The sequence below is a fragment of the Puntigrus tetrazona genome, chromosome 10, assembly GCF_018831695.1.
Source record: "Puntigrus tetrazona isolate hp1 chromosome 10, ASM1883169v1, whole genome shotgun sequence".
Classification (NCBI taxonomy): Eukaryota; Metazoa; Chordata; class Actinopteri; order Cypriniformes; family Cyprinidae; genus Puntigrus; species Puntigrus tetrazona.
This window is the reverse complement of record NC_056708.1, coordinates 5634664-5778842: the sequence shown is the minus strand read 5'-3', so window position 1 is coordinate 5778842 and position 144179 is coordinate 5634664. Positions and strand designations below refer to the sequence as shown.

The following is a 144179-nucleotide window of genomic DNA, read 5'->3' as shown; positions in this document are numbered from 1 at the left end:
GCATGAGGATCACGGTCAAGAATGTTCTGCTGGGCCATGGTCTTCCGATCCCTTCCAGCGGTGACCCGTGGAGCTCTGGAGAGGTTTGTCCAGTGGCAGGCCTAGTGTCTCGTTTGGGCCTCTAGATGAGTATAAGATTTTGATCGCTGCATCAGAGGAAGGGCTTTCGTCTTCTTTAGCCAACAAGAAGGCTGAGCAGGCCACCAAGATCTTGGTCTCATCTTGCCTGGACGCCCCACCTTCTCCTGATTGCTCGAGGCTGGACACTCTGGACTTGGCTGTCAGCCACACTTCGTTCCAATGCCTTTCTTCCCGGAGATGCATGTAGAGCTTGCCAAAATGTGGAAGGCTCCCTATACAGCCCATTCATGGTTGAGTTCTTCACTACTTACTACCCTCAATGGTGGGGCATCCAGGGGCTACGTAGACATTCCTCAGGTGGAGCTTGGGTTGCAGTGCCCTTGTGCCCATAAAAAGCCGCCACCTGGAGGAATCGTCCAGGCTTGCATCCAAAGCCTGTAAGCTGTCGTCAGCTCTTACTGCCAAGGCTTATGGTGCTGCGGGTCAGGTCCATCAAGCCAAGGCACTCAAACAACTGCGAGAGGGAAGACCAGAGGTTGATGCATGACCTGCAGATGACTGTTTTTGCTCTTTTGCCAACAAAGGTCACGGCACGATCCCTCGGTCAGGTGATGTTTACCATGGTGCTCCTTGAGGCTGATTGTTCTTCGGTGGACACTGACATCTGTGCCCCCACCCTCGCAATCTGCACTCCCATCTTTGGAGATTGTGATTCTCCAGGTGAAGGACACAATAGAGGCTATAACTCCAGTGGAGATGAGATTGAGATTTTACAGTCCTTATTTCATCTTGCCCACTAAGTATGGTGAGTTATGGCCAATCCTAGATCTGTGAATCCTGAATCTGTCCCTTCATTGGCTATCGTTTAGTATACTGATGCAGAAAAATCCTTTCATGCTTTTGGAGCCAGCATTGGTTTGCAGCCATCAACCTGAAGGACACATACTTTTACGTCTTGCCTTGACACAGACAGTTTCTTTCGTTAGCTTTGGGAAAGGGCATCCAAATCCAGAACTATCTGGCGAATTACTTATATTACTTATATGCTCCTGGACAGGACGATCCAGCTCATCTGGAGTCGATTCAGAGAAGCTCAGGCAGACCTGTTTGCCTCTCAGGATATTCTCTCTTTGCCTGGGCCTTCTCAGGTATGCCTTTCCCCCAGATTCTGCATAGAATCTTTGGTTCTGTTGGTTGCGCCGTTTTGGCCCACCCGAACCTGGTTTACAGATCTCACGCCCTTATCTTTGGAACCTGCACATCATGATGCAGTAGACGTACTGTCCTTAGGAAGGTATCGTCTGACCTTCAGGTTCCTCAGAAGGGCAAGACGTTTTAACCCTTCAAGATTGCTCCTCATCCCTTTGTGGGACCTTTTCTTTGTTCTGTCAGGACTATGGGGGGTTCCCTTTCAGCCACTGGACTCAGTTGAATTGAAATTTTCTCTTTGAAAACTTTGTTGCTGGTCGCTCTCTTGTGAAGAGGATAGAATACTTGCATGCATTCTCAGTCAATAATTTGTGCCTTGAATTTGTTCCGGCTGATTCTCACGTTACCTTGAGACCCAGACCTGGATATGTGCCCAACGTTCCCACCACGGACTTTCAGGATCAGGTAGTGAACTTGCAGGTGCTGCCCCCAGAGCAGGCAGACCCATCGCTTGTGTTGCTGTGTGGGGTCTTTATATGGGCCGCACCCAGAGTTTTAGGAACTCCAGGCAGCTTTTTGTCTGCTTTGGGGGACAGCAGAAGGGGAATACTGTCTCCAAACAGAGGTTGGTCCATTGGGTTGTCCCAGTGCCTGCCGTGGCCCCTAGGAGTGAAGGCTCATTCCACTCCGAGTGTTGCCTTAACTTGGGCGCTGGCTCATGGTGCCTTTCTAGCAGACATCTGTAGAGCTGCGGGCTGGGTGAGACTCAATACCTTTGCAAGGTTTTATAACCTTCGTGTAGAGCCTGTGTCCTCTTGTGTATTGGGTAACATTAGGTAATTGCGGAAGATTAGCTAGTGTCAGCCAGCAGCGCCATTCCCTTGCTTTGTTTGTACTTTAATGAATTTGTTTTTGATATTTAGAGTATGTTTTTTGCTTTTCTGCAGAAATGCTTTTCCCCTCATTTTCATTTCTGCATGTTTGTTCATCCATATTCATTTTGCATTGCATGTACTTCAAGCATACTATACATTTTATTGCATCATTGTCATCTCATATGTGGTGTTAGAATTCAGTAATTCAGTAGAATTCATAATTATGATTTCATATCAGTTTGTTTTGTTTGTGTTGCTTTGTATGCTGAAATAGTGCTTTTTATAAGGGCGCTTTCTCCCAGTTGTTCCCCCTCTGAACACTTGGTCCCATGTTGCCTCGCAGTTCAGACTAGTTGGAGTAGTTTGAGCTGTGCCTATAAGAAAGCTTCTTTCACCCTCTTCGGACCTGGCATCATGTTCTATTTTCCACAGTTTCTGCTTAACTGTGTTACCTAACTATGTAACAAAGTTCAGGTTGTGGGGTGTTTTCCATTGGGACCCCATGATGTCAGTCAATCTCTGCTACTTGTGTAATAATCTCTTGTCACAATCTTGAACTGCTCTGAATTGTCGGGTTGCAACGCAACTCCTCAGCATAACCCTCTTATGCACCCATATGTATGAGGAAGTGGACTTGGCATGCAAATTACACTTGCCAATTCTCATTGGCCTTTTCTATAAAGCTCATAGGTGATTAGGTTCCCAACATGTCTGGTCCCACTTTCATGGAACAAGGTTTACACAAGTAACCGAGACGATCTCAAATATACTGTAATGTTAAATGGCTATAGTCATTGGTTAAATATATTACAATAAAAAATACTTCCAAAAGACATCAGTAGTACTGGTGTCAGTGGTACTTACTTTCAATAATAAAAAAGTACAAAATAAAACTGTATTGTCTTTATGTAGTTTTTACATTAATTTAAAGATGGAATGTGAAATTATTGCTATATAAAAGTATATTTAAAAACTTTAATGTTAGCCAAGATTAAGCACAATTAATTTTAGCGAAAAAAATGCAATTTGTAAATATTTGAATAAACGACAGCATTTTGTTCATTTATCTAACAACAGCACTTGCCTGAAAACACAAAACTTTTGAAAGCAGTTTTGAAAGTGCAATTTTTCATATGTAAAAATGAGTTTTGTTTGTTGCAGCTGAAGGTCAGGCAGTCTATATTAAACTGGCTTAATGAATGTTTGTTTTGTCATCACTAAAACTGTGTTTAATGATTACACCTCACCTTAATTACCACATTGACTTTGCAGTGTCTCTAGGCTGCATCTGAGATGACCAATGCGTGACTCACCGTCAGAATGGGGTCAGTGCAATGCAATAACAAATGCCTGGCGAACAGTAAAAATTCCCACTGTTTCTAAAAACCGCAGGTGTGTTTGCGCCATCAGTAATGGTGGACGTTTCCAAAACAAATCCTCTCTTACTGGAGTGGCTGACCTGCTGCGTCCACACATAAACAAAGACAGCTCCATCACTTTAAAATAACCAATGACCAAACTGTGACAAATGAAGGAAGAGATGCTTCTGTATCATGTACAGAGTGAGCAGTTTGGCCAATTACTTATGTGACAGTGCAGTGTCTCTTTAATATGGTGTTATTTGGCCTTGGTGCAGTGCTTCTTTGTAATTGTTACACTCTTAAATTGAATCTTTAACTTTTACATTATCATTAACTTTTTACAACTTGCCTGCTATTTCAGTACAGGATACATGAGCAGAATAGCATAGCACAAACATGATCAAGTACTAAAAACTAAACATTTGTTTTACATTTACATTTTAGTCATTTAGCAGATGCTTTTATTCAAAGCGACTTACAGTGCAATACGCAAAGTAAATAAAATATCATTTTTTTGTTTGTTTTTATTTTAAAGACAGAAGAAGTTATATAAATTAATTATATAATGTGTAAATAAAAAACTAAACTGCAATTATATGTGAACTTGGACAGACTTGGGTAGACTTGGACATTTTGGAATATTTCAGCAATTTCATGTAACAACATAAAATGTTAAGGTAAAATGACAGTAATGAATGTCTTTTCCATTCCACTAAATTAGACTAGGAATAAACTCTAAACTATTTAATACTACGGGTGCATAATATTGTATTGTATAATATAATTTTGCTGATACTGATTCTAAAACTGATATATTTTATTTTGTTTGAAAACAAGTCTCTCCTGTGCAGGGATGCTCACTTGAGAAACTCTTTCGGTACACTTTAAACTTTTTTTTTCGAGACTGTATGATATTCACATCAAATGATTTGCCTTATTTTTACGTAGAGAGCGCAACAGTGCATTGCATTAAAAGAAATGAACACTCATGTTTTCATAGCCACTGGCCAAAGTCGAAAACAAAACAAAATGACATCATCTTTGAGAGTAAAGGGGCACACTAATGGTTCAGGGGCCCTGTGCAGCTTCATATTTTAGATCATGACCAATTCATACATTTTTTTACGGGGTGGCTAATTCGTTCGACCTCATTTGTATGATTTTGTACAATTTGTCTAAACCCCAGTGACGGGTAGGTTTAGGGGTGGGGTTAGGTGTAGGTCATTCATACAAATATATACGAACTGACAACTCGTAAAATACGTATCATTTTTCAAAAATCATATGAATTTGTCCGAATGAGGTCGTATGAATTAGCCACCTCATAAAATATGTACGAATTGCTGTGAGATCAGGCTGGGATGATCGGCTTTGGTTATTCATCTTACCAGTTCGATAATACATATCGAACCAATGCCAATGTTTACATTTTAATCCATATCAGGCGATTGTGATATTGTTCTGATAATATCATTTATCCCTAGTTAATCTTTTTCTGAAACATAACTGGGGTCTCTATTATGCCTCTTGTAAAATCTGAAAAATAAAAATGTCCCTGCGGGTTTTATTTTTGCTTTTTTCTTTCTATAAAATGAAGCAGGGAATATTTGTTGACAAATCGACATCCACTTTTGGAAAATCAAACAAAGCGGCTCTCAAAACCAAACTTCACTTTAATTTTACTTCAAGCTTTTGGACAAAAACAACCAGTCAAATAGCACAATGCCGGGCATTTAAATCAGAGAACATCAAGAGCTGTTTCCATGGAGACACTAAGCTTGTTTTTAGATCAGAAAGTGTGGAGGGGACAGAAGGTGAGGGTCCTACGAGTGCTATTGAGTCTTCACACAGAGTGAGCAATAATTAAACTCCCTCATTACAAAGCACTAGAGAGTCAGGTCGCCCAAGCCGCCGAGACCCTCCAGGTAATGCAGACAAATAGCGTGCAGTCAAGCGCATATTCCTGCCATTATGACTGCATTTCCTGAAAAATCCACACTCAGAAATCTAATCTACCAAGTAGATTCATTTTTAGCTGCACAGGAACAGCAATTTGTTACTTAATTTTCAAAGCCACTAAACGGCAACTGCATTTATTTTTGGAATGCTGTCAAATTTGAGTCAGCGAAGCAGTTGCTTATGAAGACTGACATATCTGACAAACAAAAAAAAATCGTAACAAAATATCTTCATTTGTAAAATGTAGTTCAAAGATGGACAACCATCAAGTCGTGTAAGCTAATTAAAAAATCAGGTGGGCACATTTTTATTTTTTCCATCTCCAAAGTTACTTACAAAAAACAATGATACAAGCAGAAGTGATTATGGGTTTTCAAAGACGGTAGGTTCACTCTGAAGCTGATACAACGTTGCTGGAAAGCTCCAGTTTGAATCCCTATGTAACAGATTAATTTATCTTTATTTATGATGTTTTATAGTGACACGAAATGGATTTCTGCCACCTGCTGGTCTGGCAGACAAAAAGAAAAGAAACATTATTGAGCACAATGCATTGGGAAACGGTATATCATGATCTGTTGTTACATTTAAGTGCTTACATTAAATGTAATATGTATTTTATAAAAATTGGAGAATGAATCGTTTTTTTCTTCTGGAACCTGACTTTGCTGAACATCTGCATACTGTACACAGCTTATATGCTACAACGTATACAGCAACACTAGTAAGAGTAGCAAGGTATTAGTTAGTCAAACGCTCCCAGGTGACATGTATCTCCAGCCATGTGTGAAGATTTCAATGGATTCTGCTGTTCAGGTGAAGGTGAATAGTTTGTTTCGGCACTGAGGGAGTATGAAGGTTTTGAAAGTGACCTTGTCTCATGCTGTGATGGGACCATCATCATTTGGTGTGTGGGAGGAAATGTAAATCTGAGTGAAAGTGCTTAGGCAAGAGGGTACAGACCCAGAGGATGTCCTGCATGCCAGGTTTAGAGCTTTGAGAACACCAGCGCTGTATGCTGGTGCATTCAACCTCATACAACATTGTGTGTCGATCCTTCTGATTTATTAACAACAATGTTAATGTTAAACAAAAGTTTAAAAAAGCTTTTATTCAACAGAAAAAAAGATTCATACGGATTTGGAACGACTTGAAGATGAGCAAATTATGACAGAATTTCAAAGATTTATGTATCATTATGTGCTAATTTAATTTTAGTTTGACACTGTATACTGTTTCCAGGGCAACAAAATGTTTTGCAGTTTATGACTGATGGTGTGAAATGGGTTAATAAGTATGATGTTTAGAATTAGAGAAATTGCTAATCTATCTGTTTAGAAACACTTTCCTTATCAGGGACACTATTTCAAAGAAGCCAAGCTGAGATCATTAATGCAATTTTACTCTTGAATGGCACGATTGGAAGTTATTTTCTCTCTTCCTAGCTGCACACGCTTTAATGATGTAGGTTTTCTTAACAAGGCTGCTGTGCCGTTGGCTTTTATGGCATTTGGATAATGAAAAGGCCGAGCTGCAGTATGTACGGCTTTATAGCGCACTGAATAAATACAGATTTTGCAAATGGGAGCTGCAAAAAACTTGAAAATTACCCACTGGCAAACACAAAGGGGGAAAATGCCTCAAGCCACAAATCTGCGCTCCCGCTGGCAGCCGTTATTGTACCTGCCCACAGACAACACGTGAGCGGACACAATGATACAGAAAAGCCCTGCTGAGTTTTACAAAACTGACAAGTCTTGTAGGAGCCGTGAGTGAAAGCTTGCTGAACACACGTTAGATTTGCCTGAATTTCGAGCGTAGGCAAACCTGCTCTCTAATCCAACAGGAGCTCTTGGGACTTCATTCTGCACGCGTCCCTGGTGCTGCATCTCCAACAGCTGCTACCTGGGAAAATAGGGCACCTGAACAAGAGACGCTACGAATGTTTGTACTAGGATGATTTCTGACTCTCAACAGCATCATTAAAATTATACATATTTACTTGATTTAAAGCACTTAATCGCAAAATGGATCACTTTGGTTGATTGGCCAGACAGAGTCTTATGATTAATAAAATGTATATAACATTTTTGTGAATAATTTCCTTCAGTAGCATACGTATTTACATATGACATATCATCATGTGTCATATGTTTGAATGTTAAGCAGCGAGCTCCTTGGCTACCAATACAGGAGAAAATCAGCTGTGCCATGTGACAATGATGTCATTAGGTTAGATCTATCAGACTGTGCCATCTAGAGTTTCATGCCAGAACTCTGTGTTAATATCTAACTGGTCTCATGGCATAAACATCCCTGGTTGTACTTTTTAGCGAGACACAAAATACGTAACAATAAGTACATATCACTGCAGTTTCCAAAACAAATGAACACTAGAGGCATTAAAAGTCGGACACGTTTCGATTAATAAAGCGCAATTCAATATTAAAACAATATTAATGTGCTAGGAGAAAATTGATGCTTTGAATGTTAGCACCACACATATCCAGCTTCATATCTATGGGTTTTCATAGATGTTTTGTTTGGTGGCTCACGGAATACAGATAGTACTTGAGAGGCGAGGAGCTCCGGTTTGAATCCTGCGTAACTACAGTTTGATCAAAATCGGCATAAAAGGTAGTTGAAATGGCATAAACATATCAGTTTGCCATTTGTAAAGCTATTGGGTAGGTTTAGGACTGGATTTTGTGTTTAATTTTAACAACAGTCCCTGGATATTTGAATTCTGAACCTTCAAAATACATACCTGAAGCAATGTCATAAAAACTCAGCAATATGTACCTATATCAGCATAATTAAAACGTGCCAGGGTTCACATACCTGGGTTTGGGCTCCACTCAGTCGACATTACTCTTTGAAACTAGCGAAGCATGCAGTAAGGTTAATATACTTAATATTAATATACTTAATACATAATTTAAGTCCATCATACAATGAGTGCATTTGACTTTACTTTTGTTAAAGGAATAGTTCACCCAAAAAATTAATTACTTAATATTTTACTCACACCGAAGCTATCTTAGATGTATGACTTTTTTTCTGCCAGATGAATACAGTCGGAGTAAAAAAATATCCTGGCTTTTCCAAGCTTTGTAATGGATAGCCGCCATTACTTTAAAGTGACATAAAACTAAACTATACATCTTCTGAAGCAGATCAGTAGGTATTTGTAACAAAAATATTTCCAGTTTTAAAATTGACTGACTTCTGACTCGACGTATGACATGATATGATATGTCGAGTCCTAGGTCAGCCAAGAAGCCAGAATGTTCTCGTTGAAAACATGGGTCAGTTATTTACTTTATAATTTTAAAACTATAAATATTTTTGTTACAAAAACCCATCAGGGATGGCTTCGGGGTGAAAAAAATCACGTATTAAAGCTTTTGTACCACACAACCTATAGTGACATGTTATTCTGTTGCATTTATTTACATGCCAAATAGACATATCTTTTTTTAACAAGTAGGAAGTAGGGGAAACAAGGCAGTTTAAGCTCATTCTGATTGCTTTAACAGCATCTATTTGGAAGTCTGGTGACTGATCATTAAATCTAAAGCAGATAAAGGCTGGTACATAGACTCAAACACAAAGGGCATTGCTTCCTTCATTATCTGACTCTCACAGTGTAACAACACAGTCCATTAATCACCAGCAAACCCAACAGCACTATACTCCGCCATTCTCTTCTCAGCAACTGAAGCGCTAGGCATCTCTTTTTGACCGACTGCCCGCCATAGTTAGCTCTTCTACACAATGTTCAAAGGTGAACTCTGAAAGAGAGACTGCTTTTGTTGTGAAACTGCAGCAAATTTGATTAAATTGTCGGGAAATGAGCACAGAAGACTTTTTCCACTGGTAATTGTTTCTAGGCTGACGTCTGTAAAAGGGCATTTGAATGGGTTTTCTATGATAAAACTAATTCATGTAGAGACTAGCGAGCTGTGACGTTAGTATTGATATATAATGACGTGTACACATGCAATTACACACTAGATTAAATCAGAATTAATTCACTGGAATTTATTGTTCGACAAAATTACTTTATAGGTAACAAAATAATTTCTTATTTGAGCCATCAAAGCAGGAAGCTACGGCTTCATTTGAAAGTGTTTTTTTACTGCCAAAGCATGTGTATGTGGCCAATAATTTAATTTTCCAAAGGTCAATTCCTTCACATGATCTCATAAAACTTAATAAACTTACTCTCATTAAACTTAAAAAAGTAGGCAATTTGGCTTAGAATTTTCTCCAAGTAGCAGGATAAGTTAGCACACATTAGCACCTGTAAATGCTCAAGGTCTCCACGTAAAACATTTACTGGCTGAATATGGTTTTATACTCTATTTGTGTTGAAAAAGTGAAGCCATTTCGTGTACTTTGAACAACTCTTCAGTCAGATGAAACCGAATCATTCCTTCCCCCTAACAAACGCAAACACCCCAGATGTAAAGGTTATTTCTGTTTGTGTGATAAATAAAATAACACCTGGTCCAAAGAAAACTGGATGCTGGGTGCAAACTTGAGTGCAAAAAAACAATTCCCCAGTGTACAAGCCTCTACCCCATTCAGGCAAAGCGAAAAAGCGAAGGTCGCTTCCTCGACTGCCTTCTCTGAAAACTGAAAGCTTAGAAGAATTCTCCTTTAAAGGAAAGGTTAAGCGTATATGTGACAGTAAGACTTACATGAAAATGTTGAATCGTTTTCTACCCTTTTTAGCATTTTATTATTATTATGCAATATAATGAAATTAAATGCAAATTGCTGACACTTCATTTTTAAATGTACCGGCAGTTTAATTTAAATAACTGAATTTCATCAGTCACTAAACAGCAGTTAAATTAGACATTAATGAGCAGAATTGTATGGCCCTAAAGAGATACAGTCGAAAAGAAATTCAGGGTGGGAGAAAAAAAAATATGTTTTGCTAATTTCTTTGCGTTCTCTCACGAAGATATTTATGTATATATGTAGATATGTATGAGCCATTGCAAGTTGTAAAGTAAACAGAAAGTGTTTGTTTGAACTTGGCTGGTTATGTGAGAGAATGCAAATATATTTGCAAGAGAACACAAAAGTTTTGCGAGGGAATGCAAAAAAGTAAAAAAAAATATTTCCCCCCCCCGACCCCAAATTCTTTCCACCAATGAATGCAACAAACAGTCTCACAAGTACACTAAAAATGTAGCACCTTGAAAGTCATGAAAGTCACATGATCAGTGGATATATCTTACCGGCTGTGATAAGTGCACTGCTTTTGTTAAAGACTCCACCCTTATTTGGACTCAAAACGCTCAACTGCAGAATCACGTTATTGAGAAAACAAGCCTGTGCTGGTCTTGAAGATGGAATGAGTGTCATCTCGGTGCAGACAGGTCGTTTCCCACCCATGCGGAAGGCCCCCTGTGCACAGTAAGTCTTCTGTCCCCAGGCAGATATGGATGCTAACGCCAGTCTCTGCTGCTGTTGCTCATCTGCTTCTCAGAGAGTTTGGCTGAGTCAGCGCCCCACTCAGCATCACGCCCTCCATGTGGGGCCTTCCATTTGCATTTCCATTATTCATTTTGTATGTGCTAGCCTATTCCCTTCTGTGGTAGGGGACAGAGAGGGTAGCTTGCCTGACCAACTCAATTCTTGCATCAGTATCTGCTTCATTATTACACTTGAAAATAAGCTTCCTAACAAAGTCCTTTTAAAAAACACTGACTTTTGACAGTTGCCATAGAGTCTGGTGCAGTTTGCTGCTTTGTCTAGCCAAGAATCGCCCACTTAGAAAGGAGAGGTCTGTCTGACAACATGGAAAGTGTCCAACCACAATTACACAGAAGTGTCATTCTTTTACTGGCTGTACAGAAAGCACTGAGGAATATTCTAATGATTTCTCAGATAAACCTCAAAAAACAAAATTAATATACTGCTTTTTGTCTCCCTGTGGATACATATGTGCAACTAAATGCAATAATCAAAACATTAAAGTTGAGAGTAGCTACAAAACATTGGCCGTTGCAATTAAAAAAACTTAATGCCTCTTCCAAAGCACGACTTTGCACCAGCAGAGCAGAGACTAACCAATGACATTACATTATTCCTAATAGCACGTAATATTGCAATATTAACACTTTCCGTTCTCACAGTCTCCATTCTACAGGTCTGCAGTAGAGTAATGGACTGTGCTGATGACGTATCATGTCTGAGCGAACAGGTCGTGCAAATACATATTTTGCCAGGCAGGACAAGCCATGGTAGCCCTCGGACCGAGGGATATGATTCAACAGATTACACAAATTCATAGAAATACATTTCTATGTCAATTTACACTCCAAAACTGTCAGTAATTAATCACCTTCATGTTGTTCCAAACCCGTAATACATTCATTCATCTTCATAGCACAAATTAAAATATTTTTTTATGAAATCCAAGAACTTTCTGACCCTGTATAGACAGCAATGCAACTGAGACATTCAAGGCCCAGAACATTGTAAGAACATTGTTGAAGTAGTGATGTCAGTAGTGATGTGACATCAGTGGTTCAACAATAATGGAACTATAAAATACTTTTTGTAAGCAAAGAAAATAATAATTAGGACTTTATTTACCAACTTCTTCTATTCCATGTCAGTCATGATTTGTAATTACATGGTGAGGAAATCACAGAACTGAGCAAAAAGAGAGCAAATGACAGAAGTTTCAATTTGGAGTGAACTATGCCTTTAAGTAAGGTTTACAATAACCGCAGTAACTGTGAAATCGTGGATGAATATGATAGTTACAGTGAATTTTACATTGGAAAAAGTCTTGAGTAAGCAGTTACCTAAAGTCCCCTCTCACATTGTCATAAAATGATATGAACTGCTACTACCAATGCCTTTATGCATTAGCGACAAGCTCACATGACGAAAGCCTCATGTCCTCTTGTCATCCCGGATGCAGACATCGGGCACAGATTTGGCTCAGAGCCAGGACCCACACTTCACATCCACTCTGTCTCATTCTCAACTATTTCTATGGCGACAGAGAGAGAGAAATGCTCGGAATATGAATCCAGGCAGAAGTAATAAACTTCCTCAACTTTTAGAGCTCTATAAACTGTTCCATCTGCCAAAACATGTTAAAACTGTTTGCCGATTTTGGGGAGCGCATATAGGATTGGGGTAAGCTGTGTCAGCAGCATTCGTCTTTTAGTGTATCACATGCTGCCTACTTTTTGTCATTACCATATATTTACTGTAAACGATAGCCTGCATCGGGGTAAGATGTGCCAGTGTCTTTGCATTTCTATATTTCTATAGTCCTAAGGTTTTTTTGTTTTACATCTGATAATGTCTCTTTATCTTGTTAATCCTAATTAAAAAGTGGCAAATGTCCACAGATGTTTAACATTTAGCCAATCACAGCGCATTTCCATTGAACTTCAATAAGAAGAGCATCCTAGGAACCATGTTGATGTTAGAATGAAACATCGCTTAGAGTCTTTACCGTCTGTTTACACTTTTGGGAAATCACAAAGTCTTCATATCTACCGCCTCAGCAAACAGCGGGAAATGTTTATTAATGTTGTCCGCATGATTTAAAGACGCAGAGCATTTAACATGAGTAATAACTTTTGGGGACTTAAATGTCTTGGCCACAGCTGTATTCATTAGAGTGTGCCTAGATTGATTACTTTTAATGAATGAGCAACCACTGTACAATCAGGTAAGGGCTTTTGGGTGTGATACAGACATCAAAAGAAATGTTTGTTTCAGGTTTCCATTTCATACTTGCAACAGAGTTTGCTCATGCATACGCGATAACTAATAATCGATGTTGGGGTGTAATAAACAATAGAGCGAAACGGATACGCTATGATAACCCAGAACCTCTAATGAAAGGAAGGGAATGCAAATAGCTTAAACGCTTCTCATATGCCTTCAACACCCAAGTTGCTCATAGGAGGAAAAGAGAATAAAATTTGTTCCACTGTTTTGTACTTTTAATTGCAATGTAATTTTCATTCTTCTCCTGATATTAATACCTCACGTGCCCAGCACAAGTTGGCATCCTCTATCGCCAAAGGTGTCCATTATCCAAGCTGCTTTACAACACAGACTACACCTACACAAGTGATACAGCCTCCCTCGGCTACATATAATTGATAAGGCTCTTGAGAAAGAAACCTAGGGACAAGATGAAGATCAGGCTGAAGGAAATTGATTGAGCTCATAAATCCTGTCCAGAGCAGCACCATATTTTATTAGCGCTACACTAGAGGAGTGGGATCCTGCTGAGATTTAAAAAACGGGGATTCTGTCTATGTGTGTGTGCCATGCCTCTGGTTTTGTTTGTCTGCATCTCTAGGGATGCATTTTACACAGATACTAGACATTTGCTTAATTCCCCGTGAATAATGGAATTACATTCAGCGATTTTTAATGCAAAAATACATGATACATATGCACCATTATCAAAAACAACAAAAGAATCCCTTAAAACATAACAGCTTCACTTTATAATCATGTTGCCCTCAACCATACTTCAACCCACTTTTGCACCCCCACCCCGCACCCCCCTAACATTTGGTTCACAGAGACCTTTTTTAATCCTGGCATCATCTGTCTGTCTGTAATCTAGCACTTGACTACACACTCCAAGAGATCAGCATTGTGCGCACAACAATAAAAAACGTGGAGCTGAACAGATGTGGGTTTCTTGCTGGAGGGATATGCAGCACATAAACAATAGTAATATCGTGAAACAAACTGTCTGTGTTAAAAGCTGAGAGATTTCTGCGAGGATCACCTGAGCTCAAAAACGTGGCATCCCAATTGAATTAATGAACCATCCCTGAAGCCAAACTCCTGCTCTGAACACTTTTAGTAGCTTTCAGGAAATGGATGAGTCCGGTAGGTTTTAATATTTAGGTTACCTCACGGCTCGCTGCATTCGATCTTATAAGCTTAATGAGATTGGCATAGCTTGCGAGACACTAAGTATTCACATATTTACCCTGAAGAACAAATATGAAAAAGAAGTGTGCGGCCATAGTCTCTTAGCTGTAAGACAAATTCGAATCAGTATGCAAGATGTGTTTTTGTTTGTATTGGACACATAGAAGGATTGATATCAAGTTTCTAGATGTTTATTACGACTTGCTGTTCTACAAGATTGAGAAAAACATGACTTAAGGATTGCAATATATATTGAAATTGTGATATATATAGGAGGGCTCACTGCAGAGACATGAACTATGATTTGCTATTACTGTGGGTTAAAGGTGGTATTAGAGGGAGGGACGTTAATAGTATAGAAATCATTTTGATTGGTGGTGCAGGATGAGTCATCAATGTTTTTAGTCCATTTTTACTGGGGAAAAATATCTTAATTTACAATGTAACAAGTATGCATGTTGGTTTGAATTAAAAAAAATATCTACAATATGGGTTGTCAAATTCTATTTGCAAAAAATGCGTGCTTGTGCATTCAGCATAAGAAAGAAACTTGAGGGCGAGTGAAGGATGACAAAATTTTCTTCTTGTGAGGCTTTTTGCTCCTTGCCTTTGTCAGTGGCTACTGTAGCCATTGACTACTCAGGATTATTTTGATCAGATTAACTTTGGCTATCGACTGGTTGAGTTTGACAATGCACTTTCCCCTTCTAAATCCTTTCACCACATCTCTTCAGATAAATGGATATGTGACTTGGAGGTGATGAGATATGATGCTGTGTGCTTTCAGGCGCATCAGAGTGTGGCAATATTTTGACTCTTATTTGTATATTCAAATCTTATTAGAGTCAAGCACCCCATCAAATGATGATCCATTTTAAGCAGATAAAGATGTGTAGTGCTATAAGAAGTTTGGTTGTTTATCAGATATTATTATGCAAAATGATAAAAAATATGCTTAGTTATATACAGTATATATTACACATGTTCTTTCTGGTCCACGAAACTGATTGGTTGACAGCTTTGGAGCGGTACAATATTCCAGTGATAACAGAATTCTAATCCTTCACTGTTTGTATCACACCACTTATTTCTCATAGCGAGTATTTCTCATAGCTAGTGCCACGGCGGATTCCAAAATCAACTATAATGTTATAAATAATGCAGTTTTTGTCTCACAGAATGAAGTTTTAAGATTTTAGATTTAGAAGATTTTAGGTCAGAGTGTATCTGTTAAGGATTTTAAAAATAAACATCTATTTGAAAAATATTTTTTTTTAGAGATGTGAGCTCCGCCATTCAGCTCTCGATGAACTCGATGAGAGCAGCCTTGAATCTTCTGGAATTTGCTGCTGGCTCTGATGTCTCCATAGTGGTAAAACATGAGATATAATTATTTTTGGGCAAATCTAATGGGTAGTCTTTGATAGTCTTTGGTGGTCTTTTATTTGTTCCAGAGCATATAGTTTTGAGTGAATTAGTAAAAGAGCCTTGGGCCTAGCTGTTAAACTGTCAAACTGAGATTTGAATGAGCGGCGGGAAGAAAGTAGTTCTGTACAAAAGAGAGTTTTTAAAGACACTCAACGTTGTTGAGGCTCTTTTTTTATTTACACACTTGAGCCATTGAACTGTTGTATAAATGAAAGCATGAAAGCAGACTAAATAAAAGCATGTCCTCCAAGCCATGCTTGTTCTTTTTAATTAGACCTGAAATGTCATGCATGCATTTGTACCACAGTTAATAAGAGTTCCGATGAATTGTGCACAAATTACTTCTTGGAAGGCCACGCAAGCAGTCTTGTAAGATTAGCCATCAATATGACTAAGACGTATGATAGCGAAGCACCCAAGATGTTCTACAGATCTCATGATTGAAAGACACCGGGGGAGAGGTTCAGGAATGAGTGATGTCGATCTCCATGGAAAAGAACATCAAGGCGAACTTGGCAAGAAGCCAGAGTTTAAATATGAAAAAGCATGTAATGAGTCTCGGAGGAGCTGCTCTCAAGCTCTGGAGAAAAATGGTGGGAGATTGAAGCCGACACAAGGAAAGGAAAGGGATATTCAGGCGGAAAAGGGATCAAGGTCTCTGCGGCATCTTCCCCGAGGCTGTACCTCTACTGAGAAAGTGTTATGAAGAGCGAGGGCGAGCGGGAGGTTTGGTGCTCTGATGGGCAGATGGATAAAGGCTGAGTGACTTCATCTACACATGGTATAAAGTCACACACTGTGTGTCGAGCCCTGGACGTGAGACATTATATCTCCCAAAATACTGGCAGCGAGCTGCTACTGTACATCTAGATTAGATATGAACAAGGATCTCGTGTTGAAACAGTCACTATATCAAATACATGTGTATGTGGATAAAGGAATCAAGTGCTCTTATAAAGAATTCATTCCTTTAGTGCTTTCGGCTGTCATGGTTTTGATTCGTTAGCTTATATCCTCGTATCTCGACTGCTTGATAAAAAATACATTACCTTTGATATATATTTAAGGTTACACTGTAAAAATTCAATAACTTGTACTTGTTTTATAAATAACCGCACATCTATGATAGGTAAAATGCATAATATGAATTTATTTTATAAAAGTGATTTTATATATTTTATATATTTTTTAGTAAATAATATGTGTGTGTGTGTGTGTATTTTTGTGCACACATTATTATTATTATTATTATTATAAAAACAACACTATATAATATATACATGATTTGTATGAAATATAATTTATAATGATTTATATATAATATAGATTTATATATTATATATATAGTACTTTATGCAACTTTGATTCAACTTAAATCTTTTTTAACAGTTTTGTGTGTGTGTGTGTGTGAACAACTTTAAGTTAATATATGATTATTAATTTAAAAACAATTAAGATTTAGGCAGCTGCAATGAGAAATTGAGTGTGACATTAGCATTGCTGGGATCTTCTTCTTGCACACATCACCAAACCTTCGCCTTGACTCGTCTCTTACCTTACAACCTTTTTCTTCTACCCTTTATTGCTGGCCTTATTCCTCTCTGGCCGACATGCACACAGACACACACATACATCTACGCGTGCAACAATGCTATCAGCCATTCCAGGCACGCAGGCCTCAGCACAATGTAAATTATTCAGCTGGGCTTGCTGGAGGCTGCAAGCGAATCATAAATCGAGACAATCTGGGGCCATTTCGAGGGGTGACTATGGTTAAACGAAGCTAAACATCAATACAGAAAACCCTCACAACACTAATGCCATCAAAAAGGATCAAATCAAGCCATTCACACTGGCTCAAATCTCGCTATAAATGTTTGGCCATCAGTTCTCCGGACCAGTGGTTCACCTATCTTTTTGTGGTTTGCAGGTCCTGGCAGGGCTTCAAAGGTTAAACAACACTTTATAGATGCAAACCAACCCCAAGCCTTGCTAAACAACTTTAATTATGTATGGCTGCCGGGCCATTGGAGCTAACAGACTACCTGAAGCAGTACCTCATTCCACTCATGTTCAATGTTTTGACATAAAATCCCAATAAAGCTCTGTTCTTGCACTGCGTAAATGAATTAGGAATGAGGAAATAAACGCCTCAAAGAAATGCTTGCTCAACACTGAGTTACCAAATGTGTAGTGAGCACTATGACAATTTTGTTTTTTATTTAGATAAATAGATAAAAAATGGGTCATATTTTTACATTTGTTTTTCTACTATGGCTGTTATTTGGATTTAACACAAGAGTTGAATAAATAAGAAGTTCATTAGATTTTATGTTTTTGTCCAGTTTGCCATTGAAAACATTGCCAATCTCAAAATTTGCCATTGATCTGGTGCTCATCTTAACATACAACGATGAATCAATACGTTTTAAATAAAACAGATGAACGATTCAGTGAATGAAGACTGAATCAGGTTAGTGATTCAATTCCCAATAGATTAAATATTCAAGAGCCATTTACTTAAGTTCTCAATGAATTGGCCATTTGAATGAATCGGATGAATGCAAGCAGATATTTACATGCACTTACATGATCTCTCTCTCGCACTCAACACAAGCACTTACTAGGATAGAAAAAGCTGTAACGGTTTCCACTGATTAAGAAATATTTTTGTTTGCTCGAGAGGTAATAATATATATGTCTCGAATGAGGGGTCTGAGGCGTGCGGATCCAATTGCAGGCTTTTATTAAACAAAGGCATGGTCAAAGCAGGCAGGCGTCGAACAGGGCAAACAGGAGTATCAGAGGCAAGGCAATAACAAAATCCAGAAACAGGCGAAGGTCGAGTCAGGCAGCAAACGATCAGAACAACAGAAGACAGGCAGGGTCAAAACCAGGGAAACCAGAAACAACAATCCAATAGCAATCCGAACAATCAAACAGGTGAACAGTGGCCTGCTGCAGTATTTATAGTCCTCAGACAGGAAGTAGCAGCAGAGGGAGTGATCGCAGATCACCCAGAGGTAAGAGCTCCCTCTGCTGGCTTGGTGACAATATTATATATATATATATATATATATATATATATATATATATATATATATATATATATATATATAAACAAAGTAATCAGTTTACTGCAATATATTTAATCAGATGTACTATTGAATTAAAGATTTGTAGAGAGAGATACATTACTTAACAGCAAAATAAAGCTTTAGCCGCATTAGCATTCTAAAGACTCTCTGGGTGGTCAGTATGTCATTATTTCTCCTTCATTTAAATATCAAACATTACATTTGCCCATATCAAACTCTTTGACGATTCTAAATTATTCAGTAACCACATACTGTACCTATGAGTACTTGCCATATATTATTTAACATAAAACATGTAGCGTTATGTGTGCTAGAGCGTATTACACTGATAATTTTACCTGTCCTGACAGAATTTCAAATCAAACAGAATCATCAAGCCAAAGAGGGAGAAAGTTATTCACTTGTCTGTCCAGCTGGTGTTAAACTCACAGTCGTGCATTTTTTTTTTTTTCAGGTGAGTGTGTGTATGTGTGTGTGTTCGTGTGGGAATGTTCTCTGCAGGACAGCTGCCATGTTTAGTGAGGCAGTTTGCTGTCTAATTACGCACTGCAGGAGTGACCTTCCGTAGACCTCCTCCTCTCCAGCCTCAGGTACGAGTGAAACAGCCAATATTTCCTCTAAACAACTACACTACAGTGAACTTTGATAATGACAGCTTTGGTTTTCTATTAATATCTGAAAGTGAAGTCAGTCTCAGGAGATACCTTGTTGTCCCCTACCATGGTTCATTGTTTTTAATAAATTTGAGAGCTTTACTCATGATTTGATTCCTGCTAAAAGACACCAGCATGTATTTCCATGCAGGCCTGGGCTGGGTTATGCTGGTGGACCTGTATTGATATCCTGTATAAAACTTAAGTAGACCGGCATAATCTTTCTGATGACAGGGGTACCAAAATATATGAACTATATGAACTAACGCTGATTGCCTACTGCAATCTGAGTGCAAAATTTACCGTATAGTATGTTCCCATAACAAAATATGAAAGCATATTCTTTTTCTCATATGCCAATCGCAAATATTAATATTCTAATATAGTATATTATATGTGTTATTGAATACCTAAAACATGACCTATTAGTATGTAACATGAAAACCAATTTAGTTCTTCAGGTCTTCAGAACTGTAAACAACCCAGCAGGCACATAATATCATAAAAATCATTGATATTTGATTACATTGTTGATTACATGACCAAAATTCTATGCCAATTCAATTTCTAACGTCAATGTTAATTTGATGTCCAATACCGACATCAGCTGATGTTGATATTTGTTGTTTTAGGTTGTGTAATCAAAATCCAATGTTAAGTCAATGTTAAACTGGCATCAAATACTGATGTCAAGCCGATTTTCATTTTCACCCAAAAAGCAACCTGCTGGACAATATTCAGTGGATCTTTTTACCTTACTGAATTTCTCTATCCGAAATCGACCTCATCCCCTTATTTGCTCTTTCCTAAATTACTCCACTAATATTATAGTCCACTGAATAAGTTAATAAAAGAACAGGTGAGTGAATTGAGACACTGAGTGTGCTGAAAGTGCTGCGGACATCTGGTGAAATGAGAGGATTCATTTGATACAATACTTACGGCTCCCTAGCGGCTAGTCAGGTTGTGCATTCATTATTTAGGTGCATTGTGGGATTTAATAAGTGCACTCAATACTGTCCACTATGGTTTTCGGACACCGGTACAAATGGCTGTCCTTTCAAGTATGGGCTAGTGCACAATATATGGAGGTGATTTAAAACCCAGAACTGGAAATGATCGTGCATAGACGTGCATAGAATTCTTCTTCAAGTCTCTCAAATTTCAATTGTGCTTGCAGTTAGCATGTTGCTAAGCTACCTGTGTACATGAACACACATTATTACAACCCGATTCCACAAACGTTGGGACGTTTAAAATTTGATGAAATTGAAAACTAAAAGAATTTAAAATTACATGAGGCAATATTTTATGCTTACCATGGTTTAGCATCTCCTCTTCTTTTCAAAACAGTTCGAAGATGTCTGGGCATTATGAGTTTTGGTGCTGAAAGTTGGTCCCATTCATATTTTAATGATGCGCTCTGTAGGTGAAAGATCTGGACTGCAGGTAGACCAATTCAGCACCTGGACTACTACTTCTACTACAAAGCCATGTTGTTGTGATAGCTGCAGTATGTGGTTTCCCATTTTCCTGCTGAAATACAAAAGGCCTTCCCATGAAATTCATGTCATCTGGAGGGGAGCATATGTTGCTTTAAACCTTTACATAACTTTCGGCATTCATAGTGGCTTCCAACGACAATGACAATGACAAAAGAGAAGGTATAAACACAAATAGCCTACTTCACAGAGCGAAGATAATGCTACCATGCTTGAATTCCACCCCTCAGTATGATTTAATTAATGTTTGATCTGAGTGGAATATGAAACAATATCATTTAATGACCTTTCATAATTGCTATGACACTGATGGGACAGGTAATTTATTTGAAGGCCTCTTTCCCTTCAGCTGTTTCCTCCGTTGCTCTCTACATGCCCGTTTTGTTTGCATATCTGGCCATTATGATGAGTGGCGCTTGTTTAACACTGATGGTTTTGACAGGCAGGGCTGTATCAGCAGAAACACAGGCCATAAATCGCCCTGGTTTCAGATTCCGCAAGGTTCTGTGGGGCTATAAATGAACCTGGTCACCCAAGATGAAAACATTGCACACACTGCTATAAAGCATTGCGGAAATAAACTGCTATACCGTACTTCATATGCTGAATATTTTAGTTAACTGAAATGATCCACGGTTTGAACAACTATGGTGCTGTTTGCTATCTGCTGTCTATCAGTCCATAGTGGTTAATTTGTAATTCTGATATATGCTTGTCCCTCTGCAGCAAGTTACAAAAGCATCCATATGTCTATTTCCTGTAAATCCAGTCCCAGCATCCTATGATTCTCAGTTTAAATAACAGCTCTCCAGATTGGGACACAGCTTGTGGCAAAGGTTGGGAAGGTTTCCCCTCACCACACACACGCGCGCACACACACACACACACACACACACTAAAACACACTCGAGCACAATGATGCACACGCTCCCGAAGTGCCGCCACACTTCACAAGTCTTGTCAACAAACCAACGAAACATCTGTCATTTTATTTGCCGCAGTTTGGCGAGTTTGATGCTTCAACTTTAATGTTATTTCACGGTTTGGCGAAAGTGCAACAATCACCACCTGGTGATTGCTCAACCTTTTAATTTTTGAACAGGGATTTGTTAAGAAGACAAATAGAAGAAAACCACTGCTGCGTGTCTCTAGCCTTTCATCAGAGCTGAGGCACAGACTCCCCATCAAGCACAGAAGTACCCTTATTTTCTAGGGGGCTGGGGGGTCTGGATTCCAGGAAGAAATGTTTTTTTTTTTAATCTAAAACAGCAGCAAAGCAGTCTGGTTACTTTGAGAGCAACTTCTGTGATCTATCTGTCCGTCTACAGCCTGCAGGGAATATCCACTATATTCTACTTTGTGAAAATATATTGTACAAAATTTAAATTGAATACACTCATAATATATTTAGGCATACAAATTTGTGTACTTCATATGATGCGTATTTAGCAGCCATATATGAAACATACAAAAAAAAAATTGCTAGGATTTCTGTAATAAAGCTAATAAAATCAATGTACTTTAAATACACGGTAACCATGTTTACATATTTATTTTCAATACATTTATTTATTCTTCCAATAAACATTTGAAATAATTAAATATTGATTCTTACCGTTGGCTATGCTGTAACTGTGTTCAAAGGTTTTTAACTGAAGAAATATTTATAAATAATAATAATATTAATAAATAACTGATTTGACAATGAACAGATTTATGCAGATTCTAAGCTTTCTAAAATAATTTTAATAAAATCAAATATAAACTGTGCCATGAAATCTTCATAATAGTGTTTAAAAATGTTTTTGTTTACATCATAAATGTATAATTTTCCAAATATTTACATTTATATATTCATATTATAATATTTTTTAATATATAATAATATATATATATATATATATATATATATATATATATATATATACATATTTTTCTTAAATACATACATGCATGTGTTTGTATTTACATAATAGATATACACAGTATACACACTTTGATTATGTAAACTAAAACCTATTTTGGATGTGATTCATCGCAATTAATTGTTAAACAGAACTATTTCATAACCATGTAATTAATACATGTCTGACAAACATGCATCACACGCATTTAGTAGTTTGTTTTTGTTACAACTCTGCTATCGAAATACATTTCCAATACATAAATAAGCAAATACAAACAGATGAATAATATTCTAAACAAATTTGTATAAATCACATTTTAGATATAGTTTAATAATACAATATATGACAATGCATTCTACAGTATACATGTTTTTTTCATAAGTCATCCAGGACAATGGGATTTCCATGAACAGCTTATTCTACGCAATATGAATTTAACCTCAGTAAAAGTCACCAATTATCCATATGGCAACTGTGAGAAAGTAACTGCCCCCATAAATCAACAAAATTTTCATTGGTAATTAAATTTAGGAGGCTGAACACAGGCAGGCCTTTCTGTTGAGCTTAAATTGCATATATATTGAACCATTCAACCGGAGAGAAGTGCACACCTCAAAGCTTCATGCTCAATTCCTTAAAAGAAAAAAAAAATGTTGAGAAAATAAAGTTTTGAGACACACCAGTTTGGAAAGGGTTACAAAGCCATTTCAAAGGTTCTTGGACTCAATTGAACCACAGTCTGAGTCATTACCTTCAAATGGAGGAGGTTCAAAGTGGTGGTGAACACACAAAAGTGGCCAACCTGCCAAAATTTCTCCAAGGGCATCATGACACCTCCTCTGGGAAGTTTCAAATAAATCCCAGAATATGTTTTTCAAAGAACTGCAGATATCTCTAGCATCAGCTATAAGGTCAGTGTTCATGACTTATAAAGAGAACAATAAGAAGAGTAGCAAGGCGAAAAACCACTGCTTGCCAAGAGGAACATCAAAGCTCATCTCGTGTTTGCACCTGCATGATCCCTGGATGAATTGTGGGAAAATATTCTATGGGTATATGAGTACCGCTAATACAGCATTCTGCTGCAAGAATGTCATATCTATAGTGAAACATATAGTGACAGCTTGAGTCTGTACGGATGTGGTGCTGCCTTGGGAACTGGATGACTTGTTATCACTGCAGGAAGCATAAGTTCTGCTGTATACCAGGAAATTCTTAAGGAAGAATATCCATCCATCTGTGCGTAAGCTGAAGCTTAAGTGCAACTGCGTGATGCAGCCCGACAACAAACCAAAACCCAGAAGCAATTGCAGATCTGAATGGCTGAAAGGAAACAAAAATGCGAGTTTTAGAGTAATTTAGTTAATGTTCTGGCCTGAATCTTTTGAGAGGATGTGGCAGGGCCGATCTACTGGTGTGTCACATTTAAAGCAGTTCTGTAATAGTAATACTACTAACTACTACTACTACTACTACTACTACTACTACTACTACTACTACTGATAATAAATAAATAAATCATGTATATATGCATTTACTTTTTCAAATACTATACACGATACAAAAAATGTCATAAGGGGCCAAAAAAGAACCCCCCTCCAAAAAAACATTCACAGCACTAAATGAGAGTTTTATAGCTGACATAGTGGAAATGACATAATGGTTTGGAACATGTCAGAACAACTTAATCAAAGCACAAAAGCTGAGAGAGACTCTGAACTGTATGTGTCTAACACCGTCTCACCCTCAAGTTTTGATGCTTGAAACTTTTTTTTTTAGTTTAGAGTTCCAGATTTAATGTTCAGTCTTCTTTATTTGTGTAACTTTCTAGGCCATTATTAATGTTTTTGTAAAGTTTTTACCAAACTTGGATGACAACCAAGCTTGGATGGATTATTAATAATAATAATAATAATAATAATAATAATAAACAATAAAGAAATAGTTCACCCAATAATGACAGTTTGTAAACTTTTTTTAGCACTACTACTTTTATAACTTGCTCACCAGTGAATGGGTGCCGTCAGAATGAGAATTCATCAATTAACATCTTGTGAAATGAAAAGCTGTTTTTTTTTGTAAGAAATACATCCATCATTTAAGCATTTTTAATTTTAAACCATTGCTGACTATCCCATTTTCTGCTCCCGAGATCTAAAACCAATAAATAAACAAATAGTTTGGCCGGTAGATTACTGTATTCGTTCCAAGCTGTACTTATTTAATAAGCTGACTGTGTGATATATACACAATAAAAAAAATACTGCAGAACACCACTGCACAATTGTACTTGCTGTTCCTGAGTACAGTATATTGGTTTTCTTGGACATTAAGTCAATACTTTAAAATGGTAATAACAGTTGATTATCGCAGATGCCCTGGATTTAGCTTGATGTTTCCTCCTCCTCGTGATGAAATCCCAAGCAGATATCCGACTATAATGTCAGCATGTGAAGCAGCAAAAAGAAAGATAGCACTGACACCAGAGTGAAAGCACTACATGGGACAAGGGCAGCTGCCAGCATCATAACTTCACAGGGCATTAATTGTTTCACCGCTGTCAGCAGGATTGCCTCTGCTCGTTGAACCCTAGCCAAGGAGCGGCCCATCAGCCAAATTGGAGTCCAGTAGGTATGTAAGTAAGAGTTCCAGGGAATGATGTTTTCGTATTACAGACCGAGGTGTCAAGCTCAATTTCTGAAAAAGTGCTGAGGCCTGGTGGAACTCTCAGCCTCTGGTAATATTCACAGCGGTGAATCGAAATGTGCAACTGACAATTATACCTACTTATGGAATGACAGCTAGCGCAACAACTGATCAGAGTATGTTTTTATAAAAATGTATGCAAATTAGTGGATTCCTTTTTTGCTTATATTGTAAGAGTGGCGCTAAACCATCACATAGACCCGCAACCTTATTATTTGTATTCTTTATTAATTGTTACCTGGTCTTATGGCATAAACGTACCTTGATGCACACTTAATATGCAACGACAAGTACATATCACTGCAGTTTACAAAAGAAATGAACACTGGATGCAGTAAAACAGCTTTCATTCCTTTTCACATTATTTATAGAGTGTCGATTACACAGTTACATGAAGAACATTATGTCATGACTTCAAAACAATATTAATATTCTGGGATATTTGAAAAATTATGCTTTTGAGCATCGCACATATCCAGTTTCATATTTATGTGTTTGTTCGGTAGATTACGGAGTACAGAGATGTCTTAAGAGATGATTAACTTAGTTTACGGATATTTAAATCCAGAATAAATAAAAATGTGCCAGGGTCACGTATTTTAGTGCCACTTAGAAAACATTTCTCTTTGAAACTGCGGCCAAACGTGCAGTAAGGTAGGTTTTTTGTTGCACAAAAAATGCACAGAGGTTCATATTTTTATGAGACCGGGTTGATTAATTGCATGGCCAACTGCTGAAAACAATCTGAATACTTAAAGTAACAGTTCTCCCAAAAATGAAATGTGCTTACCTTCAGGCCATCCAAGATGTGAATTTGTTTCTTCCTTGGAACAGGTTTATTCTCACATCCCTTGCTGACCAATGGATCTTTTGTTGTGAATGGGTGCCGTCAGAACGAGAGCCAAAACGATTGATCACAATAATCCACAATTAATCCACACTACTCCAGTCCACCAATTAATGTCTTGTGATTCCAAAACAGTTCTAAACAAACATTTTGGTGGATTCTTATGTGAGAGGACAACACTGTAGAAAGCGTTATTATGGATTTTTTAAGACTAAACTATAGTTTTAAGGTAAAATGTTTCAATAATCGATTTGCTTCTTTCAAATACAGTTTAGTTTTTTTCCCTTAAGATGTTAATTTATGGACTTGAGTGGTATGGATTACTTGTAGATTAATTTGATGCTTTCACCTGTTTGGATGTACCCATCCACAGCAAAGTATCCGCTTATGAGCAAGTGATGTTTTGGATGGCTTGAGGTTAATTTTTAGCTATTTTTATTTTTTTGGCAAACTATTCCTTTAAGCAACAGCACAGCAGAGATAAGAACATCCACCAAAACTTACAAAAAAATATTTGTGGTCCTGAGATAGATAAACCGGCGTAGCCAGGAACACACTTTCCCCTGCCATGACCCCTTTCTGAACTGTTGTTAAAGACTGCAGCTGTCTGGCCTCGATTTCCAGGCAATTGTACAATTGCTGAGACTCGGTGCACAGGGATAAGCTGTTCTCTTTAAAGACAGGCAGGAAATGTTAGAAACACAAGCCTCTTTCATTCTTGGCAACAACATTTCACTTATTCAGGCATTTACCTATTATATAATATTTAATATATAAGATGGTCAGCTTCTCGGTAATTGGCTTTGCTCAATCAGTTCACAGCCTTGGGAGGTTAAATGCTTTTGTTAACTGGCTTGTTAGTTTGAAGGGGACACTTGATGGACAGAAATTGCAGGGTTGCGCTAATGATGAAGCAGGAAATAGCAGTGCCACTCAAACGTTTCCTTTGCAAGGAAGAAGACCACAGCCAATCAGATTCCAGTCCATGTGAGAGCCCATAATAATTGATTGGACTGTCATTGTGGAATTCATAAGAGCGATGCTAGTCAAACTCTGGGGCTTTAAGTGAGCCTGTATCAAATAAAATACAATCTCAAATAATAATAATAATAAAAAAAAACCGAAACATTATATATTTGGACAAAACATATTTAATATCTGGAAAACTACCCTTTTTTAGCGGCTTGTCGTTTTTAAAACACAGCTACTTCAACTTAGTATGCTTAACTATTAAACTTAACCTAAGCTTAACCTTAGTGTGCTTGTATACTCATTTTATACCAAATGTGAAAATCAATATCTAAATTAACCAAGGAAACCCATTGCTGCTAAATGCTAACGGTCTTATTGGCTGTGTGAGCAAACTACATTTCCCACCATCCTCTGTGGCAGCACGAGAATAATAAAACGCACATACGAATTATCCATTAGCTGTGGATAATCTGCTGTAAATTAAATTGAAAGACAGATATGAAATTGCACTATTTATGGTGATACTGGTTAAAAATGTAGGCACATTTTCAACTAATGTCACCATTCATAGTTAGACCATTAACGTGCACCAGAACGCAGAAAAGCACAAAATAGTTCAGGGTTAATTAATCTTCCCATAAATCATCTAAAGCTTATACAAGGAACACGAGATCAGCACACGAACTAGATTTCATATGAGTTCTCGTTGGGTAGAGAAATCAACATTTCTCGTCAGCAGCCTGGATCGCTGTTTGTTCTTCTTTTGCGTTAGTCGAGCTAATAGACTTGTTTTGTCACCCACTCGTTTTCCAGTGGAAATACCGAGCGAGAGTGAAATGAGAGGGGAAGAGATTGCTGCTGGAGATGTCAGTTCGCCAGAAGAGGGCATTCGGATGCTGTCTGACAAAGTTATGGTGCGACAGGCGGTTGTGGTTAACCACTCACAATCCTGCTGCATCTCTGTACTGTCGGGAACTGTACAGGAGAGGAGAAACATTCCCGATGGAGTAACACTTCCAAACAGTATTCTACGAGCGCGGTAATTTTGGACTGGATTGAAATCTTCCAAACATCCCAGTTCTCACTGATATTATAATATCCACGGATTAATCTACGGTAAGCGTCATCCTTTCGGGAAAGACAGTATTTGCGCAGTATGCTGCGATGGAATATACTGAGGCGGAAGGGGATCGCTGGGATTTCCATAAGTTTGACTCGCGGTAGATAACTTGGATTCGGAATCGCGCGTCTTCGGCTCTGTTTGTGACTTGATGTGTAATTTTAGGACGTAAAATGGATTCTTTCTGTTCGAGCGGATGTTTATGATGAGATTTTTTGTTTTGAGGGGAATTGAAAGATATGGTCAGTGGTCAGTCAGGAGAGACTGAAGATTTCCCGCGCCAGCTCTGCGGTGGAGGACTACAGGCGGGCGCTCGTGGAAGAACCGAACCATCTGAAGAGAGCGCGTGCCATGCCGTTTCAGGTCTCGAGCGGTAAAAAGCTGTAAAACCTGTGGCCAGGAGTTGACTGAGACGCGGTGATGGGTAAGTTTGCGTGTTCTCACTCGGTCCTAAGTGAACGTGGAAACCACGGTGGATGTTTGAGGGTTGATAAACTGGGAGGAAATTCCCTGCAGTTTTGTTCGTTTTGCGGTGTAATGTGAATTGGCTTCAGACGGCGTGCATGCAGCAAAATTAAGAGACCGAATGTACTCCGATAAAAGCACAAGATGTTCATGCATATTTATGCGTGCACTCATTGGATGTTCTACTTAATTTGCATGCATCGATTTATTGTGCATTTGATAATCGCGCATATTCCTTGCTCAAATTTGACCGTGCGTTCACTTCTGCTCGCAGTGCTTTGATTCTGGTGAGGCACGGTCAAGCGTACCCGTGTGTTCGTTTATGTGATGGTCATTTATTCAGCGTTTTCATGACCCGTAGGCATAGTTTTGTTTTGTTTTTATTTCGAGGAGTCTGAGAACTAATATGTAGAATTGATTTCTTTACAAAAATATCTAAATGATCGTTGCACTACATCATGTATGAGTGTTTTATTTGATATGTATGCTAATGTATAAATGTAAAATATTTCAAACAAGATTCTAAAACGTATCTGTAACAAACGTGTTATTACGTTATATTTGGATCACCCTGATGGTATCAAATCGCATTGCATTCATTGGTTTGGTATACTATAAGAAACCTATTTCTCAATCGAGAATGAATGGTTCTTATCTGCGAAGCTTAATGTCTGAACAAGATAATAAATAATTGTATTACTTATAAATGGTGTTGTTAGGTGCTCTTCAGTTGTGATCCACCAAATGGTGCCGTTCACCCACACACCTGACAACCAATTAAGTTGAAAAGTGTGAATATTGGTAAAAATATCGGTCAGACTGATTATTGGCCTATCTTTGTTCTTCATCTCTCACTGATTTAAAGAGCAGACTGATGCCAACTCATTGATTAACACTGGAATGCTAATTGAGACTCATTTTTGGCAGCAAGGCAATTTCTCAGAGAGTGCCTGTGCATTATTGATAGTGAGATCGCACATAGATAGTTGATAATCTTTTGTAGATTTCATACTTGGATGTGCTGTTGGAAAAGATGCGCATTACGTGCATTGCATTGTGTTTTGTGCGTACATTTTTTGCAAAAAAAGTGCTCAGTGAATTGTTCAATTTGCATAATTAGCTCGTTTGAGTTATTTCTTCATCAAAGGAAGGCAGCACAACAGATTTCGTGTTTTGAAAACAATGAGGACGAAATCAATATGCATTGGATCAGTGTTAACAGCGTCTTTAGATCTTAATCTTTTTCATTTTGCATTTGGTAAAGGATGCATACTAGTTATATTCCTTACATATTTCTCATGATTTCTGGACTCATTATTTAGCTAAGCAGTGTGATTAACTGAGCCGCAGACCTTCTCATGGCCACATTAGAGTATTTGATTATAGATGTGTTTTCAATCATTTTTCAGGGGCTATTTGACAGATATGTGACCTGCTCTGATTGTTATTCGTTAGCGATGTGCAGCAAGATGGCCTTCCACAGCTCGTAAAATGATGAGCTATGCTTGCTGCTTTGCGGCACTGTAGTGGGAGATTTTGACAGCAAACATAAAATAACCAACCTGGCAAAAATTTTGGAGCATCACTGTGAAGGGTATGTAGGCCCGTGCAGAGGCAAAATCAGTTTTACCGGGAGCGGAAAAGGTGTAGTTGCATTTAAAATAAGAAAAGTGGCAGTGCAAGTTTGCTACAAATTAATTTTCATTAGACTTCTCTTGGATCATTAACTTTATCAGCATCATTTCATTAGCAAATGTCATTAAGCTGATACAGTCTGATTGTCTGGTTAGTATGAATGGGAGCCAGTGACGTAATTACTTTATTGTACCGCAGCCTGCTTGTGCATCAGTTGTTGGCAACTGTACACTCATGGATATCAGCACCTCTTTGCTTTTTTTTTTTTTTTGTTTAGTTTTTTTTCTAACACAATTAATGACTTCCAAACATAGCTTGAAACCCTGAAGCTTGCAGACATCTGGAAAAATAAGAAGGTCGTTGCAATAACTAAAAAAAAATATCAAATCAAGTGGCTTTTTTTTTTTTTGGAAAGTAAATATAGCACAAACGTTTCTAAAAACAAAACATCTCCCAAATAGATGTTTGTTTGATGTGACATGGCGTGGTAAGAGATCTGCAATTCAAAATTAAGATGTTTCTGATTATCAGCTTGTTCACTCTTATCAGCTGATTAAAACTAATTGCAAAATAAATGCGCAGGTAAATCTGAGATCTAGCATCATTTGAGAAGAGGGTTTGCTATTTAGTTGTCCTATTCAGTAATTTCATCCATTTGTAGGTGTAATGGAACAAATTTTTGAAGCCACTGTATATTATAATCATGAACAGGAGGTGCATTAATAAAGTTCATGACCATTCAAATGTTTGCTTCTGATATGCTGTTAAATGGAGTACCTTATGAATATTTTCTCCGTTTCAACAATTTTCATTTTTCCTTAGCAGAATTACTGTAACATAATACTGATTAATATAAACCATTCTATTCTGTGCATATGGTTTTAAAATGTTGTTTGGGTGGATTTGGAGTCATTTTGCTTTCAAGCAAAATGGATGTTTTGATGTTTCATAACCACTTTTGTGAATTCTTATGACAATATTAATGTGTCATAGCCACATTCTTCATCTCGTACAGACATATAATGCCTTAGGAACTTCATTTCTAAAAGTAATTTCCAGCAAGCTTTGTAAACGTTTATGCATCAGGGATAGAATTGAAAGCCTTTTATAGCAACCCAGTGTAGGCATGAAGGCCGGAAAGATGCAGCACAAATGATAAAATCCCATTATTGGAAAATGTCCAGGCTTTGGCCAAGACCTTCACAAAAAGAACATGTGTATTTTTCCCAGACCTCTAACCTCTTGAGCCAATGTTTAGTCGAGAACTCACTGCTGATATAATGCCTCGCTTCCCCCACCTCCGCCATTTATTTTGACAATAACAACACCTAGGCTTTCCTTTGTGTATTAAGGAAAGATGGACAAAGGCTGGTTGCTGAGCCACTGAGCAGCCGGGCAAATATAACTGATTTGCTTGACTGACAATCATTTAGATTATAATTAGGGACTAATAGGATGGCCGAGGCATATCTCTCAGGACATTTCCTTTCATACTGTAGTGGGCTCATGTCCAAGCTTATTGGAGGACTGGCTTGCTCTGATAGCATGTTTGCCATTGCCAGAGAGAAGAATTAAACAACATGGCATGACTGGATTGATTTGCACAATCACCACTGTTAATTGAGTCCTGTGTGGTATCATATTGCTGTATAAATGTAATATTTCAAGGGTTTATAATCACAGAACAATTACAATATTTCTTCTCTCATTAGTCGTCTTAATCTCTGCTTTGAAACTGCTCAATAATTAGGGCAGGGTATTGTCAACTACCTCACAATATGATGCACATCGTTTTGCACATTTCACGATTCAACACGTTGCAATGCATCACAGCGCCCTAATAGGATCATGATTGAATCTGCGCCAAAAAAGTGAGAGAGATACTCTGTCAGGGAGAGTGCATATGCTCTTGCAGTTTGATTTACTTATACCCACTATTTTGACTAATACTGTATGTACACATTAAATACAAGTTTAATTAAATAAATCCCCTTAAGTAGCATTATTTAGGTAATACCCTATTAATTTGTGTATTTGTATAATCAGGAAGTAAGTAGTATATTGACTTTTTTTTTCTTTTTCCCTTTTAGGCTTTGCCATGAGGCACCGCTGGTTCATGGTGCCACTGCTAATGCAGGCATGGCTGTCTGCCACCCCTTGCTTTGGTGAGCGCCCTTGCCCTCGGAGCTGTCGATGCGATGGCAAAATTGTATACTGTGAGTCTAGCGCATTCCGTGATGTTCCCAAGAACCTCTCAGGCGGCTGTCAAGGACTGTCCCTGCGGTATAACAGCTTAGCAAGCCTGAAGGCTGGCCAATTTGTTGGCCTCAACCAGCTCATTTGGCTGTACCTGGACCACAACTACATTGCCAATGTGGATGCACGTGCTTTTCAAGGGATACGGAGGCTTAAAGAGCTAATATTGAGCTCCAACAAGATAACACTGCTTCATAACACCACATTTCACCTGGTACCAAACTTGAGGAACCTGGACCTTTCCTATAACAAGCTACAAGCTCTACAACCAGGGCAGTTCCAGGGACTGCGCAAGCTACTCAGCTTGCACATGCGCTCCAACTCCCTGAAGAATCTTCCCTCGCGCCTTTTTCAAGACTGCCGTAATCTTGAATTCCTTGATCTTGGCTATAACCGACTGCGCAGCATTACTCGCAATTCAATGTCTGGCCTGATGAAGTTAACTGAGCTGCATATTGAGCATAACCAGTTCTCCAAAATCAACTTTTTCAACTTCCCACGCTTCTATAACTTGCGTGCTCTTTACCTACAGTGGAACCGCATTAGGACCATGAGTGAAGGCCTTACATGGACCTGGACATCATTGCAGAAGCTAGACCTTTCAGGAAATGACCTTCAGGAGATCGATGCAGAGGTGTACCGGGCCATGCCGAATCTGCAGACGCTTAACCTGGATTCAAACAAGCTTGTCAATGTGTCTCAAGAAGCTGTAGATGCCTGGACCTCTCTGACAGCAATTAGTCTGGCAGGCAACATGTGGGACTGTGGACCAGTTGTGTGCCCACTCGTGGCCTGGCTAAGAATCTTCCGTGGAAACAAAGAAATTAATATGATTTGCGCATCACCCAAAGAAGTCCAAGGGGAGAAGGTTATGGATGCCGTTGACGCCAGTGGTGTTTGTAGGGTTGCCCCTGCTATGCCGTCAACTGTAATTGTTCCCTCTACCCCTTTTGTCGCCTTTGCCCAGACCCCAGCCAGCTCTTTCATCCCGACTCTAAAATCTGGAGACAGCAGAAGGGGCCAAGGGACATCCTTGGAAGGTACCACCTCTTCTGCACCTTCTCAGCCTGCTGTCCCACCACCTGAGCAAGACTTTGAACCTGTATCATTCCACAAGATAGTGGCAGGAAGTGTTGCCCTCTTCCTGTCGGTTGCCATGATTCTCCTCGTAATTTATGTGTCATGGAAGCGCTATCCAAGCAGTGTTAAGCAGCTCCAGGAAAACTCAGCTGCTGCTCGCAAGCGGCGGAAAAAATCACGGGAGACAGAACGCACACTCAGCACACCATTGCAGGAGTACTATGTGGACTACAAGCCTAATAACACAGAGGGCACGGATGTGCTGGTCAATGGTACCGGGCCATGCACCTATACCATCTCTGGCTCCAGAGAATGTGAGGTAAGACTCCACAAAGCTTATTATCCATTGGATTTGGCATGTAACTAGGTACATTTTAACTGCTTTTAAAAAGGTCCTTCACTTCTTCAGCTGTTTTGATGCCTTTTTAGGAGATTGTAAATGTTGGATAAAACTATGTGTAGGAGGAATATGTTTTTGGCAGAGATATTTTAGAAAGGACATGTTTTTGGCACATTATGTGGTTAGTTTAACCTTGGATTAGGTGGTAATTTACAATTGGATATTGATTTGTTAGTGCATATTTATAAGTTCTGTTAATCCAGTTGACTGCTTGTTTTTAAGGAGTAGTCATATTTTAGGGTGTGGTAGAGCATTGCATTTTTACACTGATTTGTCTGCCTGCAATACTTCCTTCTACCTGTTATCTACTTGAAGGTAATAGGATGGTTTTTAATATGCTCTGTAATACAGGCTCTTGCTTGTTCTTTTATCCCAAAGAGATTTGTGATGCTTTGAAAATTTTAGTTACAGTAATCACAGGATAACGAACCTACTCAATAAGATGCTGTGTCACAATTACTTATTTGTTCTCATTAACATATGTACATTCAGTGACTCCCAAGTTTGTAATAAAATGGTTTTGTCTATGGGGAACTTCAAACACACCCTGTTAATAAGAAAGACCTCCTAACCATCCTTCTAATCCTGACTGCTATAAACTCATTGGTTCTTTCAACACTGTTTGATCCTTACTCATAGTCAGTGTGAAACACAATGGTTCTCTCTATATTCTCTCTCCTTTTCCTCGTCATCTTCCTGAGGCTATGAGAGTGTCTTTAATGACACCCCCACTTTATTTTCCAAGGGCTCTTTTTTGACTTCTTCCTTGTGTATCGCTTCATACCTTTTTTTTAGCCTCTTATCTTTGCTCCACATTCATCCTCCCCTCTTGAATCATCTTTCCCTCATTTTAGATCATCCTTTTTTATATATGACCACAATCTGCAGTTTCAATTTACAAAATACTCCTTTTGTCAGTGTGTATCTCATGCTGACATTGTATGTTAAAAGCTGGGGTCAACTGGCACTTCTTAAGAAACCGATTTGGTGTGTGGTTTGTATACATTGCTGTATTTACATATTTTCATGCTTTTCCCAAGGGGCAGGTGCTACCTTTACTCCTCCGGACTAAGAAAACTGTCAGTAGTGCAGGAAGGTGTCATTAGAGGCAGACACCGCCTCTGGCGGGGCCATAATAGGGTGTATATGCTGGCTGCAAGCAAGACAGGGCTGAGCGAAACAAGAAAGACAGGAAGACATGCTAGACAGGTAAACAGGTATGCCAAATCAGGTCACAGGAAGAGAAGACTATAAAGGTGGGTGAGAACACAAAGGCACACACAGAATGACATCCTGACAGCGATGTTGACCTCTGCACATGGCTCCCTGCCCCTTCTGTGATCTGCCACCTCAAAGCATTTTTTTGAGAGATCAGAGGTGCACATCAGAGTCCAGCAGATTGGCATGTTTTTCTCTTGTGACTTCCCCAAGTCAGGGCACAAACTTTTTTCATTATTACGTGCAAATCCCCAAGTCTCTTGCACAAAACGTGTCCCTTTTTGCCATTGCGATGATATGTCTTGACAACACAAAAGAACAACTGAAAAAGAAAATGGTTTGTCTTACAGTGCACTAGACCAAAGGGGCATGGTTTGGCTTGTTACCATGACATTATTAGCCCATTTTAGCAGAAACCTTATAACTTGACAGTTAATCCAAGGTAATACCAGGCTAACTATTGCCTAAAGTTAAGGGTCAACCTGTCAAGTCCATAATCATCAAAAGGCCTCACATCGAGTGCACTTGCTTGACCTGTTTCCATAATGTTTTCCATTAATAGTCTATAATTCTGAATTGTTTGCCTCCTTTTTTCCCCTGCCGTCCTCCATACCACAGCATTGCTGCATCAACACTAATGTGGTTTGGCTTCCCTCCCGTGCAGCAAAGCGCACGTCACCCATGATTGATGAGTTCTATTCTCTCTCTTGCGATTTGGTATTCCACACGCGCACCTGATTTACGGGCTTTTCACATCAAGCCAAAAGACTAGATTCAAACACACAGTTCAGATTGCTCCTGTCTTGAAAACCAGTGTTCTCCTCATGCCTTACATCGCTTTTGTTGCGAATCACAAATGGCATAAAGGTGTGGAAGAGACTGCTAAGAGGGATTGTCCTCTGACCTCACCTTGAAAGCGGTTCTCTGTTAAACTGACATACGATTTGGCCATCTTTCATCGTAAAATATAATGCCAAGATCTAATGTCTTCTTCGATCGATTTAGATCAACCAAGGGTCTTTATCGTCAGAACTCATAAAGGCTCAACTGCGGATGAAGTGCACATTCAATTCATTTATTTAGGTGATGAACTTTATTTTACTGAGCAGTCATCATGCTATAGAATTGTACAGTTGGTTTCTTTGCTATTGCATTCATTATTAATTTTGATTAGTAAAACACACATGATTGTATTAAAAAAACAGCAGCTTGATATTTGACCTTTATAATAGATGTCACAGTTTTCCATTTCCAATATTTATTAGTGCAGTTGTTGGGAGGTGTCACAAAACCCATCAGTTATCTTTACATTGCAGCTTATACCTCATTACGTGTTCTCATAAAACATAAACTACTCACATAAGTGAAGGAACGAGGGCATCACTCTGCCAGGCCCATTGGGGCTATCGTGAGTGTATATGTGTTAGTCATGGAGGCTCTGAAATCAAGCGTGTTTTTGAAGGCACCTCATTCAATATTAATTCTTTTTAGTTGTGAGCAATTAGGCCAGTACCATCACATTTTGTCGTATTGTACATTATGTTGCTGTCACATTTGCATTAAAAGCTTAACCTGTCAGCCTGTGATGTGTTTCGTGGATTTAAAATTGCTCTAATTGCTTTTGTAGAAAAAAAAAGAACAAGAACTTTGCTTAGTGTAACAGTGAAAGGCCTACAACAAGGGCATTAATCATCATTAGACTCAACAAATTTTAGTTAACAAATTGGTGTTGAACAGTACCTTTGACCCCAGCAAATAATGAAAATGGACTAATCCCCCCTTCCCCCCCAAAGAGACAAAAGTGCCTGCTGGAGATTAACGTTTAGACCACAAATCTGGTTAGCAGTTGGGCTCATGAATTAAAAACTGGACAAAAATAGAGAAGGTAGGATGAAGTAGGAAAAATGCACACATAATTACGTTTATTCCGCTCTCTGATCTAAAAAGCCAATTTTTTTTCAGTAAGCAGAGTCAAGAATAAAAGCTATGTTTTTCAGTTCAGCATTAAATACTGGAAATGAGAAATAATCACTTAAATTGTGTCAGTAGTGATAATTTATTTAAAAGATGCAAGTATGAAATTTCCCTTCTGATTATCTACACACACACACACACACACACACACACACACATATATACATATATATATTTTCACAGAACCACTTTTTTTCTCCTTTTGTAAGAAGATTTCTCTGCATGTTTGTATTATAGATGCATCCGTCTCATTTCAGTTGATAGCATACATCCTGAAATACAATCAGGAGTATTAATTGCACCTCTAGCACATTTCTCTTTGACTGGAGGACAGTTTAAATATAAAGTGGCGCAGCTTACCCCTCTCTCTCTCTCCTGCTGCACATGAACATTACTGATTGAGCCTAGCAGAAAAAATGCAAGAAACGCCTCTGATAGTAAAAGAAGTGAGAGATGAGATGAGAAAGAATCTAGAAGAACAGATTCATCTCACTGTGACCCGAGAGTCACAGCCCATTTAATTTAGCACCAATCATGCTTTTTAATGTCTGCAGAGTACATTATAATTTATTGGGATTATCATAAACTTGAGCCTGCAGCCTGGCACAAGGGCATTTCAGCCTCCCCCTGCAGAATGACTTCTGATAGCAAGTCTTGATGTCAATCATCATAAAATGGCTAACCATGCTTTTTCTTCAAAACCTTCTGATTTTTGTCCCAGCATCTTCAAGTTGGCAAAGCTTTGGCACCTGATAAATATTTATGCCCATCAGTGCCTGTCATTTTTGGCAAAGGATCCTGCATAGTGAGCAGGACTGAAGGGTCCTCATCGTTTGCTTCATCGAGCAGGGAGGAGGAACAGAACCAATGAGGGCTCTCGCTGCAAAAGAGGACCCTCATGAAAACAGTGCCATTGAGAAGCGAGAGTGTTTTTTTGGGTGGGGGTATTTGGGATTGTGAGAGAGGGTTGTTTTGTGTCCCAGATGGCCTCTTGTAACTCAGTGTTATGAAAAACAGAGTTGAAGTGATTTAGTTCTTAATTGGGTTGTATGGGTGCTGGTCCAAGTCGTCTGTTTAAAGCATAGATGTTGTTTAGAGGCTTCTAGTCTGTGAAGTGAAGCACCCTTGGCTGAAAAGTGACAGTAATTCAATGGTTCATTCACATTTGAATTCCCAGAAATCTCTTTAGCATGCTTTACCGGATTTGTGACATGAGCAAAAATCACATATTCTACTGCTACATAGGTATTGTCAACAGTTCATGATATATGTCCAAAGATATCAGCTGTGCAAACTTCTGTATTTAATTGGCTTTGTACTGTACTCTGCACAATAAAGTTGAATCACAAGGAATAAAATACGTTTTTAACTATTGCAGCTTTTTTTTAATGTTGGTATGACAAAAATGTTGTCATGGTTTGAGATGTTTTAAAGAATAGTGTTTTTGTGTCTACGGTATACTGATGAATTTCAATAAGTTAATGAATATATTTAAGTTAAATATTTTTAATGATGTGCAGTTATAATGAATATACATATAACATTTTATTTATTTTTTTGCTCATTTCTTTTATCTAATTTAACCTATTTTTGGAATATCCATTTTTCATATTCAACTGAGCTGACTATTTTTAGTGTCTTATTTTTAGTATATATATATATATATATATATATATATATATATATATTAGTTATTATCAAACTTTATTTATTTCATTTTGAAATTGTTAGATGCTATAGAGTTCGCCAACTACCTCATGTAGTGATACACAAAACCTGCTGCCTCAGGCTATAATTTTTCGCTTGGCGTCAAGTATTTTAATTACGTTCTGGATACTTTGTGGTATAAGCGATATAGCATGTTTAACACGTTTCTCCCATCACGCATTATATACAGTAGCATCATTGCACCTTACCTTGTATTTGCCTACACAGCTAACGAAGTTATGTTCCCACTGGAAATTACAGACTCGTGTACATACCAAAGACTGGAGTCTTAAAATCCGTCCAACAACAATGTGGCGTGTTTTATGAAGGGATGGAGGGTGGCACTGGCAGGAAACAGTGGGAGAATGAGAGGCAGGCAGACTGAAAGCCTAATTAATCCGGCCTTCCTTAATTAGCCTCTGTCCCCTCCATTATGTGCTTTCCAATGCGTTCGCTCCGTTTCTCTCTCTCTTGCTCTCTATCTCAGCGTTTTTACTGTGTCCTTTCTCCCTTGCTTTATTTGCTGCTCTTTTTCTATTCATCTTTTTCACAGCCTCTATTTGTTCTGTTTCTCTTTCGTTCCCTTTTCTTCCGTCTCTCTATCTTCCTGTCTCTCTCTTTCTCTCCCTTCGCCTTGCGAGGACATCGGCAATATGCTTCGGTGTGATAAACAAGCTCTCTCCGTCGCAGAGGGCAGCAAAGGCGACGGCGTAGGTGTCTAAGCCCGCGTGGTGTGTCTCTGACGGATGGAGAGAGAGACAAAAGCACAGCTGTGGACTGATATCGAGGGCTTGTTTTCCTGACCGGGCATTGTTTGTAAGGGGCTCGGAGACGGCGGAATAGTAGAGCTGGTCATTGTGTTCCGTGTCTGGCCCTCGGCCCTGGGCTGGAGCCCTCCCGTGTGCTCATGTCGATTAGGATCATGTCATGGCTTGAGCAGGCATTTGGCCCAGTAGGCACACATGAGGCTGTCACCTCTCGAGTACATGGTGCATGGTGGGCTAGAACATGTTTCTTCTTCAGAAGCTCAGTTTTGAGCAGTAGAATACCGCTGATTATGATTATAGTGCAGCGACGCAAGGGTAGAATTAGCAGAACCTCAAATGTCAAATGCATACGTGAGTAAAGAAAGGGTGTTGTCAGCTTAAACGGCTGTTTATTCCTTTTTCAGGCGGTGGTTCATTGTGCTTGAATGGATAGTTCTCCCAAAAATTAAAACCTTGTCATCTTTTACTCGCCTTTATGTCGTTCCAAACTGGTATGACTTTCCTTCTTTTGAGAAGCTATCGTTTGAACCTCCTTTAAAACCTACCGGCTGTGGGAAAATTGAAAAATTATTTTGAACAGACGATAATAATTAAACGAAGCAGAACCCATCTACTTTCCTGCCAATGGCCCACTGTATGATAAATATCTTTAGTGGCCTTCTTTTTTTTCTTCTTTTTTAAGAAGGTCTATTTGCTTATCAAGGTCATCTCACCTCCCTCACAACCAGGGCGGTTGCCACATTTCTCTTCGGTTCTTTTATCGTGACCCGTTCTTTTTTTATCTTTGGTGAGGGCAGATTCAGGAAGGTTGAGGAAATGAAACAAGGACGGTAGAGCCTTCATTGTGGAAGGAGAAGTGACATGGGAATTGACCTTTAAAGTTGTGTCTCAGAAATTCATACCCCAATGGTTCTAAATGTTTTTTTTTGACGGACAGCTTGGCAAGTGGATATATTTGCCAGAATTCAGTTTTTACAAGAACTTTGTCCTGTACTGGATATTGGCCATTCTCATAACTACAGTGAGGAAACAAGCCAATTTTTAATTATACCTATATGACATCCCAGACATAGTTTATTGTGTAACCAGAAATTAATTGCTAGTGGCTCACAAATAAGATAAACAAAATGTATACAATATATAATATATACATTTTCAGTCTTCTATAACATATTGCAATATTAACACTGTAAAATAAATGTATAACAAATACGAACATTAATTCATCAACAGTAGATTGAGAACCCATTATAAATGTAGTAGGTAATGCAGTATTATATTTAGACTTTTTCTTTTTTCATGTTATGTACACTTCTAGATGCAATGCATGTTTTTTCAGAGAACATGTCCATGTTCTCCATTAGCCAATATCTGATAATTTCCTAAGCCTCTATCAGGACAAAGTAATCAGCAAAAATAATAAATTGTTCATGTCTAGGTTTTACCAGGTGCTAAGACAATTATGATTGGCCTTCGTGGTTCATCTTGTGCATTTTACATATCTTAGGAAAGATACTTGCAAGAGAGCAAGCTCATGAGAAACGCTTATTCTGAGCAAATCTAGGGTGGCTTTGTGTCAAGAGAAGTGCTCAGAGAGCAATCTCAATGGCAATGAGGTCGAAAAACATTGTCCCTGGACAGAGTGGGAGGATGACATGTCTAACCCATCACTGGAAGTGTTGTTTGGCGGCCATATAATCCTTCATGCATCATTTCAATGTCTGCGATGTCTTGTCTGCCGCCAAGGCCTGTTGGGAGCATGCACTTAACTGAGCCCTGGGACTAAAGCCTGCCTCCTGTCAGAATGGTGAGATAACCAAGTGTGGTTTTGCAGGTAATGACTATTCCCTATGACTGGGGCTCAGTGTCTTGAAGGTCTCACGGGTCTCATTGTGAACTATTCGAAGTATAGTGCCAAGCTGATGTACAATTTCGCTGGCACTTGCAATTCTTTGGCCCCAGATGCAATTTTGAATTTTATTTTCATTAGCTGTAGCTCTCTAAACCATCATTATCTCCAGCAGGTCTGGCATTTTACATCTTCATTATATTTAGGGTTATGTCTCTAAATATTGAACTACAGTCAGTTTATTACCAAATAAAACTTGGTTAATTTAACAATGGTATTTCAGCTGTAATTCGTACAATTTTTTACAACTGTTCTCACATTCGGTTGGATAAAGGCTGTGCTTAAAATATGAAAATATGACACACAAGATGTCTCGGGACTAAATCAAGCTAGACAAAGGTGAGTATTTGGACTTTAAAAAAGACTTTTATTTGTCATCTGAAATCACGTCAATTACATTTAAGTTGCTTACATATGGATTTTAGATGGACAAAAATGTTTCTAAAATGTCACTATTTACTTGCATTAGAAAATCCTGAAATGTTTTCATTTAAAACTTTAAAGAGATAGTTAATGTCTTTAAATTCTGTCATTAATTAATCACCCTCATGTCTTTTCAAACCCATAAGATCTTCGTTCTCTTTAAAAAAAATTTTTTTTTCATTAAATCCAAGAGCTTTCTGACGCTGTAAACAATGTAACTGAAATGAATGTTCAAGGCACAGAAAGGTTGGAAGTACATTGTTAAAATACGTGATCAGTGGTTCAGCCATAATGTCAGTCCTGTTCCTGAAACCAGAATACTACTTATAGTTGGGATGCATCTGAAAGTTGAAAAAAGCTGCTTTCTAAGAATTTCTGTCTGAATCCAATGTTAAACTCACTTCCTGTTTGCTGAGATGTCTTTATCTAATAATGATTTGAAGGTAGCATAGATGTATCCTTATAGATGTCCCATAATCCCCTGTTTTCCATTCTGTGAAAGTTAAACTAAAGAATATGGCATCTGAAAGTTTTGACTGGTGGTCAGTTTGTGCGCGGACGTTTGTTTCTGACCAACTTTTTAAATTTTTTTATATTATTTTCTTGCAAGAAATTTGTATTATGTAATAATTGTACTATGTAATAATCACTCATTTAGCTCTCTGATTTGTTGTAGACTGTAATATAAACCATTACGCATCCCTCAGAAGTGTGTCCAAAATCTGTTTTGTAAGGTACCTTTATAGGACAGAGACAGAAAGTCAGCTGCCTAAGCTTTCATGTGCAGATTTTGGCTGACCGCTCATCTGTTTTTGCTTTTGGACGCAACCTGTGCACTGAAACATAAATTCATCTATATTGCAGCACACCTGAAGCTTATAGATGTTAAGTGCCTTGCTCAAGGGTACCACAGCAGTCATCAACTGAGGAACGATGCACTTACCATTGAGCCTCTCTAGAACCCCCTTTAGGGTTTTCATGCAAAATGTACTAGGTAATTATTTTTGCTGCACCTCGGAAAAGCAGAGAATCTTCAGATGTGAATTTTTAGATCATGGTGATCTAAACTGGCTCTGGCTCTTTTTCTAGTGAAGTGGCTGGCGCTCTACAGATGGCCTATTTTTTAAAGTGGGGCTCCTTAATACCTCCATCGAGGGGCTGCGGAGTGGTAAACACTCCTTTCAACACTGGCGCCTACAACCGTCCCAAATGAAATGATCCACTTATGATTTACTTTGCCTATGCCCCTCGCATCCTCAAGAGCCCCCTACTCTTTCCATCTGTAATTCTAACACACCCCTCCTCTATCATAGACATAGCCCTGTATGCTAGCTCCCACAATCTCTGTTTTCTCATGGGGCCTACTCATACAAGATGCACTCTGTTTGATTTTCATATTGCATTCCTTCGCACATAATCACTGTTGTTTGCACTCTTGCCGTACCGTGTTCTCAAACAAGACCCGTGCTGAGGTGTTTTCTTCCTGAATAGGTAAGCTTTGTTTTAGTTTGAAGTGAGGGTACTATCACCTCCTACTGCATTGCTTGATTCAAGCACCAATTTTTGGATATGCCTCTTTAGCATAGCACCCTTCGGGCTATCTCTGGCTGTGTCAGATAAGTCAGATGCTACCCAAACCACCCACTACTCTGCCTTGCTTTCAGTGTGAGATGATATTTTTTCGAGAAGAGGAAAAAAGAGGCAACAAGGGCTTATGCTTATCTAAAATTCTTGATGCAGTTGTTTTTGTGAGGGCAGATCGTATTTTGCAGACTTTATGTCTTGTGTATGCTTGCATTTTGCATCTGAAACAAAGCCTTTGAACATCAAGGGAGATAAGTTAATGGTCACATTTTTTTTCTGTGTTATTTAGAGCAGAGTTTTCAAAGTGGGTCTGCAAAGAGAGCACTGAATGGGAATCTGAGAGAAAGAGAATATGTGAAAAGATTGTTGTCAGTTATCTTTATTGTGGGTAGAAAAAAGGGTGCGCTGTCAACTTTAGAGAAAGTAAATGTTTTCTAAATATTTCTTTAATTAGTTTTGGCTTTAGTGCAACTTAAAACTTAGGGAAAAATGATTTAGAGAATATTCAGTGCCAGTTAATATAGCGTTCAAACTAGGAGCTGTGTAAGATTAGATGAAACTCTGTATGTACTGTAGTCAACAAGATAGTAAAGATTAATTAGAGCAATATAAATAGATGAAACAAACACATTACAAAGTAGGCCGGATAATCTCAAAACAATTGCGTGGGTTCTGGTTGTCATACCAACACAAAAACAAAATTTTGTCCAGCCACCTTTCCTTCTTCTAGCCTATGAATTTTGTATCATATTTACTTAGTTTCCCATGTGACTCATTCTGTGTACATCATTGTGTTTTCCTTTGTTTCATTTACAATTCAGATGCACTTCATCTGCCTGAAATCAAGTGGTTGCAATCGATGGCTTGGCAACCTATCTGACATCAAAAACCTTTGAGAGAATCAAGTCATAATCAGCAATCCACCTCTTTATGAATTTTAATTTGCTTCAATAGTCAAAGTTGAAGACATCCCTAAGAAAATATGTAAAAGTGCTCATGCATCATGGTCTCTTGGGCTTCTGGCTAAAGTGTGCCTCAGGCTTCTTGTATTCTTACCAAATAAAAGTAGGCCTTTTATGCAGCGCAAACATGACCTAAGTTAAAGATGCACACCTGTTTATCATATATCGAGCCTGTGGTATTAAATAGTTCGAAAACCCGCATCTATCACACTGAGATCAGCCACACAGTACCTATCTGCAGCAGAAGGAAATATGAATCACAGATATAGCTCTGTCACACAAGAATCTGTTTGGTGGACATTCTAGCCAGCACCATCCTCTCCCACTTTAGATCTGAAGGTTTTCCACTTTGTCGTCTGTCTCTCGCCATCTGTAAAAATGAAAGCCAGGCTGGCTTTGCTGGTGAGTCACACAACACATCAGTTGCCTGCGACTAACCACTTATTTGACCTGCAACTGTTTTTGAGAGTGACTCACCCAGACATGGAAAATGAATGATGTACTGATATTAGTTATTTTTTATAGGCGGATATCGTTGTGTCTGAAGGTTACAATGGCACTGTCCAACTTCTCATCCAAAGTGTCGGGAACCCTGATCTCTCAGAATTCTTTTTTTTTGTTTCCCATATTGCAACTACGTCTCATATAATGCTTTCCTAGTGCAAGAATCATTGATGAGAGTGTGGGAATGAACATAAAGCAGGAAGTTTACAATATTGAATGAAGTGAGTTTTTGTCCCTCTCAGCTCAAGATCTTAAGATTGCAAAAAAGATGATTTTTACTTAATGCATATTGTGGATAAAATGTCCATGATTACAAAATGGTAAAAAAAAGTTCATTGAAGAATTAGATTTAATTAAATAACAATGAATTAATTAATATTGGTTTATTTTATTTTATTTTAAACATTTGAAGTTGAGTCTATTTGTAAATGAATTATTGACCAGTTGAACATTTATAAATCATAATTATAAAAGATGTTGTTCGTTGTTAGTTCATGATACTTTAACATTAATTTTACAGTAGATTTTTAAAAGAGAATAAGAAGTGGGAAATAGAAAACCTGAAGTGGATTAGAATGCTTTAAGAGGTAAAGGCAAATTGCTTTTGGTCCAATCACCATCACACAGTGCTTTTTACTTTACTTTTTACTCAGAAAAGTCGTCTGGATTAGGTTTTATTTCTGGGTCCACAACCACAAAAATGAAATAATTTGCACTTGTGTGAAAATTAGAAAAGAGTTCCTTGAATTCTGTCGAAGGTAGTACATTGGACACTTTCATTGATTTCCCCATCATTGCTGGCATTTGAGTGCCGTCAAAGTCCTCCCCAGTCTCCTTCAATTAGCTTTCTGCCTAGGAGCTCTGTCAATCCCCATCTGCTCATGCGCCTATCAGTGGCTCCCCTCCACTGAGCAAGAGAGAGATAGAGTCAAGCCCTGTATTTGGAGCCTTTTTACAGGAGAACAAATAAGGCTGAGACAGAATGTCCAAACTCTTTATGTCACATTTTAGAGCATTCATAAGCAGAAACACAAGACATTTTGAGACAATTGGTATACAGTTTGGTCTTTGGACCTTGAATATCAAACAGCCCACTTCAAAAAACCCTGCTGTTTCTCATTGCCCTGGAGGTAACTGGTTCCGGATAAGTTGCGTCCGAAATCAGAGATGGAAATTGTCCTAGCTGCTGAGTCCAATGAGAGCTTGGCATCTCCAGCCGGCAGGACCATATGGGCAGTCAGAGAAGACATGATGGCTCCAATTTCCATTTCAGACATTTTTTTCCTTGCTCCTGACTATATTTAAGGAGGAGCTTTTTAGCATTGCCTGGCTTTTAAATTATCTATAGTTATAACTCCACTGATGGCCAGACAGTTTAAGCTTATGAGCTTAGAACAGAAGAATATGTTGACTTTGTGGCCCTGTTTAGCTGTTTTTGCAAGACTGTGCATTTGTATTCTAGACTTTGGCTTAGTCTTGATGGGTGGTGTAATTACCAAGCAGTGGGTGAGCAACGAAATTGGCGACATTGAGATGACATGCTGAGATGTACCGAAGAAGCGGGCGAAGAAGTGCATTATGCCACAGATAACTTTACTCCCATAGTTTTATCCTTGTGTGCACTACTTACTGTAGTCGCCACACACTGGTGTCACAACTGTGTAAATCCACCAATATTGTAAAAATCCAGAATTCTGACAGGATTCTTCGTTAGTTTTATTATATTCCCGCCGACTCTTTTGATTGAAAGGCTGCAGTGTCTAGACACATATCCAGTCGTGGGACCAGCAGGTGCTTCCCTTGTGTGTTTGCTAATGCACTGTAGGCGATTTGGAAGAGTCCTGAAATGGCCCAGCAGCCTCCTTTATGATGGTCCAGACGTTCATGGCTGGTCGTAGGAAGCTAATTCACAACAGGGATGAGAAATAATGAGCTGCTGAATAGTGGGAAGGCTAAGAAATAAAGCCTTCCAACTAGCATGGAGCAAGGTCAAATCTGACAAGAGGAACCCTTTGGAGAGGTTAAGAGTTTAGGGATATTCTCCATTGTTGCATAGCCTCATTGTGGTATCGACCTCAAGGGGAGGGGTGCTACATCATTTTTGCTAAAGGAAATGTCGATATTACCAACAGTGTTTGAAATGTTAACAACAGCAGCTCACTGGAAAAGAGAGACCAACCAGGAAGCATGGTGAAGTGACTCATCGAGCAGATGTAATGACCACTGACTCCCATTACGAAGATGTGAGGTGAGTTGAAGACCCTAGGCATCAAGTTCTGTGGAGGTGTACTCTACCTTCTTTTGACAGGCTGAAATCTGATGTTTGTCTAACGAGCCTCCCGATAAATCTCCTTTCCTATATTCCCCCACTATTCATCCTCACGCCTTCTCTGAGTTATAAATACATTCCTGCTGCATTAATGTCCTTGTCAAAATAAAGCAGTCTCCAACAAATGCACCGTGGAGTATCAAATCATAGTGGAAATTACTTTATTGATGGGGCAACCTTGGTAATTTCATATGGCAGTCTTTATCTAAGGAATATATTAAAGTTTCAATGAGTCAAATGGCGTGTGGCAGTCTTTACCTGAGGAGTCTGTGCAAGTTAATAAGAGTCAAATGAGAAGGTTTTTGCTTAAAAATCCAACTGATATGTTTGGAGCTACATTTTCCACCGCCTTACAATCCAAATATGATTTTGTAATATATAGCCTTCTAATTAACACTAATGCAACCAAACCTGCTTTTTACTACCTTGATTTGATAAGTTTACCTCAACAAATGTTTCTTTTTCACTATTTGTTTTTCTTGCAATGCAATCATATTCCTTCCTTCCCCCATCACATGCTGTGGTGCCTGGAGGGTTTAGCCTCAACTCTTCTGCTCAAACCGAGCGATTATTCTTCAGCTCATTCGGTTTGGCTAGAGGGGGGAGAAGACTCAAAGCCTCTCTTGTTGAGGAATGGTGCTTAGAAATATGGAGAAGAGATATGATGCTTGGGGTATTGGCTCTCCTGTTTAGATTCACAGCAATCTCCCTTCAGCAAAGCTTTACAAATCTGTTTTTTTCTTGAAAATTGTCCTCTATAGTATTGATATAGTATGTTTTGTTTGGGATTGGTAGCCAAATTTTTATTTGTTAATGAACCTTTTTTTATGTTAAATAATTGAACATTTTAGGAACACTGCTTTGTTTGCTTAAATACATTCTCTTTTGTTGTTATTGGACTTGTGTAGAATGAGATTTCTGAAAGTTTAATTAATAACGGCTTTATGCGGATATAAACAGTATATCTGGGCATATAGACTTTAAAAAAACAAAAAAAAAAAAAACAAAAGTAATTTTTCCACTCAAGGATTTAGTTGCAGTGGTTAACAACAGTTTCTATTTTTTCTAAATATTGTATGATTTTTGAGGACTGTGGACTTTTACATCCATTTTGAATCTTGAAAACTTTTACTGTAATTGTAATTGTTTTTACTGTAATTGCATAGAAAAGAGTGACCAACACATAATTTCAAATAGGGTTGGCCGATATGGTCATTTTTCATATCGTGATATTGCCCATGTATGGGTGACTGGGGGCAAGAGAGACTCTCTGTACTTGTCACAGGCTATTTCATAACTAATAACTTGGTGATTATAAACCGGGTGTGCATGAGAGAGAGAGCCCGGAAGCACAAATAATCAAAATAATATACTTTCAAACATACTAAAAAAACTGACATGACACGAGCTAGTTCATATATTCAGATACAGCAGTCATACATCGCTATTAGGACCACGTGTCTTACTGTGATAAGTTTACCGTATCTGCGCAAAAGTTATCAGTCTAAAAATCATTCAAGGTGAAAATTAAAAGTAGATTTATTTTAAAGACCAATAGTTACGTTTGCTAGTTTCAGTCCAATGCAGTTCTCATTTTCCTGTCCAGCACCACGTTGTTTAACTAGCAAATATATTTGCGCCCATGGATGTGCTGGTCTAAAAAAGAGGTGTGTTCAGGCACATTGGTGGCACGTTGCTATTTTAAGGAACTGAACATAGACTGCATCATAGACCATCTCAAACCTAGCTAGAGTCTAAAGTCAATGGTGCAGTATTTTTTTAATATTATTTAAAGAGTGCATTAGTAGAAAATGCGTCTCTGGGTGGGTCCACAGCGTGCCTTGACTTTGTTTATTACACACAGGGATGCTCAGCATCACACATGCTAAATCTTAAAAACTAAAGGATTATAGTGTAGAAGACTATTATTGTTTTGAGTCAGAATGAACAGACATCAAACGACAGAAAACACAAGGAGATTAAGTAGGGAGGGTAATTGACAGAAATGGGGTGCAGGAGTGTGAAACAATTAGGGTTAACAAGAGGGGAGGAGTTAACAGCAAAGCACATGGCGAGCTGTCAAAACAAAGGCCATGTGCTCCAGGACAACAAAACACAAGACAAACACAACAGGCCACTGCCAACCCCTGACAGCGTGCGTTTCTTCACTCGAGAAGCATTCAACTTTTCCTCCAACAAATTCCGCCATGTAAATAGTGATCCACCATGGCGCAACTCACTCTTAAAAGGGAGATGAGACTCTGATTGGTTTGTTACATGTTACATCCAAAAAACACTCATTACTTATTAAGAGAATAGGGATAACCTATTTCGACGATGCACCCGGTTGCATTGTTTCTCATTGTTAAAATAGAAAAAGTGGATTTGGACGCGGCCTGAGGGCACCAGCACTTTGTGCTGTAGACTTTGCGTTTAGATCATTAAAATAGGGCCCAAAAATAATTTCAGGTAGCCTAAGTTCATATTTTAGAAGTAAAGTAAAATTAACAGAATACATAAGACATACAATGCTCTGGACCACTCGCCCAATGACAAGCCCTGTTTTAGATTTAGACTACTAAGTTATTAACTACATATTTTATATTGTAACAATGATGAAGAAAAAACACCAGTGTTTTTTTGTTAATGTAAAGCAATCCTCAACTTGTTACGAAGGAATGGGCTTTTGTTGTCCTTTATGGTGCATCAAGTGTATGATGGGGCGGTTTGGCACATGCCAGCAGGGAATCTCACATAACTCATCTCAGTGGGAGATGGACATTCGGTACAGTTGGGCAGTAACATCAGGAGCTGGAGTCCTGAAAATGGGTGAAACGGAGGAGAACTGAGTGTGACTCTTGCTTATTTCATGATTTCATATCACAGAGTTGTAGAACAGCTCGGTCCAGCCACATGCAGCTTCTCCTCTCATTTTAAACTGGTCATGCTGGCGTTGGCCCAGCAGGAGCTTTATGGGCTTTAGGGGCTCAGCCGCCAGCTCTGTGATTGACAGGCATCAGTACTGATGTATGTGACGGGCAGCCCCTTGACAGCGCCTGCAGATATCTCAGCGCAGGAGGCTAATTAACTGTCCTCCGATAAATCATTGAATGTGGCAACTAGCCTGAGGTTAGGAGGGAAGTTTCTAGCGATCGGTTAGTGTTAACACTTAGTGTATATCTTGCCTTGTGAAATCAAATGTAAATGACAATTATTGCTGTTAGGGGTTCGATCAAGCAGAAATGCCTCCATGGCGTAAAATCTACATCCCACTGTGGTTATTTCAGCTGTAACACTCAGGGATTAACTGTTCACACTTGTTTTTGCTGGGTGGTCACTGTTGCTAATGTGTCTGGATATGTGACTGCATCATCACAACCTTGGGCTTCCCGATTTTTGTTTGCTTTCAGAAACACTAGCACTCAAAATGGGCTTGGTTACAGTGGGTTGTGAACTAAAACATTTTATGTGGCTAAATTATTGAACATGTAGACATGTATACCTGCAGGAATTCTGCTACTTTGAGTATTCACTGTTTAAAAGGGACTGGAAATCCAGCAACACACCAAATGATCTGTTTCTTTTCACTGCCCAATGAAACAGGTTTCCTATTTTGAGTTTTAATCAAAACATTGGTTTGTTAATCTAACGTCATTTTAAGGAGGGTAGATTTTTATTTAGGAGATCAGTTAAAAGAGAATAAGTAGAGATGTATTTAGTCTCACCTACTCTCATCAAAATTCTGAATTTCTACATTTGAATAACACAATGTTTCAGCAAAAACACTAAGTTGTCAGGAAGAGATAAGGACACACTGACTTGTAGCAGAGCCATAAAGAGTGTACAGAACACAAAGAGTTAAAAATCGAATGTGTTCTGCTCAATCTGTTGGCACGCATGAGCAATCAAGAGTTGTATAAGCAGGAACCATAGCACCTGCTATACTGTTACACTCTATTGGTTAGTATAGTGCAAGGTTTGTTGCTATATCTTATTCAAGAAGCCTGGGGGATCTAGCCCACATCGGATGGCAAGAAGGTAAGGTTAAAGGTTAATACATAAATAAGTGCATATATAAATAAATAAAGGGTCTTGAGATTTAGAGACGGCCACTGATATTGCGACCTAATGAAGGGTTTGCAGCATTTCTCTGGAGCCAGGGCCCCAGCCTCGCAATTGACAAGCTGTCCACATCCGAGTGTAATTTAAGACCTTCCCCAAGAGAGCCCAACAGAGTTAGGACATGCCTCTCTCTTTCACTCTTTCCTTATTCCCCATTTCTTCATGCCGGACCTTAGGCAACTTCTTTTAATCTCTATCTCTGTTCCAGAAATTAGTTTTGCCATTTACTGTCTACTTAGGCAGTTGATTTGTAAGACAGCATCATAACTGAAACAGAACCTCAAAAGTGGCTGTTTTGGGTTGCTGCATTTATAATCTGTTTGGAACAGTCTTTGCAATTCGAGTATGCTTATGATGCCCTAAAATGCTGTTTGTGGAGGCAGCTCACTAGGTTTTGGAACAGAATGTCTTTCTCCTCTCCATGTACACACCAACTAATCCTTCTTTAAATTCACCTGTAAGCATTCAGGCAGCCATTTATTTCCCCCGACCTGACGTCTTTTCATTCTCTTCTGCTTGCCATCCATTTATCCTCCTACTCTTCTATCTTCCTTCCTAGGCCTGCCTCTCCTTCCTATTTACTTTTCGTCTCTTCTACCTGTCTCTGCCAGCCCCTGTAGTTCCCCATTACTGCAGTCCTCCATCCATCTCGTTTCACTCCTTACGTAGTCTTTTGTCACTGCTCACTCCTGCCCTCTCTTGGCACCCTCCCTCTGGATCATTGAGATGGCCCTAGCCATTCGCAGTTCAGTGCAAGGCAACAGAAGCATTGTTCCTATTCAGGTCTATTTCCCTGCCACATTTTTTTTATCTTAAATTTTATTCTCTTTTTTAGCATGTTCAATTAAACATACTCACACTTTTTTAAAACATGTTATAAGACACCTGTTTCCTGTTCAGTTTCACTGCACTCCATATTGCTGTTTTTTGCAAGAAAGCATCGTACTGTAGGTAGATGCACACTACTGAATATATCCAATCTAAGTCAGAAAATATAATTCTACAAACTTAATCAGGGTTGTCCAGACATGATCCTTTAGAGTTTAGCTTTAACTTTCCTCAACACACCTGCCTGGAAGTTATGCCTAATAAGAGCTTGCTTGGCTGGTTCGGGTATTGGGGTTGGGGCTAAACTTTACAGAACAGTAGGACCAGTATTGAACATCCTTGCTTACGACAGTTTTGCCAACTAGATGGCCAGGCAAACGACGGCTACTACATTTTAAGCACATCTTTAAACCATACCACTAGTGCAGCATGTCTTATTACTACTTATTAAATTGGTAAAAGGTTTTCTAGGTAAAGTCTTATGTTGTATGTTGTCCCAAGTCAAACATGTTTGTACCAGAAGCCTCCATAATCAAAGGCTGTTTACCAAACAGAAGACTGCATCCTCCAGAGGTCGCATTTGTAGGCCTCAAATGTTATAAAGAAGATCTTATTTTAGAATATTAACATTACATTTGGAACATTACTCTTAATTAAGTGTAAATTTTTTTATTAATTTTTTTGACTAGTGAATATAATTCTCTGTTAACAGAAATAAACATGGCTTGATGATGTATGCAACCTACAAATGCATCTTCCAAAAAAGTCTTCCATTTGAGAAAATCAAATAGGTGAAAGAGGCCCCTGCGTGGCAGCGAGACCCGCCCCCTCATTTCACCCCATCCAGTGAGCAAGGAGATATTTCAGTTCTCACCGCGATTCCCCACAGTAACAGCCTATAGCAACTGTGCATCTGAACTCTTGCTCTTTATTGAATTAACATGTGGGTCAGATTGAATTACGTGTTGTTGCGGTCCCATTTTGAGTAAATGGCATTATGACAGTTGAGATTTAAAGTGGTGATTTGTTGAACGCCAAGAGAAATAAATGGCCCTGTAGAGTCCAAAGCTTTGGCCAGCGTTAAGCACCCTCACCACACACCGAGAAATCGAGAGAGAGGATTGAGCTCTCTTCCAGCAGCACCATTTATCCACTGAGTTTAACCACCCAGTTTGGCTCACGCTGAGAGCCACAAAAGCCTTCATTACCTTTGTTTTTAATCACTTAATTTCCCCCTTTTAATGAATGAAGAAATCTACAAATGCACAAACAGCGTAAGGAACGGTGAGCCTGCTCCGTAATAGCTTATAAATCTTTCAAAACTGGTAATTAGCTACTGTACTGTCTCTTACTGGGCTTGGCTCCACTTGCACACAAACAGGAGCCATACGCCAAGTGTTCCCTTCACTTCTTCTCAAATAAGCTGCCGTAGAAGAGCTTTGGTGGTACAGGGCTGGGAGGAGTGGGGTATTCATTTGTTTGTTTGCTTGGGAGAGTTGAGTTAATCTATTTACCCGTAATGTTTTCCTTATCTCCCATAAATGATTCACTCATTTTGTCTGTAGTTCATTATCGGGCTCGGCATTTTGTAGTGGAGCCTATTTTCCAAATGCATGGGGAATTGTAATAAGACTGAAGTGTTGCGTATTACCTCTAAATATAATGGCAACTACAAACATTGTGTGTGTGTTGCTGTTAATTTGCCATGCTGAGTTTGCCTAAGAGTCCCCTCTGTACATCTGAGCTCTACGGAATGGTCTTTAAGCTGGGTTAATAGAGTTTACGTTTAAACCGCCACAGCTTGCTTGAATACAAATAACCTCAATGCTGTGGATGGTTAAGAAATTAGCTTAAGATAAACATGTTTTTTGGTGTATTGGGGTGTGTGAGTGTTGTATTTGTTGCTAAAAGCATTCTGTAATTACTCTGCTCCAATTCCACTCTGGGTTTCTCCCTCTCTGTGTTTGGAATTTGCTCCTCTGTGAAGATATATATGATATATATATATATATATATATATATATATATATATATATATATATATATATATATATATATATATATATATATATATATATATATATATATATATATATATATATATTTTTTTTTTTCATAAACAGCCATGAAATGTTTGTAGTGAATAGGGATGCAAAAAACCTGAACTCTGCAAATATGATTACTCACAAAACAATTAAAACAAATTATTATACAACCAGATGTGTCAATAACCTCTTCTCTGATTGGCTTGTGTCATGCACATTTTCCACTCAAGTTAAAATTTTTCAGCTTTTTTTATTGTCATTTGTGACTTTTTCATTGACTTTGTATATAAAAAAAGCAGGTTGTATGCAAATATGTAATGATTCAAATAATTATGTTTTATGTAGTATAGTATAGTGAGTTACATCCCTTGTGACCCTTGTTTTGAAAACTTAAAAATGTCACTTTTCACTGGACATGTTAGAACAGAAATAAAAAAACAAAGTTTTTGCTTCAGAGAAAATATTTTGCTCTCCACACTCCATTTATGTCCAGTTCTTCTGACATACTGCGCCTGACGTTTTCAATGAATCGGCTAAACTGATTCACAGTTCACAAAAGTTCAAAGCCATTTGCTGTTTGTAGACAGAATCAGTTGAAGTGTTTCAAAAGATTATTGAATAGTCTTAGTAGTATCCGTTGCCTTGCTGATTTAATTCATTCTCCAAAATGCCTGTCCTCTGTAGGGTCGCAGGGATGCTGGAGCCTATCCCAGCGTTATGTTTAGCTTAATGTTTTAATGAGCTGAATCATGGCTTAACTAGGGCACATGAAATTAGAATAAACATACTAATTAATAGAAAATAAGCCTGTAATAAATAGCAGATGTGCCTACATTATCTGAATGCTTTAAAAAAAAGTAAAATGTCACACTGGGATCCAATTATGAGCTTCTGGAACTGTTCCTGAAGCTGTTCTTGAAAACTGTATCAAGGAACCGGTTCGGAGAAATGACTTTCCATCACTACCCACTCTATATCCATCCTGCAGCACTCACATACTGTGATGGGTGGGGGTGTGAGGGATCGAGAAAAAGCGGGCAAGAGCACTTTTTATGCAAATAGCATGACTACCACCTTTCTCTCTTTGCAGGGAAATTTAGCCATACTTGTACATGGCCAATGAGCCATGAGAGCTGGATAGAGTCAGTCACCAGGCAACAGCATAAGCACACAGCTCTCTCTATTGTTTTCCTCTTCCTCGCTCACTTACTCTCTCCCTTGCTCTCTTTTACTGAAACAAAAAGTTTAGTTCTCTACATAAAGTAAATGCAAAGTAAAATGGCCCGATGTTTGTCTGGTTAGGTGATGCTCGGGGGGGGGTATATTCACTAGCTTTGCCTCTTTAGTGAGCGCAGACAGAATGTGCCAGTAAATAAAGCATTGAATGACTGAAATGAATGTTTAGCTGGATTCCCCTCTGTGCGTTTCTCCTTGAAGTGTGACAGAGAAGTTGTCAGTCAGTGAAGGCAAGTGGCTTCAGGTTATGACAGGCGCCGGGTCTCTCATGTGACCCACATGTATGATGGGGAGATAAATGTTGACAGAGTTCAGTGTCATCTTGTCACCTCCTTTTAAGTGCTATAAATCACCAGAAGGAGAAGGGTTAGTTAGGACAGCAAGCATGAGCGTGTGTGAGAGAGTGCAGGCCTGTGTGTTCACATGGCACGAAGAGCAGGACATTAAATAAACTTGGGAGTGTATAGCTTATTTGCATATGCAATGGGGAGCTCATAAATAATATAGATTTGCTTGGTAGTTATTAATGACTAGAAAACATCTGATAGTCCCTTTAAAGCTGCAGGGAAATTGCAAAAGAGTTTCTGTGGCCATACTGTATGTAATCAGAGTATGCCCAATTAAAGATGCAATCTGTTTTTGTACAGTTTTAATGGAGCACATGTGAGGGTTTACATTTATCATTAAGGTCAGCATCATACAGTATCATACATCATACAGTATCATTTATCATGGTATTTTTATGTTTTGGTTTTTTTTTTTTAAGTGTGTGTGTATGTGTGTGTGTGTGTGTAGTTTTCATATTTTGGATTGTATACCAATTTGTTTACACTGTTAAAAATAAAAATAAAACAAATAAAATACAATAAATTAATATTAAACACTGTACATCAGGCTTTATTTTTTCACACTTTGAAGTGCTTAATTAAGAGTTAATTATTTTTTTATTGTTATATGGGTAGTTTCATAGATAAAAAGTTGATATACATATGTCATTTTCATTAATCACTAGTAAGGGACACGTGTAACACGTTTAATTTGAACGTCAGTGTATAGCTATATTTCTATTGTACTCTCCTATTGTAGATATAAAACAGACATGAATGTTATATATGACATATATTTTTAAACCAAGTCTCCTTGGTAGGTTGGTGGTCATACGTGATGATTTCTCTCCATCTTAGCTTTAATTGGTTAATCTGACAATGTTACAACGCTCCCCGTTCTCTCTCACGGAGCCGCGGTTAACATGTTGCATCAGCATCTCTAAAACTGAGAGCCTGACACATCTCACACCGACTTCTTGCCGGTAAACCATAGAGACTCCCTCGAAGATTGACATATAGGTGCAGTCCATTTCCTGTTGATTGGCAGGGAAGAGCCAGAGGCTGGACAGACTCAGGGCAATGCACGGCAGCCTGGCTGCTAATTAAGTGTTTAGCAGAGAGAGCATCTCTATGCAAGCGTGCCTTCCAACACAACAATGCAAAGCAGTGCGAGCGGTGCAATTTAGCTACTTCACTAAAGACTGCCAAAACAAATTGGTTTGCAAAGGTTGTGACAGCAAAACACCTCTCATTTACCACCTTCACTCACAGCGATTTTGAAGGGATTTCTTTTCTAGCTCATATTGTCGAAGTTCAACGGGTTACTCGATGCTGATGCATTTATCTATACAGCATGCTCTTTGTAAATCTTGTTTCCTTTCATCCTTTTCAAATAATCAATACACGTGGTAAGAAAATTGGGCTCCGGGGAGGATTACGTCTTAACAGAGCATTCGCTCAAGCGCCATGCTACCTTGATTTTTTTTGGTATGGACTGTTTAACATAATCCTTCCCACTGCAGAATTTTCATTCCTGGAAAGCTATCCATCCTGGGCATTCATACCTCTCATTTACTATCATAGCCGGAGAGCTAATTGCTTTTCAGCCCCTCTTGGAACGTGTGCAGGAAATCAGGCAGCAAGAGAAGGCCCCCTTTTCAATTTTCTCTCTAATAAATTTCCTCCCCTTTTTTTCCCGAGCTCTTTCGAAAGTACAGGCAAATTAGAATTCATTGAATTCCGACATGTTCATTAAGCTCTGAAGTTCAGGCGCGCTTTTCTTCAAGTGGCGCGGACAGTTGAAGTCGGCGGATGAGATGAGGGGAGACGGTGAGGCTCTGATCTCACGACACAATGACAAAGAGATTGAAAGCGCTAGGGTAATGCTTAAATCACTTATTCAGATGAAGCCTTAGATCTGCCGGAGATCTTTGGTCTTCCAGGCTCAAGCCAGCTGACTTGTAAATTTGTGATGAAGCTCTTGAAAAGCAGCCATTTTGTTGTGACTGATGGGTTGCTTTAATGTCGATATTTCCGAAGCATCTTTAAACGTTTGAAGACATGTTGTTTTACAATTGCTTTCTGGTGGCAACATTTTCATCTGTTGTCTGTTCAGGAGAAGGCTTTTGCCTGCAACATCAAGGAAATAAGCAGAGGGAAATTCTCAAAGGCTGTAATTTTTCTACATTTGCTACCACTAAGGGAGAAGGTTTAGTGAGAGCGTATACAATTGAAGAGACCTCTGGGAACGGGCAACAGCAGGGGTGAACCTCACAGCACTTTGGTATATGTAAGCGGGAAAACAGAGCTTTCGGGCTTCGTTTAACAGCCCAAAAGGATCGTCAAATAAACCTCTTTTTTAAAATGCATGAGGTGTGCCACGCAGCAATGTGTCCGATTAAGATAAATGAGCATGTAAGTATGACGTCGACTGTCTGTAATGGACTCTCGTTGACCTGTTAGTGAATAATGGTTGGCTGAGAAAGAATAATACCCTGTTGAAGGTCATTGGGAATATTTGTGAAGATAAGGATACAGCTCTCTGGGCAGCTCGATATGTATGTTGATGAAGAAATTTTTCATGTCCATGATTCATTAAAGTGCATGGATGTGAATAACATTAACTGGCCCAATGCTATTTCAAACCTAGTTGAAAAATATTTCTTTTTAAAAAGGACGTTAGTGGTGATTATTTTGTGATGAAGTTGATTTTTGAAATGATTATCATTGCTGTTTATGCCTTTGGAGAGGGTTCGATAGGTCTCAGGAAGCCCAGGGGGCAGGAGACTGGAGACAAGGACAGCCCCCCACCATTTCCCTCCCACCCCGCTCCACTGTTCAACCACGCTAGGACTTGCATCTAAATAAGAGGATCTGAATACCGTTGCTTCATCCCATGAGGCTAACTGGTAAAACAACCACAAAAACACACAGACACACTAAAAAGACACATTCTTACCCACAAGAGCAGAGTAATATTAATGCGCGTGCTCATCAAGCGTTTAGGCTGTCCACATACACAAACTCCTTGACATGAATGCTTCTTAAACATTTCTTAAAGGGAAGTATGTGCAAAAATCCAGCGTTTTCTCACCATCTTTCTTCTGGACAACTGTTTTCTAAACTTTTTTCGATGAGTGAGTACCAAAGTTGTGTAATAAGTTGAGTGTGTAATAAAAGTAGTCAATGCGAGCCATAAGTCTGATTAGCTTTGTGCAAAGAACAATCTGAAGTCTAAGTCATTGCTTACTGCTAATTATTGAGTCAGTGATTTGAACTCCAGTTGGATTAGAGTGACTCATTTACTCTGGTTTAATAAACTGATTGCAACTGATTGCAGAAATTCAACTCGGAATCATACGACATGCTATAGATAGGTGTGGAGATTATCTGTGAATAACAATGTGAATTTTGGTGGGGTTTTTTGACACAAATCTATCGCATGACTTCATAAACAGGGTTTCTGTGGGTCCTTAAAAGACATAATTCACCCTTTCTCAAAACACAGTCTTAGAAAGGAGCAGAAAGTCCTAAATTCATGAAGTTGTGACAAAATCTTTTTTGACATTTGTACTGGAAAACAAGTCAAAAATACTATTTTTTTCCAGTGTGATCAGAATAAATGTTATTTCCATATGCTAGTGGTTGGGGGCAGATGTTGTATTTTCAAAGTATGAAGAGTTGGTAATAACTCATTGTGTGCTCCCTAGACATTCATATTAAGAGAGCATTTTGATGGTTTTCGTTTTCTAAAAAGTTCTTAAAAATTTCCTTTATCGTATCTGTAGAAAAACATGAAATATGACACCTGGACCACTTGTGATATTTTAGTAGCGTTCTTTTATCCCTTTTGAAGCTTGAATGCTACAGTCCTCAAATAAGCATGGACAACAGTCTTCAAACTGTCTTCTTTTGTATTCCACAGAATAAAGAAACTCATACAGGTTTGAAATGACATTTGGGCAAGTAAATGATGACAGAAATTCCATCTGAGTGAACTATCCCTTTAAGGATGTGCACGACACATCCTCTCACATCGCCCCACACACATCAGCGTTGGCAGAAATATTCTGCGGGCTACAGATTAAATTACTGCCATGGTGAAACTATAAACGGCAAATTAAGTGGCTGGCAAAGGCTGCTACAAGGAACGGTCTTCGCCAGAATCCTAATGCTCTTTCTGTCCAAAAAAAGAGCAAAAAGAAGCCTTCAAACCATCACTCTTTTCCGTTTTGGGAAAGTTGGTGTGTGGGTTTTGTGTTGGTAGAAACTGAAATTGTGAGACTCAAATTATTACTTTTTCTGCTACATCATCCACAATATGCACTGTTGAACCATTCCCATAATTCAATATCTTGATAAGAGTGGGTACTGCTCAAGCATACAGTACATTCACTTTTTCTCCTCACTAGTTTACTTTCCTGTAAACTTTGAAATGCTGAATATCTGTTTAGGAAAAAAATAGGGGTATGAGAACTTTTTTTTAACATAATAATTTGTTTAAACTCTTATTATTTAGTCTTGTGGAATATATCTGCTGTCAAACAGCTTAAAGGCTGCACTAAAATTGCTTCTTTTTTATTTTAACTTTACCTCTTAGATTCTGCCAGGGGTATGCAAACTTATGACTAAAACTGTATGATAGAGGTTTGCAAAAAGCAATTAAGTTAAACCTTAAATCCAGACTGTGAACAAAAACTCGTGACCTGACTCGACCGGTTCCACTTTAAAATTCAATCCTAAATTTCTCAGCAACAGCTCACTAACCTGTGAGCCCAAAATGAGCTGTGTAAAAATAGTTATTTATTATCCATTGCTTAAAAATCTGATGCAAACACGACGTTAAGTGTGAAAAAACAACATTTCACGAAACCTTGGGTGAGTTAAAAGCCAAGCCATAACCGAAATTCATGACGAAAGAACGTATGTTCCTGTCCACTAATGTGTTTCGTGTGGAGTATTACATATTTATGATAAAGTGCTTCAACAAATAGTCGTTCTGGGCCTTGTCAGATTGTGCTGTCCCTACTAGCCTGCAGTTCTCATTTCAGACTTGGTTCCACTTCAGCCGTTGTGTGAAACAGCAGTTTTTAATGTCAAACTAAAGATGGAGATTATTTTTCGTCTCATGAATTCATCAAAATACGCATCCAATTATTTTCCATGCTACTTCTCCCCATCAAGTACGTTGGAACGAACATTGCATTGGAAATGAGCCACCAGCATGGACGCAGGGCCCACACTAATGCGTTGACCTTTTAAGTTGACAAGTGTGGAATGTGATTGTGCGCGTATCGCCAGTGCGGTTTTGTCGCTGAATGTTCTGTCCTCCGCTCCTTTAACTCAGACTCGTAATAGCTTGAGAGTGGCGCTCATGCCTCACTGTGTTCTGATGTCTTTCCTCGCCTAACTAAAGCTACTCAACATCCGATAAAGATGGCATTGTGGGAACTGCATGAGTGCCTAATGTGCCCATTTGAAATCTTTTCGCATTAATCCTATTTGGGACAAAATCCTTCTGTTCCTGGAGCTTGACGCAATGAAGCCACATATCCAGATTGTTTTATTGTGGTTTTGTAAATTGCGGCTGTGAATGTTAATTTGGTGCAGTTTTTTGTTGCTTTTATTAAAATGGAATTAACATTTTATTTACTTACACATTACATGTGGTTGCTGTTATAATAAAAATTAATTATGCATAATTACGTGCAAGTAACACTAAAATAAACCCTTATCCTAAACTTAACTATGCATTATAAAAAGTACATATATATGTAAATTAAGGATAATGCTAAGAAAAAAATACCACTTTGGATTTTTTATTTTATTTATAATTATTTTGCCATTTATTAATTTCCATTTAATGTTAATGCAGTTTTTGTTATTATTATTGAAAACTAAATTCAGGCTCATTTTGCAAATGTTTTTTAGTTGTAACTTTTTTTTAATCAACTTACGTTGTGTTATTTTTCATAAATATTGCACATGTTTTGCATGTGCACATTGTATTTATTCATTGTTTATCATTTTAATGTTACAAAATTGCACTAATAATGATAAAAAAAAAGAACTGATTCACAGTTATTTTATCTTCATCAATTATAATGTTAATAGTTCTTTTTAAACTGCTTATTTGATTGACTCTTTAAAAAAAAAGCTCATTTCCTAATGATTTGTGGGAAATTGTTTAACTGAATATTCATATATTCAGTTAAATGTATAATTAAATGAATTTAGGCTAATTGGCAACCCTGTTTTATTTATTTTTGTAAATGTAACGTGATTAATGACATTTAATTACATACTAGTAATTAATTATCATTATACTGTTAGTTTTTCCATTTAAAATATTGACAACTTAAGCTCTTATCACTTGAAAGTAAAAAAATTGCTTATTTGCAATTGATTTCTATTTTCTTTTATTATCATAAATGAATGGCCATATAAATTGTGTGATTGCATTTAAAATGTAATTGTTTGCCAGTCTAATTTATGCATATTTTTTGCAACCCCATTTTAATGTTGTTAACTTAATAATCTAATAGTATATATGTAATTTCAGTATTTATTATTTATTTGTTTGTTTTTCAAAATGTTTTTTTTTTCCCTAATTTGAAAATCATAAAATTGCCCAAATACTGACCTGCTTTGGAATCATTGCAATTTTAATTATTGGCATATGCAATGAATTGCCATACATTGTTAATAATTCCATTGGAAAGGTCTGATGGATTCACAGCTCTCTTCCTTCACGGAAAGCTGTATATAGTAAGACATGTACTGTATACCCCATGCGTGTGCATACACAGGCACTCCCAAGTTCTTTCACATTACTGGAATTACCCAAAGGGCATTGACAGGGGGGTTTTAATGAATTAAAGTGGACAGAGCTGACTCAGAGCGATCGATTGCTTGTCCCTTATGGACCTGTGTGTGTTTAGTGCCAGCAGTTTCATTCTGGCTCAGAGAGCAACTGGAAGAGAGGCAGGTTTGGATGTAGTGCTCTGCAGGGAGAGGACGGCACAAAGTGTTTTTAACTGGCCAATCATTTTTGATTAATGAGAGACTCCGCTGGTACGATGTTAACAGAAGGAAAAACATATCTCTGAGACTCGCAGGGACAGAGACTTTATGATACTCTGTGTCTGCGTGTTTCCATCTATGTCGGTGCTTTTCAACACATTTTCACATTGGGAGATCTAGAGACAATGCGACACAGAACCCGGTCGCTGAGAGCCGCTGTTCAGAGCAGATAGCGTATCTACTCTGAGGCAAAAAAATGAGGCTATGAGGGACGGAGAGACAAGGTCTTAAAGGGGTAGTTCGCTTAAAAATAAGAACCCTAATGTTGATCAAACACCGTATAACTCACTTCCCTATTTGGAACATAAAAGGATGGATGCTTGCTGAATATAAATAATAACAAATATATAATAATAATTTAAGAAATGTAATTAATTTGTTTAATTTTTTGTTCCTTACCTACTGTAAGGAACCTACTTTTCCCCAAGCTCAGCCATTCCAGCCTGGCACTTCCTACATTTATTTATTTATACATTTGTTTTTATATATTTATATACATAGGAAATATAATTTAATAATACAGAAGCCCTACTGAGGTTCACGTTCGCAGTCTTCTTTTATATGGAGTAATTGTTAATACTGTAAATGTCCTATGCAGGTTCAGTCTTTATTTATCGTTTGAAATCCCACAAATACATTTTTAAAACTCTTTTTAGAGACATTAGAGACAAATTACGAGACACTGCGACATTTAACAGGGTAAAATTGTAAACCTCATCAGGACACGAAAGGAGACAGAAACTCAAAACAACTTGCGCATTCATTTATTCATTTATTTACCCATTAATTTAACAGAAAAGCGTTTAAGGGATAAAGTACAAATTTAAAAGGAAAAAAATAATAAAACAGCACATAAAGTATTTACTTAGGCCCTATTTGTGGAAAGTGCCAGGTAGTAACCTTACACCAGCAGGCAAGAGGTCACTGAATCTCCCCGTGGAGTAGTGGATGTTAACTCACTAGCTGAAGGTCATAAGTTCTGATGTCCGTTCCCTGTCCAGTGGTCCAGTAGCCTTAAGTGAAGCACTTAACCTTAGCGCTTAGAGCTTAAAGTCCTGGGTTTCTACAGCATGTCTGCCCCTGACCCCCGTATAGCTTCTTTCCAAAGAGCAGAAGCCATTTTGCAGAAGCGTAGTGAATAGCTGAGGGCTAAATCTGCACTACATCTATTGTGAAAATAGCCTCTGTGACCCGGTGCTTTGAAAACATGATCAAATCTTGATGTAAGTCAACACTGCAGTGCGGATCGGAGAGGGGCATCGAAATGTGTCAGGAACTACTTAAAACGCTGTCAGAGAGGGCTGACATTTTATTAGCATATATATCCTACCTCTGCAAATGTCACCCTTAGTTTGGATGACTAGCCTAAAGCCTACTTAGTGTGGGATAAAGGAATATCATTAACTTTTTTTAAAGGACATTCATTACATTTGATATTTTTTCTGAGATATCTTTCTTTGGAAATACCCCGAAGACTTAAGAACGGCACAGAAACCTCATTTACTGTTTATGACAACTACGCGGTTTATTTATATCCTCTTAGTGTGTGTTCAGTGCACTTTTTTATATTGGCTGCTTTCGCAAATATTTCTACCTAATTAATGGGAAATGTAAGTTTATCAATATTACATACCAGCCCCACTGAGAAGATGCTTCATTTTAGACGGTTGTTTAATTTTGCACGTTGTGTGTGATTTCAGTATTTATGTACTGTTTTGCAATAATAAGGTTTTTAAACTCTTCTTAGAGATTAGCTTTTAGACATTGGAACATTGCTAAATTTATAAACACTTTTTTAAAATTCCTTATAAAAAAAATGCAATTTATTTTTGTGTATTTATTTGAACAGCTAATACAATGTATTTATTAGAGTAAATATTTCAGAGCCAAAAATAAATATCACACATATGCTACGCTCAACGTATAATATATATAACAAATAAATGATGTGCCACTATTCTAGTTTTTACCCATTTGTCAATATTTTTTTACTCATTTAAAACAACGTTGTAAAATGATTTCAATCAAATGTTGACGTTTTATCCTTCAAAAATTTTACCACAAATGTAGACACTTTGCTTAAATTTCATGTGCTTTCTATGGACATAAAATCATTTTTGTGCATTTCTTTTGATGCAGACATCTTGGCATCTTTGACCCATGTAGTGGCACACAGATTATATCATAAGTGTTTTCAGAGTCATTTAAAGTCTGTGCCTTTCAGCCCACTTTATAATTGTTGAGCGCAGGGGATATTTACTCCAAAAAAAAATATTTTCGAAGACAACAGGGGGACTATTAAATGTCACAGCTTGGGACAGTTTCAGCTGTCTTAAAGTGTCCAAAAAAAAATCATTTTGCCTAATGCACTAGTCTTTGTCAAGGTGCAGCGTGCAAAATCAGACCTACTGACAGTTTCAAGGTAGACTATTGCTTCTAATTTTCCTCGCTTCTCTCCTGCTCTCACTCAACATGGCTGAGTGTTGTTTTGTACTTTTGTCTTTGTAGGAAATGGAAAAGAAAAAAAGTAATGTTCCGCTCCGTTTGAACGTCACACAACACATCTTAACTGCTTAACCCCCTGTCACAATTTCCTTTTACATCACGGTTTCATCTTATTGTGGTCTGTCTTGCATTTACCCCTTTTAGTGTCACATTCCCATCTATTTCTCTCTGGAACACTCAATTCTTTCTTTTCACGCGCGCATCTCTTTAGAGAGAAGGTGAGCTGTGAGTTACCAATTATAGAGAGTAAGTTGTGCATATCTGTCAGATTTGTATGACTGAAGAGTTGGAGGCTCAATTTATAGGGCTGTCATGCTTTCATATACATTTATTTCCCAAGAAGACACTTTCAGACCGAATGTCCCGTCACCATCCCAGCATCTGAATACATAGATGGGCGCATATAATCTTTTTACTTTTTAGCTTTCTGGCTGTTAGATGGAAGATAAGGTTATGCAAGCTAATAATTTTCTATATTCCTAGAGTTCGGAAAGCTCAGGGGACATAAAACATGTAGTATACTTATGAAATATAATTTTTTTTCATCGTAAAAAAAATATTAGCGAAGTGAGTAGAGTAGAGCGCGTGCTGTGCAGCTTTACAGACAGCTTTTTAAAAGAAAGAAAAATATGTATTTTAAGATCGCTGTATATTAGAATATTCAAATATATCAAAGGTAATATAAAGCCATCTAAAAATGTAGATTTTTATTTTATTTTATTTTTTTTCATTTAGTTGAGTCATATTGTGTAAAGTCACACTGAGAGAAATGCACATAATCTCCCAAATGTGTGCTGTGAAGTGTCAAATATGAAACTTTACGAAATTTGAACAATTCTGAGATAAACAAATGCGGCTGTGAGAGTCACAATGGTCAGATTTTAAGTCCCCAATGTTAGATGTGAACTCGCAGTTGTAACATTTTCTTCATAATTGTAATTTAATATGGCACATTACGTAACCTCTGTAAAGTGACCGTTTCAAAAAAGAGTCCCACTTTATATTAGGTGGAATTAACTACTTAGCGCAATGCACTTATTTTATACATACATGCTTTACATGGTACTTAAGTCATTACAGCTGTAATTCACTTCTGTAATTACTTTTAGTATTACTATTTTGAACGATCTCTATCACCTTAACTTACCCATACCACCAAACCTTAACCATACCAGCAAGACAATACAATATAAACACATTGCAGTACAATATAAACACATTTTTTATTTTTTTTTATTTATGTTTATGTTTAATTAATATATATATATATATATATATATATATATATATATATATATATATATATATATATATATATATATATATATATAGGTATCATAGTAGTTAAGGCAACCTAATATAAAGTGGGACCAAAATTGTGAAAAATAGTTTGTGAGGAACCAAAAAACGTTGCAGTTGTAAGACACATTTCAGTTGTTATAAATGTGCTATATATAGTTACTGGAGTTGCAAAAATACACCACAATTCTGAGATTTTTATATATGAAACTTTATAATGTAATATAACTATATTATGTCATATATGTTTATATAACATCATCATAGTTTTTTATGAACTCAAGCTCTGCCTTATTTTTGTAATTATAACTTTGTATCTCTTGGTATTCGTGACCACCAAAAAAAAAAATCACAAATGTAATACAAGAAGTCACAATAGACCAATTATAAATTTGTAAACATCTGGGATGCGCTCGTATAGTGGTTGCAGAAAACCCGGGAGAGTTAGCGTTTACAGTGAGAGAACCACACGCGTATGGTACTAAATAGATTTCAAATATCATCAAATATGTTGATTTGGTATTATTTTCTTTAAAATTAACGTTGGTGAGTGAGATACGTCTTACACAGTTCTCTAATTAAAATTTTGAACATGATAAATGCTAAAATTATTATTATGTTTATTATTTTGTGAGAAAAAATTACTGGAGGTTTGCTTTCTCAATTCTGATTTCAATCTGAGTTTACCTTAGGTGCAGAAACACCGAAACCTTTTCTATGTAATTGTAATTTCTTATGACTGTCTGTAAAGAATTTAAAGGAAAAACGTTGCCATGACAAAAAAAGGCGCAATTGCGAGTTTAAAATGTGCAATTTCAATATAAATTTCAACCGTCGCAAGGTCCGTAATCATCATACCGCCTGATCCTGCACTTAAACAAGCTAAAACGACGTTCCTATTAAGATTTCGTTTGCAGTCACGAACAGGCCCTGAATGCCGCATGCGGATTATGATCAGTGTGTTGAGTAGCGCGGCGTCTTCTCTGTATCTCGTTGTTTTCACTTACCACACCAATCACGATCCATGGTCGCCAATGACAAAGAGCTCAAATTTAGTTATGCTAAAGTGGCACAGGAGAAAAGAGCAGGTTTGAAAAGGAGGTACTGCGTAATGGAGGCCTGATTGATTGGCAGAGCCATTCTCTCATGCGCCTGAGTGACAGAGCCGCGGTCGCCGTGGTGCAGGAAATGAGAGTGGAATTACAATACAGCCCTGTCACTTCCTCGGGGACAGAGAAAACACAATCAGGCTTTTTACCTTCACATCAAACACACAACCTAACGCCCACATGCTCTGCATCCACGGCACACACACTTTCACGGCCTCGCACAATAGCACTTGCCACAATGGGCTCCACATCAAAAATACACTCGGCAGCCTTGCTTTTACCCGATATTATACCCCTGACTCTCTTTGCCTTTAATCTGTCACCTCACACACAACCCACAAGAGCCATTATGGAAATACAGAACAGGGCTTCGGTGGCTCGCTCGAAAATACGGCCCTGAGTGATTTGCGCAAGGTTCTGCCCCACAAATCGGTCTATTAGCCGGGTAATCCAGTGATACTGTAATCACGGGTACAGACACCGTAATAACCCACGTAATATTGTTTTCCAATAGGGTTACAGATACAAACAGGAGAGTACGTTACTTGATCTGGTTATCACAGGAGCCTAAAGGCAGTTTTGACACTTTTGAGGAAAAAACACACTTCAGCCGTCAAGCAGAAGGAACGTATTTGTTAAAGAAAACTAATTAGAATTAAACAAATGTGGAGAGGATCTCACTGGCTGCAAAATAAGTCTCATTTATATTTATTTATTTGCCCTTATTAGGATTAAGTCATGTTTTTAATGCATTTTGGTGTTATATTAATGGCTTTTAACATGCTAATGAGGTTGTTGCTGATAAAATAATAATAATAATAATTAACGGGAGAAGGATTTTACTGGTTCTAAAGTAAGCTTCATTGTCTTTACTTTTTTGGCTCAGCATGTTTTGAAAAGGGTTTGAAACATTTCATTTTTATCTTTGCCTATGTCACTTTGCACTGATTACTCAGGAGGCTTTTGCCTGCAAATCCATGTTTTGTTTTAGTTTTTTTTTTTTTAATTGTTACATCCAGCCTCTCAGTCCCTTCGTCATTCCCAGCATGCATCAGCTGTACCCCGAAGGCATTTGCCACTTTCAATTCATTTCTTTGCTTCTTTGTAAACATTTTTTACTGCACCATTCATCCTCGTGACGAACATCCTTTAATTATATTCCTGAAATGTGCATTTTTAATTAGAAGCGTTATCAGTTCGGAGTGTGAATATAAAGTTGCATTTTTGATGCTCCTTACCGCAAAAAGCTTTGGATTATGAGCTCCGGCCATGTTTTATGTCCTTGTTTTATGACCGCCAGATCTTCTGTGGGTGTTTACGACCATATGAAGAGTCTGACGTATCGTCTTTAATACAATTCCGATGTGCTGCTTTCTTTCGTCAACACAGAGAACCGTTAAACCCTGTTAAACGCTTTTAAAGCTTGGCAGCTTGGGGCCCGTTACACGCAACAATAACCTCTAACTGGAAATTCATTTCTGGTGTCATTTAATAGGATGTAGCCTTTTACATCAGCTACAGTTACCAGCCTTGGGGCAGATGAAACTCGAAAAACAAGCACTTCGGGAGGTTGTGGTGAGAATTGCCTCCCTGCACCGATCAAGCAACTCTCTGAAAATCTTAGATCATTGGTGCTATTAAAAAAATGGAGTCTCAGGCCAGCTGCGAAAGGTCATTTTTTACCAGCGCTACGGTCAGTGGACCATCGGGCTGTGTGTGAGTGTCGTTTGAGACCGGCGAGCTCGCAGGCAGTCGGTGGCCCGTGACCTGACATTCCGGAGAGCCGAGGCAGGTGGGTCGAGGTGTGAGAGGAGAGGGTGGCGCTGGGGAACAGATACAAGTGTCTTTAAGGTTAAACGCTGCCTCAGCTGGGGCTACAGCAGGCTTGATGAGGTAATTTTGGAGCTGGCGGAGGCCAGGTGGCTGAACCACCACTGGTGGATGAGAGCCAGCCTTGTTGCCTTGTGTGAGACTGGCTGGAAATAAGCACAGTTAGGGCTACACAGTTAATCAGTGTTGCTATGTGACCTTGTACGATTTTCAGGGTTTTTTTGTTTTTTTAGAATGAGTGCATGGATGGCTTATTATTATTATTATTATTAATATTACCACCACTACTGCTTCTACTACTACTACTACTACTACTACTAATAATAATACTAATAATTTTCCTATTATAAAATTTACTAAGCTTAATGTTGTTGTATTCTTATAAGTTCACAATTTTTGTTACTACTTCTACTACTGCTACTAGTAATAGTAATAACAATAATAATAATCTTACCATTGTAAAATTTTGTGTTGTTTATTTTTTATTTTTTTTAAATAGCTTGCTTAGTATACTTGTTAGTAAAACATTATTTTTGTTGTTGGTATTATCTCTGCTACTACTACTGCTAATGATATTTTTTTACTATTGTACAATTTACAACCTACATTTAATAGCATATTGTTGCCGTGTACTAAAATAATAATATTTAACATGTTTTATAATTATTAGTGTTATTATTTTGGTTTGTTATTAATGCTATATAAACGTATTAGTGCTACTAAGGGCTAAATACTACTGCTAATAATAATTTTGTAACACTTTAAAATGTTTCATTAGTTGACTACATTAGTTACCGTGAACTAAGAATGAACAATACTTCAACATCATTTATTAATCTTAGTTAATGTTAATTTCTGCATTTACTAATGCTTTTGTTCGTTAACAGTTAATGCACTGTGAACACAAACAAACAATGAACGACTGTATGGTTGTTAGCTAACAGTAAATAAAGAATGTAATATTCATGTTAATTAATACATTACTTATTGTTAACAAATGACACCTTATTGTAAAGTGTTACAATTAATTTTACCGTTGTACAATATACTATTATTTACATTTTAATATGTTGTCGCTGTGTATTTTTAAAACATTTAATCATAACAAAAATCATTTAAAATCTTTTAAAACAGGACTTAAGTGCCTTAAAGATAACTTGGAGCATGTATGCAATGTAATGCATTTTCCTGAAAAAATGTTTTGCTCTTTATGTATTAAATTAATTAGTTAGTATGCCTTTTGGTGTTTTAGCCTTTAATCAAGCAACACCAGTTTGAAATATTACCCTTTTTTGAGGCCAAACCACATACGTGATGCCTATACATGCACTCCTGGGCTTTGTTTGCTTAAGGAAAGTGGCTTTTAGTAAAAGCTTACCTTGTGACTTTGAATGACTTCATGTACAAGTACAACAATTTCAAACACTAATCCTCGTTTTATAACTTATGCATAACGTTAAAGCTTAATGAATGATTTTGAATAATTGCCGGTGAGTAAGGGGAGGTGGTGGGGGGGCTACAAATTACATAACTAATCTTACATTCCGCTCTTATAATCACAGCTTGATGACAATATATGCTTGTATTATCAATCAAAGCGTTTAATTAAGTTATTAAGCTCATCAGAACGCCGTGGATCTCATTCTCAGTCGACTGTGTAATGGGCAGTAATGACTTTCACCTAGAGAGACCTATTAAGGCGTCCTCCTGTTTGTCACACGCACATCTGCCTGAGCTCCAGATGTTAGCGGCCATAAAACACCTCCTTAAGCAGCTCCCAACAAAAACACTCCTTAGTGCCGACGTCTTCCATTCAGCTGTTTGGAAGACCCATTGATCCTCTTCGCTATCGCCGCACCGTCAGTCTTAGGCCCTATTAGCGTTAGCATGTGCAGCACGACAGCCGTATCTCAAACCGTGACGTTTCTCGCCGCTAATGCACTTAGTATCAGTGGCTAATTAAACCGCGAGATCGCTTTGCCAAAACATCTGTTCTGCTCTAAACGGCACTGGTTTGTCTTGAAGCGATAGCGTTAAGTGTCATTAAGCGCTGATCAAATGGTGCGGCCCGGTCAATGGCTGTAAATGCTGCTGACTGCTAAGAAACACTTGTGTGGAGAATGCTAACGCTAAAGCAATACGAGGGGTTGGGGAATGGCTAGGCTACGTTCACAAAGTAAACGTTTGGGAGTGTTTGTTAACAGGTTTGTTAACGCTTGTCTTTTGTGAAGAAGTAGTGCGAGTAATAGGCAGCTGTAGTGTACTTTTAAATTTAAAAGGATATTTTAAAGTAATCTAGAATTACAGAATACAACATTAAGGAAATAAAAGGCCACTTAAGTGTACTTAAATAGAGTACGCTTTTATGACTGTTTCTTGACACGCTTAAGTATACTTTTATATATATTAATAGTTTTACTTTAAAGTTCTTTTTAAATCATTGTTTTAATAATATTCTTTTATACGTTAACAAAGTACTCATTTTGATTTTGACTAAAATACTAGAGAACTATAGTGTGTTACACACGTTACAAATGTGTAATTACGTTTACATTATATTTTATAATTACAAATACGTGTGAATAAATGCTTAGTACATTCAGCAATACATTATGAAATTGTGTAAATTATATCATTGCATAAATGATTTAAGATCCTACTTAAGTGGATCAAAAAACCCACTCTGTTTTATCTAATCTGACTGAAATCTATAATACATTTTAATTTAGTTTCAAATAACATGCAGTTAAATTCTCAGAAATATTTGATATATATTATTTTAAAGTATCACTATATTTCACCAAAGCACCATGTCTTTCTAGAATGTAAATCCCGTTTTTTGAAAAATGAAGCATGTAATATTTCAAAGCGACTTAGATAATAAATTACTTCAAGCATGTTAACAAATTAATTTAGGCTTGGTGTTATTTTGTTAACATATGTGACTTTTTTTGACAAGCTTATTTCCAAAGAATTAAACGAGACTTCAAAAAAACAGGCAAAATATTATTGCAGACTGCTGTAGAGGCCTCTACTGCACAAGATTTTTATTGCAGAAGCGCCTTAAATCACGGACAAACTAATAAACTGAAGTTTAGCTATCTAGGCTTAAATGAAAGTGTTGTTCGGTCCGTCAGGGTCTTGTTTGTGATTGTGGATTCTGAATGAATGCTGTTACTCAACCATGGTTGTTTTAATAGAGAAACATTATTGCAAATTAAAATGATTGGAATAATTGTTAGGAATTTCACGGTTCTAATAGTTTTTGTAATGTAGACAGAGAGAGTGTATATTGAAGTCTGTTAATTTGTTAATGTCGATTTATATAATAAATAGCCTATATTAAATTAATCCAGTAGATGAGGTAAAATTAACCAAGCGTACAATATGCTTCGACGTTGATTTGTGCATATACAGGTAAAAGTGTAATGCGTGAAGTATAAAAATACATTTTTCAAATGACAACATTCATTAAGATTATCATTTTGAGCAAAAACCTAAACGGCATGAAGATTTCACTGCCTAATTAGACATTCAGCTGCATAAAACCTGACTAAACCAAAACAGGACAAAGTTTACTTATTATAATAACATAAAAACATATGATAATATTGTTCATGTAAATGGTTTTATTTTAGTTTTCTCTACGATGCGCTGCGCGGGTAATTGTCAGCTATGAAAAAATACAGTATTGTTATATAAGTGTACTTCTTATTCACAAGGGGTACCATAAAGAAGCTGTCCGTTAGAATTCCCATTCATCATGTACATAGCCATATAGCTATATTCTGCTGCAGTCTTAATGTAGCGAAAGAGTAGCGATGCTAATGCCTAATGGACCAAGAGCTGGCTTTCTTGGACTTAGACATGTAAGCTGTTAACCTTCCTGGCCTGTTGCTAACAGGTCTTGTAAGTCAGCGTAAAGTTTGTACTCCTAGTCACTCTAGCAAACAAGTTTCAGCTTTGTGGCTAATAAGGTTGCAAGGAGCAGATTCAAACGGCATATCACATCCTGAGTTTAATTAGTCATAAAAGGAAAAGAATTTTAAGTTCTCTTCCTAGCCGATTAAACTTGTGCTTTGAAGAAAGATAATGAGGGTAGTTAAAGATAAAGTGCGCTAGCACAACGCTAGCTTTGATAAAGAAAGATTTCAGAAGATTCCGCAATGATGGACTGTGTTACAGAGAGCAGGGATATTCAAATTACACAGCTAGGGGCCGCTTTTAGATGCAAGGGCCGTTGAATCAATATGATCTGGTCATTGTAAGGTTTTCATTTGTTTTGGGACAATCACAGCCTCTTATTATTATCACCTCACCCCCAGGCCATGCGAGATTTAGATGGGCTTGTTGCTTGATTTGAATAGATTTGGTGAAATTTACCATTACATAACTTGCTCACCAATGGATCCTCTGTAGCGAATGGGCGCCGTCAGAATGAGAGTCCACAAACGCCTTTCACTTGACAAAACATTAACTGTCGGATTCTCATTCTGACGGCACCCATTCACTACAGAGGTACCATTGGTGAGCAAGTGATGCAATGCTTCATTTCTCCAAATTTGTTCATGTAAAGATACAGTCTCATCTAAATCGTGCATGGCCAGAGGGTGAGTACGTTTTCAAACTTCCATTACAATCACTTGGAGTGCAGTCGCTTCATTTGTAATAATGGGTACATGCATCGAGTTTTGACGCCGTCCTTTCGTTTGCAGGGTAGATACATTACAATCGTCAGACTCTCTAGAAGTGCAGACGAGTTTGGTCATTATAACGGAAGAGTTCTGATTTGTTATGTTGCATCATTCAGCCGCAGCGCGCAAATGGCAAGCGGATTTTCAAAAAACGTCTGGATTGTGGTAAACTGACACTGATAACCGTGCAGTGGGGCAGATTTTGTCCCGTGGGTCGTACTTTGCATCTCTCTGCAGCGTAGTCCTCTCCTTTTAATAAGACAATGTCTATATAATGAATTTCATAGCATAACTAGGGCGAGTCCACTTATAAATGAGACTAGAAACAAGAATCATTTCTTACTCAGAAAACGCTTCCGTAAAAAAAAAAAAAGAAAAAGTTAAAGTTTTATGAAAATGTGCAAACTTCCTAACAGACTCTTCTGAGCATAACCAGTCCTTTAAATTACTAGAATGCAGTAGTGAATCATAAATTGACCGGCGCTTGATCAGATTATGAATCCTTTTTTTATTTTTTCTAAATCACTTTTTTTGGTGTTCTTAAATAAATAAATAAATCATGTGACATTGAAGACCGTAGCAAAAGCTGATGAAAATTCTGCATTGCAATCGCAGGAATGTATTCCATTTTTAATACTAACAATATTTCACAATATGTTTAAATAGGCAGGATCATGTGACTCCAAAAATCTTTGTCAGCACAGGAGTAAATGAAAACAGAAAAGTTATTTTAAATCGTAGTAATATTTCACAATATTACCTTTTGATTGTATTTTTATATTAAAAACTGCTCCTAGCTGCTCCTTTCTTCCAACAATGCTTAGCGGTTGGTGCCAGTAGTTGCATTGGACTGCTTCTGAAACAAACACAGAAAATCTGAAATGATCTCATCGTGTGTCATCAGACTGCCGAGGGCCGTAAGAACTGCGTTTTGTGTTCGCACATATATTTTATTTTTCAAAAGTACGAAAACAATCGCTGCTGGAAACGGAAACTAAATACGAACCCGAATTTTCAGATTCCTTCCAATTCTCATCACTGCTTATCAATAATTCACACCTCCACTCTTCTCAGGAGCCTGTTTCTTTTGAGGACACTTACAGAGGTTTGGTGTTTTTTTTTTTTCCACATGTTCTCACATCGTGGGCTGCTACAGCTTTTATGAGCTGCACCGTTGAAAATGATATGATGAAGTGTTGAGATTAGACGTATAATCCCTGTGAATACGGCAGTAGGTGCTTTACACTTTTATCTAGGACAGTCATTTACATACCAGGGAAACAGATAGACATAGGAAGAGACAAATGGAAATGATTTCTTTTAAAGTGGGGGAAAAAAGAGGAAAGACACAGAGCCTCGAGAGAAAGGTGAATTTAGCAGAGTGCTACAAAGGCGTTCGGTTTGGGTTATGAAGACCGATAACACAGGCTCTAAGTAGGGCACAGAGACCAAGAGGAAAGATTCGACTCACCTTTAAGTGGAACATTTTGTAAGGTACACCAAGATATATTCACCTCAATGTCAGAAAACAAGAAATACTGTGTTCTCGCTTTATTGGCTGCAATTAATGTGGATGACCTTGCTTCTGTGTTTCATGTTGTTGAGGCTGTATTTTTCCAGATAAATATGAAGAGACAAGTAGAAGTAAACAGTACATGGGTTGATTCCTGAACACTGATTTTGCCAATATTTATATATGTTGTTAAGCTATTTCACTTAAGTTTTCAACTTTGTCATTAAAATTTAAAATGATCTGATATTTACTCACAGACTTTAAATACTTTCAGATGGGTCACAAGGGGTCACACCACATAACTTTCATAAGATTTAGATATTATACGCATATTGATTTAGCCACATTAAAAGCATTTTTCATTCCCATTATTACCATTGTTTTTTGCAAAATATAATAAATAATTGTAGTAAAATAGAATTGCGATATGTATGTGTAAGTGTTTGTTAGAAGTAATTGAACAAGTTTCAGTCTTTTAATTGTTTTTTTAGTTTTTTTTTCCAGACGAATATTAAACTGACAGTTTTTGGTTTATACCCCTGAAATATATCAAAATAAATTCACAAACTTGACTTCATAAATGCAAAACAAATATTTGGTGAATCTCGTTGAAAAAATCCTGAAAAAAGTGTGTCTTGTAAATTAAGTTTTTTCACCATATTTAATAGGCTTTTTTTTTGTCCCCTTTTAACAGTCTCTTTGGCGAACGTCTGTTTGCTGACCCTAGCGTCGTAAAAATTACGCACCTCGCTTTGAAAGCCGTCTGTCGCGGCTACTAAAACAGAAGCGCTTTTTAAATACAACATAACCCCGAGCGAGGAATCAATAGTTTTACAGTTTCCGATCATTCAAGCGAGAGCACGGATCTGACGAGGTCTCCCAACATCGACAGTTTCACCTGACAGTGCATCATAGAGGGAGTGCAGCGGGCAAAAAAAAAAAAAAAAAAAAAAGAATTTGACAGTTGTACCTGCAAGGACTGTGTCTAAAAGATGTCACCCTCCCTGCAAAAAAAAAAAACAAAAAAACGCCGACAGTTATTTGGAAAGGATCCAGTCGGAGTGCGCCCTTGTCCTTCAGAGCCGCCGAGCTCTCTGTTGTGACTTACCATTCAAAACACCACCTTTGCCATTTGTTCTGCCACATCCACCTGCTCCAGCCCGGCTTCTTGAAAAGTCTCCCCGAGGACCGGTAATGTCTCCTTTCTCCGGCCTGTCTCGTTGTCCTGCGTTTGGCAGGCTGACAGCAGATTGACTCCGTCTCCGGCTACATTTCCCCACGCTCCCCTACAGCGGCCTCCCCAGAGAGCTTCCTCCCCGGGACGCGGACTCACTTCTGAGGCCCGTCCGAGACGGGTCCCACAACCCCACGTTTCAGACGGCTGAGCTGTGTAGAGAAAAAAAAAAATCCCTCTGATGGCCTTTTCTTCGCCTCTAAAGCTCTGGCAGACAGTCAGAAGATAAATCTGAGCTCTGCAGGGGTTACCCGCAGCTAGAATGCCGCACAATCTTCGATTTGGTGGCCCCCCGCTAACGATTCAGTTAACTGAGACTGAAAATGACAAAGATGAGTTTCCATTTCTTTATCTTTGCTCTTTGAACGAAGCGGCACCCCGCGGAAAGCGCTAGGTGCGATCTGAAGATAAATGCCCTCTTTATATCCCATCCACTATTAGAATTTTGTTTGCTAGATGTAGTCCCCTAACAAGTGTGACAGTCTGGTTTCGTCAGATACAGAATAATTTATCTGTCGTGCTCGGGTTTGACACATGTCCTTTTATCTGAAAAATGGGTTAGATGTATATTGCAAACTTTTCTTACACCTGAGGTGGTTCTTAGTCAAAATCGCAAGTCTGGCTTTGAGCCTGAGCAACAAAGTGCCAGACTGAAGAAGCATTATTTTTGAGACTACTGACAGTTTTGCTGCTACAGGGTTTGTGTCAGGCCGTCGTATTTAGAAAATATTCTCTAGCATTTACCGTTTCACCAATTCATCATTTCTGTATCGGAAGCAACTGTCATCTGATCCCGAGTATTATTTTTTTTTTGCTTGAAGATGCTGTTGCATGCAAAATCTCTGGTGCAGATACTAGTCTTAAAACTAAACTCCCATTCACCAGGTGCCCAACAGAATTTAGTAAAGGTCAGAGGGATTGATATGCATATATTATTTTATGGCGCCCATAGCCTTGAAGAAACAGCCCTTACTCTTTGTATCTAATGCATCGGTGGAGAGGTACTGGAGGAAGCGAGTGCAAATGTCACTGCACCCCTTAGTTTTGTGTGTAATTAATGGAAGCCAAATTTTAATAATTGCTAAATATCATTTTTAAACTCAAATTAAAGGTTAAATCTGTAGTTCCTGGGGATATCTAATACCCCTTTAATCCTGTTCGGAAGCTGTGGCTGACGGAGGGTTTTTAAAGGCCTCAAATGGCTGTAATAACTCAGAAGTGGAGTGGACGTCGGCCGGACTATATCCCTGTGTCTGCCTGCCGGGGTCTCGGTAAGAGGCTTCTTGTTGAGTTCCTGATGAACGTGTATACATCCAGGGACCTGCTTGTTAATGCAACTTATTAGCTTGCGCGCTAAAAATGCTTGGTCAAAAATAACCCAATTAGTAACCCACCAATGGGTTGGCAAAGCATCTTTCCATCTCCGGGTTATTTTGACCCAGTGAATTGGGTTAAAATTTACTTCACATTAGTATTTTTATTATTAGTAGTACACATTAGTATTTTGATTATATATATATATATATATATATATATATATATATATGATATGTATATCAATCAATCAATCAATCATTTTTATTTATATAGCGCTTTTAACAACACAGGTTGCATCAAAGCACTGTACAGTATAATGTAGAAGAGTACAATGACAGGGATGTATAATGACGAGAGTGACCAATTTCTTTTTAAATGCAGAGACGGTCTCTGTAATCAATTCGACGTTAAATCACTAGAAGTTAAGTGTCCCCAACCAAGTAAGCCAGAGGCGACATATATATCATAATTCTAAAATTTGTCAGCTCAAATTTTATAACTATGACAGAGGCATGGTTTGCATATTTAGCGCACTTTATACTGACAACTACCTAGTAACCGTTTCTAAAAATTGCAGAGTTCGATTCACAGGAAACTAGAGGTGACTGGTGGAAAACATGTGATCAAGTGCTTCAGTTATTATTCAAACTAAACATCAGAATTGGGACAAAACGCGATCTCGGCATTTCAGAAACTGCTGATCTCTGGGGATTTTTCACGCACAGGAGTCTCCAGGGATTGCAGAGATTGTTGCGAACAACAGGAAGCATCCATTGAGCGGCAGTTCTGTGGGCGAAAAATGCCTCGGTAATGAGAGAGGTCAGAGGAGAACGGCCGGCCTGCTTCAAGCTGACAGGAAAGCGACAGTAAGCAAGCTTTACAACATGCTATGCAGAAGAGAACCGCTGAATTTACCTCGAATCAAACATAAGAATCCATGTGAATCCGTGCATCCGCTCTGCCCTGTGTCAGCCGTTCAGGCTTGTAGTGTTGGTGTAATGATGTGGGAAATATTTTCTTGGCAAGCATTAGGCCCTTAACACCAGTTGAGCATTGTTTAAATGTCACAGCATACCTGAGTATTGTTACAGACCATGTGCACCCTTTTATAGCCTCATTCTGCCTGTCTTGTCATGGCCATTTGCAGGTGGATAACACACCGTGTTACAAAGCCCTAGACGCATCAGACCTAGTATTAGAAAATGAAACCTAATAAAGTGGCCAATGAGTGGAAGCTCGTAACACGACCGACTGTAATTATTTTCTGGCAATTTTTAGCGTATAACAGGGTTAGGATGGTCAACTGGTTGTTGAGGTGAGCTTTTTGAATGTTAGCTGTAGTATTTATTATTAATATTATTTTTTTTTTGCAGCAAGGGATGAATTTAAACGTAGTGCCTGTTGTATTGCATCTCTTGTGTTTTTAAAATTAAATATATGTTTTATAATTTACTCACTGGCTTTGTGGCTACTTATTTATTATTAAGTGCTTTATAAAGACGTTTGCACTGAAAATGCCTTTTTTTAACTTTTTTTTACTTTTCTGCATTTCTAGAAAATATTTTTTTATATTTACTTCATTTAAATATTATCTGCTAAGTTTGTATTAGATTTACCACAGTGACAAGTAAAAAGCAATTATTTAATGAAGTATTTTTAAACACTGATAATATTTTTTTAAATAGCTATATATATAATATATAATATTATTAATATTATTATATTAATATTATAAGATATTATATAATATCTTTTTTCACCCAGTATAATAATATTATTATTGCTATTTTGTGTCTACATTTCCTGATGGGGTCATTAAGTATTTATTTATGTTCTTACATTTCTTTAATTAAATTAAATGACAAGGACACATTTAATAAAAAAAAAAAATAGAATAGAAATTTTTTTCTATCAGTGAACCATAATCAAAATAAGCATTTAATAAGCATATTTCTGAATGGTCATTTAACAATTAAAAATTAATCATTTAAAAAAATATAAAAGATATTAAATATAATTAATATAAAAAGGTCCTACCAACCCCAAACCTTTGAACGTGAAAATATATTACCAGAATGTTACCTTTGCAAAGCAGTTGTTATGTTTAGGAGTCCTTTGAATTAAAATCTCTGACAAGCTGTGATTCACGCTATCTAGCTGTCTTTGAACATCAGTATGTAACTCCTTCACTGCACCGCAGATTTCATCTATTTCCTTTCTGCCCGCAGATCTAAAACTGCATATGTCACAATCATTATCACATTAGCATTATTAACGCCGCTGTCATGTCAAAAGAGCCCTGTCAGAAACCCATTGATCTTCCGTCAGTCTGTCACCTCTATCTGTCAGTTTTGTCAAGTTTAGTCAGTTTTCTCTTCCTGAATTTTCAATGCTCGTTTCTCCCACGCTATTATTTTTCGTCACCTGTTTATCCACGGGAAGCCCGAGATGGTGGAGTAAATGGTGTGTAGCTCAGACGGGAACTATTGAACTGCAGACATCAAGGTTATGTTGTTTTGATGGAGCGATCTTCTCTGCATCCCGTTTCAGTCACAAGCCGCTTGCCGCTTTTGAAAATTGACACATGTCGGAGAGAAACCATGTCTATCAGTTTGTCATTTTTGCTAGTGTGTATGCTCGCGCCCTTGAATATGTGGGTGAGCAACTATCTCCGTTACAAAAAAATGCAGTCAAGGCCGTTTTTTTCATGTTACCATATGTCATTGTATGTCTCGCATACATTGTTGCGTTGCCCATCTAATCTTTTAATCCACAAGTAAATGTCTGGATTTTCATTTTTATCTGCTTCCTCCCCCCTCCGCGGAGATGATGCTGGGTGGCCTTGCCGCTTTGTTCAGTATATCAGCCAGCTTGCACCTGTGTTGCTATGGACTGTATAATTTGCCGTCTCTGAGGACTTCCTGCACGGAAATTGAACTGGAAAAATCCAGAGACAGTCTGAAGCTGCTAGGTTATCTGATGTAGATAGGTACATTTGGATAATACTTTGTCTGGTGCCAAATAAAAACGTCCCCCCGCTGAGCTCAGGGAGTAACATCTCTTTCAAGAAACCCGGGAAAAGCAGACTTTGGAGCTAGAATGTGCAGCTGTCAAATACAGCCTGCTGCCGAGCGCGCCAAGAGCTCAAATGATCAAACGTAGCTAGCCATTTAGCATTGATTTATGACACAAAACATTAACTGCAGTTATATCTGAAAACGTACCGTTGTTCTAGCAGCGATCAATGGAAGATCAACTATTCCTCTATAAAGCTAACTATAGTACCCACAAATTTTGAAAACATTGGCTCTCTTTCAAAGCCTAGGGAGCTGCCTTGTTGTATGCTACTAATGCAACATCCTTCCTGTCATAAACCTTGTGTTGAACCAAAGTGACAGATTTGGAGTGCCCTACATAGACAGCAACTGTTAAAATGGCATTCCTCCAACAGGAAATTCAATTCTAAATTGATTTCAGTAAAGTTTAATGTTAGCGCATTGCACTGCTAGCAATGTGATGCACTATTAACTAGTACATTTTGTGCTAAAATAAAAAAAATGTTTGGTTTGGCAACTGTTTATCGCTTTTTAGTTTTGCCTCAGTAAGCAAATGGTTTGTAAAAAACGCTTTGTTCATTTCATCTGCCATTTTGGGGAGATTTAGTTTTTTTTCCCCCAGAATACCCCTGGGAAAAACAGGGGTTAATTTTTGCAGGGGACAGAATTAGTTTTCCCATGAAGCCACTACTTTTCCACCGCAAATTCATACTTACACTTGTTTGATCACTTGTGTTGGTGTATTTAGTTTTTGTTACCGTTATTTATAATACAGTATACTTTTTCTTTTTTTTCTGAGGGACTGTACGGCACGACCTTAACTTTATCAGCTGCAGAACGCTTTGTTGGCATTGTTCCTTATTAAGAGCTTGTTTATGCTAGCTGCTACTTTAGCTTGTCGTTTTTTGAGTGGACTTCATTAACAGGCTTAAGTTTTTCCAGGGTAAATAACTGCAGTAAATGTCCTGGCTCTTTTGTTTACAACGTACAAGTCGTCAGTGTTGCCCTCATTTGAGTGTAAATAATTTAGCCCTCTCTGCTCTTCAAGCCTCAGTGATTTGACTAAGCACCTCAGTTTTTAGCATAAGCGTAGAAACAGAAAAATACGAAAGGAAACCATTAGAGGCAGCCTATGTATTTTCACACTCTGATATGAAACGCTCGCTCAAGCGCTACGTTCTAAAGGATATATAGAGAGATAGGCCTACAGTATGTGGGAGTATTTAGTGTAATGAATGTTGTATCTCTACTGTTAAGGAACAGTATCACTGTCATGTATGATTTATTTCTGAGTATAATCCTGTGTTGTTTCTCGACAAGACGCCTTTGTGTTTTAAAGCCACGTACTTAAGTCAACCGTATGCTAATGAAGTTAATTGCTAAATCAACCTCCAGGCTTTGAAGCTCTTCTCTCTGCATTTCATGTGCTCGGTTTGTTTGTTTCACCTTGTTTCTTCCTCAATCAGGGGAAATGTTTCCCGAAGCTGTCTTTTTTTCACTCCCTTGTTCTCTCTCTTCCTCCCCTGACAGTGTTGCTGTAAATAGACTTACCTTTCCTAATAGCAAAGTCCTTCGTTTTGCCCTTTGTATTCCCAATCCTGGCTTTCATCCCCAAACACAGTCCTCTAGACTTTTGACCCTTCTCGCTTTGATTCTCACCCCAAACGGCCGCACTGGTGGGCTAAAACCGGACCCCCAGGGCTGTGCTCGGGGTTAAGGGATGATCAAAGCGAAATCCAGGGAGATTTAATCCCACATCGGCTCCCGCCATCCTTACTGATGCCTAATTAGGCACAGGTTAAAGAATCTCATTGACGGGTTTAGCTAGGTGTTAATGGAAATAAGGATGTGGCTGCGCTAAATCTAAAATTAAGAAAACATCTCGAGAGATTCTGATTGATCACTTGAGCAAACATGCACCTTGTACACAAAAAGCAAAGTAACTCTGAAAACATTTTTTTTTTAATCCAGTTTCTTTTATTTTTTTGGAATAATTCACCTCCCCAACGTCTTTTAACGGCAACAAACCGCACATGACTCACTCGGCGTGGCTCACTTCCACAAATGTTGTGAGGGACTCGTCGCTAGTCGTGAGATTTAATGCATATTTGATAACGTTTCCGTCAGGCTTCGTGAGTCCTTGTCATGTCGTTATGTTGACAGTGCTTCTTCAGAAAAACCATTGGGTGAACATCTACGCTGGAGGAAGAGGCAAGTGAGTGGGAACTAGAGAGGCATCTGTCTCCAAGGCTTAGTGGAACTCGCTCACAATCCGCAAAGGAACCACGTGGCGTGACATCCTCCTCAAAGTGCTGCGAATTTAGGTCTCGCTGCGACTGAGTTCCTATTTAGGTTTTTGCACAAGCTTTGAAATGGTACTTAAAGCCATTCGAGATGCAACTACGCTAATGGATTGCGGGAAAAGTATATTTGTTGGCCGATCTGTTTAATATTTTAGATGGATAAATATTTATTGAGGTGTTACTGCCAGTTTAATTACATCACGATTGTTTGTGTTATTTTTTATTTCTTTTCAAAATGAGATTTAATCAGATAGTATCACAATATAACTTGCACTCAGGTGGTCCTAATCAGATTAGTTCGATGCAGTTTTGGTTGATGCTTAGTAGTTATTTTTATTCACTATAGTCACTGCAGCCGAGTGTAAAATAACTGGTTGAAAGCATTTTTAACCAGACAAAAGAATTCACAAGAACACAGTCTTTTAATGTGGTGTTTTTTGCAATGTCCTCTTCTGATATCCGACTTTCACACCTGTATTCTTTGAAACTATTGATGACTTCATGCCTAGTGTGTGGTATGGTCTCTATTCCTGTTACCTGCAGTTTCCTCGGCCTCTCTCCAGCAACGCTGTGCAAAGCCAACTGCGCTTAGATTTCAGCCTCTGCTTAACCCTATAAAGCCTACTGTGTCAAATGTAATACACCAATGGCATATTACACTAGGCATATTCAAGTCAATATGTTCAAAAAATCTTCTACATGCCTTCTGTCATGTGAGTTTTAAGCATATAAAATGCCTTTTAGTATCACATCGTAGTTCAGGTGTCTTTTTTGCACCAAACTGGGATACGAGTAAGGTTAGGAACAGGTTTGGTGGTACGGGTGAGTCAACAGTTTAATTACAAATGTAACTACAGAAATTAATTACATATTTAACTACATACAGGTACTTTTAGAAATTTAACCACAACGTATAAACACATACATACACAATAAGTGCATTGTATTAAATCATTATTTTAAATATAGCATAGTAGTTAAGGCCACCTAATACAAAAGTGGGACCAAACTTTTTTATTATATTTTTCTGATTATTATTTCATATGTCAGGCTTTACAGGGTTAACCAGAGCACATAATCCCTTGCTTTCCTCATCGGGTCGCTTCCTGCACCAACTGGCAAACACACTTGAGAGGGAGAGAGAGCAAGCGCAATTCTCTTTGACGGCAACACTGGCTTGTGATCTTGAAGCAAATACAGGCTGCCAGAAATCACACAAGTGTAATGCATTCTAATGAATGAGAATGGAGGATGAGAGACTGGCATGGACAAACATGGCTCATCTGAATTATTCCATTAGAAAACGGTCGATGTTCCTTTTGACTTTAATTAGAGGCTTCTTCACATAGATCTGCCAGGCCCGGGCTGATAGTAAAATTAAAGATTCTTCTCCACCACTCCCATCCTCAAACCCAACTCATGAATAAACCAAAAGAGCAGCCTGAAGGCTCACGCTCTGAAACAAGAATCACAATTACAACACACTGGAGGCACGGCTTTCTGCTGTAGACTTGGCGATAGCGGAATTGGGCAGTTTATCACAGCACCCGTGCATATGGACATGTTCCCCGATTTCTGAATAAATTCAGGGGAAAAGGCTTTCTTGTGAGAATGTTTTCACGGTGACAAAGTCAGCAGCACTGAATGATTCTTTGTTGGATGTGTTAGAGAGAGTTCAGGCGGCTAGTTGCCTGCTGGGTATGGGTTGAGTGGATTTTTGCCAAAAAGCTTATCTACTAGGAATGACTCACGATGGTTAAGTCATCAAAGTTCAACGGAGCAGTTGATTAGGGAGGCAGAGCGGTTTGTCTTGTTTCTTTTCTTTTTCTTTTTAGCTAATGTTGCTTTAATTAGCATACTAGCAGCAGACGAAGCTGTGTTGTAGTGTGTGCACATTTTGCCGTGGTGGCAGTGTAATGGGCTGTGGTGGTACATGGTGGTGAATATATTATCGTACTTTGAAGAAAACCGTAGTATAAATCCAAAAGACAATTAGGGATTTGTTTGTTTAAATTTGCTCACCAATAAATTATTTGCAGTGAATGGGTGCCGTCAGCATGAGATTCTAAACAGCTGGGGAAAAAACCACAATAATCCACAAGTAATCCACAGCAATCCAGGAGACTGCATGTTTGTAATAAACAACTGCATCAAATTCTGGCCAAAATACGAGTTCTCTCTAACTACTGGAAACCTGTTGATTATTGGTGGATTATTGTGATGTTTTGAACAGCTCTGACGGCTACCATTCACTGCAGATAATTCACTGAGGAACCATCATCATCTTGAATGGCCTAAGGGTGAGTTCATTTTCATCCATGTTTGATCTTTAGGTGAAATATTTCTTTAAATGCATAGTTTTCATTGTAAAGTCATGTGAAATCCCAAACACTGGGTTTTTAAGACAGGATGTCAAGTTAAAAATAGTGTAGCTTCATTCTGATTATTTTTAAACGCAACACGTTTTCTTTAAATAATGCATAACAAACTCAGTTGGAAACCAGATTAATTATACAAGGTGTTTAGTCAACTGAGTCAACTAGTCATTCTGGAATGCTTTATCTAGTCAGGTTTTGCACAGCCTAGTGCAGATATATGAGAGTGTTTGTATAAAACCATGGTAGAGCAGATAAAACGAAAGATAACTGAATTTTAAGATTCTGGGAAAGTCCCGTGAGGACTCTGGAGTGTGCATGCGTTTATGTTTGAATGAGAATGAGCCCATGTACGTAGAAATTGGCTGAGAGCGGAATCCTCTGTGGTTGCTGTATGTGACATCAGGGAAAAGGAAGTACGCCTGTAGTAATGACTTAATTTGAGTACCATCACACAATTCCACATGACAGCGGTGCAGGTGCAGCATGTGTCTTCTGCCTTGGGGCATTGTTGTAATAAATGTGTGCACACAAACATATGTATGATATATGAATTTTGCTCTGCTAGCCGCTATCGTTTCATACCTCAGTGCTGTGTTTTCACACTTGGTATGTTTGTTGAATCAGTTTAGCTTTGGTAGGAAGCTGTTTATGTTTATTGTTTGTTTTTTTTTTTTACAATAATGTGTATATGATGTTCAGATGTAGAAGCTTCTAAAAGCCACCTTGGTCAAAAAAGGCATAGTGAATGTTCTCCACACATAGTATATGTACATCAGATACTTTCAGTTGCGCTAAATGTCAGCCTCAAGCCATTGAGAAGTACCAGTACTTACCTATACAAAGTAGCCAGAAAGAAATGCCAATTTTAAAGAAAAACCTTAGAGGCCTTTGCATCTGAACTCTTCATATGCTGTTTAAAAAGCCATTTTTTTTATTAAATATTGTAGTAGATGCAAATCCAGAAACAATCACTTTTTTAAAATGTAGACTAAAACATAACAATGTAAAATTGTAGTATTAGTTATTTTAGTATTATTTCTGCACTGGACCCATTAGACCCCAGACCCTAGTTTTAAAAAGATCATATCATATCAAATTGTATTTAACTGAAAGAATTTCATAAAGCCAGAGTTTAGAATTTTAGTTGTGTACAGATCATACAAACACCAACTGGATTTAAACTGACAAATAGCTTATATCTTGATCTCAAGAGGAAATGTAAAGGAGTAACATCAGTTCTAAAATGTAGTTGTCACTCTCAGCTGAACATAATCATATTTTGCCCCCTAAAACATGCCTGAACATACTCTGCTGCTTTGTGAACATAGCCCTTGCTCTTGACGACGAGAAGCATCCAAAGACAGAATTAGACACAACTTATAAGAGAACCAGAAGTCAGAACACTAGGTTAAGGGTCACAATGACTAGTTTGTCTTGTGCTGGCACTTAATTTTACATGACTTCCTCTTCTATTGCTCCATTAAAATCCTGCCTAGAAACCCCTTAGGAGTTTTCAGTGCACATACAGTTCTTCTTTTTTGTACCACTTTTGACGCCTGAGGAATACATACTTCTTTTGTCAGCCTTCTTAGCAAAACTTGTTTGACTGATGTGATTTAAAGAGCAGGTTGCATGCCTTTATCGTTTATCAATCAACACCACAAGAAGAGGAATTCTTTTTAGCCAAATGCAGACTGCATTTCATGACCTTATGCTAACTTTCAGGCATATTTTTGTAAGGGTGTCAAGGCAATGTGGGGCAATGCTGCCAGACAGTAACTTCCAGACAGATTCATTTCTCCTTCCAGTTGGCCACATTTTTGTGAATTTGTGGAGACCAGAACATTTGGATGATTAAAAGGATTTGATGAGCACAGTGTCATGTTTTCCTAATCTCCCAGATAAGGATTAGGGCTTCTGCAGTGTCACTCTGCCTATAATCCGGTCGCATGACGTCTCGACATGGTGCGTCTGCTGCCCATGTTCTCTTTGTTCTCTGTTTTGTTGTGCCAACCTACTGACACTGATTCTCATATGAGCCCTGCATTGTGTCAGCTCAGTTCAGACAGCTGGCTAGGATTCTGGACAGATGTGTAGTGAACTTTGTTTCAGGACCCTGGACAGTTACCTGCTGCGAGCACTTCAGTACAGCTCAATTATTAAACTGCAGTCGTTTCAGAACCAAGGACAGCTACATATCCTCTAACTCTGTTTCAGCCAAGTGGTTAAGGTTTTGATTCATTAATATAGCAGTTAACCCCTGATGGTAGCCTTGCTGTGATGCTATTAGTCATCGGTTTTGACTCCCAGGGATAAATGAATCGAGTCCTGCTGCATATTAGTTCAACACATCAGAACTAGCTCTGCTGTTCTGCACACATGAACCAGCACCACATGATCAAGGTCTTCAGACTTGCTAATAACTTCCAGGCAAGTGTGCTGATTGCAGCTAAACCTTGCAGGAGTTGGCCTCCAAGAGCAGGATTTGACACCTTGTGTAAATGGTAGATGCACAGCATAGTACTATAGGAGTTGGTTTGTGAGTGAAGATCATTTTGAATTGTCTCCTGTAATAGTAATTGTCAGAGTAATATGTAGCAAACAGCTTTTTTCAGCTATTACTGACCTTGATCGTTTCCCCAGTATGCAGTAAATTTTAGTTGGTTTTCCTTTTGAAAAGCAGCAGAACACGGAAAAAAATGGACCTTGATGTGTCCCTTTGGGAGAAGCATTGCACATTTGTGTTAACTGGCAAATCTGCTAATGACCAGACGTACCATGATAAGCTGGAAACATCGAGGGATCATGGCTAGCTCTTTTTGTCGCAGTTAATTTGTAAGGTGTCTATGTCTATTTCCCCAGATAGAGCAGAGTTTATTTTGCGAAGCATGCGAAATTGTGTCGGATGGGGCGGGGTGGGTAGTTTCCTACCATTTCCCATGTGGCCGCCATCGCAAGCTGAGTGTGAGAAATGATGATGTGGTTGATGAAGAGATTGGTACGGCGCGAGACAGGATCCCTCTGTCTTCAGACATTCCTAACCCTCACAGGGATTCATCATCCGCGTTTTCAGGTATCTCGCAAACATCACGGACAGCTGTGAGATGTCAGGGAGGTAATTAAGACGAACGTTCACCTTATTCCCCCAAACACGGCGTGATCTACAACCTCTTTATCTGCCGATCCCAAAACAGCCTCTCACGAGAGCGCGTTCGAGTGCCTACATCGCTTCCCTCTCCACCCTGCAGTTTCAAAGCAAGCTCCGGCATTCAAAAAGCTGCCCTCGTATTGTGATGTACAACAGATAGCGCAGGGGGAGTGGGGCCTGTGTTTCCTGGCCTGACAATGCCCCTGTCATCTCCCTCCAAAGAGCAGGCGGCCAGCTCCTCTGTGTGACACCTCCGCAGAGAATGTCAAGGGAGAACAAATTCCCCCGTCCAATTTGTGAGGAGGCTGAACTTTACACCCACTCGCGATGACAAGGGGGGATTGAAAATCACCACTGGGTCTAGTGGTGATTTTCATCCTACCCCCCTTCTATCGATGTCTCTGCGCATCTTCTCTTCTCTGGCATCTTGACATGATATTTTTATTCACTGGCTCTTCAGCTTTTGCACGCTCTAAGCCTCTGAAACGCTGTTGCAGTCTATTCAAATGTCAATGAGAATTTCCGTGTCTCTTTTATTTCTTTCCTGTCTCCGCCTCATCTTCTATTTCCCCCTCTCAATCCCAGTTTCTTGCTTTTTCTGATTGCTGCCTCACCTATACGGAAGGATCCCATTACTGAAGCTGTAGTCAAAGCTCTTGAAGATGCCAGGAATAAAAGTGCACCATTTCTTACCTTGCTGAGTAAACAGCCAGGGCATTTCTCTTACATTCGACACTCTTTTAGAGGCCGACACTTACCAGGCGCACAAGGCAGAGGGCATCGAGACAGTGCTACGACTGGGATTAAAACCGCTGTGGCAGGAGTATCATCTCTGAGCCCGTTTGAAAAGCTTTAAATCCAACACACAGCAAAAGCAAAGCTCTCAGCAGATGGCCTTAAACAAACTGCAGAGCATTTCCATCTCAACTTAGACTTTGTTTACAGTTTAAAGGCAGTGCGCTTTGGGTACACACATTTGTGTAATCATAAATCTTAAAAGTGGGTTGATGCCTAAGTCCACATAACCCCAACCAGCTCTATAGTGTGATAGCAGAAATAAGAGAGCCAAGCTGATATAATTTTTTCAGTGTTAAAATACTCCTATCCAAGCTTAATGTGCAGAGAGAGACAAATATTAGGATTCATAGGATGATATCCCTGAAGGGGGGAAACTGTGGCTCTGTGGGGCTTTCAGCATAACTGTGCTTGTTTCGGCGAACCAGCTCAGCAACAATGGCTCAGACAATGGCCCAAGTTTGGGGCATGGCAGGACAATTTCAGTCCTGGGGGGCCACTGTCCTGAAGAGTTTAGCTCCGATCCCAATCAAACACACCTGACTATAGCATTGATTAGCTTGTTCAGGTGTGTTTGGTTAGGGTTGGAGCTAAACTCTGCAGGACAAGTTGCCCAGCATCAGAGTAGGTTGAACATTGGTAGGGTATCTGGGAAACCTCTTTGAAAACATTTTAAGGCATACAATTTTTCTTCTTCTGTTAGACAAGACATTTGACACATAACTTTTCTCAGATATGAAACCTCAAATCATGCACCTTATTGTGCTATTACCTTTCTAAGAATTCCACATCACAGTTTTTGCCTGGCGAAAAATCTGATACAAAAATAATCCCACAGATTTACCCTGAAATGAAACATTATATCTCAGGAACATAAAATCGTAGAGGACACTTTTTACTTAACTCTCTAGCAACTGCCCAGAACACCCTTTAGCAACATGCCTACACATTAAAGGTATATCTTAGTATCATAGAGACATGGTAGTGGTTTTGTTTCATTCAGGGCAGTGTACACAGCCCCTAGGGTCCCCAGCCACATCACTGCACCAGAATATCATAGGAAAAAAGGGGAGGGACTCTTTGCAATTGGGACAGTGTGCTGGGGACATGTGATTCACCAATTAGCGGTTTCTCAGCAGGTGCGAAGAACAGACATGTAATGCAGGAAATCCTCACAAATGCAATTTATCTAGAAGATGCAGTGCACGTGTGAGCCATCAATGTTTTACTTTACTTACGTGATATGAAGTCATTAGGGCTCTTCAGAAGGATGGAAGAGGAGGTTGAAACCAGCTGTGGCAATTACTCCAGCATGGATAAAACATAAGAGAAGATCTTAGAGGGATTCTGAATCTCTCCAGTCTTTTGCATTTATTGATGTCATAGTGTGTGTGTGTGTGTGTGTGTGTGTGTGTGTGTGTGGGTGTGGGTGTGAATGGGAGAGAAAGAGAGAGACTTGTCTCATAATATGAAGTGATCATTACAGTAGTCTATTTAACACTGCATCGGAAGCAGTTTTGGTAGGCTATTTATTTTGTGTGTTATCTGAAATTGCATTATGGACAACTGGAATTCTAAAAACTCATTTCTTTTACGATATTATATTCCCTCATGTTCAGATTTCAGGTATTCATGGGTTTCTCCAAAATACCTTTAGAAAGCCATTTAAGGAGTCTATTATGCTACTTTCAAATATTGCTTACCAAACACGGCCCACCAATCCTTGGCCCAAAGCACACCGCTGTCATTCAAGAGCACCACAGAGAGACCTAGCGGCCCTTACTGTCTGTTTTTGCCATTTTCATGAAATATGCATGATCTCCAGTGCCGTGGGCCACATGGCTAAGTCTTGATGGCTCTCCCCTGTCTCATATGCTGAACATTATTCTCTAGAGATTATGTCCCCGAGGGGACCAAACTAGCAGCATGCACATTCTAGCATGTGGATTGCATCGCAGCGGTTGCTTCCCGGGCCACAGTTCTTGCCCCATGCTAGTGTTTGCAGCGCAACTTTTGGACTCAAAATAGTCAGACTGCTAAATTGACAAGTACCGAGAACATAGCTGGTTCTTTCACTTCTAATGGTAATTCCCATATGTAACCACATTACCGCAACTGCGTCTGCTGTAGGAAGAGGATTACAATGCACTTATAAAAGGAGTCCACAGCTCATTGTATAAACACAGCAGCTGATCCCCCCATGGAGGTGGTGGAATAACTATGCACATACCGTATGATAATCTCTTTTTGGCAGTGGAATGTCTATACTTAGAAGGCCACCCATAAAATTTGGTTGACCACTTGTATGCGTGTTTTTCCAACCTAGTCAAAAATGTTTCAGACTGCTTCTTAACTTGACATTGCATTGAAATGGCCAGTAAAAAAAGACCGATCTCTAGTATGCATTTATGTTAATGCAGTATTCATATGTGAATGCTGTACAATGCTTGCGCAGTGGTGTTAGACTTCTCTCAGTTCCCTGCAGTTATGCAGCAGTAGATTCTAAAGGCAAGGTCACTTATTCTGAAAAACTAATGGAATGTCCGCATAATAATTGTTTGCTGCCCACACACCGATCCTGTTGTTTGGATGTTTGCATGGTTACTGGCAGGGAAAAACAAGCTTTTTTTTGCTAGAGGCATTGCTTTCAGCTGTTCCAGATGTGATTTTTGCATGCACAGACAGTCATTTTAATTGCTATTAATTATTGAGTGTCAATGCAATCCCTCAAGCCTTTCATGGTAGTTTAGTGCCATTGTTTATATAGTGTTGGTCTTGCATAGGGAGGCTGGGAGTCTGTATGCGGCCCCTAATGCAGGGCCAGAAGGTCATGGTTCTTGCCTCTATTATTCCTTGTCTGTGAGTCATATATGATTTTGTTGTCGCCCATTCTTGCGCGGTAATGTCATAATCGAGGGACAGCTGGCATGCTCGTTTCCTGTCGGCACATATTTTCTGCCACATCAGTAACGAGTGCCTACATGCTGCTACACAGGCCACGGCTCAATGCTCTTCTGCATTCACCCCCTCCCCACCTTCTTCCTCTGGATCAGTCTTGCTACAGCTCTCCGTCTCTGCTAGCCTCCCCCTCTGTTTTCCTGGGCGAAAACTCTTTTCTTCTGCTTTAGCAGCTGTAGCAGACCCAGTTTCCTCTCCCCTGTGCTCTCCCTCGCAGTTTCTGTCTTATTCCATTAGGTTTCTTCCAAGAAATTTGTGTTTCTCTACATTTCTTAAAGTGATAGCCCATTCAAAAGTGATGCTCCAAATCCAAATCTCTTTTTTATTTTATTTATTTTTTTTTTTACTTTTTTCAGGGGTTTTTTGGGTGAAACAAAAAATGTGAATTTTAGAAGAATGTTCACACTGCTCTTCTCCAAGTAGCCTGAGAAACGGGTTAAATTGTATTTACTGATAATTGTCCTCAACATTCATGGTTACCATTCACTCGTATGGAATTGTATGGAAAAGAAGCAGCTTGAATTTGGCATCCTTTGAGTTCCAGACAAACTCATTAAAAAATAATTTGTATAAAAACTTCTATGAACTTATAATATTTAGAATTTCCTTTTATATTTTCACTGTTTATTTTAATCAAAATTTGTTTGTCATTTTTGTTATGTGTATTTTGTCATTTTAGTTTTTTAAAGCTCTTTTTTTATATTATTTTTATTCAAATATTAGTTTTAGTTTAATTTTACTGTTAATTTTTTTGTACACTTAGTGATTACAGTACTTTAGCATAAACTTCTTTTAACCATGGCAAATATTTGCACTCTCATTTAGTGCTACGTTCATTTTTAAAACGCATAACGTTTGCTACGTTTATGCCTGTCATTTACAATACTCGACCGTTTTTGACCTTTGAGAAAGAATTTTAAAAGCTCTGTAGAATTTTAAAAGCTTTGAAAACTCTGGGGTTTCGTTTCAGTGTAAACAGACCAGAAGTTTAGACAATGATCATTTTTAAAAAGCCATTTTAAAACAAAAATGCACTTGTGTAAACTAAGCCTTGTTACATTGACATTTGTTTTAGTTTATTTAAATGTAATTTGAATGAACAACGCTAGATTCTAAAAAGGCTATTTTAATAGTTTTACAGGTAGTGAACAATAATCGTAGTTCCAGGTTGTTGAAAAAAATCACTATATTTAAAGATCTATTTATATTAAACAGGTTTTTACCGTTTTGTTTTGCTGTGTCTAATACGCAAGGGACACACTGACATTATACGCACTTCACGCTTTGCATTTTCAGACACTTATGTGTTCTCTGCAGAATTTTCTCAAAAGGTGAGCTAGCATCAATGTGACGAGAAGTAGAAAGAAAAGAAAAGGGCCGAGAGAAATTAGAAGGGTTTCTGCCGGTCCCTGCAGCCTCTTTCAGAGATACTTTTTCATTATGGGCGCAAGCACACATCACTATGGAAACTGTGGAACAGGAAGGATGAAGGTGATGGAAAGGGGCAGCCGAGGTGGCACCTGAGAATGATGGATGGTATGATGTTGAAACAAAGAGATGCAGAGAGATATTTCAGAGAAATCTCCCCCGACCCAATCACTCATCAGCACTGAGGTTGCCGTCAAAGAAAGAAAATGACACAAGTTATGGCCTTTTAGACAGTTCCACAGAATAGCAGTCAATCAATGCCAAAGGCCACTAAATAATATGCATATTTCTTTCTTTATATATTCTTTTTAAATTGTCAGTAGAAGAAACAAATACAGAAAAATCTGAAAAAAAGAAAAGCTATTTTGCATAAAGAAAGGGCTTTTTTATTTTTTAGTTAAATTATTTATTTGTAAATTTAAAGTTAAATCACTTCACCTCACCAATGGACGTTCTGCAGTGAATGGGTGCCGTCGGAACAAGAATGATAACAACATCATAATCTACACGACTTGAGTTCATCAATCAATAACTTGAGAAGTCAAAAGCTGTGTGTTAGTAATGAACGAATCGTGCATAAATTAAGATAATTGTTATTTTTTTGTTGAACACAATGTTGTCTCGTCTAAATCAGGAGAGAAATATGCTCAGATCAAGCACTGTTTACAAGCGAAAGCGGTCCAAAACAGCCCTAAGATGTTCCAAAACAAGGATGTCAGTGGATTTTGATGTGAGAGGACAACAAGGGATGGACTTTTGTCACTGGAAGAAGAGTTGATTGTGGACTCAAAACAACAGTGACGGCAAAGTTTAGGTTATTCGTACAAATTCATATGAATTGGCAACTCGCAGAATATGTACTATTTTCCAAAAAAACGTACATTTGAACATGTGAGGTCATACGAATTTAAAAGAATTAGCCACTTCGTAAAATACTTATAAATTGCTGTGAGATCAGGCAGCTTGAATAGATTTCGGTAAATGAAAGTTAAAATGACTTAATGAGTTTTTTTCTTACATCGTTTCACTTTAACAGGATTAACCGATGGACTTAAACCGTGTGCATTACTTAAAGATTATTATGATGGTTTTATTATCCGTTTTGGACTAATTCTGACGGCACCCATTCACTGCAGATAATCAATTTGTGAGCAAATGGCGTGTAATGCTAAGTTTCTCTAAATATGTTCTGATTAAGAAAAAACTTGATTAAGTTTCAGAAAATGTGTACAAAACCAGTACCTGAGATAATCAGCTGTTAGCCACTACTATGTGTCACAGAAAAGGACATGATTTCAAAAACAGAATGCTGTCACTTTTTTCGCAAAATAAAATTAAGATCAGAATATCAGCTAAACTATACTGGATGTGCCAAACTGTATCACACTCTTTTTTTAGACCCGTAACTTTTCCAGTCGCTCAGGAAAACCCAAAATCGTAGGTGCATATTAGTAGGAGAGTACTTCAGATATGAATTTAATTCTCTGCAGCATAATTTCATTTCCCTTTTTGACTTCATAAACCAACTCTCCTATATTAAACACTATTCAGCCACACTGGCTCTGGTGTGCAAATCTCACAGGGCACAGATTCTTCTGATTAGGCCAGAAACCTGAGTCACACCGCAAAATGAAAATGATCAGAGCCAGAGCCTTGAGAAATGTCCGGAAAAGACACTCAATTATACACCAATCAGCCGGAGGCGCCTCGCTTTTAACTGCTGATTTATACCCTTCACCAGGCTTCTGACTGGGCAGGAGTGGCGAGAGGACCACTTCCCCCTCTCTCCGCACACAGCCGGAGCTTTTCGCTCGCCCATAATGCCACGCTTCAATCCTCAGTCTGGTGACGTTGCCTGATTTCCATCCATTGACATTTTTGGGAAGGGTGATCATTGGGATTCTGAACAAGTGCCAGACCTTTTCAGCTGCTGTTTGTGGGCGTAATGGAGAGAGAAATTGGGGAAGGAGGGAGAGAGATGGACAGGGAATGGAAGAAAGAATGAGAAATGGATGTAGAGCGAAGGGGAAAATGATGATATAGCACATAAATATAGGGTTGCCACACTCCTGAAAAACAAAGAAATATCAGGGAATCTGTCTAATTTACAGATCTGGAAAAGTCATTGTTTTAAAATAAAAAAAAATATTTAACCATGTAATTTCCTTCTTATATGAAGCTTCTTATTTGTGATTATTATTATTTCTTTTATTTGTTAGTAACACTGTGAAATAGCTCTAATTATTCTAATTATCAAATGAATATTTTGTGTGTGTGTATATAATGTAATGAAGCTAAAAATGTAGCTTTGTGTCACAGGAATAAATTACGTTTTAAAATATATTCAAAGGCAAAAGCAGTTATTTTAAATAGTAATAATATTTCGCAATATTACTGTACTTTGAATAAAAAAAACGCTGCCTTGGTGAGCATAAGAAAAATACAAAAAATAAATAAATGAAAATCGTACCAATCCCGAACTTACGTATTCATTGCTGCTTATTTGCTGTGTGCTATTTATTGCTGTTATAATGTATTAATTAAAAAAAAAATCTAATTAGCAAAAAAAAAAGGAGGGGGGGTTGCCATGTCGTTTTTAAATTTGGCTGAAGCATTTTCTCAACTTACTGCAACTGTACCATCACCCATAACACATTCCGACAAAATCTCCGAGTAAATCTCGCAACCTAAACCTACCATCTGTAATGTGATGGTATATCTGGCCAGCTTAATCCAAGCCTAGACCCAATATTTACCCATCTCTCTCCAAGCACATCCACCAAGCTCAGAAAGAGATTTGATGTGACAGGAGGGCTAGCCAGGGCACGCTGTTCTGAAATCAGAACACCTCTGTAGAGACTCTTACTTTCGGCACAAAGGGCCAAAGAGCAACTCTGAGGCTGAGAAAGAAGCAGTGGGAGTATCGTTCAGCGTTGTGCTCTGGACCTGTAGAGCACGCTATCAAAGTTCTCCACCATTTCAAGCAATGAACTATTTTTCACAGCCAGATGAAGAGCTGTCTTGAAAAAAAAAAAAGTGTTTTTCCAAAGTAGGTTTTTTGTCCTCACACCAGGAAGAAACCTCGTTTTGGGGTCAAAAGGTTTGTTAGACGAAAGTCACCAGAGGACAGCTCAGCAGGATGTCTTTAGAGCAGTCAAGCAACCGGTTATCAATAATGGTTATTAAAGTTTGATTAGAGCCTGCTGATGTTTGGTGTGTTACAGGCATGCATAAGACGGCTCGTGCTTTCTATGAAGGGTCACAGTGAGGTTAAAGGGAAAAAGACCACTTAGTGTTTAGGGTAATTGCAGCTCTGGAGGTTACTCAGCCTTCCATTCATCTCTCAATAGCGCTGGACCCCTGCTGTGCTTGAGCGTCACTTTTCAAATAAACCACAGAGGAATGACAGATCAGCAGCGGGAATTGCTGAAAGAGAGTCATTTTCTCTCGAGATGCGGTCTAAGTCGAAGACATTGTATGGCTTTATTTTCCTCACTTCGTAAAGAGTTTCACTTTTGTGCTTTGGAGGGTGAAAAGAGGGAGTTTGAAATTAACTTTACAAAATGATTTGCATTTTTCAGTGCATGTTGATTGAGACAGTTTAGCTACTTTTTTTCTTTGCATGTTCGTCGAAACTCATCTTCCCATATTAGTCGCATCGCATTTTATTAATATGTTTTATGGGTAGCTCTTAACAATGTGTCTGTTGACATTAGTCCATGCATTAGCTGAAATGAACTGACAACAAGCAATATATACTGTGCTTTGTGTATTATTATCCTCTTGCCATCTAAAATCTAGTGTTTCGTCATTAGAGCAGATTTAGAGAAATGTTGCATTTCATAGTCTGTAGTGAATGGGTGCCGTCAGAATGAGAGTCTAAACAGCTGATAAAGACCTAACAAGAGACATTAAATGATGGAGCTGTGTGAAATACTGCTTTTTTTATCAGTTTGGGCTCTCATTATGACGGCACCCATTCAGCGTTGATCCCCAAATCTGAGTCGATTTTTTAGTAAATTTTCATTTTGCGATGAACTGGTCTTTCAGACAACTGGGACCATATTATACCATGCTATAATTGATTTCTTAACATACAGCAATTAAATGTATTATTTAGTCACCGTAAGTTAGATCTTACCTCAGTGTTTTACTTTTTTATTCATGTCACTAACATCTTCCACTGAGGTTGAATTTCATCTCTGACGTTGTTAGCGGGATGTGACGCCGCAGTCGTGCAATAGTAAAACACATTCTTTGGTCCCCGAGGTGAGAAGCAAGTTTTACATTTAGATTTGACAAGATTTTCTACTTTGTAGCACTTTGCTGACTCTGTGATTTTATTTGTTGACTACCTGCAGAACTGCCTTCGCAAATAGACATCCATAAGCCTGCGTGTTTGTGAATATCTCGCTACATTTGTTACATGACCTTTTAAAAACAGTACCAAGGGACGGGGTGTCACTGGAGTAAACACAATAGGATGTAGGCGAGATAAACACACCCTCTCGCGGCCGCGCAAGTAAAACTCGGGTGTTGCTATCCATTTGAAACGTAAACATGCACAATGCATTCTTAATGCGCTTTTACATACTTAATACTCACGCGTGCATTATTAATGCATGTCTTTGGATTTGTTGCTGTAGTTCTGGAAGTGTCACATCTTTCCCACTGGAGCTTTAATAATGCAGTTATGTGTCTGTCCAAAGCTATTTATCTCAGAATGCTTCTAATCCATAATGTATTGTTTTACACTGCCAAAGAATTCAGACAGCAATGAGTGAATTTAGACTATTTTAATGAGAATGGATAGAATTAAGGCCGCTCGAGTGATCATTTTTGGAAGTTAGAAGTTGCATATAATTAACAGGGGTCTGGAAATTGCATGACGATTAAATGGTCTTGAATTGTATGTAATTAAATTAATAATGTGCTATTATACACATGCTGTTTTTAGACCCTGATCCATTTCAGGACGTTTAAGATATAGCTGGGTTTGTTTTTTCGTCAGTTTTGGATACATTTTGCATTGCGTGACCGGCAGTAAATGGGTGCCGTCAGAATGAGAGTCCAAATAGCTGAAATAATCCACACGACTTGAGACCATCAATTAATGTCTTGAAAAGTGAAAAGCCGCATGCTCATAAATCAATCACTAAGTTGCTTTCACTTAAAAGTGTCAAAATATGAGTCCATTATAACGTCTTTATGATGGATTTGTTTCATACAAACATGCAGCTTTTCACTTTTCAAGACATTAGTTGACCGACTGGAGTCGTGTAGGTTACTTGTGATTTATGTTATCAACTGTTTGGGCTTTCGCTGTGATGGCACCCATTCACTGCAGAGGATCCATGGGTGAGCAAGTAATGTAATGCTGAAAATCCATTTTTTTTCTGCTACTTCTCATCTGCCTCCAAAGGCAGCAGTTTCCACACATAAAAAAAAAAGAAAAGTTCAATCTACTAAAAGGCAATCCACTCAAAGTCTACTTCCTCGACCTGATCTTGAGAAAATGGATGTGACATTTCCTCTGTAACTGTTTAACAGCTCAAACTATCACTGGCAGTATTTTAAGAGGTGATGAGCCAGAAATCAGAAAATGAGGATTGGAATGCAAGTGAAAATTAGAGTTCACTTTATTTAACTTTTCTCGGCTTTTACTGAATAACAGCTGTAATTGCAATGGCGTATGGTAGTAAAATGTTTACAGTTGTTAATGCTCACCATAAGCCTGAGGTCAAGCTCCGGTGCCTGGATGTCCTGCCTTATCTCTTCCTCACTGAACATTAGATCAAAGTAGCACAGCCTCCGCTTTGATAAGGAGCTCAGTGTCAGAGGCAGTATGGCTTGGTATGTCTGTATTAGCACTATTGATCCAAACATTCAACACAAACTGTACCACAAGACATCTGAATCCATATACAGTGCTGTAGTTAATACACACAAATATGAGCTCAAATGTCAGATGGCAAAGTTCAGAATCTAAAGGGGAGATAATCTTGTGCACGTAACACAGATGTGGCGGTGCTTGTTCACTCTTTCATGTTTCTGTACGTGAATTTACAGACCATTTTATTGAACCAGTTGTCAAATTAATGCTAATTAATTGTATTATTATGTTATGTCATTTATTTATTTATTATTTGAATATTAAACATGACATATATACAGCAATAGTTTATCACTACATATATATATATGTGTGTGTGTGTGTGTGTGTGTTTGTATACATATATTATAAGGATATTACAAAAAATAATCTCAATAGTCACATTCTTCTTGGCGTGTTTTTTATGTATTATCATCGATATACTATAGTATTTCAAATCCATTTTTATATAATTGTACTTTTTTGTGCTTTCTTCTTAACTTTTATTTGCATTGTTTTGTAGATCTAAGTAGTTACTTGAATATACGTATCAATATTTAGTGCACTTTTTTTCAAGTATAGTTACTTATTTTTGTTTAGCTATTTCAGTTTTAGCTTCTTTTTTTTTTTTTTTTTGGTGCTTCGCATTAGTTTTAGTTTAGAATTACTCTGATGCCCGGGCGAGACATTTTCTGCTAACCTCTAACTCACAAGTCAACATAAATGTCATTATTTTGTTCAATATCACTACATTGTGAGTCGCTTAATTACTTTGATATAAAAGTTGCTCATATCCTGTCATAATTTCTTGTGCAACTATATGGCATTTTCTTTGCACTGGCTTCTAAGGTGTTTTTCTCCTCATTTATGCCTTGTGATAATTATCACTGCAGATGAAAACGTATGCCCCTTCATTAATATTATACTGTACAATTTATCTTAATTAGAGCCGAATAAGTTGTTGTTATGGTTTTAATTCAGATTAGTGGTGTAGACGCAGCACAGAAACGCACGCACGATGAAGGTAACAGCCCCACCAGCACCAACACAGCAGGCTGAGCAGAACAGCACTGCAGCTTTCGGCTAATGTAATCACACACCAGGCAAGGAGAGCCGGAGAGATATTACACCACAATGTAATTACATATCAGTTGTACACCTCCACAACCCTTTGCAGCTTGGTAATCTGTAAATGAAAGTGGGCTGATTTGGAAAATTGAAGGTGCGTATGTGTGTGTCTGTGGCGCAAATGATATTGTTTATATGGTTTTAGAGAGTTTTTTTCTAATGGGTTGGATAAAACTTGATGGCGGATTACGTTAGGACTGTGCAAAAAGCAAAAAGGATTGTCAAATTTATCAAATTAAATATAGGTAGGGAGTCCGGGGCTAGGTGTTATGTAATTTTTATGAATTCTGTCATCCCAAACAAACTTTCTGCTTCAGGTGCTAGTAAAACAAGTATATATATATATATATATATATATATATGTGTGTGTGTGTGTGTGTGTGTGTGTGTGTGTGTGTGTGTGTGTGTGTGTGTAAATGTGTTTCTATTTCACTTTGTATTTTCATTTTTTTTGTATACAATAAATGTTATGTCAGGGCAAGTTATCACAGGTTTTAATGGTTATAATGGTTTATATAATTTATTCGTTTATACATTGTTGATGCAAACAATGGTTTGATGTTTGTTTGATGTTTTCGTTTGCTCGACCACAAAGTCGATCCCAAAAATTGTAATTTGCTAAAAATATTTTCACCCTCAAGCCATCAAGCCAAATGTACAGCAGATGAGTTTGTTCCTTAACTTAACAACTTATCATTATTTTATTTTTTTATAAACTTTTTTACTTAATGAGACATTAAAGGCACAGTTCATCCAAAAATAAATGTAATGTTTATTTGCTTCCGAGATGTAGGTGACTTTGTTTAGTCTGACGGTCATATAATGGAAGTAAGTTTATTTTTTTTGCACAGACCAATCATTTCGTAACTTAAAAAACCAGACTTATAAAACCAGAATTTGGTTTTGTGTGTGTTTGTTTTTTTGTTTTTTTTACTTTCAAAACCATGAGTCCCATTGACTTCCATTATACAGTATAACTGACAGACTGCAACGGTTCGAGTTCAAATGATTTCTCTAAGTTCTGCTAAAGAAACCAAGCCACCCACATCTTGGATGCCTGGGCGTAAGCAGATAAACGTCACATTTAATTTTTGGGTGAACTATCCCTTTAACCGATCGACTGGATTAATAATATGGATTATTTCTGGATTAATCGTAGATTACTTCTGGATTGTTGTAATAACGCGGTAGCATTTGAGCACGTTAAAATCCAGTGAGATCAAATTGAAAACCCGTAAAGGTGAACTGTCCGGTTTCTTGCGCTGTCGGTGGCGCAAAATGGCTATACGGTAAATTGTGATGTTCGGAAAGAGATTAGTAACGTATGACCTCCTGTATGTCTGGAAACGGCAGGAAACGACAACAGCCAATCAGATTCCAATTAGTGGATCCGTGCCGTTTGTGTGTGCAATTTGCATCAGACAGCCACCGAACAGGTTGTGGGCGTACCGTCTGAAGCCGACACCAGAGTAGAGGTGGAGACAAGCATACTGAACAGACACATAAATAAAAGCCACGCGAAGATTCGGCGGAGCGGAACCTGTTGTCTACAGCTCCATTTATTAGAATTAGGGATTTGTCCGTTTACAAAAGAGCAGTAAATTCTTTGTATTTCTTTCTCAAGAGCACCTTAAAGCAGAAATCCAGGACTTAGATGCACAGGAGGTAGAGACAATCCGCATCGATCCTTTTCAAACAGAAGCATCTTCAGTAAAGGCTTATCCTGAGTGCTCTTTTCCAGATAGAATGCCTCGTTTCGGATAATCTGCCTCTCTGAAATGAAATCAGACGGGAGAGAGAAAGCAGAAGGGAAAGAAACAAAGGCAGAGACAGAGCGAGGTCTTCACACAGGCCTGGCTTCGGTCCAGTTCACGGAGGCATGTCTGATTAGCCCCGGCTTAAAAAGGCCCGTTCACACACTCCTTTTCAATATCCCTGATTAAAAGTTGACAGGGGCGGCCGCCACGGAGCCAAAAATCCTTTTTACTTTTTGGAAATGTTCATCAGCTAGACAGAGTGAAAATGAAAGTAGATTCGGACGGATGGACACTGCAGTTTTGGGGCGTGCAGACGGAGCTTACCTCTTCAATGGATGATGGCGCGGCGCCACAGAAAAAAAATGGAGGCAGTCCTAGATGTGTCAGATCTTGTCGTTTCTTTGTTGTCATCAACACAAAATTGATTAATCGCTCAAAGCTTTTGTCCAGTCAGCTGAGACTTCAATCCTTCTTAAAGGGACAGTTCACCCCAAAATTAATATGCTTTTATTTTAGTGGATGCTTAATTCAAAATTAAACGCCCTTAAAAGAGCAAATAAAAAATCACTCCCCACCCCCCAAAAAAGCATAAAAAATATATATAATATTATTGTAACATTGACTTTTGTAATACCACAGTGGATTCTCTGCAGTAAATGGATGCCATCACAATAATTCAATAAATGATTGATTTGTTTTGACAAACATGCAGCTTTTTGCTTCATGTGACGTTAATCGATCAACTGGAGTCGTGTGGATTTGATTGAACAAAATTGATTAATCGTTCAAAGCTTTTTTTCAATCATCTGAGACTTCTTAAGTGGACAGCTCATTTTAAAATGAACATGCTTTTATTGTATTAGACGTTTTGTTAGAAATAAACAGTAATTAGAAGAAAAACACCCCAAAAGTAACCTTATTGTAAAAAAAAAAAATCAATCTAATTAACTTTTATAATATACACAAATACAATTGAAACATGCTTCACTCATGAAACAAACGGAATTTCATTATTAATGAAATCAGTACATTTTAATTTTGGGTGTTTTGTTTTTTTTTTCTTTCCTGAAAATATACCCTTAAGCCATACATGGTGTAGATTAGTTGTTTCATGAGAACAGATTTGGAGAAATGTTGCATTGCATCACTTGCTCACCAATGGATGCTCTGCCGTGAATGGGTGCCGTCAGAATGAGAGTCTAAGCTGATTTCTAATTCATCGAGTAAATCCATCTCGTGAAGTAAAAAGCAGTGCGTTTGCAATAAACAAATCGACCGCTGAGGTATTGTTTTACTCTTTTAAACCTCTTTCTGGGTGAACCGTTCTTCTCAAAATACCACCGTATAACATCTCTGCCAGCACTTCCCAAAAGATGCGCACGGGCCTTTATTGGATGAATGCAGATAAGCCTGTCGGTTTTCTGACAGATAATGTATGAGTTCATCTGTTATATAAATGGAAAGCAAACACTTGTCACGGTTACTTCATCTCCAGATTCCCTTTTCTCTCTTAAACATGTTCTTCCCCTCCCGCTTGTTTAAATTTCATGCTGCTCAGGCGAACTCGCCCTCAGACATGTGTTTTACTTCATTGAAAGTGTGTCTGGTGTCTTTAGTGTCACACGGGCTCCCCATGCAACATCTGTGTCATCTTCCTCCACACGGCACAGCCACATTAAATTTTCACGCACCCTGATGCAACTCTCACACGCACATGCATGCGAACACTTTTAAGCCCTATCAGGGACGATTTAAACTCTCTCGACAGTGACAAAAATACTTCTGCCAAACCATTGTGAAGATAATTTGTAACTACGCGTCCTGCTCTGGTGTCTGTTTGCTGCTTTGGTAAACAAACTAAAAGGGACGGTTCACCCAGAAATGACAATTCTGTTGTTATTTTCTTTCCCTCATGTTTTCCGCGGAACAAAAAAAGTAGCAATTTCTTAAGACCTATTACACAACTCTTTCCTTACATTGTAGTACGGAGTGACTGCAGGCTGTCAACGTCCCCAAAAAAGACCAAAAAAAAAGAGAGAAAACACCTGTTGGAAAAAATAAAACACCTGTTGCAGCATAAAAATAGTCTAGGTGACTTGTGCGAGACACATACCATTTTTTTTTTTTTTTCCATTTTAATTCCTAAGATTGCACCTTTGCTTTACTTCTCCTAAATTGCAACTTTAGTTGTTTATTATTTGTTAACAACTTTATTTATTGTCATATAATATTATTACTATATTAAAAAAAATTACCACTTAATAGCAAATCGACTGTCTATGTATGTATATATTGTATTTTTATTTATGTATATATATATATATATATATATATATATATATATATATATATATATATATATATATATATTCCTTTCATTATTTTTTATTTTTTATAGTTTATAGTTTTTAGAATTTTTCATTTTTGTCAGTTTAATTTGTAGTAATTGTGTTTGTTTGTATATATTCATATTTATATCATATTTATAATCACTTTATTTTGTCTTTGTTTATTTAGTTAGTTATTTAGCCATTTATTAATTTACTTTTTTTGTTTTTATTTATTTATTTACTCCTTCAGTCTTTTATTTAGTCCCTTTATTTATAGATGGAGCGCCGCTGGTCCAGGTGTTTAAATAAAACAGCTCTTCTGCGCTACATACTGAAGAACGAATAATGATAGAAGATCACAATTTCCACCAATTGCGCCACATTCACGCTCGCACGTGTGTGCGAGCATCCTCTCTCATGTCGCTGTGCATTTTTCCCATTACATGCAGGCTGTGCTTGGAAACCTGACTGATTTAATATTGCTTATCGCACTTGTCACCTTATTAACTAAAGATCTAGCGTTTTCCATACCGCGCACGCTTAGCTATAGCGGGATGACTCATGCATGCAGATGGTGAATGTCTTTCGCCTTGTTTAGCATTTCAGACATGGTAAATACATTGTTGCCCTGATTTTCCTCCTCCGTGAATGCACTGCAAATGCACTGCAGTAATGTTTACAGTAATAGAAAGGTTTTGGCCTGAACGTTAGGAAAATGAATCCTATAGATTCCTTTACGGGGGTTGGTAGGCAATCTATTGTCCTTTATTGTCAGCTAGTTGGCACGTTTCTAAGGCCAGCAGCGTGCGACAAATCAAAGTGTTAGGTGGCCTGTGTGGCTGTAATATGCTACGTGAGCGTGCTTATTTTCATAACTAGCGGACAGGGCAGGAGAGTTCCCTTTTATGCGCTGAAGTGACGAAGACGCCGTGTCGCTCACATACTGATGAATCCCTGCTGTCACCGTCAGCCGTAATGGACAAACAGCCCAGCGCTTGACTGTAGTTGGCCGTGGTGTTGTCTTCTGGGTAATGGTGCAGGAGACAGTGAGTTAAGAAACATCACAATATGCACCACTCCAAATAAAATCACCAGAGACCGAGAACAGAACAGGAGATTCGTGACAGACGCCGAATGCAAGGTATTTAAACCTCATCCAAAGGCATTATGGGATTGTTTTCAAGCTGTAACAGATGACTGATGATGTGTCATACAGTGCATTACCAATAATAAAAAGTTAGACTATTGTAATATAAACAGCTTATGAAGCATAAAAATGGCAAATGACCATGAGGCAAATAAGAATGGCCATGATAAAAACATTTTATTTCTTAATAGAATATTTTACATATATAGATATACTGTAGATATATAAATGTTACAAAAGATTTCTGTTTTAAAGAAATGCAAGAAACCTTATATTTTTTTAAATCATCAAGATTTCAAATTTTTAATGAATTAAAATAGAAAACATTTTATTGTTGTCACTGTATTTAAAAAACTAATATATATATATATATATATATATATATATATGTGTGTGTGTGTGTGTGTGTGTGTGTGTGTGTGTGTAAATTAGTATTAGTTAGCTGTGAACAGTATATTTTGTATTATCTTTTGAATAAAATATTAGATTTTTCATTATTTAAAAAATTATATTTTTCCCTATTAAATGATAATAACACAGTTAATACACAATTAGCAATTAGTGTCATGTCCTTAACCCATAAGTCGCAGTTGAGCTGTTCCTTTAAGGCACAGAAACCCATTACACGGACAGTCTGTCCCTTACAGCCGTTTTTCATTCGTGTTAAATTAAATATAGTGTCTACCCTGACTAAGGTCCACGTCTGTCACTTTGCCATTGCTGAAAGGTGTAGTTATGACTCGTCACACACCGTTTCTCTCTATCTCACACGCACACACACACACATTAAGGTTAGATTTATGTCTCTGCACTCTTCAGAATTCACTGAAACAGTTAGTAGTTAATATAGTATAATTAATCAATGCAACTTCACTGAAGATCAGTTGGGAGTGGCTGAAGGAAGAAGTGTGTGTGTGTGTGTGTGTGTGTGTGTGTGTGTGTGTGTGTGCGTCTACCAGAAGTAAACGTAGCTTAATGGAGTTGATTTGAGCAGGATAGAGTGAAGGAGTGATATTACGGTATCACTGAGTGCTCATTACAAAGGTTTGACTCTCTCTGAACGTAATGTTTGCCTCAATATACAGGATCCACCCTATTTATCATTTATATGTCTCTTCATTTGCATAGTCCACTGCACTCACGGTAGCATAAACATCCATGTCTAAATATTTGTCTTCTCAGTTGAGCGCTCTTTACCTCTGACACACACCGGAGCTCAGCACAGTGTGTGACCTTGCCACTTCATCGGAGAAGATGCAGTCAAAACAGCTACTCAAAACAATCCACTTCCTTAAGGTTCTTTAATTATGCATACTGTACAAAACTAAATCTTATTTATTTATTTTTTAGAATGAAAATCCTGCTTTTTGAGACAACAGCCAGTCGTTGCATATGAGGCATTTTACTTTGAAATTCTTTCCAACGTTGGGGGCAACAAATGATACGTATGGCTGTCATTTTAATATATGTCCAACTTTTACTGTTCAAAAGTATTTTATTAAGAAAAGATTTTTTTTCTGAAAATATGCATAACATTGATCTGGACTATTTTAATATAATTTCTGAAGGATCGTGTGGCACTGACGTGATGATGCTTTATATCACAGGAATAATTATATTTGCTGAAAATTGCGTGTGTGTGTGTGTGTGTGTGTGTGTGTGTGAAATCAAATTTATGTAGGCTTGGTGAGTATAAGACAGACACTTTTTTCAAAAATATAAATCTTACCCATCTCAAACGTTAGTGTATAAAAGGATTTATATAAAAAGGTATATAAAAAAGGCAATACTGCTGTATATTTTTTGGTAAATACATCATTTTAAATAACATTAATATTAATTTTAAACAACGTGTTTCAAATTTTAAACAATTTCATGTGAATTTTCTTCGTTGTGTTCATTGATTATAAAACGGCAGCAAATCTCATCTCAATCTAATTGGCAACAACGTAAATATGCTCAAATGAACATTTTAACATTTTAAAGTCAGCAAACACAAAAGTATCTAATTAAATATTTGGAACGTGGCGGTTCCAAACATCTGTGACAGACTGCAGAAGAAGAAATTTAAAAAAACTTATTTTGAAGGTTCTTTCATTTTGAAAACAATGATTCTCCTTCTTTCTCATTTATTTTCTATTTTTCTAAGCCACCTGGGGCAGTGGTTTTGGCAAGCGCTCATCTCTTTCTACCCTGGCACCTTTTGATGTTTATGAGGGTCCTCATAGACTGAAGGTTGGACCCACCTGTGTCCTAAACACACTGATGAATCATAAAATACAACAAGGTCTTCTGCCATCACTTAATAGCTCCGCTCACAGTCTCTTCCAGTGTTTTTATATATATATATATATATATATAAGATTGCAGTTTCTTTGTGAATGATATTGTCACCTGGACTGATATTCTCGATCAGACAGGCCAGTTAATTAGCAGAAATTTCATCACCAGCCGATAACCAATCACAAAAATCTTTAGCTTATTAGCAAAACTTTGATGTGTTTTCAGCTTTTCTCAATTAAATAAACACTGCGTAATTCGAGTGATTATAACGAAATCAATTACAAGCCACAGAACAAACGAAGTCAACAGTGCTTAAAGTTTCATGTAAAAGCAGAATCGTGTATTCAAGTAATCAAATGCGAAATAAACTACTTAAATTATTGGCACGGTCTTCACTGCATGACTATTAGATACAATGCATTAATATTTAATGCTCCCGGAGTTTAAATGAGAAGCAGGCCTGCAATTAAAATGTGCATGTTAATTATTTAGCTTTTTTTAAGGCCTGGTTTTGTGTTCACATTTGATTGCAGAGGCTTAAATCTATCCATCCAGCATCAATGAGCCGTTATCTTTTGTCTCGTCGATACTGGTTTTGATTAATATTAAAAACAAGTGCGTAACATACAGCAACAGGTCTATTAAACTGCATTAATACGCATTTTATGTACATATGCATTGCTGCATCTTGTCGGGCATGTGCTTTTCGGGTGCACATCAATACAAACGCACGTCATGTGTGTATAAAAATGTATAAAATGTACTTTCGGCATCGCTTGCAGTGACCCTACAGTACACGACCGTCCCTTTCTTCCTAACAAATCCCATGTGACTCTAAGTAAAGCAGTTTTCATTTAAGTAGCTGTGCATTCTGCTGGTGCCCATGCAAAAAGCCTTTCGCTCTGCTCTGGGGAATGTGGGGAAGTGGATTAATTGTGGCATACAAAGAGCTTTAAACTCGAGCCGCTGACACAACGCATCTCATTATCACTTGAGAGTCGGCCCCGCATTTGACGTTGTTTATTTATTTTGCTTCCTGTCAGGAGTCTCTTTGTAAAACCTCTTCGTCTGTCACACCGGCAGAGCTCTCTTGTCAGTAATGTTCACTTAGTGCTGGTGGCGGTAATCGCGCTCAGGTCGCTCTTCACTATCTCTGAGCGTTCACTAATTCGCTTCCTTTAAAAGCAATGAACTCCGGTTGTTTCAGCTGATCTGTCAGTGCGTTATCGCGTGCGTGGGATTGTACGAGGGATGAGGACGCTGCAAAAAAATTGTTAATCAGTCATTTTTTTCTTGTTTTTTGGAAATTATGTACTGTATAAAATCCAGTCATAAGTCAAATGGGTATATATATATATATATATATATATATATATATATATATATATATATATATATATGTAGCAATACGCTGTATGGGTCAAAATCATTCTTTTGTGCCAAAAATCATAGTAATATTAAGTAAAATCATGTTACATGAAGTAAATATACCATAAATACGTCAAAACGTATTTTTTGATTAGTAATGTGCTTTGCTGAGAACTTCATTTGGACAACTTTTAAGGCAGTTTTCTCAATATTTGAATTTTTGTTAATTTTTTTTTTTTACTCAATTTCAAAAAATGCCCCTTAGAACTGTTTTTATAGTCCAAGGTCTCTTAAAATCATATGATTTACTTTTGTGAAAATCAGATTATGTCGCTACTTAGTTAAACTCACTATTTAATAAATGTTCAGTTTGTGAACTGGATAAATGGGTTACGATGTTTTATTTTTTTTGAATAACAGTTATTTAGAATAATTAACGTGAAATAAGAACGAACAATGTTTCTACAGCATTTATTATTATTAGTTAATGCTTATCTCAGTGTTTGCATTTACATTATCACTTTTATTAACATTTATGAGCAAAAGTTAAGCAGTACTATACAAATATTCTGATTAAACCAATAGTATAATGCATTAATAGTTTATGTTAGTTAAGGCATTGTTTCTATTGGTTCAATGGAAATTTCAAAAGAAAAATTCAAGAATTGATTAAAACACTTGAATTTGAATAAACTGCACTGAATTTGATTGGGAATGTTTTTTAAAAAACGATAAAGATAACTTGCAATAATCCACATATGTGTTTCTGTTATAAAGTTTTCTTAAACAAAGTAAATGTTTTGGAAAAATCAAAATATTTTTGCAGTACATATGAGACAGCCGCATGTGGCATGTTTCTCCACAGTGTCTCTCCCGGAGTCACGGCATGAAAAGGAAAGGCATATTTGCTTGTGTCACTTATCATAGGAATAGCTGCAGCAGTCTGTGCGGGGGTTCGCGTGCGCGCGTGTGTGTGTGTGTGTGTGTGTTCTGCCTCTTGTGTATACACAGAGTGAGTCACCAACGAGCACGGCACACACTGGGAAGCAAGACAGATGCTGGGTTTGCACTCGGTGTAAAAAGCTATTACCCCTACCAGCGCGGTGCCTCTTTGAAAACGCGGCGCCACGAGGCAGCTTCTAAATGCAGACGGAAGCAGAGCTTAAAGAGGAAGTCGCGAGTGGGCTGAGAACGATGTGGGAATGAGGGATGTTGGAATGAACTCTGTGTGTGTGCATGTCTCTTGGTGGTAGAATCATTATCGGAGATATTTTATGACTATTTAATGACTCTTGTGGTGAGGGGGTGGTTTAATTACTCTAATTAAAGGGATAGTTCACCCAAAAATGAAAAAATGTCATTATTTACTCGGCTTCATGTCAGTCCAAACCTGTACGACTTTATTCGTCCTTGGAACACAATACTGTAGACGAATTTCAGATGAATTTCCTGATTGCTTTTTTTCTATAAAAGGAAACTGAATGAGGTTCCAACATGACAAAAAAACATCACAAAATGTGACTCATGTGCAGTATTCAGAGTCACACAATAGCTTTGTGTGATGAAATAAAGACCAAAATGTAAGTCATTATTCACTGAAAGTTCACTGTAATTCACTGAATCATGAACTTTTTCAAATCTTTTCAGTGAAACTTTAATGCATTTCCACGCTGAATGATTCATTAATTCTGTGAAAATTCTGCATGGAAGATGTAGAAATGTGTTTGTGAACAAGTCATTCTTTTGAATTGGAGCTTTTCGATGAAACCTTAATTCAGTTCCAGTCTGAAAGATTCATCCTGTGCAATCTGTTCATGAGAAAAGTAGCAATGTCTAGTTTGTGAGCAAAACATTGATTGAAATTGGAACTTTTCGAGGAATCATTGTGAACTAATTTTTCACTGGATATTTTATCCTAAACGTAATTTTTTCTTTATTTATTTCGCTTCTTTTGGAATATCTTGACCTAAATTATACACTGAAATTGTTTAGAAACAGTTTTCACTCGTAATTTGAAAGTTACATTGAATTAGTTGTAAAATTCTGAATCTTGAATCTTAAAAAAATTTCTTCGAAATTTCTCTTTTTATATCCTATGGAAAAAAGAAAGTCATGAGTGTGAGCGAATAATGACAAAATGTTAATTTTTGAGTGGACTATCATTTTAATGACTATTTAATGACTGTTAATGACTTAATTATTCTAATTAGGGATCCTCAGCTCACTCTTTCTCTCTTTAACCCCCCACAGGTCCCTCACCAGATGAGCACTCTGACCTTCTACAGGTACGAGCAGCCCATAGTGGACTACTGCCAGGCTCATCAGCCCCTGCGGCTCAACATGAGCTACGAGGGTCCGCCACAAAGCCTGGAAGGACTGGAAGAGCTTCCCCCCCGCGAGAGGAGCACCATCCAGACTGTGGCCCTTCCTGCAGTGCCCACCATCAACACGGGCACCACGGGACCCTGCTCCCCGCCCGGCCAGAGAGCACCCATGGAGGGGCCCAGCATCCCCTACCCCACCACAGAACGCTCCATTAACTATCCAACAACAGAACGTTCCACCAGCACCCTCACTTTTAGACGCTAACGGCTCCGCTCGCAAAGCAAGGCATGATGGGTAATTTCAAAAGAGGATGTGCCTGGGCGGCGATCCACATTCTGCCGGCATTAACGCAGCGGCACGTCCGAAAACTGTGCGTACTGCTGCGCGCTAACTGTTTCTCTCGAATATAGAGAAGTGAAAAACATTCCCACAACATCGCTGGAGGACATGAGGATCTGGCATACGGTACACTTTCATTGTGGAGTGTAGTGTATCCTGGAAAATGGGATTCCATTCGTCTTTTTCCATCTTTTCTTTGTTCCGACTCAAAGGCCCGTACACGTTTTGTTGTCCCCGTTCTGCTCAATGGCAAATTGAAATCCAATGCAACATGCATGAGACGTTAAACGTGGCTTTGGTTTCATTCAGCCCGCGCTCCGTACCGACGCTACAGGACGCCTTCTCTGAGGAGTAGATAATGGTGATTCTCTCATGCTGAGTGAAGAATGAATAGGAATGTGCAATAAACAAGGTTTTTTTTTTTTTTTACGCGGGAGAGAGTGTGAGAACGAGAGAATGAAAAGAAACAAATTAATGTTCACCAGAGCTCAAAGGCCTCTCGCTGTTATTTTCATTTAGTTGCCAGGGAGCGCTCATAAATGCTGTCATTATTTGATTAAAAAGACAGATCTGTCCAGACATGAGCATGTCAGATGGAAGATCTCTTGAGTATAAAAAAAAGCATTCATTAAAAGTGAAATGAAGTCTCACGGGGCAAGGTCTTTTAGCGTGCACATGTACCAAAGATCAAGCTTCTTTAGATGTACATATAGCTTGTGTTTCTTTTCAAAATGTAATCAGACTAATCAGTAGTATGTGTCTAATGCATACTGTAATGTGCGGGCCGCCGGAGTTTGACTAATTTTCAATTCTGTAGAATTCAATACGGAAATGCAGAGTGAAAAGCATCCAGCTCAGTGTTTGAACGCTACATGTTAACTAGATAGAGTATGTGTGTGTTTGCTTGTGAGTGTGTATGTGTTTTTTAAGTTTAAAAGCTGAAGTGTGTAATTTCTGAACCCAGTGGTTTCCCTTATCTGCCATTGGTCAGACAAACGGAAAGTCATGCCCCCGAACTTACGCCATTGGTTGAGCCAGTGTTGCTATGTTGGCTTGTCAAAGTGTTTAATCAAACAATGTTTTGATAGTGCCACAGTGTTTACATGTGTCTTCAAAGCCAACCGCTTGTTCATACTCGTTATTCAATACTAGTTGTCTCTGCTTTTCGCTAAAACGCCAAAAAAATTACACACTTCAGCTTCAAGAGGGAGGAATCAAAAGAGGGCGGAGCAAACGTCCCTCACTCGGTTAGCATGTTGGAGTTGCCATACAGTGGCGGAAATATCTTCCTCGCAAGTATGCAAGGCATCGCAAGCGCACACAAACCTCCAGGTGGGCGGTTTTATGCTGGGCGTGAGATTGCAGAGGTGACTAGCTGTATGTCATTGAGGAGTGTGTACTAACTCGCTCAGCAATATTTTCCTCAAACTGTTGCTATTCTATGACAGTAATTGACCTAAATGAAAAAAACCGAGAATGCTGACAATCCGACGCATACTTGAGTTTCTGGCAGAGGACAATGTGTGAAATGGAGCTTGGCTGGGAACGCTTGCATGCTTGTGTGGAACATGTTTCTGACCAAAACTTATCTTTCTAACCCATTTTCAAGTGGCTTTCCGATGATCTAACAATATCAAAGCCTGGTTCAATATTAAGTATTAAAGAGCTGAATAAAACATTATTTTCTTAGGTTGAGTTCAGAAAGAGGTGGTCAGTCACCTCAGGTCATGGAGCGTTAACCAAGAAATTTTCTGACTCCTGATGTCGCTCAACAAAGTAGCCACACGGATGAAATAAAAGCAAGACTTATGGGAGACCGGTGACGATTGTAATAGCAATTTTCCTATATAACTCAGACTGCTACCAATCTACATGTCATGTTTTGATGTAAGAAACGTATATATGTGCCAACTGTAATAGTATCATTACACTGAATTTCATACAAGTAGTCCGAGTGTTATGGGTTCGGTTGTGACAGTGACTAGAGGCAATCATAACACACAAAAAATGTTTATTAGCCCATTGTATCCCCAATACGACTACACATCAAAATAATAACATTATTGATTTGGTATGTAGTGCTGTTACTGAATCGTTTTCCTATTAGGTGATGATCTTTTACATCTTTTAAAAAATATATATATATATATATATATATATATATATATATATATATATATATATATATATATATATATTATTTATTTTTATTTTTTTTAATTAATAATAATAAAGTTAACATTTTTATTAATGTTTTCATTTAGAGGTATAATCCTAGACAAGGGAGGAAAAAATAAATGTTATTTCTCACAAAGTCAAGCGATCATGCTTTTCCTCAGGCAGAAAGCAATCTCTACTGAGCATATGCTGAATAAGTGTTACAATAGCCTCCGGTCTCCCATAGTCATTCGAGGGCCTGTTCATTTTTAGTTCGAGTCGAGATTAAGGCAGACCAGATGCTCCTGTGTGGTTTTTTTGTTTGAACATCAAACTATTACTAGTCTAATAGACTTCTGTGGTCGTACATTAGTCACATTTCACTGATTCTGTATCACTCAGTTTGCTGTTTCACTCACACGTTCAAGAAACTCTCGCCATTGTCCAATCGCGTAAAAGTTCTGTTCGGTTTTTCTTACTTTCAACCTTAAAAGGACTTTGAGAATATGGAATTATTGCCTGTAAACACAGATTTTTTTTCACCCTGTGTGCCTGTGCGTTTGGACTTTACACAATGAATGTGGACATGGTACCTCACCAACGGTCAGTGTGGATACAGCAAATTTCGACCCGTTCAAGGCCTCCGGATCAATGACAAAACGCCACCCGTCTCCTCAGAAACCACAATAACTGCTTTGACCCCTCCAGAACCCTCATAAACTGGCATGTTTATAACAGACACTGATGGATAAAACGCAATGACGTCACAGGAAATGTGCTGGCGAGGTAAGAAACGGATTTCACACTGTCGTGTCTCAATCTCTTCAAGAGAAGTGACGCTGTCAAGACGATCGAAGACATTTCGAAACGCGTCCTGACGGTTTCCGGCACCAGTTATCTTCGTATGTTTATCTTGTAAATAGAGAGTATAAAGAAACATATTGTTTTGCTTCTTTTGACACAAATTTTGTGAAAAAGACCGAAGCCTCAGCTGTTTAAACGCGCACCCTGATCAAAGAATACGCTTCTCGAGAGACTGGATATGACCCCTCATTTGGAAGATTGATATTTTTCTATCTGCCGTCTCATTCGGTTCTGCATCTCATTAGCGTCATAGATTTTCTTTTTCTTCATATCACTTTACTGCTGACATCTGTTTGGGAATAGAAAGATTAATATCAGTGCTCATTTAATGCCATATATTCTTTGACTCTGCTATGTGCCCTAACCGTTGTGATCCTCTCTCTCTCTCTTTCTCTGTTTCTCCTCAGTTTGTATTTTCGAGACACCCAGGCAAAATAATATCTACTTGTTCAATGAGAGTGGCTTGTACTTTGCTCCGAGGCTTCATGCATGATGTATCAAGTATAGGCTTGATGTTGTTAAGTAAATGCTAATAGGGTTACCTGCCCACCGCATTTCAATTCTGAGTAAGTCGCAAGAACTTTACAACCTCATAAAACGCTCCTTACAGCAAGACATTAGCTCAATGGCAGTGTTGCAGAAAATCCATACTACTTTCTGTGTCCTGAATTCGAAAAGGCAAAGTCGGAATGTTGATCAGACGGAAACTCGAATATTTCATTCTAATTATTCTAATTGGAATTAAGTAAATAATTTTATGTAATGTTCTCCGTGCATTATAGAGCTCTCTCTGCTTGGTCAGTCTAGATAAAATACTTAGCACATGCTAATGTATTCGGAACCCCAAAATGTCATTGGTTTTCTGCTTTAAAATGAATAAGGATTGCGTATGAAAGCTTCCGATCCTATCAGCCATTTGGATGAGTTACCTTGACTAGATAATCTAAGCTCTTAAACCGTCATTCAAAGCAACGATTCTCCTCCTCCACAAAGTCGCCAAATCATGACGCCTTATGTAACTGTCTCTTCCCATTATTCTGACAATTTGCTGCTTTACGGTCATTTACGTAAGGCTAAGGACGCCCCTGCATCTTCTCTTCGCTTGTCATTCACATTTTTCCATTTACATTTTTAACCTTTCTATTGTCCTGTTCATTTTTAGTAAAAACATTACATCAGAAATATGAACATTTTTGGCATTGAAATCCGACTTTGTGACTGAATTTCTTATAACGGTTCTTTAAAAACATTTATAAATAATAATAATAATAATAAATCATTATATTTCTTCCTGAGAAAATAACTATTTTGTAAATTTAAAAAAAAACAAGAGACACATGAATGTAATGCCTGCATAACTTTCATTTATGAATTAAATTAATAATTGACCCTCCCAAAAAATGCCATTTTTGGAAGTAAAAAAAATAATAATTGCGCCTTGCACTTTCTGTGAAGCAGTGATTTTTTTTTTTAATGTTAGTCGTTTATTCGTGCAAATACACGAACCTTAAAATGTAGCTTTTTACGCGAATACTTTTTTATTTAAATCCGTAATCATAATACACTTTACATCACATTCTACTTAATGTGAATAATCCCTAATCAAGAATCCATGAATTATTAATGGTTTTCAATGCAATCAAATTTCAGTTTGGCACAAGGATCATAGGTGGGCACAGTTTCCTGCGACAAAAGGGGGGCTGAATCAAACCTGTGTTAATGTTTACAAAGCAAAACACTTCCAGGAGTTTTTCCTGGAAATATCCAAGCAGGTGTTATCGAGCTGCAGAGAGCGAACAAGCTAAATGCAAATTTCCAATTAATCTGTCTTTGTCCGCAAAGCATGTTCTCTAACAGCAGCAGGCGTAATTCGCTAATATTCAGAGAGCACTTTCCATACAAAGTATGTACCAACCCAGTCCATTCACATAAAAGTGAAATTAGAGCTTCAAAAGGAACGGGGGAAAAAATTCGCAGCTTCACTGAGTTTCCTGCCCGTTTGTTTGTTTTAAGTCGTTCTTTTTCCCCTTGTGATTTGAGCCCCAGTGTCTTCTGGGAACACATTTTTCCTCAAGGGTAGGATTTAAAGGAACCGAAAAGACTTTTATATTTCTGTGTTGACTCTCAAATGAGCGTCTAATGCAAATATCCAGAAGGACAGGAAGAGGCCTGAGAGAAATAGAAGGAAGTCAGAAGGAAGGAATTTCGGCTCACTGGCCATTTTCTGCGCAGCCGTCTAAATATTGGGGGCAAAAGTCTTGGTGAAAGGAGCTATATACGACAAACACACACAAACGCATACATCTGCTCATCTGTGCAGGAACTGGAGGAGAAAAAAAACCCTTCGCTTATCTCCAGGCTTGCACATGGCTGAGAGGTAGCGCTGTTGTCAGTGTGCGGGGGTTGGCCCATGGGGCTAACATCTGCTGCTATTGTGGACTTGGCTCTGTCACCATACTTATTCTCTGTCTACTAAATCTGCCACATTCAACCGGAGCTCTAGCCTACGAACTATCTACACATCAAATGTCGTAGTTTAGCAAGCGAATGTTGGACAGAACGGCCGGGGCGTGAAAACGGGGCCAAAGAGCCAAAGGTTCTGTTCCAAAATCTAGCAAGCTGCCTCTCGCCACCTACGTAGACGGCATCCTAACCAGCATGACTCAACAGAAGTGGCCGATTTTCAACGCTCTACATAGAAACATCTACATTTTACAGTATTTTAGCAAACAAACACAGCGTACCGATTTGGGGTTAAATGGTCTAATCTTGGCTAGATATGAGCTAAAAGAAAAGTTACGATACGTAATGCTAACACAAAACTGAACCTTTATTGAAACAGTTCATTTAAGCGAATCGTCTGACTGAACAGATTCATTCAAATTAATCAAATTGCCAACAAAAAAAATAACCAAATACCGTAGAAAACATACTCAGGAAGATGGAAGGGTTTGGATGAATTTTCTAAATGGAGCACTTTCTGAAATAAACAGAAAGAATAAACAGATTGACGTAAATGAATCAGATTTCCCAAACACAGTATAAATCCATATAAGTGATCTCTATAACACATCGTGATCTCTATTATAAAAAAAATATATTTTTTGAAACAGTTTATTCAAATTAACCATGTGACTGAACCTATTCACATTCATAAAAAAATACATAACCAAGTAAAAAAGTGCTCACTGAATAAAAAGAAAATGAATTTAAGACACGATTTGTTATTTAAACGATTTTGTTGATTTGTCAAGTATACTAAATTACGCAAATAAATTAGATCTTCTGGAGCTAGATACAAATATATATAACCAAGCAGAATATTATAGAATTATTAAATTTTAATACAAATTATAAATATTAAATTATATTCATATTCAACAGTTTTACAAACATTTTTTATTTTTTTTTTTTTACAGTTTAAGCTGACGGCAATGCATCGTCTGATTGTTTTCTATGCAAAGGAGGCCTGTGAATCTGCCGTTTTGAATTGAATTGGCCAAAAGTAGATATTTTAGAAGGCAGCTTAATCATGCTGCCTACCTTTTGGAAAGCTTATAAATGGGGAACATGCCAATAATGCCTTAAAACGCTTCCTACGTAGGCAGCGCGCTGCGTTTTGGAACAGACGCACAATTTCCTCTGAAATGATAAAAAAAGCATTCATTGCTAATGTAAAATGCAGCTCTGCGGGACAAAACTCACTCCGACCTGAACATATTATAATCAATGAACAGGAAATTACAAAAATTAGGCAGGAATAAATGCGAACAGGACAGAGGGATGGAAGCACGGTCTGTTGAGCGTGTCCTACTGGTCTGAGATCATCTATTTTTCATGAGCCCATGTTTTTCTGCAGTCTTTTTCATCATTGAACATTTCTGGAAATATAAATCTTTCATTGTGGGAATGACTGACAGAACTTGAGCTGAGCGTGCATCCATCTCAGACAGCCCTGTTTTTGTTTGCGACCGTTTCAGTATTGCTCCGACTCTTGACTAAAGCTTATTGCTTTATGTGTTTCACGCTGATTTGAAGTTGCAGTTATAGCTCTAGTGCTTCTGAGTGTCATCTGCTGGAAAAAGCATCTGATATAGACAGGCGTTTGATTCGTATTTTGACTGGTGTACAGTAGGCCTGCTTGTCGCAGTAGCTCCCATGTATCCGTTTTCGCTGTTACCTGAAGCCTTGATGCATCAACAGCGAAAAAAGAAAGAAATGCTTTTGTTAAAATGACGTCTGCTAGATGGCTGTCTGCAAACCCATCCAGCATGTTCAAGGCTCCTCGGCATAACATTTTGAGTCGGATGTTTTGTTCCGTATGTAAAGCAGAGCCGCTTTGTAGGAAACCAGATGAGAGCTCAAACGGCGTTCTTCGAATTGGAATAGATTTTTATACAAGAGCTATAGAAACAGCCATGACATCACTGCTAATTGTGTAGATATCAACGATCTGGCCGCGGTGATTTATGGAGGACTCAAACTAATGATTCAAGTGAATTTTGGCTTTTTGGTTCTGATTCATTTCCCACCACTCAATCTATTAATGGATTACATAGGGCAAAACACAATGAAAAGCAATATTGTCTCTCATTTGTATTCTCCCCCTGTGTTTTAACCTTCCACTTCATCCTCTGTAGGCCCATTAACTTCCATGAAAATCATGTTTCTCTGGCTTTGCCTGGTCTCAGGCTATGGGTTATTGTTTTTCTGTGGGATGTAAATATGCATTGTTATAACCCTTCTGTTAGTTTGCTGTTGTTTTCTTTTGTTTTCGTCTGTATGCAGACCGAAAACAGTTTTGTGAAGACCTGCTCCAAATGCAAAAATGTGGCTCTTCTTTGAGTATATTATTGTCAGAAAAAAAATGTTTTGTAAAAATTTTGATGATGAGATCAGAAATAAAGTAATTTAACGATCTAATGTACGGCAGAGTGTTTTAAATTATTTTTTTTTTTTTGTCACTTTGAATGTTGTCTGTATTTATGCATGTTTTTTTTTCTGGAAAAACTAGGGCTTTCAGAATTAACTCATTGTTTAATGAAATATATTTAATGTTGTTATTTTTTTTTCAATATATTTTATCATTATTAAGTTTTATTTTTATTTTCTTTTCGTGATTTCTAAAACTGATTGAAAATACTTCTGAGGTTATTGAACTAACTGAATATACAAAGCAAAAAATTAAATATAAAATTATGTAAAGTGCTATTAAAATTAGCAAAAAAATAAAAATTAAACCCTATATATTATGTAAAATAGTAGTAGTAGTATGTGAATTTTATATTATATTCCATATAGTGAAGCACCTAAATAATTACATCATATTTATTCACTAATTATTTTATATTATTATTGTGTCAATCTTATTGTAATTATTTTCTAATTTATTCCAAATAGTGCACTATAATTTAACTGACAGCCTTTTGAAAAGAAAAAAAAATCCTTTTTCGAAGAAAATTTGAAAAGGGTTTTATCTGAGCTCCAAGATTTTGAAACTGAAATTTCGTGCCAGCAATTTCCATCATCACAGAATGTCCCCTCATTTCATATGGCGGGCCGGGTCTTTTCAATCCTTTTTTTTTTTGAGTCGGTGCAAAACTGATACAGTATCAGAGGTCAGGACACTCTTCTCTTGTTCCCTCCTTCGTTTCCTGTCCCCTTCAAAGAAGAAAGCTGTCATTCTAGATGTCCTCATCTGCCCTGTGCTGAAATGGTGGGATGAGACATTTAATGTCCAGCTTGCTGGGCCAAAAAAAAGTCCAGTGAAAAACCTCTTCAGCTGAAAGGTTAGGCACCCCGCTGGGGCATTTAAACATGAACTGGGCCCGAGAGAAGCTTTAAGCTGCTTATGCAGTACAGCATTTCTTCTTCTTTGCTCGATTAGCTCAATCAGCACTACAATAAATGTTATCATTTCATGTTACCATATGAGACCAATGACTTACGCTGCAGTGCGGGGGAAGCTTCTTTAAAAACTGCTTCTGGGCTACCCATTTGAAATGTTTTAGCTATATTATACACTGCGCTATGAAAATGTCTCATTTTTCGAGCCATTTCATTTAAACGAAGCATCTATGTAAAAAAAAAGATTGCATTAAATGAATACGAGTTCCCAGCTCAATGATAACAGCCCAAAAGCAAATGTTATAACCTAGGAGAAAACATATTGATCACTATAAAAGAAGAACAAGATTAAAGGTTTTAAAGGGGTCATCTGTCATTGCTAAAAAGAACATTATTTTCTGCATTTGGTGTAATGCAAAGTGTTCAAAGTTCAAAGCAGAAGCACAAAGGTTCAAAAAACACTGTGGCGTTTATATGAAATCGCGTTATGGCCCCTTTAAATGAATCTTTTTAAATGAAATATTTTTTGGACCGTTTCAAATGAACCATCTGAATGAACAGAGTCACTTAAATTAATCAGTTTTCCGAACTCTATTTATGGGTCACACATACAAATTTACATGAAGTAGAAAATCCTACACACACACACACACACACACACACACAGAGAAGAGTTTAAATGAATGTGAGAATCTTTTTTGAACCAGTTTTATATGAATAAGCAGCTAAATTAATCAAGGGTTTATGTGAACCTTTTTTGAACTAGAAATGACTGAATGGACTGAATTCATAAATGAATCTGAATGGACTGAATTCAAACAAAAAAAATGTGTACACCTCAAAACACCTCAAATGGGGTTTTTGGAGCAAATTAGGAGCAAAGAGCATGTGACTACATATATCAAGCGCATCATTTGGGCATTTTCCAGATGACCTATTCTAGGTGAGCACATTTCATTACTATCCCAGTTTGCACAGCGATAAAGCATTAAAACCCCACATTGCTACTTGATGGACGAAGTAGCTCGGAGTACTTGAAAAGCCACACCATTTTGCTGCTGGCATGCTCCTATAAACAGCCTAGCTACATTTTGTTAGCTGCTTCCGAAAGGTTCCTTTGTTTTCATTTCCAAGAAGTAAACCGAGGCTTTAAAATCGTGCATTTTAATGCAACTTAAATCCTTTAAGATGTATCGATGAATGGATACGGCCTCAAATCAGGTTCCCCTTAAGTAAAGCTGTAGAATCCAATACTTGAAACACTGCAGAAATACTAAACTCACTCACCCGTTTTCTCCGCTACAGATGTTTGCCAGTGGCGTTCGCTGCATGAGCAAGAGGTCAGCGGCTTCATAATTATTCTGCATGTGTTTTCGCCCATGCCCTTTAAAGCTGCATCGTTGCCAGGTTCTTCTAAAGGTTTTGTGTAATAGAGGCCATCTGATAGTGAATGACTGGGAAAACAGACAATGTCAAGAAGGAATCCGGAGGCCAACATTTTCTGATGCCCCGTTACCGATTTTCTGTTAGAAACATAAATAGTTGTTAAACTTAATAATGGTTGCGAGACAAAGCAGGATGGAGGAGCTTCATTTAACAGCCCCGAGCATCAGCAGAAGAGGGTGTTTGAAAGGCAAAATGACCTTTTTGTGAACTTTAATAGTGGAGAGGAGTAGGAGTTGCACACATATGAAAGCATTCTGGGAAAGTTTTCTGCTGTTGTTAGAGGTTATTTTTTTCTCTCTCTTCACAACGAACAACAATGTTTACCTAAAGTAAACAGGCTTTTCGTAGTATCCTTGGAGAATTTGCTGTGGTAAATAATGCAGCCTTTTTTTTATTCCTTACCAGCGTGAGCTCTTAACATTCTACATAATGGATTATGATTTCAAACAGATGCAATAACAATACAGGTGGAGCCAGTTTCGGTTTTGATATATATGAAAGAGGACATCAGAATATCAATGATGTGCCGCTTTGGTCGAGGTAAACAAGCAGACCATTACTCCACAGCTAAAACACTGCATTTCACATATATTATGTGTAAAATTAGGCCTTTCTACTGAATAAACACCTGTTTTGTTGCTTTATCTGAAGGTTAACACTCATCTGGAGGTGAATGTTGTGTAGAACATTTCAGAAAATTAAAGTATACAAATGGTAATAATAAGAATATATATATATATATATATATATATATATATATATATATATATATATATATATATATATATGCCTATTTTGGTCTGTGGTTCTCAAGACGGTTCAAAAAGTGTGTGTTTTAAAAAATATGAATTATAAATTCATAAATATAATTTGTTTTTTTTTTCTCCATGCATATTGGGTGATTTGCTTATCACTGTTAAATATTTCAATCTTAAAAGTGTGTTTGTGTTTCTTTTGTTAATATAAATGTTAACACTTCATTCAACTAAATGCTATTTTGCTACCCAATGCAACACCGTTCATTTAAGTGAAATCAAACTTGAATTTTTGGGGCTGCTTCGTACAGACTTCTGTTTGGATTTAATGTGAACCCAGCCACTAAGAGTGAATTCACTTTCATACTCATTTCAATTCTGCCTCTTGTCTCTGTTTTTCTGTGCTCAGGGAAGATAATAGAATGACATTTAAAAGAGTGTAATGACAGAAGCATTGCCCCTAGTCACAGCTGCAGAGAGCCCCCGAACACTCTGGAGATGGACTAATTTATCAGCATAATAGGGCAAATTTATCAAGACACATTGGTCTCAGCAGGGCACGGACTTCACTGGTAGGGGTCTAATGACTCAGGGAAAAAAATAATCACTAACGCAGCACGCTGACGGCCATAGGGAGACTACAGTCCCTTGCACCATTGGTCATAGATGTTGTCAGCTGTCTGAAGAGGAGTCTCAAGCACCGAGAGAAGAGATCTCTTTTCTTCAGATAAGTTATTAGAAAAACATCGAGGGCCTGGTGTTTGAGAGAGCAATTTCCTTTAAGAATATGCCACCACTTCTCAACAACTTCACCATGTCCATCACGATAATAGTGCCTTAGATATAGAAGACCTTATTTTTCTGTAACAAATGCATTTTAAATGGACAGCTCACCCCCTAAAAATGAAATTTCTGTCATTGTTTACTCACTCTCATGTTGCTCCAAACCTGTCTTTCTTCCTTCTGTAAAACAATAAAAGAAAAGAAGTTTTTTTTGTTTTCTTTGCACACAAAAAGTATTATCGTAGCTTCATGAAATTACAGTTGAACCACTGACTATTTTAATGATGTCCTTACTACCTTTCTGGGTCTTGAATGTGTCGGTTGCATCGCTGTTTATGATGTCAGATTTCATTTTTGTTCCAAAGATGAACTAATAGCTTACAGGCTTGGAACGACATGGGAGTGATTAATTAATGGCAGCGCTTTCATTTTTGGGTGAACTGTCCCTTTAAATCTTCCTAACACGTTAAAGGTCTGACCGTTCATCATTCAACAGTGCAATGCAAACAATATAAATCATGAAACAGATCTCTCATGTGTAATACTTCATACTGATGGAAAGGTCTGAGGTAGCATAAAATAAATATATTGTTTTACCTGCAAAACAAGTTTGTGTTTGCATATCAAAACCTTAAAATGCTCACAGGAGGTGTTCTATTCTAAATGTGAAAAACCGCTTTGCAAAATGTACTTCAAAACATGGCATAATGGATTTATTGCCATTATAATTCTAGTATGTGGGAACATCAGTGGAGTATATGTTTCACAATAGGGTGCTGCTAGCCTGCAAAATGGGTTCATATTCCTTGGCAGTAATATACACATTCAAAGCAATACAAAGTAATGGCACCCATGTGCTAGCAACAGTTGGCAATGAAGTTTCAGACTAAAAGCATTTCTCTTGATGTAAAGCTATCAGGATAGTTTGAAAACACTACCAACCGCATCACTTTGTCTAGGTTTTGTGCAGCTCACTGCAGGTAATTTGTTTATTTGATGGTTTTGGATATATAGGCTTTCAAATGTCAGGTCCGCCATAAATTACAGCTTTGTGAAGCTGTTTTGTTCAGATTGGATAATCATCCTGTTTCGATTTAACGGTAATTTTTCAAAGCTGTACTTTTTTTCCTTCTTTTTTTTTTACTCAACCAATTAGCAGATCTTTGTGGCCATCTGCCCGTTGCTTACAATTGTTTTTGCTCTTTCCCAATGCGGTTAATCCACTTTCGGCTTGAGCTGCTATTATATACGAGACCGTTTCCTTTGACGGCAAATAATTCCCGGTTTTGTTGACCAACGGACCTGCAATTGCTCTGGCAATTTAACCTCTGAGTCACATGCTTATTTTATGTTTCATGCTTATCTAATTGTTGGACTCTTTCGCATCTGACACACGCTATTACAATCAAATATTACTCACCTTTACAGCTGCATGAGCAACTGTGCTTGAGTTCCTTCAAGGTTCGACTTTCTAAAGATTGTTATAAATGTCGAAAAAATGGCCATTGCTAGATTTGCGTCCGCTTTTGACATTGGTTAATTAAAAGAAAAAAGCAGAAACTGGCCTAAAGAGTTCTTCACTTCAGCAGCAGATGAAATTCCATCTTTTGTCATCGCTGAAAATTTATTGCAACATACTGTTTTCAGTGTAAACTTGTTAACTTCAAAGCTTGCAGCGTCTTTTAAAGTGAAGGCACTGTGACAGCGGAGAGCTTTGCGTGAATCCCAGATTCCAATCTTTTTCTCCCTGAGATATCGCAAAGGAAACGATAGAGCCAAACAGTGTGATTCATCTGTTTCGCTTTGTATCACAAGCTATATCAATAACAGTTATTTATCATTCTCACAGTGTTCGCTGTCATTCGAATGAGCAAAGCTTAAAATACAAAGCAAAAAAAAGAGAAAGAAATGAATTGCTTTTGATACTTTGCTTCTTAACTAATGTTGTGAGAACGAATCAATGTTTCTTTTTACCGAACGGTTAAAAAGAAACAATTGGCCCAAAAACGACAATTGTTTAATCACTGGCACACGCTCATGTCGGTCTGTAAAATAAAAGAGATATTTTTAATAATGCATTGGTTGCTCCTTTCGATAGTAGCTTACAATGAATTGAAACTGGAACTGGTTTCATTAAAACACCATGAAAGCGCCATAAAATTAATTAGACCTGTGCATGATATTCAACGTCTTCTGAAGCTGTATGATAGCTTTATGTCAAAAATGGCAAAAATTTAAACCTAAATCTTTGGATAGCCTATCACAACTTGACGCTTTAACTTTGGACAGAGATGTATATCATCGGTAGTGAACGGCAATATCTTGCTCCCATGGCACTTGTGTTTGTTTCATAGAGGGTGTCTGAGGAGCTGTGTTGGTTTGATAGATCTCATTTCAGCGATGTCCAGTTTTACTGCACTTTCACAGCTTTTGGCAGTGAGCTGAGTTTCTTATGTTCAGAGTTCAGTTTGTTCGGTTGGTGCACTTCAAAACTTTCGGAAACAAAAAATGATCTTAAATTAAATTTCATTTTCTTTATTCCGATTGCAATTTGCGTTTTCTCTTGTTTTGGATGAAAAATTTACGCTGAAATGAAAATGTACTTAAAACATATTCACCCTCAGGGCAGCAGTTGCAGATCGGTTTGTATATCATCGTAGTGCATATGAATCTTGAGAGAAATATGCACAGATCAAGCCCTGTTCACAAGTGTAAAGATTGCTAAGAAGTTCTATAGACTTCTATATGTCTGTATAGAAGGTTTATTGTGGATTATGGACTTGTATTTTGGTCAGAAGTATTACTGGATTACTTTGCATTGGTGAGACTGTAATGTAAGTTTCTCCAAATCTGTTCTGATGCAGAAACAAACTCATCTACATCTTGGATGGCCCGAGGGTGAATACATTTTCAGCAAATGTTTATTTTTATGTGAACTAAATTGAACTTATTTAAATTGAATTGAATTTATTTTGTAATTTAATGTAAGATATGTTTTGATGACATGATTGCTATGAGCTTTTAAGTATATATATATATATATATATATATTTTTTTTTATTTTTTTTTTTTTTTTTTTTTTTTTTTTTTTTTAGAAAATGTGCTGTATTCACAAAAGTCAGTGTTTTGCATTTCTCAGTTGCATATTTTCTTCAGGGCACCCGTTCTTACCACCATAGATAAATGGTTTGTTTGTGACACATTTGATATGCAGATGCGGTGCGATCTAAAGACCTTTACCTTTTAATTAAAAGTTACGAATAAAATCCTATCTTTAAGTGCCTTAGTCAAAGACCCTTAATAAGCATGCGAGGTCATAAAGGGCCACTATAATCTTTTTTTCATAATATAAAACGACTCTGTCATTGGCGCTGTAGAAGTTTAATGCAAAACAGTGTAATTAAATGCCGAGAGTCTTTTATTTGAAAGTTTTCTAAATGAGTTGCGAGTGAGGTTACTGATGGATGCATTCATTACAAGACATGGTTTGCAAGGCTCGACTGTTAAAAGAAAGGGAATGCGGTACGCGATAAACAATGAGCATTCATAGTAATCAAAGCACTTCATAAAGACCATAATAGCGAATGTGCTGTTGCATGTGCAAGATTGCTGCAGACGTGAGAGGTCACTGCATGAAAAGGCTGAAGTGGGGTGGAAAGCACAATCGTGCCAGTGAGTGATAGTGTTTCATAGAGAGAATGTGTAGTTACTCATCTCCTGACACAGCTGTCTGTCTAGATATTTATTTAGAGGGAAGGCAGAGGTGTTTGTGTCATGCTGCCGATAACACAGAGAGAAGATGACCCCCTCCCTGCACAAAATCCAAAACATCACTCCGGTGGCTGGATTTCTGCAGCTGTTTCTCTAGCTGACTTCATATTAAGCCAACAGGGGCCAGTTGTTCCCACCCTGTGTAAGTTACTTAGACTAGGTGTGGCATAACTAAGCAAATAACCCTACTGCGTTGCACCATTAAAACTTTAATGAAAGGTAAACCCAACACCAACAATATAAATTTGTGACTTTTGACGTAGACGTAATGCAAAATTACTAATGCAATTCATGTATTGCATTGAGCAACCAGCGCACGTTTCTGAATGAGTATATTCACAAATATTATTTTTGTAGATTATGTTTTATTTTACAGACCTATAAACATTTATTTTTTACAGGGGTATCATATACCCTGAATGAAAACATGGAAGTGGTCCCAGGCAGTATTACACCGACATGTCAAGCATCTCTAGAATTTCTGCCAGTATTTACCTTGGGGTGATCCATAATTGATCAATGATAAAAAACCAGCGCTCTGTGGATACTGCCTCCTCGCCAAAGAAAATAAGCAATAAGCCACTGAAGCCTGTTCGCCGCAGTGACGTGCTTCGGTTAAGGGCCGCCGTTCAAAATCAACAACGTTTACAATGGAATTATATTTTTCATTTCAATTTATGATATTTATACTACCAACAATAACAATAATCAACATTTTTCTGGTCAGTGATATAAAATATTCATGGCTGATATCAACACCACTACCGAAGAGAGAGAAATAGCATTTTTATAAAAATTAATCTGATATGTCCAGAGTAAATATTTATATATCAGATGTTCCTCTTTTACAGTTTAGCGTACTTCTCAGTTCTATGGAGTCTTTAGAAATGGGGGCCTGTGAAACCATTAGTAGTTCTTAGTTATGCTTCATTTAAAAGGAAACAATTTATTGAAAATCATTAAAAAATGGTTTACTCTCACCCTCATGTATGTATGTAAAACCAGTATGAATTTTCTTTCTTCTGTGAAACACCAAAACACGAATATTCAAGAATTTTCATAAGAATATTCACCATTGACTTCCACTGGTAATGTTTTATCCATATGATCAAAGCAAGTTGAAACCAAAACTGTTCGCTTACCTTCTGTTCGACAGAACAAAGAAAAGTCATAAAGGTTTGGAACAATATAAGGGTGAGTAAATAATTACACAATTTTCAGTTTTGGCTGAACCTCTTTTTAGCATTGTCTCAGATGATTCTCCCTAAACTTTTCAGAAGAAATAAAACCAAAAACAAACATTGTTGAACAGCTCAGATCATTTGGTCTAGAAGAATGCGATCAGACTTTATTGTCAAACTAATTTTGTCATGAATTACTCAACTTTATTCCTAACTCTTCTGAACAAAAATTAAGATATTTTTGATGACTTCCGAGCTCTCTGACCCTCTATAGACAGCAATGTCTTTAACACGATCAACATCCAAGAACTTAGCAAGAAGATCAGTGAAACAATCCGCGTGACATCAAGGGTTCAACCATAATTTTATTAAGCTACAATATTATTTTTGGTACACAAAGGAAATTAAATTCACAACTTTATTCAACAATTCATCACCATAGCACCATTTTGGAGAATAACCATGTGATGCGGCTGACAGACAACAGTCTGTCACAAAAAGTATTCTTATAGCTTTGTAAAATTATAATTAAACTCTTGATGTCACATGGATTATTGTACCAATCTCCTACAGTTCTGAACATGATCTTGTCAATTCCAATGCTGTCAGAGAGCTCTCAAAATTCATCAAAATTTGTTTCCCGAAGATATAACAACATGAAGGTAAGTAATTAACGACACAAATGTAAATTTTACTAACCCTTTAATATCTTGCCGAATTTGAACTTCTGAGGATCAGGAGAACTGAGCAACCAAAACAAACAAAAACAAAATCTCCATTTGCTCTCAGTTTCATTTTATTAACGTCTGGGGGTAGAAAATGAGATACTGAAGCGATCTCACTTGTGATGTGGCAGTCACAGATGTGTGTTTATGGGCTATTTTACAACACGGCTCATCCGATCATCCGCTAGAGCCGGATGCGTTTCATAAAGAACAGTATTCCAGGCATGCAATATCTGCCTGAGAATAATTGCAGGATCGGTGTCTTAATTACCATCTGTAATCAGCCGATGAAATTACAGTTCTTTGCGCTCATTACCTGAAGTGTGCGTGTCACAATAGATCCCTTTGTGCGGAGCGAACACAATCCATACACTTGCTTGAGTTACATAAAAGTCGGTTTTGAAGTGTCCAGGAGAGTCTCTCAAGGCGGGACTGTTGTAAAGTGCCCATTACACAAGTCACTCAAGAGAAAGAGAAGCAGCCCCTCCTATAAATATCCATTTTCTTCGGCAAATTTAGTCTTTATACTGCATCAAGCTGTTAGTAAGACTGTGAAAGTCCATTACGTTTCGCAAAATTGGGCTGAAGCGGCAGTTTTCACGAGGAATATTGATGCTTTGGGATGCATTCTTGAGATACGACTCCAGCTACCCTTTATAAGGCGCCACAAGTGCAAAATGCCATGCAGGAACTTAACTACGGGTTTCTGTGGATCAGGAGAAAGGTATATCAAAGAAAACCTCCCTCTAATCACCCTTCCTTGTTGCCATGGCTTTAGAAGGACTAACGAAAGAGAAATTGCCCGTCGCCGCCTTAACACACACGTATCAACCTGCCTTCTAGGCCACAAAGAAATGATTTTCTGAGAGCAGCTATTGTTTCTTTTCACGGTAATCAATCAATGTATCAAACCGATCATTTCTGTCAAGACCAAGTATTGTTTTGGCATCAATCATGCTTCTGAAGAAAAACCGTCAGGCGTATTGAGTCAAGAGCTAGTAACGTGGCTCAAAAGAGTTTTTTTGCAGAGGAGTCCTAAGAGAGATGGCTGTGAATGCGAGCACAAAGCGTGTGATTATGTTGATGTACAATTATCCAGGAAATGACTGGCTTCAGGTGGAGATGCTTTTACTCTCATTATTAGAGGCAAATGGGGTGTATTTGTGGTTGGTTTTTAGCAGAATCTTTGAATTGATTTAAAAAAAACTGCATTTTTGTGCAAAAAAAAAATAAAAATGTAATAGGCCATTTACCTGCACTATGGGAACAACCAGACGCTGTTTATTTTGTTAAAGTGTTGAAACATTCGTAGAGGGGAAGGTTTGGTTTTTATTCCATTTGATTTAATAATGCTTTTAGAGTTAGCGTGCCAGATGTTCTTTTAACTCGGAGGCGACTAGAGACTTAATTTTTAATCATTAGCGTTGTTTGCTAAGGCAAGCATTAGTATTTCAAACACTATTACTGCTCATATGGGTAAGGTGTTTTTCAAAATATTAAACTTAAGCGGTGCAAACATGAGTGATGGCGCAAATTATGTGGCTGATTTAGGGAAGATTTACTATTTGTTTTCTAAGGAAACAAATTTGTGCTTTTGCACTTGGCGGATGAAAACACAGACCAAAAAATCCTAGAGAATATAATTTTCCGGAAAGATTAGTATATCATAGAGACTTAGGAGCGCATTCATTAAATCTTCGCAGATTATGTCAAATAAAATAAAAAAAAAATAATAATCATTTAATTATTCAAAGAATTGTTGAAAATGTCCCTCCCAGGCCTTAATCAGGCAATGTAGATGAGTTTGGTTTTTTCTAAGAACAGATTTGGAGAAATGTAGACTTGCTGGATCAACTGTGGTGAATGGGTGCCATCAAAATGTCCCAACAGCCGATAAAAGCATCAAAATATATAAGTAATCCAATTCATCAATTAATGTCTTGTCAACATGTTTGAAGACAATAACCATAAGAGGTTTTTAACTTCAACCATTGCTTCCAAATAAAATGTAGTATATGCTCCATACATAACATTATTTTTCCAGTGAAAAAGACAACTTGTTTGAATCGGGACAGAAGTATTTATAGCTGGGTCATTTTGGGTCGAAACTGGTGCCTAAATAAAAACCAAAAAGGTTGCATTTTTTTTAAATATCAGTGAAATGACGACACCTTAAAATGACAAGATTTTTTTTTCCTTATTTTGAGCTTTGTTTAGAGGGCTATATCAAATATAGTTTTTATAAAATGAATGACGGTAACAGGATTGATGTCATAGTCTCAGGACTGATAGGGATGACAGGACATGCATTCTTAAGCACACTGCACATATCTGTTTACATAATACTGTACAGTTTTACCATCTTAACTTAACTAGCATTATATTGATTTGCACTTACTTGGCATATTTGTGTGACAACAGAAAACCAATTTTTCAGTTAAAGTCAATCCATGATTGATTTAGCAGATTACATTTATGATATTAAGATATCTAATGTTTTAAGGGTATTGTAATTAGATAATACATCCATCTGTTTGTCTGTATCCCCTCACAGAACTTTAAATCTACTGATCTGGTTCAATTATTAGGCAATGAAAATGATCAGATCTTGGTCTTTCTGTGATCATCTGAAACCAGACCAAGACTTTCTTGAACATTGCAAGACTGGGGTCAGCAGGTCAGCAGTCACCCGTTTGTAATAACAATACCAATAATACTAACTAAAATGTAACTCAAGCTCATATGCCACTGAATAACTAGCTCATAATTACATGAGGTTTAAATTTTAAACAATCTTTCATTCCTGTTACCCAAATGCCAAGACATGTTACCCTAAAAAGTAACAGGGATGACAGTAACAGGTTTTAATCTCATTTCTTAATTGTTAGGTAATAGTCAAGTTCACAAAAGCATGCTGTGCGCTTAGACATATTTTTACTTGTACATATTATATTAAATCTAATAAATAATTGATTATATTTACATTTTAAAAAACGGTAACAGGATTGACCATGCATGAAGCCCTCACCAGTCAAGCATCATAAATAAAAAATAATTTTTTTTTTGCATTATAGAAGTGGGAGAGAGAAACATGCTTGTGAGAACATTATTTTATTTTTGTGAATGTATGTTATTTTATAAGGGTTTTTTGATCAAAGTAACAGGGCTGATGTTAAATCAGGGTACATCAATAAAATGTATTATATTTTAATATTAAAGAAATGAAGACTTTTTTATGTAATAATGATAATATAATGCATAGTATTGCCCTGTTATTTGCTGTTATATTAAATCTATGCTTTTTAGAAACACAAAAAGCACTGATTGCGTGGAATGACCCATGTTGTTTACACTTGTGGATTATTGTGATGTTTTCAATACGACGGCACCCATTCGCTGCAGTGGATCCAATGGAGAGCAAGCAAAATTTCACCGAATCTAGTGAAGAAAGGTATTAAAGTAAATAAATAGTTTTGTTTACGTGTGTTTTTGTTTTTTGATATTACAAAATGAATGCATTCAATTATGTTGCATTGCATAACATTAAAATCTAATTTAATAATATAACCAAATAAGTAACATTGACTGAAATGACATTTCAGAAAAACATTACAGCTGCCATTAATATACATTTAGTTTTTTTTTTTCCTGTATGTGTTTTACGTACCGCAGTGTTTTAAAGCGTTCCTTGAATCGTAATGAAGTATTGCTGGGTAATTAACATGTTAGACTACTGATAGCCAGAGATCTCAAGCAGCACTTGTAGACAAATGACATGCTAAAAACAAGACTTCGCACCATGACTCATGACATAATCAAGGCCGTATATTTCAAAGATCGCATTAGCAGACTTGTTGAATAAAGAGCCCTTTACCGAAATTGCAATGACTTACATAATATGTCGCCACTGCAGCATTTTACAAGGCACAGTTCAAGTAACATCATGAGACCATAAGTTTCTTTAAAACAGACCGGTTTTTATGCATATGTATTATGATGACAGCGACAACAACAATAAAATAATCTCTGCAGTAAAGGGGGAAAAGCTTGACAAAAAAAGAAGAAAAGAAAGAGGGAGACTAATAGATCTACTCTTTTTCATAGCGCACCATGGCTATGGAAAAAGTACAGTATGACTTTAGAATACCCACATATCAACAGGCAGTGACAAAAGAGGGAAGGGGACGTCATTTCCATATGAATGACTCTCAGGCTGTAATTTCAGAAACCAAATCTTTCGACATTTGAAAGTACACCGATAAGTGCCTTCGTGATAATGGCTGAAACATGTTCAGCCCACTCTATTTAGCCCTCTGCCGCACTTTCATAACTACAAGAGCGCTATCCCTCGCGCTCCGCGGCTGTGAATTGTTTTTGCACGGCCGCGGTGGAAAACAAATGCATGATACGCATGCTTAACATCACGTTAGCGTCATTATAATTGCACAATGGAGATAATTGTTTGTTTAAACTATGTAAATATGATCTGCAGCGTGTGAAGCGCGTCGCTTTGGCCGCATTTCCTTATCGATAAATCTCCCATAGAGTCAATTAACTGTGCTGGACTAGAATGTCTTTTTCTTACCGGCTAAAAAGTGTAATGGCTGCGTGCGGTCTGTGCCACGAGAACCCCGGTTGCCAGGCGATAGATGAAGACGCAGAGATATGCGTCCATTTATGTCGGGAGATGTTTATTAAATTTGAAAGATAATAATGGAAGTGGTGAATGGAAGGAAAGATAACGACGTGGGAGAAAAAAATGAAACAGAAAGTAGAACTGCCACTCATTTGCTGGAGGATTAATTGAGACAGAAAACTTCAGAGAGATGTTGGTAGGCTACAGTACATTGAGTAGGCCTATAACAGAGGGTTATAAAGTCCTTTTTTCCTCATAGAGACGTATTCTTCCTGTTTTCTTTATAGAAACTGATACTTAACAACTATCTATCATTACGCTAAATACGGTTTCATTTAATAAAAAAATGCACGTGTGATACACGTTTTGAAGTCCCGATCTGAATCAAAATGGCTCTTCATACGCGATCCAAATAGAAACATCAGCGATGATGATCTTAGAGAAGGAATTGTTGCTGCCATCCATCTGGGAAAGGTAATACAATCACTTTCAAACTATTCGAAGTCCATTGTTCTACAGCGAGGAAGCTTATTTACAAGGGAAAGACAATCTCAACAAATGTATCCCAGTGTAGGAAATTTTAGCCGGTTCAAATTTACAATTTATATATACATAAATATATTGTTTTATGGCGCTCAAATCTCCTGCACCTTCTACCTTATTTTGTTTATCCACAGGTAAGGTAAAGTAAGTCGAGCCTGTCCTATCTCTCAGAAGCATGTAATCATACTCACAAGACAGGTCACAGAAGACTTCTCCGTGGTCTGTTCTGCTCAGGTCTAGATGTCTTTTGGCAGGCGAGCGTATTGGTTATAATAAGATATAGTTTTATTATACATAGGTGAAATACATTACAAATAAAATACTAATATAAAACAGACATTTTTGAAAAAGTCGTGTAATCTGCGAGCTCGGTCGTTCGGAGGCGTCGTGGCGAGGCTGTCTGGCATCGGTGAAGCGTGTCGCCGAGGGGCAGCTTTAACTTCTGGCTCACTTCTAAGTGCAGCCCTCCTTTATAGGCTACAGCTGCGTTCCAAAGTCGTCACGTTTGGGAAAGTCCCGTACAGCTGGAGACCTCCCTCTCAAGAAGCTCACTATAAAAAGACTGAATTAAGATCTGAATTAATTCTCTGCGTCAGGAACTCAACGGTAACATTTCTATTCTTCAAAGTTCTTACTAATACATATTTTATCTCTGGCTATACTTTAACTAAATGCTACGTGTGTCATACTTAATGTCTTTTCTCAATGAACTGCTTTTAAATATAATGCTATGGTGGTCTTTCTTTCTACTATTCAATAAAGTGAATACCATCCTATGTGTACTGTATATCTTATAAATACTTATCAAATAAAAGCATACAATATTCTGTGTGGTCTCTTCTTCTTGATAAATCAGTATCAAACAAAACAATTCAAGGTACTACTCAAATAAACAAGACAAAATTTCCCTCAACAATATATATATATATATATATATATATATATATATATATATATATATATATATATATATATATATATATAGACAACACTGTTAGAAGATTGTATTTAAGTTTATGTTCGTATTTTATATAGGCTATATTTAAATATTTTACCTTTTATTGACTTGATTTGAAACAAAAATGTATTAACATAAAGATTATTATCTACACTTACTTGAAACCTTCTGATGCAGAATTCTTCTTTCAGCTTTATAAATGCTGTTTTTATTGCTGTTTCCATAAAATAGCTAATAGTAATTCTGTGTGTGCTTTAAACAGCCCATATTACTATTTATGTGATTTAAACAGCCCAGTACTATAATAATTTGTAACCAACGAATGACATAAATCTTAATATTTTTTCTAATGATAGATTATATCACCTTTCACAAGCTTATCAAAATAATAAAAGCACAAAATAAAAGCAGTTTTGAGTGTGTTCAGTCTCAACATTTTGAAGCAGTTTAAAAGACTCCATTTAATATCGTAAAACTTTGCCCAAAACCCCCCCAAAAAACAGGCATTTTTCATCACTGGACAAAATTGTATCTTGGAAAATTAAAATGAGACACATTAAGTTTTAAAATCATTCAAGATATCTTCACCTTACAAATGAGGCTCAAAGGCACATAATATTTTGTGAGAAAGTATCATGTGCTATAGAAAAAAAACACTATTTTTGAAAAATAACCTAAAAATTAATATGAAACATGTGTTGGATATGATGCAGGGTGGTGTAATCCATATTAAATAATTTGCTTTATATTACAATATTCATTTTATATTATGCCCTCATTTTATAGATTATGGTACAAAATTTGTCATGTAATGTATTCCTTATAGTATAATATTAACCGCATAACACATGTTGAATCTTTTCCGTTTGATTTTGACATTCTTTTTTACTTCTAATCAAAGTGTGCAACGGTGTGATTCATCTCAGAGCCGGCTGGTTCGGTTCATGACTAGAACTCTTTACTGAAGAATTATTTCAAACCCCTATGGAGAAAATGAATGGGAAAACTATTTCCAGAACTAAGACTGCTGTAAAAAAAAAAGTAGGTGGTCATTGTTGCGCTGTATTGCAGAAATGTAGAGTTGAAAGGAACCGTACTCTTTGAAAGTAGCGTCGTCTGTTGCATTGTGTAATAATGGAAGAAAAAAACCCCTATGATTTCCCCTCGCACTCTTTGATCCACTGTGCAAGGTCTCCTTCGCTTGCCAAGTTATTTGAATAATTTTGGAAACAGAGCTTTTCTAATGCATGATGGATGTAAGCGTGCATTGCACAGATTGGGCGCATAAGCGTTGGATGCGTTACATTGAGATTTAAATAGAGTAAGCATCTCTGGCAAGTACAGATAATCAGTTCCTGTCCTGATCCTCAATCATTTATTTGTAAATGTATAAGTGCTCCAGATGAATCCTCCATTTTAAGGCAGTCTTTTAAGGGAAATATTGCTGTAGGGAATGTATTCTTGCATTATCAAAACGTTGACATTTAATGATTTTGTTAAAAGATCTGATTGCATAATTCATTCAAGTTTTTCTTTTTACCATGATTAAATCAGAAATTCAGTGGATTAAAAAAAAAACGAAGGCTGCCGCTTTAAGTAAAACTGCAGTAATACTGTTGCTTTATTTCACACATACAGCAGCCGCAAATGATATATAAGTGTGTCAGCAGGTATAAGTGTCTGCCATTTATTCTTACTGCGTGTTGGCAACCTGTGGACTTCCATCAGCGACTCTTGACAAAAGAAATTAAGGTCTCGTGTTGTGTGCCGTCGCTTTGGTTCAGATATGTTAAGTGCTTGAGTGGATGTGGTTCGACACCGGAAATTAAAAAGCATGCAATCATGCCTGAAGGACTTCTGAAGAGCAATGAAAAGGTGTGTAGAAGACCTTTGAAGGCTCAGCTTAGAAAAATTACATTGTGGGCTTTACGGCAAACGCTAGCTTCACGTCGCACGGGGAGTTTAAACACTGAATTAGCAATGCTAATGCTACAAAGAAATTAGCATTTCTGTTCTAGAGGAAACTGAATTAAAACATACATAGCTTCTGTTCTGACTCTTACGAAGACATACTTTATGGTAAAACTGACCTCCTTCTCTCTCTTTTCATTCTGCATGCAATCAAGGATGCAATCAAAGCAAGAACTCATCAATTTTCATGTCTTGATTCATGTCACACCACTCTTTAGATGTACTATATCATCTCTTTTGGGTCAGAAGCAGAGTTAATGGATGCAGGTATGTCCTGCATATTAAAATTGTCAGTATAAACATAACGGCTTATCTATCTGCGATTGAAGTTGTTTTTTTAAAGGGCTCCGATGATAATGGCTTCTTAGAAGAATCATATTGTTGTGGTAATATCTGTGCAAGTAAATAGTTTTCTTACATTTAAGGCAGATATATACATATATTACACATATAGACCATCCTTCCAATCCATGTGCATTAATAATGCAGGAGCATCAACTGGAATATCTGAGACTCCAGAATTATGGAACATTTCATAGCATTATTTACATAAATATAGTTTCAATCTTTCAGTCTTTTTGATATGTGAAGTACATTATGTACAACCTAAATGTGTATATATATATATATATATATATATATATATATATATATATATATATATATATATATATATATATTGTTACGTTTGTGGGTGGTTTGAGGCGAGAGAGCACTCGACACTCTAAATAAACTTAAATAGATTTAATCCAAAACTGTCAAAATAAATATATAAATGCAGGCAGGCAGAACAAAAACCACGAATAGACCTCAGGAAAAGACATTGCATGGACATAGGCAAAAGACATCGGCTAAAGACATTGACGATCCGACCAACTCAGGACAAACACACAGGACTTAAATATACAACGTAATAGACTAAACTAACAAGGAGCAGGTGAAGATAATTAAACAATTAAACACGAAGGGAAGGTAGGGCACAGATAGCACGTGGCACAAGACAAAAAACAATAACAAGGTCAGAGATGTGACATATATATATATATATATTAAAATATAAAATATATGTGATGAACCATGCATCTTATGTTTACAGTCATTCTGATAACAGTAGTTTTGACTTTAATAGTTTTGATAGTTTAAATTAAATTGTTTATTTTTTTAACCTGTGTGTGTGTGTGTGTGTGTGTGTTCCTTTTTCCGTTTTATTTCAGTCGATGTGTATTTTATTTAAAGTCATTTTTAATAGCGGAAGTCTTATTTTTAGTTTAGTTAGTGATAGCAACTGAAAGCACCGTCAAATTACAGTTAGCTTAATTGAACTTAAATGAAGTTCATGTCTGAATGAATCATCCGATTTGTTCACATATCGTGACGAATCAGCTCTTGGTTTCAGAGTTCCCCAGAATTTGGCCAATCACAAAACATTTAACGCCATCTCCCGTCTTGTTTGTGGGATCCTGGTGAAACGTGGCACTACCTCCCCATGACCCCAAAACTTCGCCACTTGCCGACTGTCTGGATCCCAAAAGCACGAGATGGATAGCAGCTCCATACAGTATCACTCAGGGCAGCGCGTGCTGTAATGTTTAATTAGACAGAATCAACATGATTAATTTCACTAATTAAAAGTTAAATGTATTGATAAATAAACAGTGTTGACAGATTAAGACTTTAAATGACACCTATTTCATGTTTAATTAAGCAGATGTTTGGAAATAAGCTACAGTATCTCCCTGCACACAAGGGGCTCTGTAAATTCATTACGGTACCTGCTGCGGCGGCAAGTTAAACAGTGGGCTTTTACATTTAAATGGGAAATAAGATTACTAAGAGCTACACATTAGCGAAAAGCAAATGCTAAAACCGCTGAATTGATTTTGCCTTCGCTCGGAATCCATAAACGTATAAACCGCCATCAACTAATTCTGGGGTCTCAAATTCAAATTACCTGAGGGTCAGCAGCACAGGCCAGTTGAATAGTCACAACAAATAAATGTTTCAGCGACCATGAATTTTAACTGTTGGCCCAGTAATATGGTTATTGATGCATAGATGGGTCTTTTCAGAGTTGAACGCTTCGTCTCATCCTCGTATACGGCTCTGCGTGTTTAGCAGAGTAATGGCGCCTGAGATGAACGGCAGTTTTCTCCTGCAAATCAGGCAGGTTGCAGTGGCATTAATAGAGCGGGAACATTAAGATCATGATCGGTCAGTTGTTTAATACATTATGTATGAGGTAAAATGCGGACTGGATTTAATAATGAAGTATTAAATCTTGAGGGGCCTTATGAATTTTCCACGTTTGTAGTTTGAAACCTCTGAAGTGAATCATTTTCTTCATTAAAGGAATAGGTCACTCAAAAAGAGGCCATCCGAGATGTAGATGAGTTTCATTAGAACAGTTTTGGAGAAATGTAGCATTGCATCACTTGCTCACCGGTGGATCCTATACAGCGAATGGGTGCCGTCGGAACGAGTCCAAACCGCTGATAAAAACCAATTGCAATGATCTACAAACAATACACATCACTCCAGTCGAACAATTAACGTCTTGTGAAAAGCTGATTGTTTGTAAAAAAACAAATCCCATCAAGCTCATAATCCTAATTTCCTCTATCCATATTGGATTTGTCTGAATCAGGAGAGAAATATGCACAGATCAAGCACTGTTCACGAGCAAAAAGAGTCCAAAACAAATATTACAAGAAGTTTGTGGATTTTGATGTGAGGGGAAAATGGGGACAGATTTTCATTAGAAAAAAGCATTATTATGGATTATGGACTTGTACTGAGGCCAGACATGATATTTTTTTTAAAAATAAATCATTTGATGAATTTGTTTCTTAAAAACTCACAGCTTTTTGTTGCACAAGATGTTTATGGATTGAATGGAGTTGTGTGCATTACTTGTGGATTATTTCATCAGCTGTTTTGACTCTCGTTCTAATGACACCCATTCACTCCAGATGATCTTTCGTGACGCACTGCTACGTTTCTCCAAATCTGTTCTGATGAAGAAACAAACTCATTTAAATCTTAGATGGCACGAGGATGAGTGCACAGCCAACACATTTCGATTTTTGGGGTGGACTAATACTTTAAAGGTTGCACCAAACGATTTTTGCCAAACGATGTTGATATTTGAAAAACAGCATCAGTTTACACCTATCGCCATTTCTAGCCACAGGGGGACCATACGCAGGCTAAGGGGAACTCATATTAATGTTAAACAAATCTCATGAATTAAAATTTTCTTGCCACGGGACTTTTAAGACATGGTTCGGCGCTGTGGTCAAAAGCGTTATTCAAAAATTGCTTGGTGGATCTTGAATTGAAGTCTTAACATTATAGCTAAATATTTATCTACTGTAGATTTGGGATCCAAAATCTCAGTTTGTCATCAAAAGTCATTACGAAGAGCTCTCAGCCATGAAGACTGTTAGTTCGGATGAATAAAGCATTTTATTGTTCAAAGTGTGCAATTAAAAAGCAAATGAGCTTTTTTTTCCAGGGTGGATTTCTTCACGTTAATCCCTCTGCACCATAATAATACTGCGGTTTTATTAACCTCGGCTAGAAAATCAGAGACTCTGGAACATTTCAAAGCATCATTTCAGATTTCCCCAACTATCGTGCTTTGTGCGTTATGTTCCTCGGGGATTCAGCATTTTTTAGGCCGAGAAACATGATCAAAGAAGTGGGTCGGTCAGGTTCACCATTCATATTTCAAGAGAAATGTTTTTGTACCACCTTCAAAGTTACATTTTAATCAGCATATGCTAGACTGAACTGATAAGCCGTGTTTTTGCACATCACAGCCAGCAACAATTACCACTCTGGGAATTTATGTTCTTCTCGCTAGGAGCCTTTGAGGATCTACTGTATACTGTCTCTTATTTCACATTACACCACTGATTGGCTAATTATCTCCAATTATCTGTATTGTTTTTTCAGCAGGGACAAACATAAAGGCTTCTTACCAAAAAATATACTCCCCCAAATTGGCGAAAATCTGTCCTGCTGTGCTTCTCGGTAGACCAGGCCAAATGCGGACTGCATATGACTAACATTTATGTCTGTATAATCAGTTTATTTTCAGAAACTTCCTCAGAAAAAGGGATTCTTCCAGAGGGCATGATGGGATAGCTTTTAATAAGCCAGCTGTTAGGCTATGACAGTAAGCGATCCACACAGACTCCGGCTCATTGAAATGATAAAATAAATCTTCCCTTATTATTTTAATACACCGCAGCCCTCAAGCGCAGATCAGGAGAGCGGGGTAAGATGTGTCAGTGGGTAATCCAGAAAACTGCACATAGTTTGTCATGTACCTTTAATTTCAAAAGGATCCTTTGTTTAGCTGAGAGCAAATTATATAAAAAGAAAATGCATGTATATGTTTAAAAGTGTCTAATTTTTTTAATTTTTTTTTTGGAGACTTGCAGTGAAAAGTTTTGGAATTATTTTGGATTGATTTAGGTTCCATACTGATTGTGCGGAGGAAAAAAAAAGGTCCAAAAATGCTTTTTTATCAACATTAATGGAAGAATTTTGCCCATAACTTTCCATGAACATTCAAATCTTCCAGTTTTTTTATGTAAAAAAATAAATAATATTTTTCCTATTTTTAAATGTTATTTTATGTATTTATTTTTAGGTTTATTTTTATTGCTGTTGCATTTTTATTGCTGTTGCAACACCAGACCTGCATTAAGCCAGCAAAAATTTTTTGTCATAAACCATCAATGACTACGAATATAATTCAAATCCAATAAAGTTAGGAGAAATTACTAGCTCTTAAATGAGATCAAGTATAAAAGAGAAGAGATAAAATATTAAAGAATAGCAATAACTCTGAAGAACATCAATTAAAAGAACAAATCAAACACACATAAGACAAAAGGACCAGAGACCTTTGAAGAGAGAATTGCAGAGACATATTATATACATAATTAATATGTCT

At 37.7% G+C, this 144179-nt stretch overlaps 1 protein-coding gene across 1 annotated transcript; it reads left to right on the top strand.

Moving 5' to 3' along the window:
* The first annotated feature begins 28376 nt into the window (after positions 1 to 28376).
* LOC122352526 (leucine-rich repeat transmembrane neuronal protein 4) lies at positions 28377 to 115385 on the top strand. Its single transcript, XM_043249959.1, has 3 exons — positions 28377 to 29031; positions 32798 to 34362; positions 113163 to 115385. The coding sequence occupies exons 1-3, from the start codon at positions 29028 to 29030 to the stop codon at positions 113499 to 113501; spliced, it is 1908 nt and encodes a 635-aa protein (XP_043105894.1). The 5' UTR covers positions 28377 to 29027; the 3' UTR covers positions 113502 to 115385.
* The last annotated feature ends 28794 nt before the right edge of the window (positions 115386 to 144179 follow it).

What these genes read in the sequence shown, in the direction of transcription:
- LOC122352526 (XM_043249959.1), top strand. An exon ending in CTGGCTCCAGAGAATGTGAG is followed by an intron (nt 34,363 to 113,162) that starts GTAAGACTCCAC and finishes AACCCCCCACAG; the next exon opens with GTCCCTCACCAGATGAGCAC.